The sequence below is a fragment of the Gavia stellata genome, chromosome 15 (assembly GCF_030936135.1).
Source record: "Gavia stellata isolate bGavSte3 chromosome 15, bGavSte3.hap2, whole genome shotgun sequence".
Classification (NCBI taxonomy): Eukaryota; Metazoa; Chordata; class Aves; order Gaviiformes; family Gaviidae; genus Gavia; species Gavia stellata.
This window is the reverse complement of record NC_082608.1, coordinates 14428561-14572739: the sequence shown is the minus strand read 5'-3', so window position 1 is coordinate 14572739 and position 144179 is coordinate 14428561.

Here is a 144179-nt window from a genome sequence, read left to right as displayed (position 1 = left end):
AGTATCTTAAGTGCAACATATTCCCTCTCAATCTTAATCTATGTAACATAAATATTTTAGACTAATAAATTAAATATATTAGATCCTACATAAGAACAGCCCTTGAATTTGCTCATCTCAAGAGGAATCTTTTGCCTTATTTGTACTTTTCAGCGATACTTTGGTGTCAAAATCTATCAATTTTTTATAATTTCAGATTTGTCTAGGGTTTGACCCTCAGTACTTGAATGCCTTTTAATATCAGAGTTATAGTGCATCTGGCATCATAAAATAAGTGATATTAAATTAAAAGGAAAAGTTGTGCACAATGAAATGTATCTCAAATTGCTAAGAGCTACTTATTTAATTATGCATTTCTCTAATGCCTTGAAGACAAGGCCATACCTTTTAAGAATCCATCCCAAAATGGCCAAGGTAAATGGCAAATTAGATGGGGCTTTTTCATGGGTTTAATTTCCATAGACAAAACCACATTTCCCATACACAGTGAGAATGAAAGCAGGTTTTTTAGTAGGTCAGTGATATTAGAATGAAATGCAAATGCACAACTAAACTACATAACACAAATCCTGCTGTTTACTCTCTTGGGCATTACTCTGTGTTTGGTGTAATGTTTTTCTAACATTTTATGAAGTTTTCCAATTAAATATTAATGCAACTTCTTCAAAGAGAAACAAAGATTTATAACCCTGAAGTGAAAGAGAGAGGATGAGAGAATTGATAGTGCAGTTGGGCAGGAGAATTCTGCATGAGCTCTGAACACTCTTGTCTCATTTATTTGAGAAGTTAAATATACCATATAAAACAAATACGTATATGTAAAAGCTATGCTCTAATTGCATGTGGTGCATGATCAAATGTGGTAAATTAGGATCTCTCCATTCCAGCAACAAACCGTGTGCTGTATCACTGTTTTGTTTTAAAATACTTCTTCAATGTTCTTTTTGATTTCTTACATTTTAAATACCTTAAACTTTTAGGGGAAAAACTCCAATTAAATTAGAATCTAAAGTTAAGGCAACTAATATATTTTTGTATTTTAGAATTCAATTGAACTTGTAATAAATAATTTACTTAAGCAGTGCGAAAAGGAAGTGATAACCACTCTTGCCTTTTGGCAAGAGCGGGTATGTGGTATGCCTGATTCATCAGCACTAGACAGCAGTAACTCATGTATATGGAACAGACTGTAACATTTTCCAGTTTACTTGAGGGAATGAGAAATGTTTAAGATTCTGCATACTCCTAGATATTCTTCAAGGTTACCAGAAAGCATAAAGACATGTTCTGAACCTGAGGTCAAATTCATAGGGAAAAAATGCAGAGAGAAAGACCTATTATTTGTAAACTTCTCATGTATTCCATTGCGAAGAGAGGAAAGGCAGAAACCTGTGATTGTGTCAGTCTGGACTTCTTAAATATTTTGCTTTTTCTGCCCTCTTAAAAAATACCTAGCTAGGAAAAATATGTCAGGACAACACAAAGGATTTAATCAGCAGGATTGTTGCTTAAGATGTAGCAGTGTGAAAAATGCCTCATTGCTGTAGGTCAGATTGAGGCATTGCATAGGGAAGTCATAGAAGCTTTGCTAATGAGCAGCACTTCTGTTTGCCTTCTTGGGTTTCTTAATGTTTATCAGTGTTATCTATTTATGCACATTTCTCATACTCTGCAGTTCTCCTGTCAGACACAGGGATGAACAGAGAAGTAAAATTCTATTCATTCACAACCACACATTGCCTGCTCCACCCTCAAGGTAACAGGAGAGGGATGAACCCTTGCCTGTCTTTGATCGTGATTTACTTTCACTTATTTAATGTTGATGTGGATAGGAATGATCAATGAGAAGTGGTGTGTGCTCCCTGAGATGTATGTACCATAGGAGAAGGATAGAACGTGAACTGATCTGGCACAGAACCATCAAATCCATTTTAATGGACAACTGCTTATGCCTGAATCAGCACATTCCCACAGCTTAGAAGAAGAAAATACTAGAAGTAAAAAATTTCATAGATACTTCTGTTCAGATATGTTCCAATAAATAGTGTCAGTCATCCGTGTATTTTGTTATTCTGTTTTCAAAAGTTTTAATATTAAATTAATTATTCCCTTGAGTAAAACCACAGGAGAAAAAGAATGGCTGATGACATTACCTTCTTCCTATCCCAGAAAAAGAAGAAACCATCTGAAAAGTAAAGAGTATAAGACTGCTAATTAAAATGTCAGGAGAGCATCACTGTATGCTCGATTCAGGTACAAAGTGGAGGGGGGGGAATTATACACTGAGTCCATGCAGAAACTTATCATTAAATGGAATGGAATTAATTCAAAGAATAGGCCTATACTCAAAACCACAAGAAGAATGGCAGCAGAAAACATAACTGTTTCTCCATCCAGTGATTTTTCTGTATAGTCTTTTAATGATGTTGGAAAAGCAAAACTTATTAAAGACTTATAAAAAATAAGTTATCATGAAATAGCAGTGTGTTTGAGACTGTTTCCCTCAGAGCAGAACGTCAGGAAGAGAAAGAGCTAGCAATCTGGCAACTAGTGAAACAAGCAGCAGCAGTTTCTGACAGAGTAGAAAAAACATTCACTCCTCTGCCTTTGCTGAAAAATATCAGAGAAACATCAGCCACGCCACATGTTAGGGAGTCATGCCCAGATCCCGTCCAAGGCTTGGAATGGAAACAAGATTGCTTCCAGGGATGAGGAGATGGTTCACTTGTTAGTATCTCTTTAACATTATGACCTTTATAGGCAAAGCTTATTATTGTAAAGGTTATTTTTGCTTCTGTAGAGGGGAAAAATATTGGTGGAGCAGCATTGCTGACAGCAAGACTGTCATTTTAAAAATTAGGTTATAATGAATATGAGTTTCAGAAGAAGACTGCAGAGTAGGTCCCATCTGCTTCCCTCTGGACTGCAGCATGAAAGGGAACAGATGGGCATGAATTATGCCAAAAATGGCTGGGAGAGGCTAGACAGCTCCATAGTCTTATTCTGTGTTATCATCAGCCACTCTAAGATCCCATTCCTATATACATCTCACAGTGCACTGCTGCTGTTGGGAGAATGGGGGAAGGGTGAATATGATTGGAAGGAGAGAGAACTTGGAACAGGTCATGCTACAAATATAATTCTACAACATTCAGCTATAGCTCAGGTGCTAATTTAGTTGCTAATTCTAGTTTTCCCTCTTGTTTTGTCCTGGAGTTCACATCAGCACCCTTACATTCTGAAAAGTCATGAGAAAGCGATACCTTTTTTTTCCTGCACAGCTATGCAAAAGGTAGGTGCTCTGGAATAAGATCTTCGCCTCCCAAATCAATGTCATCTTGATGTGTCCTCAGATTAAGTCAGGATTTTACTCTCTGCAGATGTCCTCTAATACAGAGGGTTTATACCCAGTTCTGGAACGGAGCGAAATTGCATTGCAAATGGCAGACTCAGGAAGGTGTCCCCTCTCAAAAGCCCTTGCAGATGAGGAACACAATTCAGTTGCTTGCCCACTCTGACACAGACACAGAGAGTATCAAAAGTTTCTTAGAATTTTTTCATATGTTTTTTTGGGGTTTATCCAGTTAAAAATCGTAGGATCATAGAATGCTTTGGGTTGGAAGGGACCTTAAAGATCATCTAGTTCCAAGCTCCTTGCCATCAACAGGGACACCTTCCACTAGACTGGGTTGCTCAAAGCCCTATCCAGCCTGGTCTTGAACACTTCCAGGGGTGGGGCACCCACAAATTCTCTGGGCAACCTGTTCCACTGCCTCACCACCCTCATGGTGAAGAATTTCTTCCTTATACCTTATGTAAATCTAGCCTCTTTCAGTTTAAAGCCATTACCCCTTGTCCTATCACTACATGCCCTTGTAAAAAGTCCCTCTCCAGCTTTCTTGTAGGCCTCCCCTTCAGGTACTAGAAGGCTGCTGTAAGGTCTCCCCAGAGCCTTCTCTTCTTCAGGCTGAACAACCCCAAATCTCTCAGCCTGTCTTCATCGGAGAGGTGCTTCAGCCCTCTGATCATCTTCGTGGCCCTCCTCTGGACTCACTCCAACAGGTCCATGTCCTTCTTATGTTGGGGGTCCCAGAGCTGAATGCAGTACTCCAGGTGGGGTCTCACGAGAGCGGAGTAGAGGGGAAGAATCACCTCCCTCAACCTGCTAATCACACTTCTTTTGATGCAGCCCAGGATACGGTTGGTTTTTTGGGCTGCAAGCACACATTGCCGGCTCATGTTGAGCTTCTTGTCAACCAAAACCCCCAAGTCCTTCTCCTTAGGGCTGCTCTCAACCCATTCTCTGCCCAGCCATCTATTTCTGCTTGGGATTGCCCCAACCCATGTGCAGGACCTTGCACTTGGCCTTGTTGAACTTCATGAGGTTTGCATGGGCAGTATTTAGCTTCTCTTAGCAATGTTTGGTGATTCGTAGACATTTCTTAAAGTGTCAGACAGAGCCTTCCACAGTGGTCACACCTTCCTTTTGAAACCAGGCATTTACTCTTTTCTAATATAATTTTATAGTTCATAATATACAAAAAGTAACTCATGCAATCAATTGTTATTATTTTAACATGTTTTTTCTGTATTTTAAAAACTTCTCATAAATCTCTTGCATCTCTTGTTCTTTTCTGGCTGTGTACAGCACAAAGTGGCTAAAGCATAGCTTTGTTAGATTGTTTAGTAATGGCAAGCCTGGCTACAGCACAATGGTATTCTGGCTGGGTTTTTTTACCCTGTTCTTCAATGTTTGTACTCCAGTTAGTATTTCACTCAATACGTGATTTAAAACTAGCAATTTAAACTATTGGTAGTGTTGATTACAGTGTGGGCAAACTCCTTGTTAACCACTGCAATCCAAGCCTGATAAATTAAAGGCCATTCCAGGGCTTCTAAGTATGGGGTTTTTCCCTCTGTGTTTGCTTTCTTATCTTTATATTCAGAATTTCATGGTAAGACTATTTGTGTACATGGTAAAAGACCATGCTAGTGTTTGCATGATAAGTGTTGTAAAAGTGTCAGAAAACTCCCTCTATCTTCCATTTTTTAAAATAAAGACTGTTCTGTCTTTTGACAGAACATACGGGTACATACTGTATTGATTTCAATACTCAGTAAAACAATAGCTATAAATTATTCTATGAAAAAAGGAGGGAAAGTATCATCAGTGTTTCATGCAATGCTTTGTCGGTTGTTTCACAACACATATTTTCAAAAACCCATTGTTATCTCAGGTGTCTTAGGGAAAGCAAAACTAGAGCTGGGACAGAAACACTGTTTAACATGTAACAAGTGAGGTCTATGTTCTATATCTGTATATGTGAGAAGTTGTTTACTTTCCGGAAAGATTAGTATTGTATCAGTGCACCTTACTATTTAGAAAAAAATGTTAATGGGAGACTATATTCTAGGAACCAATGGGCAGCTACAATCATTAATCAGTGTTTTTGCTTCTTGTCTTCTCTGTGTTGTGAAGTCAATGTTTTACACTTTGGCTGCCTCAAGGTCTACATATACTTTAGGGCTTCATTGAACTAGCAGTACGCTAGTGGAGAAAAATAATCCAGTTGGGTTTTTGCCATGAAAAATGTGAAGTCAGTCTTTGAACATTGACTAAAATCTCATTACTTTGGTGGCAAATGAGGCATGAAACATATTGTCAAAAATATAGAGCCCAAAATATAGTGGCACTAAATATTTTATCTTCATGGAATGTACTACAAAAGGTTTGAACTCTAAATCAGACGGTGCACTTAGGCTTACAGCATCATTCATCAAGTGCGCAGTCTTCGTTGCAAAATTTGTCCATGATGGCAGCTTTAATGAAGTTCCATAATTTCTCTCAACCTCAGAAAACTATTATTTCAGCTGTATGAAGGCATAAATCTACCACCAACACTTCAACTCTGGCCTTGCTCAAGGCTTACACTATTGACTTTATGGTGAGAATTTAATGGTAATCTTTCATGTCCTCCTCATTCCTGTCTAAATGTTAGATGTGTAATATCAACTTGCTGTCCACAGACATGGGTGATTGGAAGGAAGTGCAATTGCAGAAGTGGAACAGAAAAGACAGTCGGTTATTTGAGACTTCATGGCATGGCTTTCTGAAGTATTCCTGAAGTTTCTGTGCTTGTGTTCCCTTTGATCTCCATAGTAGAACAGAATTTTGTTGCTACATGGCTGAACCAACTTAACAGGACAGCTTTATTTGTTATAAAAAATATTTAAGAGCGGTGGCTCTGGGAAACAAGTAGTAGTCAGACAATGAAATGACCAACTGATCAATATAAACAATGGTAAAATATTAATTATCTAAGGACAGTGCACTTTGAAGAATAATGTTTGATTTATGCAAAGCACCCCTCATCTCTGTAGGTGACTGATAAGAATTCAGTCATACACATGTAGTACTAAACATACAGAAGTTCACAGGAAATCATACCATCTTACAAGCATAGCATTGATTTTTTTTTCACTGTGTTGAAATTAGGTATGCTGTGTCATGGGAACCAGAAATCAATGTAAAATATGTATGCTTTGGAGAGGGGAAAAATGACATTCTGAACTTCCTGAATTATAATGAATGTACAATGCATAAAGCCATTTTGCTGTCATGATAAGGAAATAATATCTTTAACTGTATTGAAATATATGTGTTGTTATTTCTCTGTGCTGTTTGCACTCTTCATACTGTACAGATACTTGTCTTCAACTATCACGCATTAAATTTTAAGGGAAATAGTCTAGATATCAGGCAAAGTGCTTGCAGCCAGCATACATTGAAATGATTTACTAAAACCACAAAATCAACTGCAGATGGGTGAAATAAGAGGATTTCAATATGAATAGAAAGTTGCAACTTTGAAAACTGTTTTATTGTAAAAATTGCAAAATTTGTCAGCTGTACACAATGATTAAGTAAACCCACCATTGTTTAATATTTAAAACCAGAAAAAAAAAAGAAGTCCAATTTATATGCTGTAGGACAGGCTTCATGCCCCATAATTTAAGGAGTGCTTAATTAAAATATATCTGCTTCCATTTTAAATAGGGACTGACCTGCAAGCTGTAAAAAAGATTAAACAAATCATCATAATCTAAAAAAAGAACTTGCACTTTTTGTATAACAGTATAGCTTTGTAGAGGAATTTGTTATGCTTTTAAGAACTGGTGTTGTCAGATATTTTCTATTTCTCCTTGTCTGTGTAAAGACTCAGGACCATCATTTAGACCATGACTGTTTTACAAAACTGTTCTATATATTTTCATAGTACCTCATAAGCAGCAGTATTGTTGGGCTTGATTACATTCATTTTCAGAACCAATTGTGAAGAGTTGAGCCAAATCTAGCACTTCTTACGTTTGATCACTGGCTAATTGACTTGGTTCCTTCTGCTGTTTCAAGCATTATGTCTTCCAGTGTCATTCAAGTATGAGGGACAAACGTTAATTTGAAATGTGAACTGGTGTAAGTAATTTGGGATTATTCATTTGTCCACAGGAAGCAAGAGTGTTAAGAGACAGAATTAATTTCCTTGTATTTGTATGAATTCTTGCATAAAATACTTGGGTTTACTCCATTCTTCTGCTGTAAATCAAAGCTGCCCTGAGTAATCAAGACAAACATGCTCAGGTTCATTCCATCTACTGAAGCCTCTTAATGGAGAACCCTAAATTAAAAGCTTACTCAACTTGTGACATTTTCATAGGCAACAAAGAAGTATTAGCACCTCCAGAGAACATTCACAGTTTATGTGGGCTGAAAGAGTTTTTACAGGTAGGTGTGTTACTCCATTTGCTGCGAAGGGAGGCTATCAAAGTGACTATTTTGAGACTTCTGTAATCTAAAGTTAGGTGGGACAAATTTGATCAAATGTAGCCATTTATATGAATAAGAGATAACCAGGTGTGTGGTTAGGCCTTACATATTCATCTTTACAGCAAAACAAATGTATTTACCTTTCCACATCTAAAAATATAGCTTCAAGTTTCCAAATACAAAATACACAGGCAATATGGAAAGGTCATTCTTGAATAGAAGAGTACTTCATTTATATGTTGTCCAATGTTGTTTTCAGTAAAGGTGTATGCAGCTGTCTTGTTTTGTTCCAGCTAATTCAAATCTATGTAGGAATAAAAAGGAACAATAGAATAAAAAAAAAAATAAAAATCATGAAAGTTACTTTCTTCAGTCCCAACAGAGGGGAAAAGTTGTTGCTGTTTTGGAAAGATAAATTTAACTTATACAATAAATTGCTGCTGAGATTCTTCATGAACTGTTGTAAAAGAGATAAATCTGTACAAATGGTACATGTGTCCAATATTAGCTGAATGAAAAAGGTAATGGGGTAAACAGAAAACAGATATTAATATCACACACTGAAACACTCCCAGTGGAAAGCAAGCCCTGCCATTTACATTCTCCCCAGCAGGTAATGGCGTGATCCAAGTAATCCAAGTGGCCTGATTTGATTCCCAAAAAGGTAGGATAGTTCTAAGTTACTTGAAGTCCCATCTTCTGTGATTTGTATGCTCATACCATGACAAGGGTAGTTCACGTGCACCAAAAAGGGCACTTTATGCATGAAGTAGAGTCCCCCTTAGCATGTAAGTTTTTCAGTTGGTCCTGTTTTTTTATGTCAATGTTTTGCACCTAGTTCCAACACATATTACTTAAATGCAAACTCAACTAAAAGTAAATATAAATACTGTTATAAATTAAATATTGAAGGCCATATTTTTTAAAGGATGCCTTAAAACCAGTTACTCCAGAATTGCAGTTTTATATTGCTAGTTTTTGTGCTGAGATAGTTTGCTATCTTCTTGGATGTGTGACCGTCTGTGTAAGAAGGAGAAAGAAGGAGCATTTATACACAATTTTCTCCTATTCATTGAAAATATTCCATGTCTACTGCTAGAATATAGATATAAAAATAGCCTGAGAATGTTAGAAAGGCACAAGCTGGAGTTCTTGACCCTCCTCCATCCAGTGCTTCATGCCTGCTGGTACCTCTTAGGGTATAAAAGCCCACAAGAATGAAAGTTCCTTTTCTGACATTTGTAATGGTTGTACTGTCCATGTTCCCTTCTGCCATCACAACTATTAATTAATTTAAAGCTTAAGTAGCTATAAACAACTTTTGCATTATTTTATTCCCTCTTCTCTCACCTTTTCAAATTCTGGAAAAATACTTTAAATACTTTATCAGGTAATGCACTATTTTGAACTCTGAACAGTTAATTACAAATGCCTGAGAAAATGTACAGGATGAAAGAATTTTATGACACAAATAACCTGATACAGGTCATAGATCAACTCTTGACAAACAGTAATACCTTGTTAAGCCCTAATGTAGCACCATTTAAATTAGACATCTCAGTAAATGTTAAATGTACTCACTTTTGAAACAGAAATAATTTGAAGCCGAGTCTACTTTTCAGACTAAAACTTTATGAGAAATATATTTTTTGCCTTCTGAGCAATCTAAAATAACAGTATAGTGTACGTGAATATAAATACTGTATTTAATTATAAGCATAGGCAAGGATCTGCGTGTGATACAAACTTTAACTCTTCTTTTTAATTTTCTATTATCTCTGCCTAATTAATATAGTAAAAAGGTTGTTGCATAAATCAATGTATGACCCCAATGCAGTCTTGCTAATATCCTTATATCCAATAGATCTTGTTCTGTAATTCCCCTGGAAGAAGCGGGGCATGTCAGATAAATTAAATGAAAAGAACAGATGTAGATTAAGAGTGATGTAAATTTCAAGCCTGCACTTTTAATTTCACTAAATATTATTTTCCAGCTTCGTGATCACATTACTTTGCAATGTGGAACCTCAATTTCCTCTACTATTTCATTTAATAAAACCTTTGTCTCATCTGAGTTCTTGAAGAGATGTTAGCTTTAAATCACATTGACTTCACCCTATCCAATTTACATATGCTGAAGAAATAAAAGTCTTTTCAAGAGTTGCCATGGGGCTTCAGAAGCCTCAAAGGAGTATTAAGACCTTGAGTTTAATGTGAATTGCCTCCAACACAAAACACAAATCTTCCCAACAGAATACTAATGGTTTAGTGTACAGTTACATTTTCTGTGCAAGTTTGTAAAGTAAATAAACAATCCACATATAGGGAAAAAATAACTAAATTATGTCTGAGCGTTTGAATTTAGAAGTATGCCAGCTGGAAAAAAAAAATGCTTTCTATAGGCCTGTATTACATAAGAAATGTTATGTGGTGTGACAGATGTACAAAATAGAACACAGGGTAGATTAAAGAGGGAATTCAGAGCTCCTCCATTTTTTCTATAAGGACTGTATACCTGCAGAAAAGCATTAGGAGTTTCTCAAAGTCACCACGAATATACATATAAAATGTTTTGCCTTAGATCTATATAAACAGAAATACTTCCACACTAGATTTACTTTGTTTTACTTGCATAAACATTTTATATTTATTTTGGTTTTTTAGAAATCTTAGTCTGTTTTAAAAGATCAACGGACTTCATTGCATACAATAACAAAGGGGGGAAATGTTTTCCTAATATGACCTCAATCTCGTCTCTATAATGGATTTCTCATTATAATAATTATATCCCATTAAAATGTCAGAACTGGTTTAAAAGATACCTAAGACGACATGTCTGTTTGAGCAAACTAGCAGGCAGAAACCTTGATGTTAATTTACTTGGCATCATTTAAGGGAAATGGAGAAGTACAGTACATAAAATGAGAATCCTTGTGTGACACAAAATGCAAGCAGATTGGCTATATATAGTATTAACTTAACACTTAAATAATTGGCCAGTCATAAGTAATTAGGGAGCATTACAATTACACAAAGAGAAGGTTTGTTTCAAGTGGAGAGCAGAGTGAATGATTCAGAGTGAATACCCTACATGACAAATCTAGCCCTGTTTTCTGCTCAGGAATTATCTGCAAGCAGGCAGACTTTTATTCATTTGTTTGGGTGAGACTGCAAACCCCCACCTCTCACTGGAGTCCTGTTCCTGGGGTGGTGGTGTTTCCAAGAGCAGTTGCTCAGCGTGAATGGGAGGTGCTCAGTCTCACCCTTTGTTGAGAAAGAGCGTCTGAACTATTTGGGCCAGGGTCTGACAACTTCTTCACACAAAGAATCAGCTTCTACCACAAATGATCCTGCTAGTTTCAGTTCAGTAAGCTCATCCTGGTCTGGCTCTTTACTTAGAATGATTTCCATTCCTCGGGTGTTCATGAACAAGTCACTGTGACAGAGTTTCCTGCCCTTTGTTATCCATTATGTTCTGTGTGCAGTCAGACCCTGATTCAGCAAGTGATTTCTGGATGAATTGAAAGAAGCCCCGTCAGCTGAGTTGGGAAAGATAGGCCCACCCGTTGTGTTTTGTTGAAATCTCACTTTCCTCACCCATCCTGCTTTACTGTTCACTCAGGTGTTCTCTTGTATCATGTCCTTTAGAGGCAAAAAGCACTTCATAAATTCTAAATCAAAGCAAACCACAATAACCAGAAAATATCAGTTTCTTTTTATACATTGATCATTGACAAGGCAAGACTTTTAATTCTCGTCTGTATCTGATCAATTTAGAAATACAATTTAAAAGTATTTATGCATATTTTTGTAGTAAAATGATAAATAATGGTAGCATGAAAATAGTACAATTTCCTATCAATATCATTCTGGATTTTATATTGTAAAACCCCTCATTTGGAACCCAGACCTAGAGTTCTCACAAAATATCACTACTCCTGTGTGTGTACTATGCAAGTGGACTATTAGAAAGTACCTTTAGTTTTAAAATAAATTGCACACAAGCTGACTTCCAAAGATTAATTGGTAATAGAGACAGGACTCATACTTATGCAAGCAAACCTACCATTGACTTAAAGTGCATTTCCCTGAATGAATGGCATGTTGAAACTGCTGGAAGGAAGCCATGCTACAAAGAATTGAATTGAATGGGGTCAGAAACAGTCCCAGAAAGCCCTTTTAAGCTCGGAAAGCACCCTACTGAATTTCTTGCCAAATGCAGTATTTGCTATCACATTATATAAAGAGTAGCCTGCACTCCTTCAGAACTGGCTTATTAGTATTTGCCAGTCTGCAGGGTGCAGACAGGGTAAACAGCATCCCTGATCCATCCATCTTGCACAGGCAAATCCTGTCCAGGTTGTCCCAGTGTCCTGGCCATGCTAGATGCTGTTGATCTGTACAAAGTGCTGTTTACTTGAACTGGACCACAGACTTCTTGGTCTTCCCTGCCAATGTTTTAATCCTGATACACATCTAATTCTTTTCTTTATTATAGCTTCAGCATCATACAGTGGCGCACAGTAGGGTGGTAAATGTATTTACTGTGTTTATGTGTTCCCTGATACTGGAAATATTTTGCCTTCTCAGAATGCCAGATAAAGTTAATAGGGCAAATCTCAGTAAACAAGGCTAATTACCTTGGTAGTCTAGATTAAGTCCTTGAAATGGATTGTCAGAAATTAGTTTATTTATGTTACCAAATTAAGGATCCATTTCTCTGTCAGATGGTTCAGCTACAGTGAAGTAATCTTCCTATTGATAAGCATGAAGAGCTGGACAAGTTTGTTTCACATTCTTGTGCATATGCTTAAATGGACTTCTAAATTACTCTCAATTCATGACTGGAATTTGAGATTTTTAACATAATGTTTCTTATTAATTCTTCTGTTGTGTTTGCTAGTTTTTCTAATTAGCTTCCGTTCTGTTCTCTGAATGATTTGTTTTTTACACCTAAACAGATAACCAATAGGTGGTGACAGAAGTACATTTCTTGATTTAACATAGTTATGCATGGCATAGCAGCCTGGGCTTTCTTTTAATAGTATCACTTCTTACAGTGTGAGCCTAAGTGATGTTACTAGAAAGAAAGAAAATACATTTGCTCTTAAAATTCAGAGGTACTTATACTGGTGTAAGTCTGGAATGGCTCAGAGTCCATGGTATTACACATAAGAAAGTAGCACAGTAGAGATTAAAACAGCCCAAGATTTAAAATCTCAAAGTAATTATTTGAGAACACACTCTACAGAACAAAAGATACAGTGGTACAGCTTTTAAATCAATCATTTTTCCAGTGCAGGATTTATTAATTAATATTTATTAATTTACAAATTGCAAATATCAGAAATGCCATTTCAATATTGTATTAGAAGAATCTTATTGTGAAGCAGAGTAATGAAGGTCTGACTGTTCAGCCTGTACAGGCTTAGGTATATGAACCTTTTCTGAAAATTAAAGATTCATTCTATGTTTAAAATATAATCTAGATATATGATACTGCACAGGCAGTGTGTGAGTTAAATCTCACCATATTTGCAACAGGTAACCCCGTCTGCTTTCCATTTTCCTTACCCAGAGTTAGAATTTTGTCTTAATTTGAGAAATATAACATGCTAAAATCAATAGTTTCTATTTGATGTAACAACCTTCTCCTAGAGCTTTGTTAACAAAGGACAAAATTCCAACCTCAGATGAAGTTAGTGGGAATTTTGCCATGTACTTTAATGGGCCGCAGTATTAAATTCTTCATTAATATTTCACAGTAGGTAATTTTTCATTCCTGAAAATCATTTTTACAGCTATTTGCTAAGAAGCAGTGTAATTGAAAAAAAATCCTTTGTATTTGAAGTGTTAAATTTTAGTTACTTCTTTACTTAAGATATGGGAAATGTTTTATTGATATACTCTTTTGATCCCATTTTTATTACATTTTGAAATGTAAATTTTCATTAATGCTTTATTTGAAAATATGAAGAAGTTTAGAAAGCCTGATGATGTCTCATTACTTTACTTTGTAGAACTCTGCATTCCAGCAAAGAGTTAACACATTTCCCACATTCTAGAAAATCACAACAAAAGTCACAGGTAGTCATTAGATCTACAGGATGAACTGAAGAAAGTGTTTACTTGGAGCTCCACTCCTGGTTTGGTTATAAGGTGAAATTTCAGGAACCTTTTAACATAGAAAGAAGGAAGAAAACAAAGACATAGACATACATAATGCCAGATGACAAAAATCAGTCCAGTATTTCAGCCGGTAAGAAGCAATGTTTAAACTGCTGTAAAATAATCCTGAATACTCATCAGGATTGGTGTTAAACTATGGATTTGAGACATGGTATATAACATTTGACTAAGAACTCTGATATTTCAGGAGTTACATTGAGGAGTACAGTTACGCTGATCAAGCAATAGCATCAGAAACTTCTCCATCAATGACTGGCGTTGGTTAAAGTCTCAGAATTTCCATCCTTCACAAAACACAAGATTTGTTTTGGGCCATTCAATATGCTTCATTCTAATGTCAACTTTTTATATGATACTCAAACTGTTGCATTCCAATATGCCTTATCAAGGCACCTAATGCAATTGTTCTGAAAGAAATGGAGTTAAAGTGATACATTCCTGGGAAAAGTTTCCTGCAAAAGAACATTCTTTCAGGGTTTTTTCTTCTATTTTACTTGTTCTAGCTGGTTACTTTCTAGAACACTGACTGAATGTAGAATACTATAGAGGGAGAATTAAGGGCAATGGTTAAAAGCAGAGCTGAGAAAAAAACATCTTCCACTCAAACAAAAAAGCAACAGAGATACATGAGAAGAAGCCAAAGGAGAAGGTGTAAGGATTTTAGAGCTGGTATTAGTAGAATATCCTGAAATACATATTCCACTCCTTTTTTTGTCATATTTTTCATGTTCTTGTTTAGATCTGGAGATTGAAACAGATCGTGCATTTAAACACACTGGAAATGTGTTCCAAGAGGTGTCCTTTTACCATAATATAAAAGATCTCTTTCTTATGCTTCAAAATACAGTCTCTCTCTTTTTTTTTTATCCCAAAAGAGTAATATCTGCCCTTCAGTGTTCAGTACACATGATCTTTCAAAAAGTCCACTAGTATGATCCTGATAAATACGAAGTACCTCCTGTTCTAAAACCATAAATGCAAACTCAATGTACTAATAATTTGGGAGCAACACTACAATTAACACTGCAGTGCTTGAAGGTTTGGCATGGGTACTTGCCAGATGTTGTTTCTTAATATATTAGTAGAGCGTTATTCCTGCTGGCCAGTACATTGTTAATACATCATGTGAGCAATAATCCCGCTGGCCATTACTGTGTTAATGCATCATTTAGTGTCATTCACTTGATTCATTAAAATAGCAGCAACTACCAGGAACCCATTAAAAAGCTTCGAAGTCTGTATGTTTTATTCCAAACAACTGCACATTTCTTTAAAGAATGATTTGAAGGGAATGGAAGAAAAAGAAAATCTAATGAATAGGACTGGATGCTAGCTGTGGCCCTAATCCAATACCTGTTGAATGAGAGTCCTCTCATTGACATCAGTGAACTACGTGTCTTAATCAACAGAAATGTCACTATTATTTTTGTTAGCCTTTGGAAGCCAGATTAAATGCTGGAGACTTCTGAAAACTATGGGATTCTTTTATTTTTAATGTGATAGCAAGAAGTTAAGGCTAAAGTATCACCAAGAAGTAAGTCAGGCACTTTTCTATAAATGTATACCTGTACATAAACATATTCAGGTACAGAGTTCTGGTCATTGCATCTGAATACTCATGTGAGCAAAATTTTGTATACAAAGCTTGCAAGATTATGTTCAAAATTGACAGAAACACAGTCCTCTGGATTTGCTTATGTTTTTGTGGAATTAGACGGGAAAGTGTATTTTTGTAAAATTTATTGTTGTAAATTACATATCTTTAATAGCAGTAGGATATTTTGACAAATGAAGATGCAAAAATTTTAGACAGTATTGGTTTTTACAAGTCAACAAATCAACATCCCGTAAATCATATCAGAGCAATTCTCTTAAACACTTAAATGAACAGGGAGTAGATTATTACAGTCAGGTGTAGAAAAGTACAGTATAAAAATACATCACTTTTAACAGCACCAGCACCACAAGACTGAATTTTTATTTCTTACTTGTTGGGTTGCTTTTACCTATGGTTTTCCTGTTATTCTAAATAACATAGATTTTGATCTCTGAAACATTTGTGTTTGTAGATGATCTTACTCCAAAATCTTGCTCAGAAGCTGGTAGGTGGTGGACAGGAATCTGAAGTAACTTTGAGCAAATACAGTCTTCTTACCTAAAGAGTTTAAAACGGGTATGGTAACATACAAACCTAGTGTAAGTCCCATTAGGATTAAGAAAATGGGAGTCAACCAGTGCTTGCTAGGCACATTTAAAATAATATTATTTTCAGGAAAAATTATTAATTACAAGACTGTAATTAAAGTCAAGCTCTCGGAAAACTACAAACCTGCAAAGGTCAAATTGACTTTTACCAGACCAGTATGTTTTACTGATAGCATCTTTTAGAGATTTTTTAGGTGTAAAACTGATTCACAATCTTAATGTAGTAGCTTAGAAGATACCTTTCTAGGAGGAATTGTGAAAGGAAGTTATTGAGACTTTACTAGGGATTGATATATTACAAATCATTATGTCTTAACCATGTCTCAGCAGTGCTTTCGTAACCTTTGAAAATTGCGATTGACTGAAGCTATGGTTAATGTTCCTGCTGCTGACTGAGCATTTAGGAAGCTCATATGTAGCCTTAAGAGTGAGACTGCACTTTTAAGGCTCTGCTCTGCACTGTGTTCATCTCCAGGGAATTTCTGGGCAAGACTGCTTTGCAGGCATTGCTTAGACATTAACAGGAATATGGCCTTTGCAACCTTAGGTTGATACTTGGCATACTCTTCTTTCTCTATTTGTAGACTGATCCATAAGGGATGTCTAAGCTGTCATTTGATCTCCTGCCACCTTGCACTTTCTGAGGAGTGAATTTCACCATCTGGACAAGAATGTGCTAGGAGACTGTGTTTATGCAGAGAGAGGAGAGGATACGGGAAACAGACGGTCTCTGTGCTCTTTCTGTTCTTGTGCACGTATGTGTAGGCCAGTAATAGTCTCTCCTTTAACATCAATAATCTGGATAACTGTATTGTTCCCCCTGCCCTCACAGAGGTTTTCATACATAAGAAAAGCAATTGTATCAATAAAGCTGTTGGATAAAAACACAAATAAAGATCTAGACTGGTCTGTGCTCAGCCTGCATGCATTCACCTGAAATCCTCAGACATCAAGTAGCTGAATTCGTGCAATAATAAACAAGCAAACTGTGTAAGTGTTAGCTCTGCAGGGAAGAAAACAAATGTGGACTATATTTATAAATGCTGCTAGGACATACTTTTTGAGATATGGATTGTGGTTTTCATGATAGATTTCAGAACTGCTCAGCTTTTCTTTGTATATTCTCATACATATATGAAAATGAATTGTCTCATGAAATAAAATAATTTGTATTTATACTTTTCAGTTATTTTCAATCTGGGAAATGCATCTTGCCTCACAAATATTAATACATAAGCTTGACAAATGGTCTTACTGGACAGCTGGTGCAAATTTTGCAAACTGGAACTGAAGCAGAGAAAGGCTGTCCCAGTGGACAAAGAATTGGCCTGTGAAATCAACCTTTCTCCCAAAAATGCACTTAAAGACCAGAAATACAATTAGAAATCCTTGAGATTGCATCAAGAGTTAGAAAACTTAAGAGCATAGTCATCACCAATAGCTAATTCATCAAATAAATAAGGCAGACAAATAGCTGTCTGCTACTTACTGAACATATGCCCATAATTTACCGAGTCAGTGAAAGGACTGGGCTAAATAATCTCTAACAACAGTGAGTGTCTGGAGGTGATAATTCTGAAACACAGAAATATAAAACTCTGAGGGGTCATTCTTTTGATACGTAAGGTATCTCTGATATCTTGATATAAAAATGGATGTGTAATGAAGACAGTCCAGTTATTGCTCTAGACTGCTTGCCTCATTTCTGTTAACAATTGTGTAAGTTAACCTCTTTAAAACATGCGTTACTCTGGTAGCCTTTTCTTACATGAAGCAAGAGTGAGTTGAGTTTAGGGGCTGAACAAAAGGACTCATAAAAGGACTACTTGTGGTAGTTCCTATGATTTCTCGGAAAATGTGGAAGCGGCAACGAACCCACTGGCCTTCATGTAAGCCAAGCAAATATTTCATTTTTAGAACTTAAAAAAAACATATTCTTTTTTTCTCTACCTGTCACTGGTCATAGCAGAGGTCAAAAAAGATGTTCCATGTGGTGAAAAAAATGGCTAAAACAGTTTTATCTTCCTTTATAACTTCAGTGAAACAGAAGCTGTGCTGTAAGAGAAACTCCCTGGATGGCTAAGGGTGAACAGAGGGATGTAGAGCATCTCTACAGAATGCCTTCTGAAGCCCTACTTAAGACTTCCCTCTTCCTCTTTCAATATTATTGCCCTTCTCACCACTCTTTTGTGAGCATCTATGGCTGACAATGCCATATTGACCTTACCTAGTGCCCTGAGCCCTCTCCCTCAAGAGCCATCCTCCAGAAGGAGATGTAGGAAGTGCAGAATGATGGACCTTGGCCTTCTGACAGGGAATGGATGACTTTAGATCTGACCTCCTAATTTGGAGTCTGGCACACGGTTCCTCAATAAATCAAAGGATTTTGCTATCCCTTATTTGTGGATCATAGGAACTGCGCATTCACTGGACACAGCCTGTGCTTCATTATGAATATACACGTGTATCATAATGTGTTGTTCCTGCTTTACATTTTAATACCGTATCTATTGTATATACATGTATGTATATATATAAAATACTCCTGTGCAAATAAGAGTGCATAATTAACAGCTGAAAATTATCTAGCCATAAGACAGTGCATCTCCTATATATTCTATCTTTGATAATAAATTACCATTAACATTTTTGCTGAAACAAAATCTGTGCCTTTAAACCAATAAAACAGCTCCTTTTAGCCTCCTTTTCTTTTTAACAAAAAACAAAAAAGAAAAAATTTTTTTTGCAAGATATTCTTCATGCACATTCTGGCAATGCACTCTAACAAGGCTAACTGCAAATGAGACTGATTCTACAGACCCTTATAACAAGTAATCCCATTCGCTTCACACTACATAAATTGTATTTGTTTGATATATGACTATTTGCTTTGATTGCTGGAGCTTCATGTATTTGGTTACAAGAACATATGCTTTATCCACTTGTATCTCTACATAAATACACCTGACTTGCTTCTAGGATGACCAATTTTTTTGTACCTCATAAGACTGGTTTCAATTAATATGCAGAGAAGACAAATAGATTCATTTTTTATCTTTAAAATCAGTAGCATTACTTCTTTGGGCAAGGTCTCAATTTTATTTCTAGTTCTTAGAACATGAAACCAGAAGTGTTTCATCATAATCTTATCCTTCTATTTTGCAAATATGCAAAATCTTTGTTAAAACAGTACAAGTCAACAATATATCTCTATAGATTTATTTTGTTCTGAACAGCATGTTAGAAATTATGGTGGAACATTAATTCTTTTTGCTTGCTGTTTTAATTAACCACTTAATTTAGCATTTGAAGGAAGCACAGTCTATGGATAACAAGAATGTGGTGATTCCTTAACTGTAAGAAAGTCTAGTTGGTTAGTAATAAATCTTTAATTTCCTGCATCTTTATTTAATGTGGATTAATGGTTTATGTCTCATTTAGCTTCACAGTTTTTATTAAAATAAATTTAGCTATAGAAAAATAAGAAATGTACACATTTCATATTAAACTAGTATATAATTTAGAGTAATAGACTCAAGAATGTGTGTATATAGGATAAAAGAAATAAGTCAATGTGGTTTTAAATAGATTATTACACATCAGTATGCTGCGGAGCCTAATGAGACAGTATACCATATATAGCATTAAAAGAATATGATGTCTGCAGTGTTTATGTAGTATGTTTAGTATTTTACAATGCAGTATGTCTGTACGTTAAGCTAAGAATGCTGCTCTGTACCCAGGGTGAAATGTTTTTCTGAGATTCAATTTATGCAATGCAAAGGGACACTCATAAATTAACATTTTAAATGAAAACATAAATTGGTTTAGGAAAAATGTTATGGTAATTTATCACCAAAGGTAGAATGTACACAGGGTGTACAGTCATAAGGGTAAATAATTCTGTGCTTTCAATCACACAATGTTACTTAAACAGCAGGGTTAAACAACAATGTTTGTTATGATTATGTTTCCATTAACCACCCGCTGATGGCCCCAGATGGGTTTTCATAAAAACTGAGTCACTACTGCATGCAGAGATTTGTTGACAAGTGACTAACCCTTTACTCTAGGTATGCCATAAGTATCCAAGCTCCCGCGGCAACCATGACCTCTTCATTGTGATGAGGTTCTCAGTATTTCTAATGCTTTAGCTTTCCAGGCTCCTGAATTTATACAGAGATGCTTTATTACAGAAAAATCTTGGTGATTTACTTTGTGAATAAGTATCAACCAGAACAGCAAACTACCCAACAAACCTCTAACTTCATGGTTGGTGGTACTAATTTTAAATCTATTACACATCATAATAACAGAAAAAAGAGTCTGTAGAACCCAGATTTGGGATTTGCATACCAGCCATTTTGCATGCAAAGGAACTGTGAATTCAAAGGACTTCAGCACATGCTTTGCAGCATCCCTGCCAAAAAGCCCCATAACTGTGGCTATTTGCTTGTGCAAATTTATGATTTGCGACTCTTTCCTCTTAAGGGCTTAGAATTTCTGAGATTGAATTAGTTTTGCATGCAGATGGGTCTCCATACACTCTTGGTATTGAGTGAGTGCCACGGTTCGCCCAACAGTTCTGATGATAGTTTTTAAGACTGAAATGCTATACCTGCTACTGAGAGACCTGCTTATGAAAAATCCGATTTCTCTGAGGTGATCTTTTCCTGAACTCAAGAAAAGATAAATATTGACTTCTATTACGGTGGATTACATTCACAGAGTTTAATAGCTTATTAATTATCCACTTTTCCTGGTAAGGGATAATGCGCAATAAACTGAATCATTCTTATCAAATAACATGTTAATTTTCAAAGGCAATGTTGGGGCATTCATTCTTTAAGAAGCAATATATCTTGTGCCTACTGCACTGCAAGGTTAATGCCAGTCAGTTTATTAACCCCAAATGGCTTTATAACCTATTAAACATAAACTATATGTGAATTATTAATTAATATTGCTATATTATAGTGTGCTCTGTCCGCTTATGTCTTTCTAGCCTTTGTCATTCTTACTTTTCTCAAGCCCAGTGGGGCTCTTTGTGGTAGTTTACAAACCCTCACCCCAATGAATAATTAACACTCAATTTGTTTTTAAAGACATGACCTTGGGAATGTATGTGTTGTGAATGGGAATTTCTGCATTTCTTTTCTGACACTAGTATAGACTGTCATCTTTCCTTTCATTCATCATCTGTACAGTACAGATGGTAACAGGCCTGTTTTTCAGAGTTGTTTCAATGGCCAATTAATTATAATCTTTTGATTGTAAGCTGCTCTATTATTAGTCCCTGGGTAAATGCTTCACCTGCTGAATAATGTACCTGGCATTCTCAGGAGTAGGTAACGGTGGCATCAAAATATGATCTGTAAGAATTCTAGTATTTTATCAATTGTCATGACACTGAAGCTCTGCATAAATTCTTCCACAGAGGAAAAGTACAGGCATATCAGTCAGTGATCCCATAAAATTGAGATGTTCTACAACTGTCAAAGGATACCCAAGAAACAATGAATCACTTAAAAGTAAAACTAAAGAATTTGTAGTGTGTTTTGATAACATTTTAGAGTATTTAAGTCATCTTTCTCAAGGTATGGAATGTATTCAGACCACCTCTAGTGAGTGGAGATGTAGTTTAGATGTGATTTTTTTGACTATATGTGGTTTTAATTTTTTTAGTTTTACCTGTTCCACAAATATTCCAATCATAGCAAGTACATTGTCTGATATCTTATGACCTTATACTGTGATAATGAAGTCTAGTAGCTTAATACTATTGTTTTACACTTTCATGTTGCATCATTTGTTACATGTTTACATTGCTGCTGCTAAAAACAAAACTGACAAAAGTTTTACCTTTAGGGTAGATTTTTAATTTTATTTATTAATTTTATTTAGGCCTGGTAAATGTTGCTTAATATTCTGTAGATTACTGCTGTCATTTGTTACTAAGGAAAGTGGTTTATCATTCCTCCATTGAACATTTCATGCTAAGAAATTACAATGCCTAAAATATTCTTTTTATGACTCTCAGCCATTTGATGCAGAACTCTTCATCAGGCAGAGCCCTGATAGGAATTGCTGCTTCACTTCTCTTCTTTAAAGTGAACTTGCCAAAAGCCCAGTATTTAAAATTGGTTTTGGTTAAAATTCCAAGATGGTACATTAGGTTAAAATACCTTGGGAAATTCTGGGTAAAACAGAAGAACTAAAAGGTTAAAATATAAATCTCCACCTTGTCCAAAGGATCCTGGCAGAATGACATTTGTTCCAGTCCTGCTGAGCACTCTGGCAGCTTGGGTGGGAGAAGGGGTTGCTGAATGGTGCAAACTCCAAGTGGTTTTCTCTGTGTCTTGAGGAATGATTCTTCCTTTCCATCCCTTTTAAAGGTTGGGTTTAGGTCTGTCTGTTCCTTGAGATACACAAGCTCTTCACTCTCCTTTTGAAGTTTCATCCTCATACCTCAAGTCACAAGAGAGAGAGACAGCCTTTCTTCTTGCTTTCTAACAACACTTTTTTCCCTCAAACATATATAGTAAGTTAAGAAATAAATGAAAGAAATGCTTCTCTTATAATAGCCTTTTAGATACACATGTAGACTGCCATCATAAATATTTGTCTTTCCTGGTCTTGATTTGGAGAGTAAGTACTTTCAGGTTTACCGCAGAAAGTAGTATGCTATTTGGTTTTGGAGTCCTTCGTTCTTTATACAGTATTTTTGCTATAATATGGTTTCATGTTTTTATTTTGGATTTGATCATTCTCTAGGCTTATTGACTTCTATTGATATTTATCCAATTATTATTTATATGTAAAAGACTGTATTTAATATTATTTTTATTATTTTAATTTTTTCCTTTCCTATTTTTGCCTTCACTTCATTGGATCCATGGCTAAAGTTACACCTTTTTATAAGGGAAGGATTGAATTTTTTTGGTCATCCAAATTTCCACGAATTGCCAATAATAATTCACCTTTTTTTCTGTTTATATTTCTCCATGTTGTCAATTTTGCCTGTAATTTTCCTTTGCTCTCTCTCATCAGAGGCTTCTATCATGCAGTCAGATTTAGAGTAGCTCAAATTTCTTTTGATTACTTCTCCTCCCTTATTATCTGAAATATCCGGTTTGAACTATTTGGGCTCCCTGAAGATGTGTGTTCAATCCTACCACAACCATAGCAGACAGTTATCCTTCTGAGATTAATAAATTGCATTCTATGAAGTTCACAGAGTGTGTTGCAGAGAGGGCTTAGCTGAAACTTTCAAGAATCAAATCCTGTCTGGTCTGTTTAATTACTGGAAATAACATAATCTTTCTGTAGGATTTGAGATTTATTCCTGTGACTTGATTCTTTCCTCCTCAGCATCCTGGAGTTTGCTATCCAGTTAGTTACTGCATCCCTTTACCAATAATCACCACATTTCAGCAATGTTGTCCGTAAGAGAGCAGCTTGTTTGGTGCAATTTGTAGTAAAAGTGTAAGATCATTTGAGTAATTACAAAAATAGCTTTCTGATGTGTTGTCCTTAATGACAGTTTTTAATAATTCATGTTTATTCACAAACTTATTTGGTTTTAACTTCAAATAGAGCTAGCAAATTAAAAGTAATATTAAAACAGCCACAACCATAAAATTTCTGTGCTTGTCATGTTGCCTTCCATATTTGAATGTAGGGGGGGGTGTATAATACAGCAGGTAATGTTTATGTGGTACAGCTGAGGTCAGTAATTAATCCTACTTTAAACTCTATCACTATTGCAGTGACATTTAAATTGTGCTACTAAGAAATCTTAATAAAGGCAGCACAGAAAAATAGCACGACGGTGAAGTGTTTTAATGTTATACACTAAAGCAATGCTACTGATTAGATTATTTGCTAATTACCTTCTGCTACTTCTGTTGGATATATTTCAACAAAATAGACACACTTATTTACAAATAGCATTGCTTTTTAAGATGCCCCTCATTGCTAAATTTCTATAAACTCAAGACAGAACAAAAGTTTTTGAAGCATCATTTTAGACACTTCCACACAAAGCCAATCATTTTTGTAAGAATATCAGAGGATTTATAATCACTAGAAATTTCCTTTCTCTTTTTCCCAATAATTATACTAAAGTTCTGTTAGAAGCACTATGATATGGTATTCTTTTTACAAAAGCTTAGTGGCTGCTGAACTGAAGCTCTTTGAAGGATTTTCACCCTTAAGCCTACAGCCTGTAACCTTGCCTGATTTTACTTTAAAGTACCCCATGTTGCCTTGACTTGGATTCAGACTGCATTTAGCTTTTCTAGGAAAGAATTGCATATCCTTTTAACTGGGAAGGAACCATGGGTATCTCCCCAATTAACAGAGGTTATTCTGTAGCACAACGTGTAGGTAATACCGAAACAATTCTAGAAAATCCAACTGAAAGTGAATCAGAGTCTGTAAGAGCAGAGGCACAGGCCTACAAGTATGATTATTAGTGGTCTAGCTATATAATTTTTATTAGTGTAATACCAACACTTATTTAAAATTTCCAAGTATGAAGATTATTTAAAAAAATTTGCCAAGAAGTTGCTTACTGACAGAGCTGATGCAGTTCTGAGTCATTGAATAGATACAGAAAATCAAGAAACACATCTCTTGCATGTGTGAGGAGAGATACCTATCTATCTATATATATTTTTTATATACATATACTGTTGCCCTACTTCGCTGCTTTTATGCTCACCCAAGTGCTAAGCAAATGTCTTTAACATGATGTGCAGTCCTCTGTTCTTAACCTAATCCAATATGCTCCAGTCATGCCTTTCAGATTTCTTTACTAGCAAAGGCATTGACCCAGAAATTCTCTCCCAAGAGAAACTGATGCTAGTTCTCTCACATACTAGATCTCAGCTGCAATGTAGAAATGTCTCACCTGTTACAAGTACTTCTCTCCCTGGTGTAACAAGTGTAGCACAATAAACTGATGGGAAGTAATCCAAGTATTATGAACACTGAATAATTGCATAACTCATAAGAGGCCAAGGAATGTCCACTTCATAAAAAACCCAAACAGTTCAGATTGGTAAAACACCGTTTGGGTTTACACCTGCAGGGTTTTGCTGTGTAAATATGCGTGTAGGAGGTTTATTACTATTTTTCCACTGAATTAGATCCTTCATCATGAATCGTTCATAGTCCTCCTACAAGTTGTACAATATTGTGTTAATAAAAGTTGTTTGTTCTTTAATAACTAGTGGAGTTGGCAATTTTGTGGTGGATAGACAAGATCTTTGTTCAGTAGAAGAGATCCTAGAAGCATTAAAAATACGATAAGAAAATATATGTCATTTTTGGCAGCTCAGTACTAGCTTTAATTTAGAAGGGTGAAGAAATGAGAAGAATTGCATGGTTATAGAGGAGCAGGATTCTGTTCCCTTTACATGATTGCTTTCATTAGCTAGTAAAAATATGAACAAGCAAAGGACAGAAATATGAAGATGATACATACACAGATAATATTGCTTATGGTCACTTTGAACTCAGAGTTAATTTAATCCTGAGGTCTCAGCTTTCATTACAAGAAAGGACCATAGCAGAGACTGTGATACTTTTCTGGAGATCACCAGACCTATGGACCGGGAAGAAGTGGCTTTTGGCTCTTTGAGAGTGAGCATTTTTCCTGAATACTCAGAAGCTTTTATACCTCAAGACTAACTGAATCTGATTACATGCAAACTGCAAATTGAATAGGTTTGCGATTTATAGTATTACCTTGTAATGTAAATTCCAGTGATCTTACTAGAAGATGAGAGAATATTGCAGAAAACCTAGTATTCAATTCAAAAATAAATCAAAGTACAAGAAAGAAGAGAGAAAATATTTTCTCATGGAAAATCAGCATAAAATGCAATAAAATTACTGTAGTAGATAGCAACAGAAATCTTTTTCCTTTAGAAAGTGCCCTGTTGATATTTATACATATATAAATATGTAGTTATTTCCTGATGTTTTAATATAGTGCACATCACATATGATTAAAAACAATATCAATATTGAATTTTAAATTTTATTTTTAATTCATTAATCACAAGTTCCCTTGTAAAGATTTCAATTCTTACTTCCTAGATAAGAGTTTCTATTGGTGAGGTAGTTTTAACACTCAAGAAGAAGGGATTAGCACTCAGTGTACTAATTAGAAGACCAGCTGTTTTCAGTACCCTTTGATTTTCCAGCTGGATTGATTAGGTACTAGTTCAGAGTTGTGTCAGCAAATAGTATCCTTGCTCTGAGACTAAAGTAATGGTCTGTGTATCATCCTTTTCTATTATTTGTGTTGCATCTTTTGTGTTGTCCTCTACAACAAGGTAAGAGGAGTACAGATATAAATGATAAAGTAAATACATCTAAATAAAAGTGCATTTACCTGTGAGTTTTCAAACTGAAATTGTATCCAACTTAAAAATGCACATTATCATCTCTTTTTTGATTCTTTTCATATCAGAAGTTTCCAAAGGATAGGCATTTTTATTTCTTAGCAAAAGCAAATTTCGAAATGTGAACATGCTTAGAAAAATTCAAATACTGAGTTTTTACTAATTCAATTCTGGTGTTCCCATCCCACAGACTATGAAAACTTTCAGACATTGATGCAAGAAATGTGGTTTCTGTTTCTAACATTCACTTAGGTTTATTTAATTTGCTAGATTTTTGCTTGTGACGTCTTGAAATCCATAGAGTGATATCAAGGCCTCCTGGATTTTAGGAAAAAGACAATGAACAGGCTAGGGGAAAAGGACGAAGAAAGTATGCATCTCTGAACAAAAGATTTTTGAATGTTAAACTAATTTTGAGCACTAATGTCATTTTAGTTCCTAACTGTTTGTGTGAAATGAGGGGTGCTGGTATAGCATCTTTCTTTGCTTTTGCTTAGCTTGTGGATGGTGATTATCAAAGGCCTTAATAATAGCAAATGCATTTCTATTGTGACCTATCTTGGTGGTCTGCCCACTTTCCTGGATGAGTAACAGTCAGAGGAATGTCACTGGGGTGGATCAGACTGTGCTTTTGATGGTCTCAGCATGCTTCATGATGCATCAGTTCCTCCTGTGAGGAGTCACCTTCCCTGCTTTCCCATATACTGAAGTTTTCCTTGAGGACTGCCTGAGTGATATAAACATAGGCATTTTTCTACTTTTATGTCCCTTCCTGAAAAGTATGGGGGACAAGGTGGACATAATAGCTGTTAGTCAAGCAAAACTTTCTGTAATCTGTAGGTGGACAAAAGTGAATAGAGTGCATGCCAGGATGCATCTTTTTATGTATTTAGTGTTCTTACAGCCTTTTCCTAAGTGCCTCTCACCAACAACTGTTTGAAAAAGGATATTGGGATGGAAGGACTGCTGGGCTAACCCAGTATGTTTATTTTTAGGGTCACTGAAGCCTTTCTGTGAAGAAGATGTTTCAGTGCTTTGTTGAATTAGGGCCCTCTCTGAAAAAAAGAGTAAAAGTGTGTAAGCATTTGGCAAGCATGAGGAACCCAGAGCATTTAAAAAAAAGCAAAAAAAGTTTCTCACCAAGCTCTGTCTTGAGTGTATTAACATCAAGTCTCTTATCCTTGTGCTCTACAGTGATATAGTAATAAACTACAAACACCCACCTTGACCTGCAAATTTGTGACTCTTCTAAATAAAGCTTATCATTCATTGGATAAATTACCAAAGAATCTGTATTTGTCCATGTGAGAAGCTTTTTCCTTCTAGCTCTTTTATAGTTTAGTACAATACATGCTGAACTATAACAGTTTATCAAAGAGCAAACCTGTCATGTGGTCGTATATTGATTGACAGACAGGAGTTAGGTTAATTTACTGCAACCTTCCTTAAAAAGTTTTGTTGAGTAAGTAAAAGCCATTATCATACAGCTGACCTTTGCCAACAAAATATTAATCTTTCACCAACTCTTTTTTGTTAGCACATGTATATCAAACCAACTGTTCTCAGAAATGTCAGCTATCTAAAATAAGCATGCAACATGCTGCACATCAGAAACACTACCAAGTGACAAGGAGAGTGTCTTATTGAAGTTGCAAAGGGAACTAAAGATTGAAGAAGCATCCATATGGAGGCAAGTTTAATATGCATCTATAGAGGTTCCCCTCTGTACCAGCTTATTATGCTCAGTTATCTGGTTAATTAAATAGTTCTTGCATGAAATCAATAATTAGTTGCCACCAAAATAGATGTGGTATTTTAAGATTAACGTGAGTCATAAAGAGGGCTGGGTTTAGAGTCCCACATTCCAGCTAAATAAATTGAAAGGGGAAGCAAGATATTTGTTTTGTGCAGAAGCAGTGTGGTATTTTGTTTTTGGTTTGTTTTTTCTTCTTTTGGCTAGTGTCATGGGTGGTATATTGAGATATTTGGTTATGAGATACTTCAGTATAGTTCTTCAAAACTTTTGTTTCATTCATGTGTCCTTCAGGTGCTAAAATCTCTTAGGACCATTAGAAGATATCCTTCTGCAGAGCTTAGACACTGTGAAAGAGGATAAGTAACCCTATAAAGGTAATGAAAGGTTTCTTGGGCTGTTGGGACTGATTTGCATATCATCTGACATTGTCTCTTTGCCAAAGAAACAATGAAAATGCATTGGCTAAGTGCAAAATTTTTCTTTCCATTCAAGCTTTTCTCCACTTGTCTGCCATTATATTTAGAGTTATTTTTAAATTAAACAATAAACACCTCTATGAGTCCAAGAACTGCCTGCACATCTGAAATCCTAATGATGTAGTTTATCTGAGGATTTTGCCAGCTTTGATGTAGGTGCAGAAGGGAAAGCTAAACAGGGTCATCTTAAATCCATGTAGCAAAAATGTCAGAGTTCAATTGCTCATATTCCTCAACTGACATTTGTAACAAATCTAAAAGTTCAGGTAACGGAAAACAGGTCAGAAGTTTTGTGTGATCACCAGTATAGGCAACCTGAATTTTATTCTGGAAGGCAGATTTTAGTAAACATGAATTACTTTAATCAAACATAATGCTCAATATAGACATCTGATAATAAGAAGTTCACATTAGATTGTGTATGGCTCTCTTCCATAAACTCTCTGGAAAAGTCAAAGATTATTTAAGTGTTGAACAGAATTTTCTCAGCTAAGGTATAACTAGCAGTGATTAGATCCTATCTGGGCCAATGAAAACCCTCAAAAAAGTATGAAATGAAGATTATATATTGTGGGAGAAATAATAAACTCCCAGGATTAAATTTTTTTCTTGCTAGGGAAAAAAAAATCTGCAGAACTGTAGATAGATTTTTTTTTTTTTTTTTTTTTTTTTTTTTTTTTTTTTTTAAAAAGGGCTTTGGTTAACAAACCCATTTGTGTTAACAGCTAGGTTACAAATATGGTTAAGTTCCTCTGCTGTGTATATGCATATCTACTCTTGTTGGCTTGTCAGGTGGGTACAACACACCACCTTGCATGGTTCAGGTTGAAAGTTGTTTCTGGATATGCATACACTGTTATAACTACTGAATCACTTCCCTCTGAAGAGTGTCTCTTGCATACAAACTGAAGATGTTGCTACCAGCCATGCAGGGTGGTATTGAAAGAACACGGATCTGTTTTAAAGTCATGAAATATATAGCTATTAGGAACATCTTGACATCAAGGCCCATAGAGAGAGATCTTTTGATCCAGGATCAGCAGACCAGATATAAAACTGCATTAAACTTTTATTATGACATATCCATATTGGAATATATCAAATAGAATTCTCTATGAGTTACTTCATAAAAACCAGAATATTTGAAAATGTCGTGGCTTGCTATTATTTCAAAGTTACAAGAAGCTGTTCTAGAAGTGTCACTGTGCTGAACTTTGTAGTTGGGATTTGGAGTTTGGGTTTGGTTGGGGTAGGGTTTTTCTTGGGGGGGGGGGAGGGGGAGGTGCTTGGCTTTGTTGTTGTTAGTTGTTTGTTTGGGTTTTTTTTCCCAGAATTGTGTTACTTTTCTCTAGGAAAAATGAGATGTGAGGGGGAGGAGATTGTTCCTTCTCTCCAGAAGCTCTTGAGCATACTTGTTGTAGCAAAGGCTGTATAGATCACATTATGGAGTTGGGATGCTGCCATGAGAAAACAGGGAGCTACTGAGGAGGTGAAAAGGCTTTCCAGGGGACCAGAGGAGAATGCACAGTTTCCTTTTGTTGTTAGTCTTTGAGTGGAACAAAACGAAGCTGGAAATGAAAGGCATGCAAGCTCCCAATGGATAGGGGAGATTGGTGTATGAAGCCCTGTTACTCGTTTTGGTATCTCTGTTTGGTCTCGTGTTTTTATTTTAATAAAAAGCTAAAGGGTTTATTTCTTAAGGTGAAGACTTAGAAATTTGAGTCTTCTTTAGTGTACTAATACGTGAAGATAGAGATAGCTTCACTACAGAACTCTGGCCAACTTGGGGTCTTGTCACAGTCACCAGTGTACACGAAGTCGTGCTGTGCTGAGGCCACAAAGGAAGCTTTTTCTGTAAAAGTGGTATATAGACAGTTAGAAGGAACAGTCTGAAAGACTGTCCCTGAAAACAAGTTTTCACCAAAAGATGAAACAAATCAGATTATTAATTAGTAAGTGTAGCCTATATGTGAAGTTTAAGAAAGTGAAAATAGTTCCCGTGTTCATATGTCTAGTCGCACTTTTCTCTTTCTTCCAAGGAGCCACTTCTCATTGTGGCCTCTCACCATTCTCATACGTCTGGGATGGAAGGGACTGAAATTAAACAAGTCTACATTTGGGGAAAAAGTTCTGTAAGTATGTGTCAGTTAAAAATTCTCTAGCAGAATGCAAAAATGCTGACTTTCATTTTAAAAATTATTTCACATTCTTTTCGCATGCAGTTTGGGGAGAATAGGAATGCCTGTTGTGGAGGCTGTTCTTGGTGCAGGATGGAAATACATGCCCCAGAAAAGCTCTTCCATAAAAACCTTAGACACAGCTGCAGCAAAGGCAGACATTCATGAATTGCCACAGGTACTTCCACCTGCACAGTCCTTACTTCTTTTTAAAAAAAAAAAAAAAACAAACAAATGAAATGACAGAACAATGCTAAATTTGCACTAGGATTCCAAAATTGAATTGGCAGTGGGTATGTATGTATTTTTTTCCTCTGTACTTTTCTGGCTGTTTAGAAAAGAGGAGATCCATGCAGGTGAAAAGCTATGGTTAGACCTTACACTTTGTGATTTCACCTGGGCAGCCGTCATATAATTTTCATGTGTTTTAATTTATTTTTGGAACAAAATAAGATGCTTAAAAAAATGTAAATGAACAGATGAGAATGATCTAACATTCCTTTAGACTTAAATCAAATTAACTGTGTAAGAACTGTAAGGGCAGAGTGGAGGGTTTATGTGTCTCTCCTCAGAAAAGCAGATGAACCCTTCTCTTTTGGTAGTCCAACACTATTTTTTTGTTGTCTGTATGTAGATACTGTAAAGCATAAAAGAAATTTCTCTTTTTTTGAGAACTTGTTTCTTCCTAGAGTTGATCATCACAGCCATGGTTCTATTCTTAATGGAAGACTATGTGAAGACAAATAGCAGGTATCCAAGGTACATTTAATTTATTTGAGTGTAGTACACAATGAAAAATATTGCAACTGCCTGTGTTAGTGCGTTAGTGTAAAAATGAAATTATTTAACGAGTTAAATTCATCTAAACATTTTATATCCTGTTTTTCTAACATAATTATTATGTTAATTTTTGTATGCTTTGCATATTAAGCTGAGTACATCCTAAGATGCTAATGACCGCTGTGTCAGCTTCTTATTAAACAGGAAATAAACACGCAAAATCCTGCTACAGCAGCTAATTAGTTTGCTATTCATATCAAAGAAAGTGAGACTGTTTCTCTGTTTTATAATTTAATGTATTTGTATTATTTGCCAAATTGCCATTTCTTGAACAAAGCAGGTAACTGTGGTTGGGGGAAAAGCAGTTTTATTGGAAAGACCTGTGGCTTATAATATATTGTGTTAATATGCAGCAGTAATAATCATAAAATAATAAGGCATTAATACGTTGCCAATACTGGGAAACGTTGTTCAGTTTGGAGGTCTTTCTACTTACTTTGAACTCTGGTCCTAAATCCTTCCTTGTTCCAGTTAATGATGTTCATAATCTGATGGGTATGTTCTTAAGTCATGAAGTTTTTTTGGAGACGCACTTTGCCCTTGTTCCGTCTTTGTACCCTGCTGTTGTTCTGAGATCACCTATCAACCCACTTACAAACCTGTGAAAGTCTCAAGCTTTATTGTCTTTCAAGCCTTGATATCCTGCAGTTCAACATCAATTTACTGTCACTAGATAGTAAAAGCTGATAAAATATTATATTTAGTTATTTATATTTAGTTATTGATGACATCATTATGCTGGGTGGAATGAAAGACTGATTCACCACTGTGTGTCAGATACTGCACAAAAGTTAAGTAACTGGCAGACACCCTGCCTGGATCTGAGATATTACCAATTACCTTCATCTTTTTGATTATACAGGCAATGGCTGTCAATTTAAAAATCCTCCAAAGGCTGATCAGAATCAACCACAGAGTACTCTGGTACATGAATCATTGTCCTAAAGCTGAGGGGTGGGGAGAAGGTAATGAGCTCATTTGAGTGGAAATAAGCTTATTGCTACGCCAGTTTGTGATAGTCTCTGTCGCAATCCTTGCCAAAAATAATCTCTGGCTGCCCACCTGCAGCCAGTGGACTCAACAACCCCAATCTAAGCAAAGACTGTCAGTCATTTTAACCTGCATCCATAACTACAAACAATGGTTTGGAGCAAGGAGCAAGCAAAATCTATGGCATCATATAAAGAAAAAAACCTTGAAAATGTTTAGTTTCTTAAACCATATAAACCTTCAGAGGGATTCTGGTGGAAAGGAATGCAGGATGGGATGAAACAGAACTGTCAAAGAAGTTGGAGGCGGGGTGTTTTGTAATGCAATGAAAGAAAAAGTAATTAAGAAAAGGGAAAGACTGTAAATAATTGCAGCAGTCCATAGGGGTAAGATCAATACTGAAAGCAGTGCTTCATCCAAAAGCATTCATGATAATGGCATGTGATAGCTATTGTTTTGTCCAGAAATCACAAAATCCTCAGAAGAAAGACTAGTGATTAGTGTATTAGAATTATGTCTATGTATATTTTCAGCAAGAGTAATGGTACAAGAATGACAAAGTTTAGGTCCATATTTCAATATATCTATCTGCATACCTACAAATAAATCCAAGCAACATGCATTTTCATAGTTTATCTAAATTTTATTACATAGATGAACTGGTTCTCTGGTATTCAGGGCACTGGGAACCTGTGCTGCAGTACTATTTCTATCCAGGGTCAAAAGAATTTATAATAGTAAATCTAACAGCATTCATTCATCTGTCAGATGAATTTCATCAAGATCAAACAAACCTATGAGCACCATCTCTGTTTGAAAATTTTAGTATATCAAAATATGTCAGTATAAAGCATTTTTCTCTGTTTCCCAACAATAACATAGAGACAGGAATTAAATAAAATTACTCACACAACTGATATGAGAAAGTAACACTAAGGGTTATCAAACCAGGCTTCTGTGAGACTGATGATCAAAGAAAAGAATTAAAGCAACACTGAAGGCACTGAACACAGCTTGATCAGTTGTTGGTTCTTAGATTGTTTACTTCTGATCATTAGATCTGATCATTGATTCATAAGTCATAGCGGACAGGCCTTGCCTTACATTGTGTTAAATATGGTTACTTTCCACTCCATGGTCACAAATTTTACAGACTTTAAATATTGCCTTGTTCGACTGGGAAAGTTTAATTTTTGTAACATATTACATACTACACATATCATCAGTTTTTACCTGTTATTAACAGCATTTACATTACTGTCTGCTTCCAGGATCATGAAATGAGTGTTGTCTTGTACATGATAATTTCTTTCTCATCCTAATTAACTAATGAGAATCAGAAAAACAAACAAACAAAAAGCTATTTGTTTCAATGCTTTTTGTTCTTATTTTGCTTATCATATGTTCTTAGTATGTGATTATATTTATTAAAATCAATGTTGAGCACAACAGTTATTTAATCACACAGTAGTCTAAATGGAATTTAAGCTACTAAATTATTCCTGGATTTTCTCTGTTTAGAGACCCTGTATTACCAGGACAAATATCTACATCCATCAGTTCACAGGGCCCAAAACACAAGCTGGTATCTGAAAATGTGACTTAGCAAATACAAGGATTCTCTGCCATCAGCAACTAGAAAACAATCCTCAAAGGACTAGATGTTAACTAACAATTTCCAGTGCATCTTTGCAGCTCATTAAGTTGGATGACAAAGACTGTCCTGTCCTTTTGGGCTGGAGTGGAGGGGGGGGGGAGCAGCGGTGGGTGGCGGGAAAAATGGAATGATTATTCAGTCTCTCTAAATGCTGTATATAAAATAATAATCATAAATAAGATTATTTTATACTGTTTCCATGGCCTGTTCATTTATGATTATTCTGTTTCCATGGCCCGTTCAAAGGCATCATGTACACTTAAGTATAATATTGCATTGTCATAGACTCAAATTCATTAAGAAAGAATATGCTTGTTGAGGTTAAAACCTGACACATGTTGTGATTATGAGAATGACATGATACTGATATAGCAGAAAATTAGTAATTTTTACAGTCTCTGTCTTGTAAGATCTGGAACTGTGCCCTGTACCACAACCTCCTGCTGTTAATTCTTTCCTTCCTTTCATCACCAATCCCCACTGGAGTCATAGACCAATTAGTGGGAGCAACAACAGATATATGAATTTTTGACTATATTGGATACTCCAAATTAAAAAAAACAAAACCAAAAAAAACAGTGTAGCAGAAGTATAAGTAAAAGATTATGAAGCAATATTAGAGTAAATGTATAATGATTACATTGCATATTAAGTACACAATGAAAATGACTAGCAACTCTCAAAAGTTAATAGCTTCTTTATTTAGATGTGCCATCTTTTATGCTTGGATAGTGCTGAGGAATTTCTCAGTGGAATGACTGGGAATTTTTCCGTTGACATTCATAGGAGGTCAATGGGGTCAATATTATTTAGTGGCAACTACTGGAATCTAATGCTTAACAAATGTATTCTTTAGTAAAATAGCAGTTTATGAGCTGGGATTTTGCAGGCATAAATAATCATGGAACAAAATAGTACTCCTGGGACATAAATGCAATGACCTCACCAGCATTCTGCACCCTTCAGTATGTCTAGGTAGCTGCATTCAGCATAAGGGTTTGTGATTGTTTTTCTTTCTCTCTTTTTTTTTAACTGTTCTGGTTTAAAACCTTTTTTTTTTTTTCTGTTATTTTCAGTGACACTACAGATGTTTCACAGAGAAGCAGGAATGTTTCACAATGTGAGAAAGGTTAGCTTAAAACAACTTCATTTTAGCATGCATGCATATGTCTCAGGTGTTCTTCAGTAGGATTGTGAAAGGAACATCAGTTAAGTTAGAGGAAAATCAAGTTTAAATATAGTGTTGTATGGCATAACTTACAGTATACCACATAAGTGAACTAAGTAGTATCTGACAGTCTTCTCAATTTTTATGTTGCTTTCTCGCGTTCCCTGCCTGTTTACAAAAAGCTGCAGAGACATTTACAACTCTGAAGCTAAGTACCTCTTAGAGAGATTTAACAGTTTTATTATAGGCTCATTATTTATTTAAATAATGCTTTATGTAAATATTTTTATTATTGCTTTTTATTTGGCAAATATACTTTGATTTTTCATGCATAAAATCTGAGTTCAAGCACATATGCAGACTTTGCAAAGACGTGCAAGAGAACATAGACAATTTTAATGAGGGGTGCATGCTAACATACTGGAGAAACTCTCGTTGCTCACTGTAGATGCTGCTCACTGACACAAATGCATAAGTTTATCTTCTTGCATTTTCAATTGCTGAAATGGATAGTAAAATGAAATATTTGCACTAGGTGCAGCTCTGGTCAAGATCAAGGAATCGGATCCATATTGACAAGTGCTTGAGCATGAGTGCAGACCTGCTGAAATCAGTAACAGTTCTTTGGGATCCACCTGCTGTGGTAAGATTGCCAAATCTGAGACTGAAAATTGAAAGGAAAAAGAGACTTGAAGGTGGAGCTTTTCTACAGGCTTTTACTTATGACATTGCAGGGACAAATTGCCTTTTTGTGTGTGATGTGTTCGGATCAACCGAATTATGAGTATCATTTTTACATTCTAGACCAATTTATTTTGTGACTCAGCAGGATCTGTCCAGACTGGGAGCCAGACTCATGAATCAGTTCTTCTAAACATACAGGACAAAAAATAAATAAATTTATCCAGCACTGAAAAGTGGGAAAATAGGAGTGGTTATCTATTTATATTTACAGTATGTAGTTGTTTACCTACTTCAACAGAGGTGGGGTTTTTTTCACTTTATTTCTTGGTTTTCTTAATTTGAAGCAGGAACATAATCCAAAAGCTGTCTGGGTTTTTTTACCATAACCTTATGTTCTTTCTCAGATATAATTCAGAGGTGTTTTCCCCATCATTTTTTTTTTTTATATACTTTTATGCTAAACACAGAATGAAGGGCAATAATTAGTAGTGGGTATGATCAATGTAGCTATTGCAGTAGATCATTTAAAAAGAACTCATTAACTTAAGTAGGACTTGGCCTCAGACCCAATTTGTAAGGTGCGCCACTGATTTTAAAAAGAGCTGACACACTCAACAAATCACAAGAGTTTTTGGCATCTTTCTGGACACACATGCTAGCAAGAAAAGAAAAGACAAGAAGAAAACCTATCTGGACTTAGGTTTGGTTTGTCTGGTTTGGGTTTTTTTGCTGTCAGCCAGGTTACCATTCTAGGACTCAGTTCTGCTGGTCCCCTCCTCATATCATTACAAAGAACAAGAATTAAGTCCTCTAATAGTATACATCATGTCCAGTAATGGTAGATTGGTAGATAGGCAATCTTAGATACTGAGGTGATCATAAAGATGGTACTTTTTTTTTCTTGACAAGTGCTGAATTCATCTAATTGATGTAAGCATCACTTAACCATGCAAAAATCACCCAGATGATAGTAAATCTAAAGTCAAAATTTGAAAAAATACCTGTTGGATATTTCCAGTTAACAAGGAGGGAAGCATAGGAGACGGACTTTCAAAACTCCAAAGAGTTAGAAGCTAAATACGTTTAGCTAAACCTCTCTTATTTAGAAGCTAAACCTGTCTTACTTAGAGGTTTCTTAAAACTTGTACTCAGACTTGCAAAGCACTCTAATACATCCTGAATATAATGCACAGGGTGCTGTAAATGCCATATTTAATTTTCCTTTCCTAGAGTGGAGCTAGAGTGGTTAGAATTAGAAAAGCTCAAATCTTCTTGTTATGTCGTACATTCCCCTTAACGCCCTTTTTGTATCGGGATGGGGAAGATGCTTTTAATTTTTTATTAGTTTTGGATTATAAAAAAAAGAATCAAAATAAAAACTCACTGTAGAAGAATTGGACATTTTTTATAGGCTGCATCCTCACCTGGAGTAAATACTTGCAAATAACAGCAGTAGGAAGTCTGAGCTGTTAGAATATCTGCATCCTTCACCTTTGCTAATGGTTAGCCTGTTACATTTACTATTCTGTAATATGCCAAATATAAAACTTTTTATTATACTTTATTGAAATTTCTGGATGTCCTCATAAAAGTCTAAATGTTAAAGGAACAATATTAATAAGTCATCTAGCTCTTTTTGCGTTCACACATATTTCTTGGCAGTAAAAAAATATTACATTGCACCAGCTGTGCAGAACAGAATTTTGATTCTTGTTCTGGGTCAGTTAAAATGTGCATATAACAAAATTTGAGACTGGCATATGATACTGCATCTTAAGTCTTATTACATACTCTATAGACTTCGGGAGGGTTGTTGTTGGTTTTTGGTTGTTTTGGTTTTGGTGTTTTTCCTTTTTTTTTTTTTTTTTGAAATCTGTGCCCTTCATTTAACAAACATAGGAAGACTTGAGATAAAAAACTAGTCATTTATGGTTCTCTTTCAGCTGAAGTGTATTGAAAGGATACAGTAATCATATATTCCAATGAATTAATTTTATATAACTAATGTTAATACTGTAAAACTTGGTTTCATCTATATTCTTATAAATACATTACATTGTTAAGATAAAAGTGATATGTTTGATAAATAGGTATAGTTTGAGAACTTTAGTACTTATTTAACTCACAGAGAGAACAAATGTTGTCCATTTCTACAGCACTGCTTAACATTCCATCATCTTCAGTAGGAAACATTTTCAGTGTTATGCAGATACTTTTATAATACGATTCATAATTTTAATGGTCACATCCAGAAATATTCTCTACACGTATCTGTTTCATGCATTGTTTTCGAGCAGACTGATTCCAGTGTGGATTGATCAGTGGGATATTCTTTCCTTCTTGAATCAGAAGAGAATTGCATAAGTATGTAGGTACACCATACAGCTCTGTTCATCTCATACCAGTTTGGTCTAATACATCTAATTGCAATAGCAGGAACCAATGTAATGGGAGTGAAGATGAAAAAACCTTCTGTCGTTTGCTTCCAGCTTCTGATAGCTTTGATGATTTCATCATGGTTACAAGTTTTGCTATCTAATTGCTAAGGAGAAACGTCTTTATGAAAGATCCATCAAAGTAAACACAGGCTCATTTTCAGTGCTGCAAAATTCCAGTGGCCTCAGGCAGCTTCAAGGGATTCTAGTCCACTGTTCCAGAAAGTTAGAGGGAAAAAAAAAAATGTAACTAGTGTTAGGCTGTCTTCCAATGCCCTCTGAACTATGGGAACAATCAGTTTACACTTAAAACTCCATCTCTAGCTCTCCATGAAACTTCAGCAGACTCTACAGTCTCTAACCCCGATGTGGTTGGTCACCAGAGTTTTTAAAACTCCATAAATGGAACTAAGTTTGAGCACCTGATGTTAAAGAACTGCAACTTTAATAGCATAGGATGATAATATTTTAAAAATCCTAGTTTTCTGAAATCGATATTTTCTTCTTCAATGGAGGTCTTGCTATTGTTTTTTGAGAGGTTTCTTTGTGAATTCTTATCTGATCTAGATGGTTATCTGGCCTTATATCCACTTTTATTCTCTGATATCCTTTAATCGGGTTTGCTTTTCAGATTTTCACTTCACATTGGTTTTTCATCACACATAGGAAATACTTGATTTATAAGGTGTGGGTCCCTTTTATCAACCTTAAAATGAAACTCAGTTTTAAGTATGTATCCTTTACAGGGGAAGTCTCCTATCAGTGAAACTTCCTTTTACTAAGTGCCATCATTTCCAGGAGGCGGTGTCCAAACTGCTGTGTCTAAAACTCCTGATTCAGCAAAGCAGGTATGAGCAATCCCGCTTCTACCCAGAAAACATTTAGGCATGTATTTCAGCCCATTGGAACTAGTGCTGGTTTTCTGTGCTTAACTGCTTTTTTAAATCGAAGTTGTAATGTCTTAAAGTTGCTCAAATTCTTGTTGTCTATGAATGTGAATTCTCTGAATCTAGAATATAACTTTGTTTTGCTGCTTAAAGTGTTCGTACTTAAAATCAATTCATGTGCTTAATGAATAGAATGATCTCCCAGATTCTAAGCGTGTCACTGTCATGTAATCTGTCATGCCCTCTCAGTACTAAATACGTTAAACTGATTCTTCTAAATAATTGCTATTGAAAATGGGTAAGAGACTTAACCCTTCTTATTGTCTTAAATTTAGTATGTTCCTATCTTAACAAGGGAATTCTTACAATGTAGCAATCAAAACATTTCTCATATGCAAATGAATATGAACTTTTTTCTCATTTGCAGAAGGCAAGCATGTCTTATTTTTCAATTTAATATTTTAATTACTTCACTTGTCTTGATTTTAAATAGACTTATTCTTAATAAACTGAAAACTACATTCTTTATTAATTTGGGTAAATTAGATCCTACTTGCTTTTTTCCTCATACCTTCTTGTTTGTCCTGCCAAATTCCTACATTTAAAATAGCTATACATTCATTTTTAAAAGTTATGTTACATGTCTAGAATATCACCAACTTTTATGTGTATTTATTCATAAACCACTTCTGAAAACAGTAAGTTTTAAACTGGTGTGATTTTGGGTGTTTAAAAACTCTCGAAAATCATACTCTCTATCTTTAGGCATGTAAATAACTTGGTAATTTTGTCTGTAGAAGATTTGCATAGACAGAACATCTTCACTAGAACTGAGCAGAGCTGCTGGCATCCTCTGGGAGCACCTTTACAACTAAACTGTCCCACAGTTGAATTACTATGTTGGTAAAAACACCAACAGTCATTACCCTCTCTTGAAGAGAGCGTAGGATTTGGGAACATTGTATGCGTTTTACCTGGCAAGGTGTCGGCAGTGGGGGAGCTGCAGGGCAGGCTGCGTGAGGAGAGACCAGGCGCTGCCCCGTGCAGGACACAGCCGGTTCCAGCCGGTCCCAGCCGGCTCCACAATGGAGCCACCACAGGACACAGCTGGGCCTGTCAGCCAAGCTCATAGCTCCTCTGTGAAAACACTCAAGAAAGGGCAAAATACCGCACAAGCAGTTGAGGAGGGGGGAGAAAAAACGGTATGAGAAACAACACTGTAAACACCAAGGCTGGAGGAGGAGGGAGAGGAGGTGTTCCAGGCACTGGAGCAGACATTCCTCTGGAGAGATCACGCCAGAGCAGATGTCCACACTGCAGCCCAGGCGGGCCCCATGCCAGAGCAGGTGGCTATTTCCTGAAGAAACTGTGGCCTGTGGAGAGCCCATGAGGGAGCAGGGGAAAAATGTGAGGAGGAAGGAATGGGAGAGAAGAACTGTTAAGGACTGAGCACACCCACACACCCCCGCCTCCCAGTCCCCATCCCCCTTGTGCTGCTTAGGGTGGAGGGAGAGGAGTTGGGAGTGAAGGAGTAAATTTGAGTCGGGGGAAAGGGGGCAGGGAAGGTATTTTAGTTTTTGGCTTTCTTTCTCACCACCCAAATCTAGCTTAATTGGCAATAAATTAAATTAATTTTCCCTAAGTTGAGTCTGCTTTTCTTGTGATGGTAACTGATGATGTCCATGTCTTTATTGTGACCTACAAGCCTTTCCATCTTATTTCCTCCCCCTGTCTTGATGAGGAGGGTGAGTGGGAGAGTGGCTGGGTGGGTGTTTGGCAGCTGGCCAAGGTCAACCTACCATAAACTTAATTTGAATTTTACCAGATGGATTATTATTGATGTTTGACACACACAAAAACTGCCTATTATTCCAGGTAGCCTAGAACTACAGAATTTTTTTGATTTCTGAAACACTAAAAGTTGTTTGGGTCTTTTGATTAATGACAGTTCTTATTCCAAGACCCGAAATCCTTTTAACATAACAAATACTGGGATCCGTGAAAGAGTATTTCAGAACAGTTTTAACCTTGCAGTAGGTATGGTACATCAAAGATGTCTTCTTTAAATTCACTGCATAAAAAATATTTTTCCTAATCTCACCTCTCTCCACATGACAGATCCTTTGCTGACCTTTGGTTTTGTCACTAGAACCCAGTGCAACTCTTGAGGGATCTGATGCTCTTTAACAGGATTTAAAGAAATGCTTTCATAAAAATGGTTAACTTCTGATTCAGCATCTGGATAATCTAGCATCAGTAGATCCAGCAACTGTGATAAATCCAGGTCAGTGGATAATAAATGACCAAATGTCTCATAGAAGAACAGCTAATCATGTTTATCTTATTGTAAATAAATACCTTTTCTAATTAATTACAAGACTGTGATTCTTAATCCCTTCTTGAGTCCAGAAATGGTGGATTTTACTGTTTTGTGGTTTCTTGTTTGGTTGGTTGGTTTTTTTATGAACTCATTCATTTCCATTCATGTCATGAAGTCATCCCATCTTTTGGAGAACAGGAGGGAAATGATGCAGGAGCATTAGACTCTTTAATAGCTGTGTGTCATAAAGAGATATGAAATTAACAACCCTAACCGGCCTATGTAGGCCCTTGATTAATAAGAAATAGTAAGGATCAATATCCAGCGCCTTGCAGAATGTGTTGTGGCTGCCTATCCTGATGTGTGATTTACCTGTAAATAAGCAGATGAGTAGTTCTTCACTCTAGATACACTCTCTTTTTGAAAGAATTTTCATGGACTTTGTACACTACCTTGTTTATGACTGATTTTAAGATGATTTTAGTGCAATATCACACTGATAATTTATCTCTTGCTATTTTGTACATTGACTGTTTGAACATGAACTCTTAAATGGTTTATGGTAGAAAAGAAGAATGGAGATTTTTTTTTTTTCTTAACTATCCTTATTTGTCAAGTAAGGCTATTCAACTGTTAGGGTTTTTACTCATTATATTTAATGGCAACAACATTCATCATTTTATGTTAATCAGATTAGGTAGGTGTGGTGGTAAGTGGGGATCTGAGTATAATCAAAATGAATGAACTGCTCTACTTAAAGACAAATATTTGCAGAAACAATAGGGAAAACACATGCCACGTACTATGAACAAAAAGAATCTGTAAGTGAAATATAAACAAAAAGGAATAATCTCATTTTGACTGTTTATTCGAAGCAACTTTCCTGTACTTGTTTTTGAAAAGTGTATGATACAGAATATACAATATAGTGGTAACTTTCAGAGGAGAGTGGCTGAATTGGGATACCTCTAAATTTTTCAATATTACAATGTCTGTGCGGTTGCACCTCTTCCGTGTAGCTTGCCAAATGTTGAAGTTGATCTTGTTTCCTATGTTTAAGCCTATGAGATTCTCAGGCATCCACACTTCCTCTGTTGAGTGTGCCTGTGACTGCCTCTCATAGCTGAAAGGCTTGGTGCCTGCATATCAGAATCAGTTACAGAGCCTTATAATTTTTCTTAAAGTGGTCCAGTGCCATAATGCGTAGCTCACACAGAGCTTGACTTTCACAAATGAGCTCAACACAAATAACAACTATGGAAAATTTGCACCTTTCACCTCTTTGGAGAAAATGCATCTGTTCAGGGATCAGGGAAAATAATCCACAATCAACTCCCTTTCAAAACAGGCACTGTAATAGCTAAGGTAGCAAGACTGAGTAGTTCTGCTTTCCTCTCTGGCAGACAGTCACTTTTCTTCAATACACTTTGTTAGCTGATTTACCTGCTAGTATGGTGGTTTAAAGACTTTCTTACATCTTCTGTGAAAGATCCAAAATTACTCACTCCAGGCTATGGGTTTCACTGTCTAAATTATCAGTTTGTATGGATACAACACTGCACCTTTTGTTGTTTAATGCTCATCTCCTCCTCATACCTCAGTTTAGGATTTCAGGGCTCCATACATTACTAGTTGGTGGTTTTCCAGATAAAATACTGTCATCTTCAATATACGCTTAGTTTATAACATTTGTTGATGTTACTGATAATTTGTAGGCATTTATCTGAGTAATTGTAGCTTTGAGCTAAGAATGAAGACAGAAGTAGAACATACACAGGCATGCTTCAGCAGCAGCTGAAAAAATGAATTTGTAGAGCATAACAAAAGTTTTGTCTTGGGAACTGGAAATGTTGTTCAGAATATATGCATGCAGTTATTATAAAGTGTGTATATTTCTTAACAATGGGTAGATTAAGACAATTATTCTTTCAGTTGTCACCAGTACTAAGAGAGTGCTAATCTACATTGTTTTCTACACAGCTTTGTTGCCTATTGCAATGATCATGGCTACAACATCTAGTCAGACAGAAGAAACAATAACAATATAATTGTCATAGCACAGTGTCTGCAGGGCTTGGAAGACATAGTGTAGAAATGGACCTCAGCATAGATAAACTCCATGGCTTCTGATTTTCTTTCTCTTCAGTACATTTGAAGCTAACATTTTGTGTTGTATATTATATCAGTAGACAGGAAAGGTGGCAGAGAAGAAATAAAGACTAGTTGATGGAAGAACAAAGTTTTGACCATCCTCGGAGAGGAGCAGTGATTCAAATGAGAAAAGTCCCAGCTAGGATTGCATAGTATTTGCCTGTTATAGAAGCTGCAGAAAAAAGGCAAAATTAAATCCAACTCTACAAAAGAGGTAGAAGCAGAATAATGCTTCTTCTCTTACATCCTCTGTAGCATTTAAACAGGATTTCAGCTTCTGCACTTCGTGGAGCCAAGAAGAATGTAGACCACCTACTACTGCTGTATGACAATCAAGAAAGATTGTCAGATGTGTTGCAAGGTCCTCTCCAAATGGGTAGCAGAAACTCCACTGTGCAGTGGATAGCTGCATGTAAATTCATTTTTGAAAGATGAAGAATTCTTTCTAATGTAGCCAGCATTTGAAACATTTATAACATGCAGCAGAAATACAGAGATTTCTCCCTTAGTGGTTCCTGCCTCTACCTTCTTATTTTTAAGGGAAATAACTGGTAAGTAATCATTCCAAACTCGCTGGTGGCCATGATGCATTCATCTAAGGTATTGGAAAAACATGCAGAAATAGATTAAAATTGGATGCCAAAATAGGCTAGAATTGGATGGCTGCAGTTGTTCCTAGCCCAGCTGTCTGCCTTTCTCTCCTGATGAATGATCAGTTTCCCTCCTCAGATGGGTGTGAGATTATTTCATGAATCAGCTCTTGAACTAGCATAGATTTCCACTGACTTAATATAAAAGGGTAAAAGGAGTCTTACAATTACCATTATCTTTTAATTTGGGGGTTTAAACTAGAGGGGAGTTTAAAAAGTTTAAAAGTTCATTCCAAAGTAGGTGAAAGTTGGGGAAACATACTGTATGTGCAAGATTCCTTAGGAGAAACAAGCAGCCATCTATTTTCATAGTTTCAGTATTTGTTATTTAAGGAAATAGAGGCTATATTTGTTCCCAGGTAAGGAATAATTAAAAAGAAGTCATACAGGTGTTCTTGGAACAGTGGTTCAGTAACAGAGGTTCCTTCAGGATAAGCTTGTAAGAGTCACTATTCCGCTTAGCGCCATGATGAGAATGTTTGTAAAGATGCCTGTTTTGCAGGTATGCTTTCTGGGGACTTTATTGTGTACAAGAGAGATTTACAGGGTATCTCCCAGGGGTGCCTTTAGTATCCTACACAAAAAGGATGCAGAGCAAGATAAATTCACTTCTGCCACGAGGAAAAGATGTGTGAATTGCTCTCTCTTTGTGCTGAATCACTCCATTGGCAACCATTGTGCATCAGCTACATGAAGGTGCAGTGTGGTTAGCAAATGCTTCTTCTGTTCAATGGAACATTATGGTTGGACTTGATGATCTTACAGGTCTTTTCCAACCTTAGTGATTCTGTGATTATCAACTAGTATTTAACAAAGCTTCAGCACTTACATAGAAAGTAGCAAAATTTTGTATTACAAGTAACTTCCCCCCCCAAACTGAGTGTAGGCAAGCCAGGGACAACAGTTGCTGCTTATTCCTGGTAAGTCTTAGGTAAAATGTGGTCGATTGTATTTCTTTCGTTCTGTCTGTCTTTTTTTTTTTTTTAAAGACTGTTAATATGCATAATACTATTGACTCCTAATTTACTCTTCTATTTATTCAAGAAAGATCAGCTAGTCTAACAAAGAAAACATTTTGTTTTCAACATGGTTTTCTTGCTTTCTCAACTAACAAGGAGAAAAGAGAAAATTGCGATCAACTTTGAAATAGATCAACATTCACTTGTAAGTACTGCACACAATTCTATATCAGTAAATATTTGTCATTGCTCAAGTAAGATTCTGCTAGAGTAAAAGCAGAGGTTTTTATTCATGTGAGCATCTACTAACAGACTGAAGTGATTTGTTAAAGTCAAGTCAGCAAAGGAACACCTGGAAGAAGACAATAATGAGATTTGTGTAGAAAACAAATATGGGATAGTTTTGGTCCCTCACATAGTCCTGCATCTGTGCTTCTTTCTTTTACTGAATGCTTTGTGTTATTTTCTGGGTGAGTTATTGCATCTGTAATCGACAGACCAGTGAGTTGCCAATGATCTTGGAACTAACTAGTTGCATTAGGCTGTTTCTGTATTTGGCCAAAGAACCTGATGTTTGTTCCAGCAGGGCTCAGTATGGCTCTAAGGGAAAACTGGAAACATGCAGCTTCTATTGCTTTGGGTCCATCCATCCTTCTTTCTTCCCTCCCTCCCTCCCAAGGCATAAAGGTCTAACATGTATGATTTGAGGAGAGAGCAAGAAAAATAAAACATTGGCTTCTTGTTTCTCACATTAAAAAAAACCCCAAACCTAGTACTGCCACTTATTATAAAATTTACATATCAGCCAATAATGGAGGAATATATAATAAATTATTTTCTGATTATGTCACGGTACTTTCTTATTTCTATCCTGGTTACTTGTGTTGGCTTTTTTGTACTAGATATAGGTTTGTAAACTGCTTTAATCTTTCCTTCAGGAATAATTTAATTTTGGGGAATATGCGCTCTAATATAAATCATGAGTTTTTAGTGTTCTTGGTCAGCCCATGAAATAGCTTTGACATTTAGAAGACCTTTAAGTTGTTAATTATTGTGTTTCCAGATTCCTCCATGAATGTAATCTGTATAATAAATAACATACCATAAAAACGCAGAAAACTTATTATCAAATTAGAACTTTTAATATACCAGTAAATTTTGATGACAATGCTGTAAAAAGCAAAACTTTCTTTTGCAATAACTTCTTTCACATGTGCCTTACTGAGCTGCTTATGGTAGAGCTTCAAAAGAATAATGATATTATATCAGATTTAAGTAGCCTAGAATACTCCTTAACAAAGGGTTCTTTCAACTACTGTATCTTGACTGTTTGTAATCATGTTCTGTGCACAAAAAAGTAACAGGCATTGAAAATATTAATGATGATGTGCACGTTCCTCAGTGTTCAGACAGTATCAACATCTGGAGAATGCTGTTAGTTTTCATTTGTTTTTTTTTCTAGTAAAGAAACATTATCTTTCTGATTTTCTTATTGTTATTTTATACGTTTACAGTATTAATTAGTGCATCATGCTGGCAGAAAAAAGGGCTCAAATACCATAATATATTTATACCTGTAATCAAAAGACATATTAAGGAATATGCATAGCTACAGATCTGCTTTTTTGTACAGCTATAAAGTGCTTCAGTCTTCAAATTGTTATCAGCCCAATGCCTTTCTCTGAAAGGTGAAAATTATTGATCTGGATCAGAAGATTTTGATTTTTTGGAACTGGAGTAATCTCGAGTAACTGGAGATGTTCGTAAAGTAGATGTCACTTGACAAATAGATGTCATTTGAACTAGTCCTTTAGGCTACCTTTATAGTTGAGAAGCAGGAACTTTTGTAGCATGATTTTTCTTACCCTAAGATACTCACTTCAGGATGACACGAATCATGCTGTAGAAGGTGCCTATTTCTCTTCTTTGACTTTAAAGCAATCGAGGAGACTAGCTGAGCTGAGATGTGTATATCTTAACAGTTAAGTCCCAGCTGTAGTGTTTCGATAGTTTATAGAACTTTTCTATTTTACCTGCCTGTGAGAGTTGCCTGTGTGAAGACTAAAATCTCTTGGAAAGTAGAGGTATATTGTTCTTCTAGTCCAGAGTTACCCTGGCTCTCTGGCACCCTGACTCCATCTGTTACAAATCTGTAATATAAAAACTCATTTACACAATGTATATAGATGAGCAAGCACTTCTTTATTGCAGCGCTGGATGCGCAGGGGATCACTCCACCTAGTGTGCATGCTTAGTTTCTCTGCTACAAAAGTTATATACAACCAAAGTATACATATTCATCAAATTTCCAAGAAACAATTAACATATTCATACAATTTCCAAGAGCTCATTAACATATGTAAATGCTCGTGATGCATGCGCCTCCAGGTACACAGGTGGTCGTCTAAGGTCCTCTGGTGGTCGTCCATAGTCTTTCTCATGGTGTCCTCTAGCTGAACCCAATCTTTGCACATGCTCAGCTTAGTGGCAAAATTCCATTCTTGGAATCTTAAGTTTTCCTCGGTTTACTGACCAGGCCTACAATTTATCATTTTCCTGACAAGCAAACTCTACCTATTCACAATGCTACAGTGTTCAACAGTTAGTTTATGATTAAATCACAGATAAATCATAGCTAGTTACCTTCATACAGAATATATATAATTTAATTTTTATTAATCGCTCTCTGGATTATACTATTCTATCAATATCCATTCTTAAATAATCAATGGTTATTTCTATTAATATCTATTGATTGACATTCTTGATATTCGAATCAAGATGGGAAAGGTAAGGAATTTTCCAAGCAGCATCACTGGTGCGTATCAGGTCACATTGCCATAGGACTCAAACTAGACTTTTCTATTCAATTCTTCATCGTTCCATCTCGTTAGTATTAGCTCCTTAGTATGGAACAGCAACTCCCTGGTGAGGTTCCTATGGTTATTGTTTCAAACTTAACAACCTAACTTATGCATTTGTATTTTACTATTTTATTTATTAGTCAAACTTAACCTTTCTATATGATCAAGTCTTTATTATTTTAAAAAATCAGAGTATTTACAACACATCTGGGGTGCAACAGGAGCACAGGAGGAGCAGAAGTGGGGAAAAAGGAATTTCAGAACAGGAAACTAGCTTGTGGGTGGTTGTATTGATCCTAGCTGCAGAATACCAGTTCACTGAAGAGGCTTTGTAGGAATTGGAGGGCAAGATACGAGCCAAGTTAAAAAACAGGAGACCTGAACAAATATCTCCAGATATAATAGGCATAAGTACTTCAGTAGAAGAACTGATATCGGGACTTCTCGATGTATAATAGGATTAAATAATGAAAGGGCTAACGGCTGCCCATGAATTTACATCCTCAAAACACTCGTTAAGGTGTTTGAGCCCTGCCTAAAAATGATTGCAGTGGCTCTGTTTCACAACCTTGGCTTATCTGAGTAGCACAAAGGCACTGTAATTGCAACTCTTTAAATTTTCAGCACCATGATTTGTTTTAGTTAGGGCTCTCTTTTGAGTACTTAAGCCTTGCATATACATTTTTAATTTTGATTGCTTTAGTGAATTGTATTATATACCTCCTAAAAATGCAATATAACAAAGTATCACAGTTTTGTGCATCTGTAACTGATGCACAAAATATAATTACACATTACCTAGCACTTTCTTTTACTATAAAATTAGTGAACTTGGAGAAAACAGTGTTAGCAGCAACTGAAAGAAATTTTATGAGGATTTATTTTAACTTCTTCTCTGCGTGTTTTAGTTCTTTCTATTGATTGTAAGTTAATTGCTACTAATTACTGGTGTTCTAATGCTGCATTTTAGCTAGGATAAAAAAAATTTATCCTTAGATCCAGTTCTGATACTTGTATGCATGAAGTAATAATAAACAAAATGTTGATGCTTCTCAGGAAGAACACTGAATGGGAGAGAGATTAAAATTTATCCAGAACTGTAAAGCTTAAATCAGGACAAACCTCTTCCAAAATATTTTCTATAATGAACATTGATCTTCACCTCTAAAGTAAAATATTAGCTATTTGGTATTGCAGACTATTCATAGAGAACAAATTACGCCATATCAGTTCATACAGGATATGCAGCACTTTTCTTTGAAACACCTGTTTTCATTTCCTCTGGGATGTAATACCAGAACAAATACAAGATGGACTTGATTCAATGTATTGACTTTTTAAATAGTCAAAACCAATACATTTACTACAAACAGTGCCATGAAGCAAATTATGTGTGTCTGACATACATGGATAATGATGTAAAATCAGTGCATATTTAGTCTATTTCAAGTGCTGAGACATACACAGGTGCTTTATGTGTGGAACAGAACCTAATCCTTGCTGTTTCTGCTTTTGCAATATCTGAATGAAAATCCTTTTTTGTATTTAGAAAAGAGCATTTAGAAAAAAGTATTTGGGCTACAGGTAGTGTTTACTGAGTATCAGCAGCAAAATAGGATAGGTGTAGCTGTTTTCTCAAAACAGTGAAACTATACAAATAATGAGAGATAAAGCACTTAGAGACAAAATAGCACAATGTGATCTTCTAATTGGCAGCTCACTGACTTTATAAATTTAACCGCGAGTTAAATGACTTCAGAATACTGAAAGAAAATATTCCCAAGCACAATGATAAGATCCGTTCTAGAGAGAAAAATGATAGGTCAGACTTGGTATACTGTAAATTATTTACTCAAATACAACATCCATGTGCTTCCTGACAGGTGAATAAAATTCTGAAGAACTAAAAGAGTTAAATTCTGCAAAAAGCCATAGCTATATAAGGCAATGTACTTGCAGAATCAGCAAGTATTTTGTGTGTGTTTTGTGTTACAGAAAAATCTGAATTTTCACACTTCTTGTCACAAGAAAGAATTCTTATTTAATTTTAATTTCTTCTAATATATAAATAATTTACAGGTTTATAATTGTGGGTTGTTCATAGCAGTACAAAAATAAGAGACTATTCAGGTTATGCTTTTGTTTCATATATGCTCCCTGATATTTGAGACATTCAATTCTTAAAGTCAAGAATTCTGACCTGCTCTTTGGAGTAGGACAATGCATTGTTTTAAACAATTTCATTTGAATATGTAGAGATCTGAAATTTATTTTAAATGTAGCCATATGCAGCTTCAGATAAACTATTTCTTTTTTCTCCCAGATCTGGTCAATAATAAATGAGTTTTAGAATTTAAATCAAGACACAGTGGAGTTCTTGTGGTACATTATTGATAAAGCACACTTATTGTAATAACATTTTTCAAGGGAAAATACATTATTTGTTGGCTATGTTAATGCAAATTCTAACATAAGTTTATACTAAGATTTTAAAAGTAATTTTGAGTACGTTGGAGGAAGTTTTGTAAGGAGCCTTTTAAGTTGCATTTTTTCATGTAATTATTTATTACCTCAATGAATCAAATATTATTCTTCAGTAGGTCTTCAAATTCACTTTCCCATACAGCTCAAACAATCCATGATAATAATGATATATTTCAGAATATAACAATCAGAAATATTTCATTGAAATATTAGAAAATGTTTTCTTCCTTTCCTAACGGCTTATTGTAAATATGCATACAGGAAATAAGAACCTCCAGCTAGAAAAACATAAGGGAGTTTCTTGTGATTTCCCGAAATTCCACAACAATCGATAATTCTGAAGATTTTAATTTACTGTTCAGGTCAACTTAACTGTCTTCTTATTTCTATTACTATTGAAATTCAAAAGCACTTTTGAAATTCCCACCCTAGATATCTGAATATCAGCAGGTGTATGCTCTTGTGGGGTTCCCATACTCTTATAACCTGCACCACTTCTATTTTGAAGCATTACAGTCCATCTGCTCACTTCCAGATAATTTCCACTTGTAATTTATCCAAGGGAATGTGATAATATATAATTCATGAACAGTGCAATAATCATGATCTATCCATGCTGTGGAGCTTTGACAAGGATGATATGACCTTGAGTTTAGAGATATGATAGCACCAAAATTCTAAAGTGGTACCATCTCAGCAAGTAACTACATCTAAGCACTGAGTGGTGCTCTAATTTTCTCTTGAATGTTTTGACCTTTTAATCTTAAACCACTTGCTTAAAAATGTATATATTTTTTTTAAATATACAAACCTTAATGTTGTTCAGGAAATATAGTCCCCTTCAGGAATAAGTGTTCTGGTTTACTAAGTTTTAACATAATGTTACTTTGGGAGTAGTTATTACTGTGTTAACAGATTTGTGTTTTTTAATTTGTCTTGGCTTGGGTAGTGCTGACAATCTAAGCTCTTAAATGAGAGTACTGTTTGAAATTGGAAGTTCATATCTTTGAGAGAAAATCAGGAACAAGATGCGCGTATATTAATTGAATATACCTGGTTCTTGAAGGTTAAGTCAAGAGGAAAAGTCTAAATATAGATGAAAGAGGATGAACCAAGGGATGTTTGCTTTCCTTGAAGAGTTTGAAAATAGGGAAGACAACTAATATTTCAGACCCAATTCAAGAAAAAAGATATTTAGTTATGTTGTGACAGGCTGTGGGCACTGGCATTCACAATTCTGATTATGCATAAATTTATGTAAATGAGTAACCCAAAGAAATGAAAAAATAATGCAAAACAAAACAGTACTTATGGGCATAGGGTTAGGCACTAAAAATCCTTTGTAGCTGGTAGGGACAGTGAAAGTTTTTTCTTTTTTTTTCTTCCCCCCACTTTAAATAGGTCTGCCTTTGTGCAAAATTAATCTTTTTATCTTTTTAATACTAAATTTGGTTGGATAACTTGTAACATAACTTTTTCCAGTGTGGTGACTGATTAGTTTAATAGTCTACCTGTGCAGAGAGAGAGCTATAGAGCATCTTCAGGTTGGGTGAACTGGGAGCTGCATTGTGGGCTCCAGGAGAGCTATACCTATTGATTCCATTTAGCTTGTTTCACCAGCCAGATTTTTTCTACGGTTTGGATTTTATATGTATGTGTAACTATAAAATGAATGTCTCTTTTAAAAAAAAAAAAAAAAAGGACAAAACAACAGATTGCTGGGACTTCTCTATTAGTCTCGCAATCTGATGCTCTATAGGCAGGACTGTACATGGAGGAAGGAAAACTACAGGATGTCACTTATTGGCCTTAGAATTTTTCAACATTGACAGTAATTTAAATGTGCTTGGAAAGGGTTTCCTTGCCTGTAAATTTTAAGTGGACACTTTTTTTTTAACCACTTATTTATATTGATAGATGGTTTAATTCTTTATGGCTGTATGTGTGAGGAATATTGCTAGCAGGAAGAAGCAATGTTTTTAGTATTAATCAAAATGCTAAGTGTTTTTGAATGTTATGTTTTTAAGTTATGAAGTTATCTTTAAAGTATCCATGTTCCTCTTATTTACATCAGTGCAACCTTATTGAAGTCAATTGGGCATGTTTCCAGTTAGCTGGTACTGCAGGGAGAGATGTGTTTCCAATCAAAATAGATAAATCTGTGGCTGTTAATATCAAATCATGTCTCATTATATTTACAGGGATAATTAAGACATGGATGGATGGCTAGTACAGCCTAAGAAGTGTGTTAGCTTTCATCATGCTTGGTGGTGGTTAAAATGTTAATGAACAGCATTAGAAAGGGAATTTTGCACTACTGGGGAAATCTTCTTGACATGAAGAAAAAAGTTAATTTCAGCCCTGCCTCATTAATCAGATCGGCCTACAGCTAAGAAAGTGTCACCTAAGTATGTTTTGCTTTCTGCTGTGTGTTGCTGATGAAGATACTGACATACAAAACAGAAGTAATTGGATTTGTGCTAGAAGGCAATGGCAAAAGTAAAAAGCAATGAATTGGAATGTGCTTTATGACTGACCTTTGTAAAGAATGCCTTAGGCACCTCCATGTGGTGGCTGTCATTATTAATGGTGACTATAGATTCAAGTTTGTTTAAGCAGTCGTACACATGAATTGTTTTGCATGTGTTTTATCTGCCATAGATCATACACATAATCTTTGCATGATGGCAGGGAGCAATAGCCTTCAGGTTTAGAGAATTATCCAAGGGGATCTCTGGCCTCTGTGTGTTCATCACTGCTGTTGTATTTCCTGGAGGTGCAAAATAAAAGAAACTTCTTAATGTGCTGTCCCAAGACTAGGCAATGAACTGAGACTAAGACTTCCCACATGAGGGAATGAACTACACTTTGGCCATTTCTTTGGTTGCGTTCTGGGATTGTTTTATAATTCCATAAAGAGAAGCTGTCCTAGGAACTGGTTTCACTGGGAGACAGCGCATGGGCAACCCAAAGTCCGTCTTGCTTTTATTATACCGTGTAACCTAATAAAGCCTGAGCAAAGCAGACATTAAGGTCTTGGGTAATCAGTAAACCTAGAGTTTATGGTAAACTCTACTGTGACAATGGGATGGGAAAGCATATTGATATCCATGTTATTGCATTAAGTACCAATTAAAGAGGAATAGGCTCATTATAACCTTATGTAAGACCTAAAAGCTTAGGTCTGTGAACAGAAACACTTCTCTTCCTTGATTTAGCTCCTACTTACTGCTCACTGAAACCTCGAAGAGTTCCTGGAGTCAGACTAAATCTTTTCAGGTCATTCCCAACAGTACATAACTATCCTGGAAAAAAATATGTAACTTTCTAATCTTTCACTGAAGAAATTTATTTTATGTAAAATCCTTATAAGGTCATTGATTTTTATAATGACCCTGCTGTCTTTGTCAGACAAAATTGTGATAGTACTATATAAGCACACAAAACTCTTCTTAAGAGACAGAAGTGGAGTAGCAAATACAAGGAAACTTGTACACCAAAGAAATTGAGCATGTTGGTGATATAGTTCTGATGAAAATTAAAAAGAAAAGAAGAAAACAGCAGCAGTCTGTGCAGTTACCGCTTTGCAATAAGCATACTGGATGATGATTAGATGACGATCAGGACAGGGAGTGCATATCTGCTGTCTAGTTAAAAAAAAAAAATCACTCATTATTCTATGTGTGCATACAATAATTTGTAGCGTTATTTCATACATCTCTTTACATTTATTCACAAGATGAAGTACAGCCAGTCATTTGTAAGAATAAAAAAGATTGCTACAGTTATAGTCCTCTCTGGTTTAGGTTTTATTTGTAGATTGCTGTAGTCCTCTCTGTGCTTATGCCAAAGAAGCTGTTTAGATGGACTTTTAAGGAACATTTGTGAAGCATGTAGCAATTATTTGATTTTTTTTTTTTTTAATTATGCCAATACAAGCATGTTTTGCATGTGCTATGATAGAACTCTAGGCAACCATAGTAATGTTTCTTTTGTGCTCAGCTGCTGCTTTTTTGGGTTTTTTTGCATTGACAATTTTAAAATGTGGAACCAATCGACTATTGTTCTTATAACTACATTAAGTAGGTGCAATGCCCAACAGATACCGAAAGGAAGTAGTCCACAATAAGAGACTAACATTCCTTTTTTTGTCACTGCCTACATTTCTCATTAATATTCTACTACTATCTCTGTAAATTATTCCAGCTTAGTGTCCAAATGCCAGTCATTCTTTTTAGTCCATTTTGAATAAGCTAGCAGGTAAACTTCATTTATATAACACGTGGTGAGAAAAAGGGAGAGGTTTTCTATCTATAGATCAGTTCCAGAGACAATGGCCCAGTAATACTACTGATATAACATTAAAGAAGATCTGGTAAATTCTGGTAAATTCTTAGTTTTTCAGTCATTGTGCAGCACTTATGTTACTGTTCAGAAGAGCAACGATTTCTGCTGATATTGTACAAAAAATTGTATTTGTTTTCTATATTTATAATGTGAAGATGATCTTTCTCTTGCTGTGTCTGATGTGCACGCATGTTTTGGGCACAGATTTTTCAAGAAAAGTAGAATAATACAGTTCCAAGAGAAGCTCCTTTCCTTACTGCATTAAAAAAAAAAAAGCCAAACTATATCTAAGTTCAAGACTTGTGACTTGACTCAAACTTACATTATTATGATCTCTATCAAAATAAATGTTTAATAAGTAAAGCTAAGTCAAGCATTTCTAAATATATCTTCAGGCTTTTTATTTCCTCTGGGAAAAGAGAAAAGTGTTTGACAAGAGTTCTCAAAAGGAAAACTAAGCAGTTTCTTGCTTTAATGCCAATAGCACCCTAAAGGTCTTGACCAGAATGATTGAAAGAGATCTTGGGGGAGCAAGAGGGTAGATAGGTCATCTCTTCTTTTCCCATGCTCTTAAGTGGGAGTTTTCCTTCATGACTGGGAAGAAAACTAACAGTGATGAAAACACTGTTGTTGTTTTTCTTTCCTGTAAGTTTTTCATCTGAGAGATAGGCAGTATTTATAAATCAATGTAAAAGGAAGCATTTTTGTGGGCTATGATATAATAGTAGGCTTTCGCATGAAAGTGGAGGACTGTGTGAAAAGAGATTGTATAACTCCTTGGAGTTCAGCTGTCTTGCAGAACGCAGTTGCTAATAGCCAAATAGTCTTCCTGATACACTTCAACTTATGAAGAACTGTTTTATTCGTGTTCAAATTTTAGCTAGGTTTCTACCTGTGCAACAGAAATACTTTAAGATATGTTGTGGAAGTAGATATGTTGAAACACTGGGAAGTCAGAACAACATGGAATGTAGCTATTGTTTTTTGGCAGGATGCACCTTCATTTTCTTTTGTTTCTTCCCTGATGGTAATAAATGGAGAAGAAAAAAATCCTTTAAGAGTGACAAGACTGCATGGAAATTAGGATTAATATAGTTGATTTACATAATGTTAGCTTTTTAAAGCAAATGTGGGCTGTGTATTCCTCTGCTAGAAAGCAGTCAAAAATAGAAGCCTTTCTATTGTACCTTTCTTACTAAATTAATTATGTGGCTACTTTGAAATTAATTGCTTACCCCACTATTTAATGTGTCAAGGAGTATTTATATCTAAAATCCCTTATTGTATCTTTGCAGTGAAGAAGACTCTCTTAAAAAAAAAAAAAAAAATTGTATTATTTACTAAATTTGATTTGGGATCATTTACTGTGCTGCTTACACCCCTCTTAATTCTTCCTGTGCAGATTCTTGTTGTCTAGACTTATATGTAAAGAGAAACTTGAAGTAGTTTGGATGTAAAAAGATCTTTGCCTAGTCATACTATATGCTATGACAGGAGGGAGTCATTGTTCTGATACTCTTCTGTTTGCTTTGGATTGGTGTATACTTGGAGGAAGCATTCCTCAGTCAACAGAATAAATCAAGGATAGAATAGTATTGCAGCACTTTTCCTTTAGTAGTTGTCTCTTACACATTTAACCCAAAAATTCATCTCAGCTGGTTTCTCAAAGGCTTATCCATCAGCACAATGCTAATGTATAACTTCAAGGTTAAAACAAGGAGGAAGTCTTTTGTTTTAAATTTTAATATTCATCTAAGTGAAGAACTAATGACATCGAATACATATATAATGCAGAGAGAAATTGGAAAAGCTTCCTTGCACGTGTCCATTAATGCACTACTTTATGGCTGCGGAAGAAATTTGTTACAGAAACATTGCTATAGAGACAAAAACCTTCACCACCCTTTTAATCGTGTTTCAAAGACCATGTCTCCTTATCTAAATAAATAATAATATCTGGAAATTTTTATATGGTGGATCAACACGTTTAACACACGAATAATCTTAGAATTATTACAAATAGTGCAGAATGAATACTGCACAATTTTTAAATTTTTTTTATATGTCTATTCAGACTTGTCCAAGGAATTTCTTTGGCTATTTTAAGAATTCATTTGTGTTGGACTTCTGTAGACTTTTGAGCAAGTGAGCACACAAGCCAAGAATGTTTGCAGGAACCGCAATTTTAGCTAAAAACTGAGAATGAAAGTGGAATACGAATTTTAAATTGTAGCGAGCAGAGGGGAAAATTATATATCTTCAGCAGAAGCAAGATTCTAATTGATATAGAGATAGAAATATAATATGAACAAATGCGTAATCAAATTAGCTCACATTTGTAACTTCAGATACAAAATAATAAAAAGGGCTCTTTAAATAACATTGTCTTAAGGACCACAAATTTTTCTGCAGAAGGAAGGCAGATTAAGAGAAAATAAATGAGAGAATACCGTGATCTAATCATGTGTATTCTGCAAGTGTGGTGAAACTTGTCACCTAATCTTTCTTTAAAACTGATTCACTTATGCATACTTAAGACAAGACAGCAGGGAACAGAAAGGAAAAATGTATGTAGGCTTGTTTGCATTCACTTAAGGTAATGAAAGATTTTATTTTTTTAATCAATCGTAGAAAACAACATAACTGATAGAATGACTGGTTTGAATTGGCTCCAGTCAAGCACAGGAAGTTGATCTGTGAGGCTCTTCAATTATGCTTTCAATTTGGACTTGAATCCAAGTTTCACAGGATTGTAGCTTGGGGGTTAACCTGTCAGAAAATAAAAGCAGTGTGATCATGAAAAGTATAAAAGAGAAGATCAGGTCACTTAAATTATGTAAACTTTCTCCTGCTAGCTATATCATTTTTCCAATCAATTTAATAAAGACAGAAGAAGTTTTAATAATTTTTGAACAAGTATCTTATTTAGTTAACCACAACAAAAATGTTTTCACAATATCTGTCTGGCTATAAAATTAGAAGCCAGCTTCTGAAGTGACAATGTTTTTTTCTAGTTTAACTCTGCTATTGATACTGACTGCAATGTTAACTGTTTGCATTAAAATAAAAACCTAGTCTTCTCCTAGCCCCAGGTGAGCCTAAGCAATCAGTTTATTGCACCTCTGTGTAACTGTCAGTGCTGTATTAATTAATATTCTATGAACTTCTTTATGACGGTTGTCTAATTTTCAGATTTGCTGCAGAATTGAGCATCATCTAAATAATTTATGAATACGAAAGCACAGGAAAACTCATTTTGTCCAAACTCACAGGGCCTAAATTCTTGCTGCTGTTAAAAAGAGTTTGAATTGAAAGCAAAGCATTTCTGTAACCCTACTTTTTGTATATAAAATCTATAGTATCTATTTGTCTATGTGGATGTGTATGTATATTATTTTATATATATAGCAGTATATAAATATAAGGTGACAGATTCTCTTGGAGTACATGAGGTTTATAACATTTCACATTCTCATTACAATTACTGTCAAAATAATAGTTTCACATTTCTGTTGTGTTCTCATTACAACCTTCAGTGAGATATTGGAATTTTAAAGCCTCATATATTCAAAGAATTAGGGGAATATACTATATTGCTGTGACCTTTTCAATATTCTATAAAAGGATTTCTGAAAATTTTACTTTTCTTCCTTGTTTACTGCTCTTCTCTTTTCCTCATTGTTAATTATGTGGGGACGAGTTGAAATGGATGACCTTTCCAGTGTTTTGTATTTTGATTGGCCAAAAGATGTATCAAACTTGCAAAGTACTGTATACTTAACAACATAGTTATATTACACTCTTTTTTATTAAGCCACATAATAAATTTCGTTTTTGCAGTTACATGAAACTAAAGTAATATCTGAGGCATGTATAGAATAGAATTTTGTTTCAAAAATGTTCCCATTGATGATGAAATGAAGATGATCTGTAATACAGAATTTTCAGAAGGTCCAACTTCCTGAAATCATAGGTATTTATAGACATTTCTGACACTTAAGTTGGAAGTTTTTAGACATCAAACCTTTTTTGTATTCATGTGTATATTGCTGCCTGGATAACAATTTTATTTAGTAGTACTTGTTGTAATGTCTCTTTTTTTTTTTTTTTATGTTGAAATGAGAATGGAGAACAATGTTCAATACGCATTTCTTATTCAGCAAGGCAGTACTGAGAGTAGAAGGGTGATATTTTCTGTTCCAGTAATCCTTTAGCATTAGTGACTTGGAAGCATTCTGTAAATGCTAAAGGTCTGTTAGCCCTACATCTGTGAAAGAATTGCGTTTAATCTGCTTTTTCTTTCTAGTGCTGTGCACACTGACCGCTACTGACTATGTGAAACCTCACTCCAGACTAGTGGGATTTGTATTTGTTTGTTTTTTTATTTTAATTTTTCAGTATTAAAAGGAGTGAGAAGGGAATGGCGGAAAAAGATGCTTTCAGAAAAGGGGTGAGGGGAGGACTTAAAAATGTCTGCATAGTCTTGAAAGGGAGTAGGGAATGTTTCAGTCTAAGTCTACATGAGTGTTGGCAAACTAAGGATGCTTCCTGAACCACCACTTTTGGTAACCTTATGTGGTGGCATAGTCTTTATTGCAAATGTAATATAACTAGTGTAAAGAAATGATATATTTATGATATCATTATTGGTGTTTTTTTACTGCCCCCCAAAAGCCTCATTTTATTTCTAATTTATGTCCAGCTTCTAGTGCTAGTATACTGGTGCAAAACCATAAAAGTGTCATTTCATTCAGAGGCATTAGTTTCAAGTAAGTCATGAGAAGTAGAGACATAAAGAATTTGTCTTATACTTTGGATTCTTTCTTATTGACATTTTGTATGTAAATAATGACATAGAATCAGGAATTTTAAATTATATGACTGCATTGTTGCCGTAAGAGTCATGCCACACTGTTTGTGAGGTGCATTTGGTGCAGCAGCAGGGGGGCTACTGATAAAAGTGGGAAGATAAGCTAAGGCTGATATGGCAGTGAGTTGCCTTTTTTCCTAATGTCTGAGAATAGTCCCAGGTTTGTTGAAATTAGTGACGTACATGGCTACTGTGTTCAGCTACTACAAGAAAGGATACTGGTAAACAAGCATGCTGTCAAGTCTGGTTTTTGTCAAGAGTTCTTTTGTCATTGTCTTTGTCGACTAGAAGTTTAGCATTTTAGACGTGATTTTTTAAATGGTTTAAACATGATTCATAACTATTCAAAAGATTTTTTTTTTTTTTTTTTAAGAATAAACCCAGATAATGGAAAAAGTGTTTGCCAGCTATACAGACAGTATAGCTAGGAAAAATTAAAGAACTCTAGATAATAGGCTTGCTTCTTACAACCTGTTCTTGCTTCCGTTGTAGTAAGATACAGCCTTGCTCTCAGTGACTATGCCTATATCATTCCTGGAGCTGCCATCAAAATAACTGCAATGTGAAGTGCCTCATGATCTTTCTGCCACCCATCCATATAACCTGAGCTTCCAGGCTGTTTCAGACAGTCTTTATGCATACTCAGGGCAGCACCTGCAGCCTTTGTGTGTGTAAAGAAAATAAATCGGGTATTTAAAATGGGCAGCAGTTCTGGGAATCCATCAAGATGAGATTCTCTAATCTCTCCCATTGCCAATGGTGAGAATTGTATTTCAAGTTTTGAAAGTAATTCTCTAGAGCCAAACTCTTGCAGTTCCTTTTGTTAGAACTTTGATACATTTATTTCCAAGCATCACCTGGGATACACATATGTATATACTAGAAAAAGTTAAACAGATTCCATATTTTAATATTGATTTTAAAAGACTATAATTTCATGCATCTTCTTTGGGTTTTTTTGAGGGCTTAATTGCTATGTCATGGTAATGCTTATCAGAAAGCACTGAAAAGCTTTAATTACTTTGTACTTCAGTTAGTTATGAATGCATGCAAAATTTAACTATTTCCCCAGAAGCAAATAAAGTCCACATTTATTATGTTACATAAAAGTTATGGAATGATTTAGAATAATTAAGTTAAAGGCTGTCTTACTTGGGATTTAGCTCATCTAAATGATGCATAAAATTAATCTCAGAAAATTATTTTGTATTAAACTACTACATGAGAAAGAAGCATTAGGATGTTCTCAGAAAGTTTTGTAATAGGAAATGCATCTTATGGCAGTAAACTACAGGTATATTATGTAAAGCAACAGAATTGTAGTGTGGTCTTAATTTCTCAAATAAAGCTAATCAAATAAAACCATCAGGAAAAGAAAGAGAAATTAAGAAGTGGAAAAGAAAACAATTTAAAAGCAAGAAACCAGAAAAGGAGAGTGTGGTGGAAATACTAGGCAATTTGAACAGAAATTTGGGAAAATGGAGACAGATGCGGGTAATAAGAAAGGGTGAGAGGAAAAATCAAAAAGAACCAACAAGTTCTCAAAGTTTATAATCAAATTTTACTATTGCAACCATATTTAATATCTATTGCCTGTTAAAAGCAACTTAAGTTCCTTCTGACCTGTGTTAGTATTGTAACATTGACTGTCAGAGGATCAAATACTGCCTACTTTTCTCAAGAGAATTGATTTATGATCAACAGTGAGAACTGCTTACATAAATGACGTGAGGTTAGAGGAATTATTCTATATGACAAAGATACGTTAGGAATTCCACAGCTTAATAGTTAAAACAAACCACACTCTAAACACTACGATCAGTTTTATGGACAAGAACATGGAAGCTGATGAGTGAAGAATACAGGAAATGAATGGGATTGAAGTAGGTTCAGGATTATGCAGTATGAATGAATGACTGGTAAGTTTAGGCACGTTAGTGTCTTAGTGATTCCGCGTACATTTTGGCTTTTTATATATTCAAGTAATAATATAAGGTATGGCCATTAAGGATATCTCACTACAGTGGTTTTCCAGGAGTGGTCTATGAAGCTCAGGTGGCAATGACAGGCACACTGAAAGCTGTCATAGTTGTTAATATTTTATAGAGCCCCAGGAGTGTGATTGTGCCGAGGAATAGATGGGTTTTCTATACGTAAGGAACAGATTTGTATTCCAAGTTTTTCTAAAGATAGGTTTAGGTGCAGGATGCTGGAGAAACTTTCTAATGTAACTGCAGTTTTCAGTCTAAAATACAGCTCAGGATTATAAAGTAGTTGGGGAGACTATTGGGGGGGGGGGGGGGGAAGAAGGAGGGAAGGGAGTCATGAAGAAGCAGAACAGCTGCTCTTGTGAGGATTGGTCTTTCTGACAACTGTTTGACAGTTAGAAAACAGTTTCTAACCTAAAGTGGACACTTTTCTCTCAATTACTAGAAGGAATGAGCTTTGCAGTCCATGAAACAGCTTCCTATAAATCACAAATGTGTATAAATGCAAAACTTCCATCTAGCACATTCCTAGTCATTTTAATGCCAAGGTAAGTCAATCAAGTTAGAATTGGCGGTAACTGACTTGGCGCTCCCACAAGCTGCTTCATTCTTCATCTGAAGCTGGAATGCAAATTTCATTCTTGCCTTTGAAAATGCCAAAGAGAGAATTTGCTACTAGTTCTGATGGAAGAAAGATTGTCTGACAGTGTAAAATATAAGAAACAATTAACTATATCAGAAAAAACACATATTTAAATGATCAAGACAGACTGTATGCAGGACTCGCCATTGAATTGAGAGGGATGAAGCTCCATGAAGTTTCACAAACTAACAGCTGAAGGTTTGATAAACTACATAAAGTAAAAGGATCCCTAATATATGCAATTCCATGGTCACAAGAGAGAGCATTTGCTATATAATCTTCGCCAAGCATCCTCCTCTTTGTTTATCTGAGCGTTGTACCTGCCATGATGCAAGAATGATTAACAGGTAGTAATCCTTCTGTCTGTGAAACCATTGTTGTAGTTTCTCCATGCATTTACTTTGTCCATGCAGGAAAAAGAGTGAGTTTGAGCAAATCTAGTATGGTGGGGTTTTTTTTAAAGGAAAAAAAAAAAAAAGAAGGAAAAGCTGCATGTGTTGCACTGTATCAGAACAACATTGCATTAAGAACACAAAAAAGAGGTTTTGGTAAACCAAGAAAATTCACTGTCGATGCTAAAGCTTTAGTTGAGATTACTTTCTGCTGCACTGTGCTAACTGGAAGACAGTACCTCGTTATAATATCTCATTAGCTTCCTGAGTTCCCTTTTCTCAAGCTAGCATGATTTCTTTGGCATGTAAGAGGACACAGTCTACCACAGTCTAGAAAGGATAAGTTTCCAGTCATCACTTCTACATAAGGAAAAATGATACCTTGAGTCACAATACCTACCAGTGCAGGAAGTAAAAATTCTTTTCAGTTTTCTCTCTCCTTTCTGTTAAAGGAGATGACACATCTTCAATTCTGTTGAAATACAAAATACAAATTTTTAAGCCCAGGCCCCGTGAATAAATCTTCCCTTGATGGCAAATGGAGAATGGTTGGATTTTAAGAAAATTTCAGTTTCAGAATTCTACCTGAAATTTGGGCAGTGTGTTCAGAAATGCCTTCTTACATTCCACTGTAACAGATTTTGAAGGCTTAGGAGAACTGAACTTTTTATTTAAAGCTTAAATGGCAACTGGCCAACTCTGAAAATTAGCTCCATCGTGTGGTATAAAAATTAATTTCAGAAAGTTCAGAGAATTTCTTGGAGGAAATCTTTAGTTAACACAGTATGTGCTTTTACTTCATATAAATGACAGTGCTGTATGAAAAACAAGCAAATATTAGTATACTTAGCTCTTCTGATTTTATCTAAGTTCTATTAGTATTTACAAAAAGGCAATATTAAATGATAACATTATTTAGTTAATGAAGCTCCATAAAGAAACTGTACAATTCTCTATTATAATATCAATATATTGGCAGTAAGGAAACCTCTGCTTTCTCAGCTGGATGTTAGTAATTAATATCTTGCTGTCTAATTAGATTCTGTCCTTCTCATTCGAACGTTGATTTCTGAAGCAAATGTCTGTGTTGCCAGCATGCGCTGTGTTCTAGTAGAACAGAACATCTGTCTGCCCACCAATTAATGTAATATAGGAAGGCAGACCTTTCTAGGGAGAAATTCTGATGAGTTTATTATGAACAGAAACTCTATGAGATACAAGCATTAAATAGATGTTGGTATATCATTATCTTCGAAATGCAAAGAGATCAAGGTCGCCCTCCCTGAAATTTCTGTAGACCTCAGTGGGACAATGACTTATTTCAACATTTAAAAAAAAAATTCTAATAATGTTAAACTTACATTTTCTAGGAAACTTTAAAGTAAAAATATTTTCATCTGAGAAATTGGGCTATATCTACAATCAAAAGGAAATTCTTAAGAATAGACAATAAAAATACTGTTTTGCTGGAATATAGTTAATTTTCAGAAGACTTTTTTCTTATGGGGCAGATGTAACCCCAAACCATCTTCGAACAAGTTGGGATACATTTGAGGAAAGGGCATCTATAGAGTTTGTATAAGTACTGCAATTCTTTAGAAATTACTGCAGTTGTTTAAGTATCTCTTCTTGCACTTTGCTTCTTCCGGTCCTCAAGGTAGCTGTGACTCAGAGCACAGGTCTGTTCCCATTATCCTCTCTCCTTGGTCTACGCAGGAGTGGAGAGATGGGCAAAGAAACACCAACTCTGTGTATATGGTCATCAGCTTTACCAACTTTTCTGTCTAGATTTTTCCCTTTTTAATATAACTATATCTTGAATGGATGTAGTTGGAAGACAACTGTTTAATCTGTGGAAGTTATCCTTACTTGCAACGAGTTTAGGTATGAGTGCAATTTCTAGCTCTGAAGGTTTTCAGTGGTTGTGAGTATTGCTCATCTCGGTATTTGGGAAATGATAACAATGCTGGGCAACATTTTTTGTGAGCAGAAACAAATAATAGGCCCCTTAAATATCCTGAAATCATTTGTTTGAGTAATGCCAAGATCATCTCATATGTTAGGATCATCTTATATGTTAGATTCTGTCCAGTCTGAGAAGCCAGCAAAGGAAACCTTCAGTCTAATAAAAAGGTGAAAGATTGTTCTGTAAGAAAGTTTCATCTTCATGCCTGAGGAGTTGATCTTAGACGAAGCTTGCCAATGCTTCTGAGGATAATGTGCAGAATACAAAAGTGCAGTGTACTAAAAGTTATTAAAGCCACTTTTTTTTCCAGAGAAATTGCCTGGTTCTCAAAATGCTGTTGTAAATATCACTTTACATAAGCACATTAATGATCAAATATTAGATTACCCTTTTGTGATATTTTCTCAGCTTTAATTTTTATTTAATTGAAACTATTAGTAGTGCTGTAACATTTAGAAGAATGGATGTTGTAAGGTCAGGTGCTGTTCATCCGAAAGTACATATTTGTCCAGCAAGCTAATATTTTTAAGACATTGTAATATTAGCCGTATTATATACATTTTCTCAGAGATTGTGCTGGGGTGGGGCTGTAAGGTTTTAAAAAATGTTGCGAAGAATGATTACAAATAGATTTCTTTAATGAAATTTGCACTGCCATAATGTTCTTTGATACAATTTTGTCAGTTTTCCAGCTGGAAGACAAGACTTGAATAATATATCAGATGAAGTTAGTGAGTTTTTCTGTAAATATTTTGTGCATCATTTTTCTTTTCCTCATCAAATGTGCAGCTATTATGTAGTTACTGACTTTCTTTGCTTTCTCTTCTTCTGACTACAGACCTTTTTTATTAAAACAAAAAAAAGTACTGAGTTAATTTCAAAATATTTAAAGCAGTCATTCTAAAAACTATCAGTCTTTAATGATATAGAGTGCAGTGCTGTTAAAGCTTTTTATGCTAGTCCTCCACATGTGAGCATGTGTGTTATAAGAAAAGATACATGTGAAATGCAGTTTTGAATTGTTTACCTTAAAGTTTTCTACAGAGGATAGACTTTATAAATGTCTTTTTTTTTCTTTTTTTTGGCAATACGTATAGGATCCAGCCATGTTTTTTATTCTATAAGGTAGATAACCATCCTTAGCTTTGTAATATCTGCCAGGTCAGAAGAATTAATCAGTGGTCTTACTGTTTCTCCAGCTAGTTATATTAAGCTCCTTGTTGAGCTTCTAAAGGATGACTTTTCTTCTGCCACATTGAAAACACTGTGAACGGTATTTTTTTTTTTCAAGAAGTACTTTTATACAAATATTATCATAGCTGGAAAAGGATTTATTAGGCTATTTTGACTTTATCCTGACAGTAGAGGATTATTCTTTCAAATTTGTCATCTAGTATAGCCCATTAATCTTGTCATTTTTCTAATTTATTTTTTCTTTTTAATGTCAGGTATTTCAAATCCTGTTTATTTTTCTGTTGCTCATAAAGCATTTTCCTCAGAGGTTTATAAAGAGTACATTAGATAATATCAGGAGGGAAACTATTCCTTATGGATGAGTATAGTAAGATTCATGTAAATCTGAAAGATGTTCTCAGCACTCTTTTCATTGTTTGTAATATTAAGTGAACTATGAACATGTCTTCGATCTTGCCTTTTTTCATCTAGTGCAGGATTACAGAGCATCTTCTGCCCATACAGTGATTCAGAAATTCATTGTTGATATAAGCAGCCTCTGAGATCCTTTTCTGAAGACTGAGTCCGAACTATTTTGCTAAAAACAGGGGTGGTTCTCTTTTTCCAGCCTTCTTAATTAAAACGATGGCACTCCTGCGGTAAACATCTTTGTGGGTTTTCTTCCCTTTCCTAGACTTTCCCTGGACAGTGGAACAGTGCCTGGATTACATTGTATGCTGACCCAGTAGTGTGTACATGGCACCTTTTGTCTAAAAAGACCCTGGGAGTAATCTTGGAGATTTCCGCTTAGACCTTATCTTTGGCTGTAATGTTACATAGAAGCATCTGATTCACCTTCACTGTACCACCATTGTGTGATGAAGCTTTCTTCCCATTTTATTAACATCCTCTCAGTCACTTCTCACTTTGAAGACATTTCATGCCATCTCATTTTCCTCTTCCTCCTGGATCAGATAGACTTCCTTTCAATATTTATGCAGCAACATGTTTTCTGTATACATATACAGATATATTTGTAATTTTACTCTGTGTAATTGCTGGCATTACAGTAGAAAAAGCCTGTTGCTTCCAAAAGTAATAGACTTGTGAAACAATATAAATTCAGTTAAAACAGATAGAAATTATCAGTCATTAAAGAGTTCTTTCAAAATACTTTTTATCCCGTTTTGTCTCTTCAGTTATTTAGAAAATCTTGTAGATATGACTTTGGTAGATCTCCATTAGCTGGAAGTTGTCTGCTTTTGGTCCCTCCTCCTTGTGGGATATTTTGCTCTGGGATTCCAATGGAGAATCTATGACAAATGTAGCTTTAGGAGGACTGTCTTACATATATATTTTTCCTTAATTTAAATAATTCCTTTCGTAAGAAGATTGGTCTCTTGAGTAAAGTGTACATACTTCCAGTACTAGATATTTCTGCTTCCTGCTGAAATAAGCCGTTGCATTTGCTTTTAACCATGTACCAATAATTTGAGTAGAATTAGCTCCTACAGGCACATACTTTACATATCATAATAACATTTCCTCTGCCTCTCAATTCATTTATGCAAAATGAGATGGAAGATTTTTTTTTTCTTTTTACTTCTTTACTCTATCTACTAGATTACTTATCCCAAGATAAGTCTTTAAAGACTGGGAAAAACATGGAAACAACCATTCATTTATCTTCTTTGTAATGCTCCTCTAAAACAATTAATTTCTCTTTTTAGTTGGAGTGCTTTGAATCTAAGCAGCTACTGAGATTTATGTGGAACTTTGATACTGTAATCAAAATTCTTCTCTGAAGGCTGATTTTCATGATTATAGAATTTCTAGATTGTATTAATTCTTGTAAACCCACGAAAATCTTAAACTACAAGATGTGCTGTTATGTTGAAAAGTACTTGTTATGTTGTAAGGAATTGTTGAAGATATGTGTGTTAATGTTGTTAAAAATGAAGGAAATTGGAAAGAAAACTTTTTTTTCCAAAAAGCAGTTTGAAATTTCTTTTTTTTCTACAAGAGAAAGTATTGATAAACAGTAATGATGACTAGAAATAATCTTCACAACTGATCATCTGAAATATCATGGATGCAATCAGGTTAATTATAGTTCTAAATGAGCAAGATGAAACCAAGAGGAGATTGTATTTTGGGGTTTGGGAAGTAGAAGGGATAGTTAGTGAAATTCAGGACCTTTAATTGGCATACGAAACAAGAAATCACTGGTTACTGGGTTCAAAATTTCATCTGACCCTGTGGACCCTGATTGATTGGTGGACGATCTTTTATTCAGTTAAAGATCTTCTCAGATTGTCACAAAAACCAGGGCGTACTGGAAGTTGTTTTATACTGATTTTTTGAAAGCCGCTTTGATTTATTTTTTTTACCTCAAACAGTTGACATTGCAGCAAGCAATAGTTTGGGGTTTTTTTCCCCCCTCAGTTTGCAGTATTTCTAATGTAATTAGATGCAAAATAGAAGTATGTAGATAAATTGCAAGGACTTTATAGCTTGATTTTTTTTTAGGCCTGAATAAAACAATTCCATGTATGCTTGTAAGTTCTCACACATGATACCCCAGCCCTTAGGACACTGGATTGTGACTTTGAGCCTTCTGATCTATGGAAGTCTGAACTTCATTTTCTGAGCTCAGCAACCTCTATAGCTCAGCCAGCACTATGGGAGTAAGTATATGCAAGTTTCAGTTTTCAACAGAAGAGGCAGCAAACAGGGATTGTGATAAAATGGGTGTTCATGTACATGCATATTTAGTTGAGAGAATATGATAGTGGCTGATACTGTCGTGTAAGTTCTTGCTTAAAATCTGCTTAATTACCTGAGAAATAAAAGGTGGCAAATGTGATGTTAATTTTTCAAAAGGTGAGATCTGGGGAACTTTGACCTTCCAAATCTGGTATTTATACTAGGCAAATTAATATAAGCCCTAGCAAAGGATAGAAGTAGTGGACAGATGGGTAAGTATGATATACCTTGGAAGAACCAGCATAGATCTGTAAAGAAAGTTTCTGCTTCATATTTTAGTCAAGATATTCAAGATAACAAAAATTAAGGCCAGCTCTGAAAAATTAGAAGGCCTTGATGAGACCAATCAACTATGCAATAAAATTCAGCATAGATGAATGTCAGGTTTTGCATACAGGGAGCAATGAAGAAGTCCTAATTTTGTACATTTACCTCTCTTACATGTTACTTCTGTTAGCCTTTCTTTGTCATTTCCTCCTTCATTTAACAGGTGAGTTTGCTTGCATGAGAGGAGATGTGCTAGTCAGAGAGGTATGTCTATGCAGGGGAAGAATAGATTTTACTCAAAATAAATAAATAAAAAAGGAATTAAAATCAGGATTTTATCAGGGTAGGTGAACTCTAGAGGCCACTTCCACTTCTAATGTTTATGATTCTAGGACTATTTCCTTTAATTTGTATGTATTTTACACAAAAGCTTTAGATCAGAAAAGGGACCATATTTTCTGGAGAGAAAAGCAACCAAAGTTTTAATGCAAAGTGTGTTGATACTTGTAGTTATTTTACCTTTACTAATAAATACCAGTCGTTTTAAATGTTTTGAGGTTGGTTATTAACTGGCATATAAGCAACACAGAAACTGCCAGGTACCAATTTATTGAGCGTTGTTTTGATGCAAAGAGTGGAATATGGGAGAATTCCAGCTGGTTTTGTTGCTTTTTATTTATGATTTCAGTCATTTTCAAGCACTAATTGTCATTAATGTCATCATCTGGAAATTTTTAAGAACATGCAGCAGTAAACTTGTTGATAGAAGTAACATACAGTTGTATAAGTTACTTTTTCAGGGACAGATTTTGAGCCAGTTAGTCTATATAAACCTGTTGTACCTGTAACATGTTCCTTAATCATTACTGACATGGAAGAAATTAGAATATGGATTTGTATATTGTACTTGTTGACTGGTGGGAAATCAAGAACTGGTAGTACCCAGATAGACATGACAGAATAACAGCATGTGCCCTAATTCGAAGTACACTAGTGCAATTTTTTTACCCGTTTCTGTGCTATGAGGTTTATGTTCAGCTAACAAGGTAAATAGATACAATGTCCATTAAAGCTAAATAACATTCATGCTCACTTTTAGTGACTTTTAGTTCATTGCTTTTACATTTCATGTAGTCCTGTCATTTTTGCTGTTATTACTCCTTTGCTCTGTGTGTGTTTGCTATCCTTATTCCTTTGCTCTGTGTGTGTGTATAAGGAGAAATATTTTATTCTTTCTGGTGGGGGCTAACTCATTTTACTTTTTGGAAGACATTAAACACGAAGCTAACACAACGATAATTTGCTGGGATGGCTTAAATGTACAGGCAGGATGAGATTTACAAGCAGAGCTAATGTTCAGCTGATGCAGCTAGAAAAACAACAGAGTAATTGTTCTCAATTTCTATTTAGCTATGAAATACTCTGTTACCATTTCAGAAGAAGACTTGCTGTGCATTAAGTTCTAACTACTCCAGAGGATCTAATAATATGTTGTATCTCTCAACATATTTGTTGTGACTGGGAAGTATTTGTATACTAGGAGCCAAAACACATATGGTTTTGCTAAATCTATCTTTCTTTCTGACCAGCCTTAATGTCTTTCTGTTAAAATCAATGGAATTGCTCCTAATTTATAAGAAGCAATGGCAAGAAGGTCAGATTGAGTTATGATGGATAGCATGTGTTCCAGTTTTGTCTAATGATTTATTATGTAATGTAGTTTTCTTATGTAATGTATTATGTATTTGTTTATTATGTAATGTATTATGAAAAGGAACATGCTCATTTTCCTTTAAAAAATAGTCTGTGTCTGAGAAGCAAGAAATAAGGCAACGTTCTGCCTTCAGAGGAAATCTATCCTTCATTTTTACCTTGTAGTCATGTTAAAAAGTCTTATTTTCTCATCAGCTGTAATAAGATTATGGGAAACGAGTTCATCTTGCATATAACTGCGCAAGGTGCTGAATCTGTTATGTGACTTCTTACAGAAAGGACACAGATGAATTACAACGGGTGAGCTAGGGAGAGATCTCATTCCACATCAGCTGCTTGGCAGTAACTACCTGTTTTTTCCCTGCAGTCAGTGTTGAGTAATTTATGATAGTTTATCCACTTGGTGAAAGCAGGATGGCTCACCTCCTGTATTTACAACTCCTCTCACGTACAAGGAACATGTTTGCAAGTTTGTGACATGTTGAGTTACTGCTGGAGCTGGAGAGAGCCCTCTGGCTGGTGCTGGTCCATCTCTTGACCCTTTAAATCAGTTCTGCTTCCAGGTACATTGATGTTTGCCCATTGATCTTCCCTTCAGCTTCCTCCTGCACTACACAAAACTCCTTTTGGAGTTCTTACAGGTAATTATTGATCATGTCTTTTCCTCCAAGGTGGTAAATTTAAAATGCTTTAGGCAAAAACAAAGTACACTTTATGCGTTCAAGACTTACGAAATTTTATTAGTTTTTGTTTTACTGTGGGTGCTTCATAATGCAGAGCACTGAGCAAACTTGTCCCTTAACAGAACATTCCCAAATTAATTCTGTGTGATTGCAGTGAACCAAAGAGATTTGCTAGTTTTGTTTTAATTGCCACAGTTCTTTACCTGTGAGAACGTACATATGGATCTATGCCTAAATCACCTATATCAATGCATGTAAAAGTAACTTCCCAAATTTTGAAGTTGTATTGTAGAACTGAAGGGAGTCTTAGTAGCATATAATTTTTTTGGAGTTGATTTTATTTCACTATTTTGTAAAGTATTTTAGTGGAGCTTAGCATCGATAATTTCAGTTGAATTTTCCAAAATACTTATTTCCCAAGGTTAAAGGTTTCAACCCTGCAGATTTGCTCAGTCATTTGTTGGGAAACAGCAACATACCCTGGGTTGTTCTTTCCTGATACCTGCATTCTTATCAAGTCTTGAGAAAAATTAAGCAGCAGGGGAAGGAAATATAAAATGAAAATTTCAAGATTTGTTATGGAATTATCTTGGGTAAGAATACATTTTTAATTGAGATGGTTGTAAAATATATGGTTCTGATTTAGAAAAAAAAAGCTTGTTAATTGTTAGTGAAATACTTGATGTTCAGAAAATACATGGACCACACAACTGCATACTGTCTTTTTTTATTTAGTTTTCTTTTACCTGCAAGGCCTGACCAACACCTTTTGGGTGGCTAAGGTTCTTAGGACAGTAATGCAGATCACTTGCTCATTTTTGTCAGTGTGGTGAAAATTGTGTTAGGTCAGTACCTCTAACACATCCGTCAGCTGCTGGCAGCATTTGTACACTTCACCTTTTTCCATGCAAACAGTATTTTCAGTCTATCTGCACATACTTTGGAGAAACTTCTGTTAATGATTGTAATACTGAGAATGGAAACAGGTTTGTGTGCATTTCTCTCTAGAGAGCATAAATTCAGAGCAAGTTTTGTTCATAAATCTTTTAGTTTAAAGTATCCTAGGTTTTTGAGTGTGCAGTTAATAAAATTATCGACTCTGAACTTGTTCAAGACTTGCTGCTCCAGCTGGATGCGCCTAGATCTATGGGGCCCGATAGGATTCTTCCCAGGGTACTGAAAGAGCTGGCTGATGTCATCGTGGGACCTCTCTCCATTATTTTTCAATGGTCTTGGGAGTCTGGAGAGGACCCAGTCGACTAGAAACTGGCAAATGTCCCAATTTTCAAGAAGTGTGAGAAGGAAGACCCTGGTAATTACAGGTCTGTCAGTCTCACTTCAGTGCCTGATAAAATTACGGAGAAGGTTATTCTGGGAGTTATTGAAAAACACTTGAGAGACAATGCAGGCATTGGTCATAGCCAACACGGGTTCACAAGGAGAAAGTCCTGCTTATCCAACTGAATTTCCTTTTATGACGAGGTCACCCAACTAGTTGACCAAGGGAAGCCAGTAGATGTGGTAGTTTGGGATTTTAGCAAAGCTTTTGATACTGTCTCTCACAGTATCCTTCTGGACAAACTGTCCAGCACACAGCTAAACAAGTACATAATACGCTGGGTGAGCAATTGGCTGATCGATAGCGCTCAAAGGGTTGTAGTAGATGGGGTTACATGAGGCTGGCGGGCAGTCGCCAGTGGGGTTCCCCAGGGCTCAATTTTAGGGCCAGTGATCTTTAATGTTTTTGTAAATGATCTAGATGCAGGAATCAAATGTACATTAAGTAAGTTTGCCAATGATACTAAACTAGGAGGAGCTGTGGACTCCCTCGAGGGTAGAGAGGCCTTACGGAGAGATCTGGATAGACTAAAGAGCTGGGCAATCACCAACCGTATAAAATTTAACAAGAGCAAGTGACAGATTCTCCACCTGGAATGGGGTAATCCTGTTTGTACATACAAACTGGGGATGAGAGGTTGGAGAGCAGCCCCGAGGAAAGTGATCTGGGGGTGTGGGTTGATGGCAAGTTGAATATGAGTCAACAGTGTGCCCTGGCAGCCAAAAGGGCCAACCATGACCTGAGGTGGATCAAGCACAACATAGGCAGACAGTCAAGGGAGGTGATTGTGCCACTTTACACTGCACTGGTGCAGCCCCACCTTGAGTACTGTGTGCAGTTTTGGGCATCTCAATATAAGGAGGAGATCAAACTATTAGTCTGTGTTCAGAGGAGGGTGACCAAGACGGTGAAAGGCCTCGAGGGCAAGACTTGCAGGGAGTGGCTGAGGTCACTTGGTTTGTTCAGCTTGGAGAAGAGAAGGCTGAAGGGTGACCTCATCGCAGTCTACAACCTCCTCAAGGGGGGCAGTGTGTGTGGGGGTGCTAATCTCTCTCTAGTGACCATCGATACGACATGACGAAATGGAATGAAGTTATGTCAGGGGAGGTTCAGACTGGACATTAGGAAAAGGTTCTTCACTGAGAGGGTGGTCAGTCACCAGAACAGGCTGCCCAGGGAAGTGGTCATGGCACCAAGCCTGTCAGAGTTCAAGGAGCGTCTGAGTGACGTTCATAGTCATATGGTTTAGTTTTAGGTAGTCCTGCAAGGAGCAGGGTGTTGGACTTGATGATCCTTATGGGTCCCTTCCAACTTGAGATATTCTATGATTCTCTGATTCTGTGAATGTCGTTAGGAAAATTTTAGCATACTTTGAGTAAATTTAATTAGAATGCTTTTTCTTATGGAACTCTGCAGTAAAAGAAATCTTCGCTTTACAGCTTATCCTGATGATATAGGACAGTCACTTTTTTGTTTATAAAGTAGCTTTTTTCATAGGTCAGAACTTTCTAAAAAGTTTTAAATATATTGCTAAGCCTTTACCCTTTTTATTTTTTCTTTCTTTGAAAAAAAAATCACCTGTTTTCTTCTGACAGACTACAATTATATTTAAAAATTAGATTATATTATTCTATTGCTACAGAAAATTTTAATCTACTGTTTTCAACCCATTTAATTCATGCAATTAAGTATATTATAGAAAACACAAGTTTCACTAAACATTGTCATTTTTGTTTGAAATACAATAGAGAAAAGTCTTGCAGAGAAAAAATTAGAAATAAAGAGAAATTCTAGAGGACATTTTTTGGTATGTGGAAGTATGGTGTACAAAACATGCACGTTCTTTTAAAAGCTGACTCATGCTTACATGATATTGAGCAAAACTAACCTGGAATTTATTAGCTTGAACATCCAATTTAATAAAATAAATAATAATTAAAAATTCTGTTATATTCTCCAAGCAGCCTAATTATGAAAAAAAAATCTTAAATTTTAATTAAGACAAGTTTATAATAACATAATAGTGCAAGAATACACTATGATATTTTTAATAAAAACATTTGCATGAGTACTGAGACTATCTCACATGGACTTTGATAGAAAATTTGTTTACCTGATTAAAAAGCCAAGAAATGTACATGTGTTAATCTATCTCCTGCCCCTTGTGAATGTGCACCTTTAATTTCCTCCTCTTCCTTCTCTGCCTATCATTTTTTAATAAGCACTGGTCGTTGTGTCTTAGCAGAATTCAATAGTGTCTGTGTGCATGAGGCATAAAGTTGAATGTGCTTATTGAATTTGGCATGTGAGATGGGTTCCAAGGAAGTTTAAGAAATCTAATTCAGGATTGCCATGGTCCTATCCTCTGAATGGCCTTGTGTTTCTTTTCTCTCCCTTGAACCAGCCTGAATGCTTATGCTGTCATGCTGGTTCAAGGCATTAGTGCAAAAGTAATCACTTATTTTCCTGGATTACTTTTGAAAGGTATCAGCTTCCTGAGTCAGCTCAGGAGCACTGAGACCCTCAGCCCTGCTAAGATGGCAATAAGCTTGAGTGTGGGCAGATGCAGCACAATGGGGCACCCTGAACGCTTACTAGAGAAATCTTGCATGCTCATGGTCTTGCAAATATTCCTGTGATGAGGAATGGTCTGTACATCACACTGTTAGACTCACAAACCATCAGAATCTTGCTATAGGGGTCTTCGTCCTTTCATGGACCTGGGACTAAGCTAAGACATTTCAGCCTAAGAGACACAGAACTTGAAGCTACAACCAGTTTAAGTACAAAACAATGATGTGAATTTTTCTCAGTTTGCTGAATGACAGATGAACTTTAGATTTATTAGGTTTATCTAATCAAGTTTCTGAGTATGATGTAGCAGGGAGGCAAATTAGTGGAGAATGTCTACTATGAAAATGCTGTCTGGATTTCTTAAATATTTCTTTGGTTTTCATCATCTATTGTATTTCTCTTTTCTCCTTTTTCCTGAAAAAGCATTTTTCTTCTCCATCTTTATTAAAAAGCAAAATATTAAAATGCAGTTCAGAAATGTATTGATAGAGCTATATAATTAATTTCCAGTTTCCTCTGTAATGCAGCATTACATTTTCATTTTTCCTTTATCCAAAACATGTTACAGAACATGTAGTATGCATATGCTTTCCAGCCATTTGTTTAAATTATAAACAGTACTCTGGAATTCTTCCAGAAAAAGCTTTATAAACCTTACAACTGTGTTATAATTGTATATTTTATCTATACTGACTTAATCAAATATGTCTACCACTGTAATAAGCAATCACCTTAAGATTAATATTCCACAGCAATATATATAACTAGTACATGAAGTATTAATCTTCTGTATATACCTATATTTTATATAATCTGTATATATTTTATTTATATACAGGTAGAAGATATATTTGTATTAATTTACAAGTTTACTTCAGCTTCATATATGATCAGTGATGACATACCCTGGAGAGCTAAGGCAGGGGAGCGATTCAGGAGGGGTTTCTATGAAAGGTGACAGTAGTATGACAGGTTTGCTGTCTATACACTCTCGGATGGTGGGGTATGAGTATGCAACTGGGCCAAAGCCATTGGCCCAGTACTATCCTCAGCAATTCTGAGTTTGTTTTCTGTCACAGATGAGTATTCAAATTACTTGACTATCCCTGTACCAACCCAATTTTGCTGCAATGTAGCTGCAAGCAATGGAACCTACACACCTTGTGAACTTTAACTGATTCAGTTGCCTGCCTGTGGGAGACAAAATTCACAACAGGAGTAGTTCAATATACACAGCTTATAGCTAGATGAAATAGACTATTTATGCCCCTCCAAAGATGGACTGCTTTACTCTGGGCTGTGTATGCCTAAGCTCTCCTTAAATTTTATATGTGGAAATCAGAACAAATTTTATATTGAACAAATCACACCTACGCTTTTCCTTCCCCCCCCCCCCACGCAGAACCTCTTGTTTTTCCACGTTTTTTCTAGGTATTTTTAGTCAACATTGCAGCAGAGTGATTGTTCAGTAAATAACAGTGTTTGTCAGTTTATGCTGGCATTTTTTTATGTGCATACACCCATAAAGATCCCTTGCTAGAATAGCTCATATTTTCCAAAAGGCATGGTCCAGCAAGGTTGATTGATCAACCCTGATAAATCTACCTCAGTGAGAGTCTAAAATTTTAATACAGTAGTTCATAATGTTCTCAGAATGAAACTAAGAAATAGAAAACAGTGCTCATGGCACAAATCTTCAGCAGGCTTTTCATCTTTTTAAACTACTTTTTTCATAGTCTATTACTGTATTCTGCTCAGTTTCCAAGCATTTGGACCCCTACTGAACAAAGCATTCAACCATTTTAGACAGTGCAAAGTTCCACCAACCAAAAATGTCTATGACTGGAATGTCTGATTATCTTCTTTCTTAGTCTTAGCTTCCTATGAATCTATATAACACAAACTATTTTTAATCCATCCTGAATACAGCTAACAGTTCTTTAGATAGAGTAGAATCCTGTAGCATTTCTTTCAATTCACCTTTTAATGTTCCCTCTGTGACAATAGATATTGGTAATAACCGTGAAAACTATATCCAGACTGTAAGAAATAATGTATATTGTCTTCACATATGTGGTGCCCTGCTTCCGTTCATACTTCAAGAGGTATGCTGTAGCTCTCATGGGGAAAACTAGAATTTGTACCTATTCTGTATTACTTTAAATATACTGTTTCTCTGCAGTCTTGAAGGTTAAGACTTCAACCTTCCTTCACCTTCTGGATTTTGTTTTTTAAAAGTTGCTGTTGACCTGAGATCTAGTATGCCAAGTTTCAGCCTGAAGCAAAATTTTATGTTTGAGTTAAAAATACATGGATAAATCCAACTGGAATTATCTCACATAATATAATATGCAAAAAAGGATCTTTGTCACAGATAGAGACAGTTGTTTTAAAGTGAGCCAGCTTTTACTTTGTATTTTGGTACTGCTATATTCTCTTCCCTGAAGGAACAGAAGTGATGCCTTAAGGTCAAAGAGGTACAGCACAGATTTATAGTCTTTATACTTCTGTTTATCTTTCCAGTTCTCTTCTGTTAAAGGTTTCAACTCTATTGCTTAGATTTATTTTTGGCTTATAATGGCAGTTGTCTGCTATGTTTTTAGTTTAGGGAAGTTCTTGTAGTAATTCTGATGTTTATGAGGAATGGGAAGGATACATGCTAATTGTGCATAAATATGCATAAATATGAGCCAGTCTCCGGCTCATTCAGGAGGAACGCTTAATTTTTCCAGTGTGTTATCATTACCCTCAATTCATTGTGTAGCCTGATGACAGAAGGCATTACACCAGAATGATTTTGAACCATTGAAACACTGCGGAGTGAGCTCTCTTTTTTTTTTTTTCTTTCTTTTTTTTTTTCTTTTATTTCTTTCCCTCCCCTCCTTTAGGATTTGCAGACAAATGGTGCCACCATTGCAATTATCAGTAGAGATATTACTGTTCCAAGCACTGTAGAAATGAGTGTCCAGTCTTCTAGATCATGATTGACATGTAGTCCTGAAATGGTAATTGGAAAAATGGTAAATAGTATTAAAATTCAGGATTATTTGTCCACAGAAATGTATGTTCATAGTTGTTAGTAAAGTGGTAAGACTCTGGTAAATTGGGGTTTTCAGAAGAACTCTTAATTGTCTACATACAGTGTTTCTGAGCTGAGAGTGAAAAGTTGTTTGTTAGCTGTTGTCCTACGGTCTTACGTTGGGGCTAGTGGGGTCCCAACAGGAATTTTTAACTTACTTGTGAGTTATAAGCCATGCACACTGTATGGAGACAGTTTACATACTACCCCTGAGCCTGGCACCATTGCACAACAGATGAAGAGGTATAAACTGGAAGGTGAAGCATGCTACACGTGTGTTAGCCTTCAGTGGAAGCGGAGACCTCCACTTAAAGACATTAAAGTTGCACTAGTTTTAACTACCGGAGGAAGAGATGTTAGATTATCTGACCAATTTGCACTGCCTTTCAGCAGAAGTTGTGCAATTAGGCATGAAATCATCTCATATATGAATCTTAGTGTCTTGAAAAGGTTTAGCCTGATATCAAATTGTTTCTCACTGTGCCAAAACTGGTCGATCTGTTCAGAACATAGCAGCATACTAATCTCTGAAGAATTCCACTGCTGGTCTCATTGAACTAGAGGGCAAAACTCTTACGGATGATAGCAGGAGTAGGTACAGACCCACAATCTCTGTTTAAAATGAGCTTGCATTGTCCTTGGAGAACTATGATCTAACTGATTTCTGTAGCTTCAGAATACCTAGAGAAATGATTGCAGAAAATTATTTTGCTAATGAATTCACTTTGTGCAGTACTTCTAATGATTTTTTATTAATTGAAGTCCATTATCTGATCAAAAACCACGTAGTTTTGGAGTCAAATAATTCTAATTAGCCCATGCAAAGTGAGACTGGGGGAATAACGTGTTTTCATAACTTTGCGCAGCACTTGCCAATTCTAAAATGCTAGAGGACTTGATGGTTCATGGAATTGGCAAGGAAAAAAAAAAAAGACTATTTCTTTCTGACAGTGCTTAAGATGTGGCTCAAAAAAGCCTTTTTACTGGTCCAAAAGCTCTTACTGCCATCTGATCATGGTTGATGGATTATCAGCACAGTAAGGCAATGGCTTCAGTCCTATTCCTCCTAAGTGTTTATATCACAAAATGTATTGCTGGAGGCACCTGGCACTATTTTTGGTTGTTTATTTAGGGAGATGGGGAACAGAACTAGCAAAGTAATCAAGATGAGCTCTGTCTCCATTCTCATAGTGTGAAGGATATAGGCAAATTTGACAAAGCTGGCACTGCTCTTTTCCATGTTACAGTGTTCTATGCATTAAAATTACAGTTCTGAAGCTCTTTCCATCTAATGAATTCAAGATACTGTGGAGATGTGAACAAACTGTGCCTTGCAGTCTGCCTCGGAGAAAGAATGGATGGTGTTTATCTCAAATTTCAAAAGATAAGGAAAAAAGCAGCACAGTAGATCAGCTTCTCAAAACTGCCGAGTGACTAACTTTAATTTAATTAATTAAAGCTTGGCAGCTGAATATCACTGTCTTGATCATTGCAAAGAAAAGGTTCCTAGCAGGTTTGTGAGGTTTTCTTGGGCTTTCTTTGTAAGAATCCCTTCCATATTAGCTCAACAACCATGAAGCTGGTACTATTTGTAAAAAAAATAGGAATAATGTAAAATAGCTTTGAACACAGGAAAATATTTCGGTTCAGAAAAATAGTGGAAATGGAGAAAATAAGGAAAAAGTATAATTCAGAGATAAGACTGCTGCATTCCAATTAGTGCAAGTTTGCAATTAATAAGCCAAGATAGGGGAGTACGAGACATTTTTATGAACAGTATCTGGCATGTTGTATTGCAAAGAAATTAGTGTATAAAAATAAATAGGAAAATAGGAAGAGTTTGTCCATCCCTATGAAATCATACTTTGATAGGGTGTAAAATTTGTTGCTATTTACATAAACATACCGTAAAAGCCTACACTTGCATTAAGAGTCTTAATTACTCAGAGTATTACCTTTTGATAATTAATTAAAAAATTATCTTCCAGGAAATTTTTGCCAAAGTTGGTTAATGTATTTTTTTATAAAGGTCAGTTGGCCCTATTAACATTCAGAACACAAGACACCTTTAGTATCTGTAGGTCTGAACACACTCATCAAGTGTGAGTGCACCTTACGCATTGACTTGTCAAACCATAAGAGTTACTTTTTTTTGTTGCTCTGCTTCACCACATTGATATTATATGTTTAAGACTCTGTATATAGCTCTGAAGAATGTAGACATATTTAATCCAATAAGTGGGAGACAGGCTGGAGGAAAAAAAAAAGTGTATAAAGGTGAATGATAATAGTTATCTCATCTTCAAAATATTGGGGAAATATTTTTCTTCACCATCTCTTCTGCACCTTGATGAAGTAAAGTGTGTCTTCTGTCCTTGAAGATTTTCTCTGTGGTTAGAAAGGAGCTTTAAGCTTATGATTAGGACTTTTTAAAAGTCATTATTTTTCTTCTGCTCCTCCACATAACCTGCTTTCTTTTGAAAAATCTTAGATTGTTTGCCATATATTTTTGTGAACTGTGCTTTTTGCCAAATACTGTGATGTTGATTAATGGACTGAACTTAATCCATTAAGTTCAAAATGTACTGGAAACAGAAGGTGAAAAGGACAGTTTTACACAAATTAATCCCAGAATGATTATTGGTTATAAATGTTCTTCACTATTTGCTTTATCATTTTATATTCATAAGAAGTTGGTTATTCTTTCTGTTGTTCAAGAATAAATATTCATGTTCACAGTTTTGCTAAATGTAACATAGCTTTTAACTGCCCTAAGACAATGTTTTCACAGTCATTCCATTAGCTATGTAAATTTTTCATATTTAAAACTAATAATGCTTATTTACATTACAAATGAGTCACTAATTCAATAGTGCTTGATAACAAAAGTTACACTATATGATAATCATGTTTATCTTATATTAGCAAATCTAGAATACGATTAGAAAAATCCAAAGTATGCCTATTAAAATCCTTTCTTGTGTTTCCTGTACTGAATAGGAGTTGTCCCACAAAAAAAGGATCTTTGTGTCATTGTGAAAAAAGTTATGGTATTTGTCCTCGTCGTACCTTCGATTTTAATTGTTTCAAGTTGTTGTATATAGCATAAGGGCTAAGTTTGAGAACTCTGTTCTATATACAAACCCTCCATTGAAATCTTTACTATGTATGCATCATTGTCAGCAGCGAATGTTTCATAAACTAAGTTCTCTTCACGGTCTTGAAGATTCAAACATATAGTTTCTGTTACGCAGGTATTGACTCACAGGCAGCTCAGTCCTTTTCTTGATTCTGCATAGATGTAACTAATTTTCTGATATCCTAGACCTGGAACATTCCCACTGATGATACATAAATGAAACAGGGACTTGAGTTCTCTCACTGACTGCTTCATGAATGCTGATCCATTCCTTGGAGTGAAAGGCAGTAAAAATATTGTAGTCACTAAGGTCATTGGATTTGATTTTGAATGCACTCAGAGAGCAGTCTTATTTAAAATAAATAAATAAATCACTTTTAACATAGTCACCGTTCAGAAGAGTATGGTATGTTACAGCCTCAACAATAACTTTCCATGAGGTGTTCTGGTCAACCAGATGTCAACAAGACTACTGAGAAAAACGAGTCTTATGGATCTTAGGGCTTGGACAAGATGCAAAATTGACAAGTCCAGAAACTACATTGGTTTATGAACCCTCTTACTGGTATAAATATGGACTAACACAATAAAGATAATGCTATTTAAACCAAAATTTATAATTAAAAGTAATAAGTTGCAGAGCATGAAATGTCTTAGTGTAATATTCATAGATACTCTTTTTTTCAGCCATCATCCTGGTTTCTTAGAAGAAGATCTAGTAATGGAGCTGTGGCAAACTCTGAGCATTTTCAGTTCTGTTGATTTCAGTTGATGGGTCCCCCTGATCCTGACCATGCCTAAGAGGCTTGCAGCATGTCCCAGAGCACATCTGGATACCAGGTAATTGGCTATTTGCATAGCTCCTTTTCTTTCCTCTGTTGTTTTTTTATTGCACCACAATTAGTCAAATTGTCTTAAGTTTGTATGAAATCTTATTCTAAAACATGAGTTTTACTCTCCCCTTTTTCTTTTCTTTTTTTCAAGACAATAAGAAACTGTTTCAATTTGAATTAAAAGAAAGATTAAATGAATATTTGGCAAGTGTTCTGGGACTTTTTAAGGAAGTTTCATGTATCAAACATTTTAACATTTTGACATGTACTGATATTGTCCACATATATTTTTAATGACAAGTTGTATCAGGCTGTACCTGCTTTAATCTCTTGTATTTTGGCAGTTCCTTAACTGGAAGACTCTTACTACACCAGGTTGCCACAAAAGTATTTCCTTTCATTTTCTTCCTCAGCTGACAAAAACATAAGGGTCTTTACATTTTTAATGACAAACAGGGTTTCTGTATTCAGAAAAAAGAAAAAAATCTTTTTGAAAAATGAGACAGTGCAGTACACATTTGTACACTCCTTCTGTCATAACTAAAGAAAAAATCGCACAGACAAGACATCACTGTAGCCCCTTGAAGGTTTGCTACCCATCACATAGTTTTGAAAACCTTGTCACAATAAACTTGCATGTATTTGACATTAATGGTTGTTCCTCCATGAGAAGAATATCCTTTCACATGAAAGGGATTATTCCAAAAAGCAAATGAAAAATATATGCTCTGAGAAAGAGGTAAGTATCAATTATGAAACTTGCTTTGCTTGTTGCCTCCTGTCAAGGGAGTGAACATTGACTGTACAACACATTTTGATTATTAACAAAAAAAAAAATTTAAAATGTGCAAAAGGAAGGAAGGCTGGATAAGTTCATAAAGCTAGAAAACATTGTTTTAAATGTTTTTTTCTAACCACAGCTCCTGTGCTTCCCTATATTAATAAGAAAACACAAATTTAAGCCTGTGGTTGTTAAAGATATTTCAAGTTTCCTTTCCTTTTGGAAGGCGTAACAGCTTGTGTGGAAACTAATTGGAATATATATTATAGCTATGAACACAAACTATTTAATTTAACATTTATTAAATGAGAATGCAATGTAAAATATTTTGTGAATTAATGAAAACTATTCTATCTTCTGAAAATAAATATCGTCAAAGATCTTCTGTTTCAGTATTTATTACTGTGACAGGTTTTTCACTCTTTTCTCTTGGAAAATGCTTTGTTATATATTTGTTTTATAATAAAGAAATAATTTTGAATTTAGATTTGCAGAATGATTCAAGGAAGTAGACCTCTGCATTTCTTTAACTTTTTTTTAATGAATCTGTGAGAAAACAAGCTAAATCATTTTACTCTTTCAACCCTGCCACTGCGTGTCTACTCTGTTGAAATATTTACTAGCAAGATATCTCACTCTCCTTTCCAAAACATTTTTAGCATTTGGAAAAAAAACCCCACAACCTAGTATAGAATCATGTATGTGACAGTCATAATCTCTAGTCATGCAGATAAGCATGCAAGTTTCTCCCAAAATGCTTTTTGTGAACGCACTGATGAACGTAGTTATAATTCTGCAGCAAGTTACTTTCCTCACTGCTAAGACATTCTTGACCTGTCAGCCTGACCTCGGTGCCAGGGAAGATTATGGAGAGGTTCATCTTGAGGGCGCTCACAGGGCACGTGCAGGATAAACAAGGGATCAGGCCCAGCCAGCACGGGTTCATGAAAGGAAGGTCTTGCTTGACCAACCTGATCTCCTTCTATGACCACATGACCCACCTAGTGGATGAGGGAAAGGCTGTGGATGTTGTCTACCTGGACTTTAGTAAAGCCCTCGACACCGTCTCTTATGGTATTCTCCTGAAGAAGCTGGTGACTCGTGGCTTAGACAGGTGCACTCTTCGCTGGGTAAAAAACTGGCTGGATGGCCGAGCCCAGAGAGTCGTGGTGAATGGAGTCAAACCCAGTTGGTGGCCGGTCACAAGTGGAGTCCCCCAGGGCTCAGTTTTGGGGCCGGTCTTGTTTAATGTCTTTATTGATGATCTGGATGAGGGGATTGAGTGCTCCCTCAGCAAGTTTGCAGACGACACCAAGTTGGGCAGGAGCGTTGATCTGCTTGAGGGTAGGAAGGTTCTGCAGAGGGATCTGGACAGGCTCGATGGGCCGAGGCCAATTGTATGAGGTTCAACAAGGCCAAGTGCCAGCTCCTGCACTTGGGTCACAACAACCCCATGCAATGCTACAGGCTTGGGGACAAGTGGCTGGAAAGCTGCCCTGTGGAAAAGGACCTGGGGGTGTTGATTGACAGCTGGCTGAATATGAGCCAGCAGTGTGCCCAGGTGGCCAAGAAGGCCAACAGAATCCTGGCTTTTATCAGAAACAGTGTGGCCAGCAGGAATAGGGAGGTGGTCATGCCCCTGTACTCAGCACTGGTGAGGCCGCACCTCGAATACTGTGTTCAGTTTTGGGCCCCTCACTACAAGAAGGACATTGAGTTGCTGGAGCGTGTCCAGAGAAGGGCGACGAAGCTGGTGAGGGGTCTGGAGCACAAGTCTTATGAGGAGCGGCTGAGGGAACTGGGGTTGTTCAGTCTGGAGAAGAGGAGGCTGAGGGGAGACCTTATCGCTCTCTACAATTACCTGAAAGGGGGTTGCAGAGAGGTGGGTGTTGGTCTCTTCTCCCAAGTGACTTGCGACAGGACAAGAGGAAATGGCCTCAAGTTGCACCAGGGGAGGTTTAGGCTGGTTATTAGGAAAAATTTCTTTCCTGAGAGAGTGGTGAAACACCGGAATAAGCTGCCCAGGGAAGTGGTGGAGTCACCATCACTGGAGGTGTTCAAGGAATGTGTGGATGTGGCATTGTGGGACATGGTTTAATGGGCATGGTGGTGTTAGCTGATGGTTGGACTTGGTGATCCTACAGGTCTTTTCCAACCGTAGTGATTGTGTGATTCTGTGTAACCTCAAACTTATAGTCTAATTGAATGCACCTGCTCCATTCCCTACTGAATTTGACAAGAATCTGTCCAGGCTTTGGACCCAATAATGACTTTTTCTTTAATTAGTCCCACATTATAGAGGATACATCTTATCACACTCTACCGTTGCAGCTAGTACCCAGCCTTTTTCTGGGACCATATTAGTTTCTGCTTATATTGCTGGGAAAAAATGCTATAGCTGCTTCCATAGCTATCTGGTTGCTTGATAAAACAAAAGTAGAATAACTTGCTGCTTTGACATTTTAGATGCTTGGTATCTGGAACAGCAGCAATTAGGTAGCAATTATGGCATCAGGTAGATGCTGGAATAATTAATTGACTATTATCTCCAAGCTGTTATTCAGAGTGACTCCATTTCCACTTGTAGAAACATAGTGTCTTGTCTCCCAGTACATCCAGAAGCTGCCGGCTCCAAAAATCATTTTTCATTGTAATACAAATATTGTTCAGATGCACATTTCTTGGCTGTCAAAGAGTACAAAAAGGATATTGGCTGGGCCTAACAGGCTTTCTGTGCCAGTTCAAAATCTCTACCTACTTACTCGTGCATCTCAAGGGGAATTGACTTCTTCCCCAGAGACAAACACAGTATCGTGTCCCTTAATCCAAGCTCTAGTTTGTAGAACTTGCTTTTTGCTCCTAGAAACTGGATAAATATAAAAATTAACAGATTACTGCTTTGCTCAGCAGAGCCAGCATGCATCTGAATGCCAGTAGCTGATCATCCTGTTTTTCTGGAACTTTGTTCATTGTTATTACACATGCTCCTATCTTCACAATGCCAGTAGATTGCTTTCCTGTGGCTGCAGGCTGATCTGATCCTGTCATTTTGCCTCCTCTACCCATCCCCACTTGCCACTCACTGGCCCAAAATACATGCAGAATGTATGTTGATGATGAAGTGTCTTTTCCATAAGTGCCAGTCTGAAATCTCTAAATTGTTGTCTCTCTGCAGAAAGGATGCTTGTGGGGCTCTGATCATCCACGCACCAATGTGTGACATTAAGGCTGCTCATTCATTCAGTTAACTTTGTACTCCAGAAACTGATTCCAAAGAAGGTAAGGGCTGCCTGAATGACATATGTAGCATAAATGTGAGTGCACTACTGTGTCCTTTTGGTTACACAAAGGGGGTTGGGCTAGGAGTACAGAGCTCATATATATTCTACATGGACTCTAAAGGCTTTTGTGGTCCCCACTAGCCTGACAGCCCACTCCAGTGATGGTCTTCCTAATAATTTTTGGGCTGAAAGGGAGGAGGGAGCAGAGCAGAGAAGAGATATTAAAGTCGTGATCTGTTTAAGCTGCAGAGGCATTTCTTGAGGCCTTTGATTACCTTTCGTTAGAGTATATCTATTTTCAAGAAAAATAATATTGAAGAGGTCCAATCATATTTTAACATGTTCGTTATGAAACCGAACACTAAGATATAAAAGAAGCAGTGGCGTTATTTTCAAACCAACTAGACAGCTGCTTGTATCACTATAACCAATATGAGGTCAAAAAACAAACAAGCCAGTCTGTTCCCTTCACCCATGCTGCATTGCATGCCAGGGCAAATCCTCCAGTTCTAGACACAGCTTTCAGCTTCTGCATCTTTTCTTATCCACCATTTCCCTAGAAACCTTAACTTGATATAATAATTCTGTATGTATTATAAATGTACTTTGTCTTGCTTCTCATCTTGTTGTTGGTGTTCAGCTCTTCCTTGTGAGTTGTGATAACCCATATTAATCTGCCTTGACAACTGACTATTAGCAGTCAATCAAATTTGCCATCTGTCCATCTGGGAAAGTCCATGTCAACTCATGGTTCACCTTCAGCTGAGTATGGTTATTAGTATAAATTACTCTTTGTAGTCTAATTTCATTGTTTCATCTCATATCAATCTCAGCTTCACTTCTATATCACCTTTCTCCACACAGTGACAATATTACTTCCCTCCATTAAATTAGTTTCTCCTCTGAATGCTGAATTCATTGTTTTGTAAATAACTGAAAATAAACTAGCTCCTTTTTTTGGATCTTCTGAAGACTTAGTACAAGGATAATCTTCCATTTTTGCAATATATAAAATCTATCTTGTAGTTCTTACCGTCTTGTTAGTAGACAGAAAACTATAGTAAAGAGAAAAGCAAGATGGCATTAATTGCATCAGAATATCATTGCTAATTTTACAGTGATACAAACAAATATATCTATAAAAATGTCTGTTTCTTTAGCACTGTAATTTATTTTACCACATTTCTTAAGAAGGGAATTGCATGGGGAATTGCAGATATTAGAATATAAGGCAGCAACCTTGTATGTAGGTACAGCAGTACATATACAGGTTTGCTCTAATGTAGTAGTATGCATCTACTCTTTTTTTAAATGTAGTGAGTGTGTTGATGACACAATTTAAATGACAGTGTGTTGAGCTCTGTACAGGGCTCTGATCACAACAGACCATTTCCCAAGAAGCTTTTAAATTCAGGTTCTAGTGAAGACACTGTCAATTCAGTGTGTTAGTTACATATATAAAAATCAATACTGTAGGCAAGCTATATTTTTCTTTTTTTTTTCTTTCTTCAAAGACTAGGGTTGAAAAAAATAAAGATGGGGGGGGCGGTCCCTTCCCATTCCTTTTGGAAAAAAAAAAAAGCAATGTTTAAATTTTCCAGCTGATGCTTTATACTGTGGTATTTTATGTTAGATTGCCTCAGCCATGTCAAATGATATAAAGTTACATGATGTAATTATGTGACTTGCATTGAGTTATCTCAATACGACATACCAGGCAGGCAACCTGCTTTAAAAGACACACTTTCCTGGAAACTGCAGATAATTTTCTGAGAGTGGAAAGCAGTTAGTAGTGGCTGCCCTGGGTAACGACATCAGGCCTGACATTCTTCAGTATATTTATTATTGATTTGGTGGATGGGTTGGTGAATGTTGCTGATAACAGAAAATTATTTAGACTAAAGAAAACCTCACAGAATAGCAAGATTTCCCAAAGGATCAAGTCAAACTGGGTGACTGAATAACATGGTGATAATATGTTGATAAAACGAAACGTGTAACCTTAATACTTTAATGTAGAAGGTAAATAATCTCTTCCAACATGATTTAACTTTTTAATACATCAGTGGGTTCAGAATGGAACAATATTGCTGAGATCTTATTGAAGGTGTATCCAAATTTCCCTATGGATCATGCTTCTGTTCCCACTGAAATTGATGAATTGTCAATGATGGCTCAAAATTAACAAAACCTGGAAATATTGTAAATTAAAAATCTTAGGGCATGCTGAGCATCCTCTAGGAAGCTGCTTGATTTTTTTTCCAGCTCCAGTCAATATGATTTTGCTATGCAGTTCCACGTCACTTGCTTCTGTGTTATCAGCATTGTCCTCAGAAAGGCTTTCTGCTGCCATATGGTCACTATTCTGGAAAACAAAAGTAATGAACTCAGACAAGAGGAACACTAGTGAAAATGAACAAAGGTTTGTAACCTGCAGTCTGTTAACCGTGTTCTCACCTTTAACATCTGTTGGAATGCAGAATGATTTCTTGTTTGAGAAATGCTATCCTCCAAATAAGTATCATCTCCCCATTTTGTTTGTTTGGTATGTCCTATGTGGATGGGGTTTTGTTTGTTTGTTTTGTCATAAAATGCTGACCACAAGATATTTTTTGTATTTACTCTCAGTAGGAGAATAGAACAGACAAATAAGTGATGAGTTATAGCACAGCTGCAGTAGCCTCCTTAAAAAATCCTGAACAAATAGCAAATGTTTACAATGACTCTTATATGTGATCTTTTAATAGTTCATTTTCAGTCTTCCTGCTGGCCCTAGTTTGCTGTTGAACATCTATTTCAGCTGACTGTTTCTTTTATTTAATTCTTGTTCCAGCTACCTGCACTCACACAGCTCCAGCTGCTTCAGTTTCTCTATTAGTTTCCAAGAGTCAGTGGAGAAAAGACATTGCTCTCATACCATTAAAGGGGAGAAAGCTGAGACCCTCTGCTTCCTGCCATGCCTCCCAAACAATGGTGGAAAAGAGTACAAAAGGAGTAGCAGAAGGAATATACTTATGATGTAGACTAGGTCTTCCTTTTATGAAACACGAAATGAAATTGGTCCTACTGTGTAGGGTGTATGTATGGAGACAAATGTTTTGAAAACACACAGCAAAATTACTTAAGAAGTTAAACTAGGATTTCTCTGTTCTGTTAAAACAGAACTTTTAAAATATGTTTTCCCCCTGGTTAGTATAAGTGGTTAATCCAGAGGGATTTATTCTAAAGAAACTTCAAACTAGCCTTCCAACAATCCTGTACAAACTTCCAAAAACTTTTGTACAAAATAATCTTCCAGATTTTGTATTTAGTCATTTATGTACCTGCTAGTGACTGTTAGGGCTTTGCAAATGAAGCACATAAATACGGCTTATTCTGTGTTTAGTTCTATCAACATTTTTGTGTTGACCATTAACACAAGTAATTTGCCACACAAGAATGAACATTTATTATACTTTATTGTGTCTTTGATTTAGAAATAAATCAATCAGAAATGGTACTGTCCATATACTGTTAGCAATGAAGAGGACATCACTGATGATAATGTGTTAAGTAAGTTCAAAATATTACTTACCATAATCATGTTAAATTTGCCCTTTGGACTGAAATGAGACAAAATGGAATAAAAGAATGGTTGAATTTCATCTGATCTTATTTTAGTAAAAGGTGAGAAAAATCAATGTAAGGAAGACATAGAAAGGAAATAGAAAGTGTTGAAAGATAAATGAAGGTATTTCATCTAGCAGTGAATATACTATGACAAAAAAAATGATCTAATGTAGATGAAAAATAAAGGGTCAGAAAGAGACATCTATGAGGTGTAAAATATCTGGACCAAAGGAGAAGTAGAAAGATTAAAGAATAAAGCCAGGTAAGTGTAAAAACACCTGATAAGAAATATAAAGGTGGAGAATAAAAAGAAAAGTGCTGGAGGTTAAGATAAATAAAGTATGTTTGAAGTGCCTAAAGGAAAAAGATATGTTGAAGGAGACTGTAAGGCACAGCAAAAATAGTTCAGAAATGCCTTTCTAAGAAACATGTACAGTAAAAATAATACTTAAAACCAGTATATACGAATAGTTTAAAAATAAAGCCTGGGTTTATAACTGGACATGTGCAAACTGGAAAATTCATGTTTTGCTTTATAAGTGTCTAGGTTCTTCCAGCTGCTAGGGTAGGTGGTATAAGATCTTCTGAAATAAAATTTTACAATTTTTTAATTCACCCATTCAGCAAAATAACACTCCCAAGAAGAAAGAATTTGAATGCAGCAGGAATGATCGAGGTGATGCAGTCGGGAAGTAATTTTGTTTGCCTTATCATTTGCAATGAGTGATTAGAATCAGATGTAAGAAGAAATAATTGCTGAATCAACTAAGATGTAATCAGGTCCTTATTTGTGGAACAATGTGTAACTTTTAAAGGGGTTGCCACCTTTCATCTGACTGTGTTTTAAAGTTTAACTGCTTTGTTTTGCTCTAAAAAATTAGAGTTGCCCATACGTGCAGCTACCATGTCAAAACCAAGAGACTAGCTTTGTATCTTTAACTGCTCCAGCTTTTTTGTAAGCACATCTGTCTGTATTATGATGCAGTAGACAAAATTAAGACATGAAAATACATGAGGATAGGCAGATAGATCAAAAATAGGATAGCCACGGAGGAGTTAGCTTCATACAGGCAGTATTTTAAGTGTTTTCCCTTTTTTGTCATCATTTTGAAAATTCCATCCTTTTAGTAACATGTTGAAAAGTATTTGCAAAAAATTAATCAGCAAAGTGCAACTGTTCAAGTTTCTTTTTATTGTTTTCAATAATCCAGGGCAAAATACAGTAGCAAATCATACTTTATAAAATAGCCAGGATAGGATATTTTTTTTTCCCCAAAAGGGAAATGGTTATAACACAAAGGTGCAATCCACTTGGTAAGACAGGATGTGTGATAAAAGAGAGAGAGAATACAGAAATTTCAGTAGAATATATGTATGGGGAGAGAGTGAGAAAGATTTTTGACCCTCAAGTTCCAAAGGTTCAAGCAAATTGCTTGAAATTTCTGTATTCAACTTTCTTGGTGATCGTTAGAAACTAAAATATAAATATGTAGGCTGATTTGCTTGTGATGTGGGTGTTCGCCTCTTCTCCCGAGTGACTTGCGACAGGACAAGAGGAAATGGCCTCAAGTTGTGCCAGGGGAGGTTCAGGTTGGATATTAGGAAAAATTTCTTTCCTGAGAGAGTGGTGAAACACTGGAACAGGCTGCCCAGGGAGGTGGTGGAGTCACCCTCACTGGAGGTGTTCAAGGAATGTGTGGACGTGGCATTGTGGGACATGGTTTAGTGGGGATGGTGGTGTTGGTTGATGGTTGGACTTGATGATCTTGCAGGTCTTTTCCAACCATAGTGATTCTGTGATTCTGTGTGATTCTGTGATGGTCAATGCTATTGCATTTCAACATCTTAATTCACGGAGTTCACAGAAACTGGGAATCTGTAATGCAAGGAACACTAGGCACTTTACCTTATAGAAGCATCTTAATAGACTCACATGATATGGATTATAGCATATAATTTCATCTATGCTGCATTTGTTGTTGAAATGCATAATTTACTGCTTTGTTTGCATAAAACATTGGTGTAATCCAGGTTGACAGAACGCTTCCACGTTTTCATGTAGTTAACAGTGTGACTTTTTTAGAATGAAAAAAAAGAAAGGCTACAAGGGAGGATAATAATTGATAATATTTTGCAGTAATGAGATAATCCATTTGTCTTTTTTACAGGCTGCACATAAAGTGTATCAAAAATAACATTTCTGGGGAAAAAGAAATTAGTATGTGATGAATCTTGTATCATTCTTATTATGAAAAAAATAAGTGTTTTTTTAATTGAAAAATTACATGACTTATAATGCTAAATCATTTTTAATGGCTCAAATAGAATAATACCAGGAAGAGTTGGTAAAATGGCTAAGATTCCACATTTATGACTATGAATAAGAATATTGCATTAATATAGTTTTTAAGGTAAGTGGGGGCTTTGTTTGTTTTAAACAAAGTAGTCAGCATCAGATTTACTATTGCGGACTGTATGACATTGTATTAAGGGCAGCTTGCATTTAAATGTAAAGATTTAAGGAAGGATTTGAGAGTCATTGGTTTTGATTGCTCCTGTTATTTCTTATTAATGAAATTTCATTAGCTGGCACTGAATACAACTTTTCCATAGATTGAGCAGGTTCATCCAAGTTCATCTCCTGCCTCTGAAACATTCCAGGATACTGTTGTATTTAGATTCCACTAAAATTTATAGCTCAGAATAAGAATACTATTCTATTGAGAGAGATAAGTTTATGTCTTTAAGGGATATAGAAGCATGTCTTCCCAGCAACCTATCCAAAATTTCTCTCACCTATTCTATCCATGAATGCAAATTTTAAATTTCACTAACTATCACAGTGGGATGCCTAGAAGCTATATGTACAGCTATATGAAATAGCCATTCATTTTGGTGGTTTTCTTTTCACCTTTCCTTTCTTATTTTCTGCTTCTTAAATCATGCTATCACAGACCAATCCTCTGGCTTGTCCTGTGAGTTTTCCACTACATTTTAGGAGCCAAGTGAGTTGGTACAAATTGTGGGTGGAAAATGTGAGAAGATTGGATACAGTCCTCTCTTACTCTGCATGGGATTCGCCATGTCGCTTAACAGGACTATATATAGTATATTTTATTTACTCTTTCATAGGACATAACAACTAGATTGGTTGTATCTGTATTCATACTTAAATAAATTTACAGGTGGTGGGAAAGATCTTTACCCAGAGTTTGGCTCACTCCTTTACAGTAATATGGGCTAGCTATTAAGTTTGTCTCCGGATTCACCAGGTCCAGGGATTTGGCTTGTGCCCATGATACGTGTCTCTTCTCTTTTCCTCTACAATACTTAAGATAAGACAGAGAATCTTTAGTGAGCCAGATCACTGAAAGCACATTTTAATGTTAAAATCTTTTGAATTGGAAGTATTTATTAACACTGAACACATGTATAATACTCATAATCTCTAAAGCAGTGTCAAGTCATTAACTTATTTAATTCTCTCTAGTTCTCCCTGATAATGAATGAAGATTACTTTGACAAGGGACTTCTGATCTAGGTACGTTGCTTGAAATTAAGAGAAGCAGGTAGATCAACAACCAGGAACTTTGATACTGTCACCATAAACAAAGGAACTTGTCCTATTCTTCCCAAAAATAAAGCTGCTGTGATGAAGAACAAACATCTTTTTTGCATGCTATTACAGTTAATAGTGTTTCTCCTTAAGATACACAAATAATTTTTAATGGGTGATTCTTCTGCTTTTTCTTTTTGCAAGTGATCCTTGTAGAAGCTGTGGTGATTTTTCCTCATGCTATGCATTAGGGGTGGAGGAGAAAACAAAAAAACCCTCACTCATTGAGTTGTTGCTTGAGAAAAGCCTGATTCCTTCCTCAGTATTTTGAACCATCGCTGGTGCTACCTGGAAACGTTTTCAAACTATGAGGACATTCATTATTCATGTTCCTCAGTGACAAATTTTTAGGTTTTTTCAATGCTTTGGTCAAGAAGAATTGATCTTTGACTTCAGTGGATTTGGGAGCTAAACCTTCCACAAACTCCAATTGCAAAGATCAAGGAATTAATGGACAGAGGAGAAACAACCTCTATTTGCTAGGAGTCTATCTTAACTGAAACAGGCTTGTTGGCAGTTTCAGTTAAACTGCACCTGGCTATGCCACATCCGTTCAGTGAAAGAAAGAAGAGTTTAGCCAGCTCACTTGGGCATGCTTCATTAGCAGAAATGTCAAAACCTTGTTTACATAGAAAACAGTGTGAATTACGGCACTGGATTCAGTGAGTGTAAGAATTTTTATATAACTTGCAGAGGGACTGAATCAGGTCTTACATTCAAGCGCAAGGAAAAAGGAGTATGACTTTATGCTATAATTAAGATCATAATAAAAGCTAGGCACATTGTTCTGGTACGCACAGTTGCCTGATACACTAGTAGCTTGTTTTGCTTTGAAATCAAATTAATTGTCCTGTGCTATCCCTGTTATGTGATCACTAGATAAGTCAGTTTGTTTTGATTACCTCTCTGAAGGTAATTAGAAGATAATCACTGTGTCACAAACACAACTACTCAGTCTAGCCAGGTAAGAAGCATAAAAACACACTGAATTATATTTTTATACTTTTGTATTAACATCTTCCAGAATCCTGCCCTTACCCCAAAATATATACTAAACCCTCTAAGTTCTTTTGGGCTCCTTAATGCAATGGAATTGGGTGTGTGGTGTAGAAAACCAGTAAGTTTCCAGTTCTCTGCAGCTATGAGCTTCCATATTTCTTATTTAAGTGTCATAATGTAGCTGAAATATTTTTAAGCTAATGAATCAGCCTTATGTGTCATAATGCCTACTCTGGAGAGTGTTAATGAAGTGCAAAGGACAAGACAAAAAAAGTTAACAGCTGAGTAATTCTGTCTTTTCTATCCTGCAGGTGTGCTGAGTGCGCCTCGAAGTAGGTGAGGACTTTTTCTCCCTAGGAAATATTGCAGGACTACATAGTGTACAGCAAATAAGTACATCTAACAGACACTTCCAGCTGACAACAGTTAGGCAGTTGAAAAGACATAGCTAAAGCTCTCTGTGCATCCATATAAGCGCATTTTACTATAGTGGCATTCTTCCCAATTTCCTGATTAGGTCATTGTTTAATCCACTCTGCAGTATTTTACTATAACTTAGGCTATAAAATCTTTAGGGAATGGACAGTTGTTTGAGCATATGCTGTCCATTGAAACTCCTTAGCAGGCCACTGAAATACAAACACCAATATGCCCAGATTATTCTCACGTTCCAAACGTAATTTGGTGATCTGAAGGAAACAATAGAATTACTATATAAAATACAACAACACAAATTGTTGAGAACCATATACTGTAGGGAATTGTCCTAAATGGACTGGGAAACCATAGGTGAATACATTTTTTTTTTCTTTTATGTGAAGGAGGACACTGTGCCTCTGAGAGAGTTAAAAAGCAAGAGATTAAACAATCATGGAACATCAAGTAAAGAGGGGAAAAAGGAATGTTGCTGACACAAGAAATTACTAATTCCACCTCAGCCTGAAATGATCATTCATTCTACATAGTTAAACACTGAAATTTTTAGGGATAAATAGTAAATCTTTCAAAAAGAGCTATCTAAATATATCTGAAGGTTGGGAGGCAACAAACAATCACCAGGTGCCTACATTTCCCTAGTGAGTTGAGTTTATTGAATTTATTCATTTTGTAATATTGATAGTGTAGCATCCTAGCTATCTTTGTATGCTTGCAAACATGCAGGGGATCACAAAGCCTATTATTTTTGCAAGAGTAACTTAAGAAATATGACATGCTTTAACTTAACTCTTGATACTTAAGATTTAATGAAGGAACTGCATTCCTTTTTTCCTACTGGACCACTGTTTGTGCTACTTATGTCACCTGCTATGTGTATTCTTTCTGTTCCTGTACCTCATTAAACAGAGAGAGAGAAAAACCTATGTGATTCTAATACATATTTGAAATCCCTCAAAAACTTTTGGTTTCACATGTAGAATGCTGTCCATCTAACTTTCTTATGCTAGTCTTCATGTCCAATGCACATTTCAGGAAATGTTTTCCTTTCTGCTTCCAGTGACTTTCTATTACCTCCTGAAAACAATTAAGATAGTCTGTCACCCACCACCTCAATAAAAGTAATGGAATATTTCAACTCTTTGATAATAAATTTACCTTGGCCAATGGCCAAGTAACTTACTAAAATGTTCTAGAGAAACTAGAAACTCTACTTTCCAATGAGCTACACGCATTTGGACCCCATCACATCTCCAGAAGTACTAGGACCTAATGTTAGTGATGTTTCTGTTACATGTGAGAGGAATGCTGTACAGGTATAATGTGCTCCATGAAAATTTTTAACCCAGAATAAGATTTTTCCTGTCTGGTTTGTTCCCAAGTAAGTCTTTCAGCACACAGAATCACACCAGTACAACTTTTCTAAAATGGATTAAAATACGTATCTGAAATGCTCCTGCCAAATTCAAGGTACTCCTTGTTATTGCTCCACTGTCCAATCCCATTAAACAAAAGATAAAAGCTTTCATATTGGATTTGACATTCACTGTTTGTGATTACAGAAATGCTAGTCCCTAAGTGGGAGTCAAAAGACAGTGCAGTGTTTTTCTAGCACTGAACCGTAACATGGAGTGTTAACCAGCTTCCGACCCACACAACAGATGTGATCACCAGCTATGCTGATGGAAGTTGTGTGATCTAGATAAAGTCACAAGCAACTCTTTGATTTCAGTTGAAATATCACAACCTGGCAGAGCTGCTTTGCTAATTACTGGGCCATAACTTTGTTGTTGTGGCAGGTTCACAGGGTGCCAGCACTGGAGAATTCACTCTAGGAAAGACCCTCACTGGAAAAAATTGAAGTGGGAAACAGGCTATTATGGCTAAATAATATGTAAATATTTGCTCCTACTTACTCAAATGTATTAATGTGTAATCTGGGCTTGTTTAATTCATTCACATTGGAAAATTGGTAAATGGTATTTTAGCTACCTTTGTATGCCTGTGACTTTGAGAGTGTAAAATTTTGTCCTTTATGAACTCTAGATACAGATAATGTAATAATTTTTTATATTATTTCAATGGAACTAAGTCTTACACCTCAATAACGTTGCAACATTTAATTTCAACAGAACTGTTGTGGAGTTACATGCATTATCTATAAAAGATGAACATAAACTAATTCCAGAGGGCTACTGGCTCAGTGGATGCATTTTCATGTATGAGGAGTACAGAAAAGGATCACAGCTTTGCTCACAATGCGTATTATACTACTTGACTCTTAGAAGACGCTTGACCCAGACTCCCATGGCTAAAGGGATTAAATTTCTGTCAATTTTTTTGTACTTACATGGTAGCATGAAGGAGAGTTCTTTTCAAGTGCTGTAGCTAGCTCTATTTTCCTGGCTCTGAACCTAACTTTGAATCCAGCCTACGTAGTGCTCCAAGACAGACTCTTATATAAGAATTTGCATAAGGAGCAGCAGCATAGAACATGTACCTGGTCAGTGCTGAAGTCAGGGAGAGATGCTACAGCTCTTTTAGTCTCCCCAGAAAATAAACAAACTCATTATCTTCTGCATGTATGAGTATTTTCTAAGAAAACTGAGAGGACACTGAGTGTGCTCTCTCTCTTCCTCTCTGTCATGCTCTTCCCTTTTCTTTTTCTGCATCTTTTGGCTTTTTGTATTAGAAATAGTAGATTTGTTCTGAGGTTCTGGGGTGTTTGTAGATTTTGAAATGCGAGAGGAAAGCAGTGACTGTTCTTGAGCATATTTGTAGACTAGCAGTTTTTACATAATTCTGTTGATAGTTGAGTACCAGGCTTAATGACTCTGCGCTGTCTCATGCTCCCTTAGACCTCTTTACTAGAGGCCATTATTTCCTTTCCTCCTTTTTTCCCCGTCCAAGGCTGCCAAACTTTTTTTGTTTTTTTCATTGCAAGAACATTTCTAAAATTTCCGTTATGTCCCTTTCCAGAGCAGCTGGCCTGCAGCCAGCATACCATTTTCTGCCTCAAGTCTGTTAACTTCAGAAACCAGCTGAAGTTTCTATGTACAGATAATCTGCGTTTTGTCAGTCCTGTTTTGTGTGTAGCTTGCAGTAAAGGAAAAAGAAAATTTCCAAGGCAACATAAACTGAAGGAAGATTATAGCCACATATTGTTATAGTTTCCTTACTTGTATCTTCTTTACATACCAATTAATTACTAATATCCTTTTAATGCATTGGAAGATGGGAAAACAGTGACCTATGCAGCTAACAATGCTGCAGGTGCATTAGTGCATTATTGGCAGCAGTGCAAAGCTTGATCTTTGTCAATACAGCAGTAACAAAATAACTGTCCTGATTTTTGATACAAAATTTAGTTCTGTAAAATTCCACAAGTCTGAAATTCTGGATTTGATTTTAAATCCATACAGTCACAGGGACAGATTACAAAAGGACTAACGATGCAGTAAACAACCTTGATTCTCACTCTCTCTTTCTCTCTCTTTGTACAACCTTTTAATGACTGTCATTGCTTTAGCTTCAAGAGGTTGTGTGATCTAATTAGGGCAAATTGAATAAGACTGCTTTTATGCTAAAGCGTGAGAAAGTTAATTGAAATCAATCCATGTTCAGTGAAAATGCTGGAGACATCACTGATAATTTAAAGCAATTAAAAGATGTTGTCCTGAAGCAAGGCAGAAACATTAAGTCTAAGAGCCTGTTAAAGAAAACTACCTAAAATATTTAAATGATATTATTCAGCTAAGATGGACTAGGGATAGCTGAAGCAATTAGAAATTGTGAAGCATAAAATCAGTCATATGTAATCTTCTTTGAGCTATCTCAAGCCATTTGTTTTTTGTAAAGTAATAGATCTTTTTAAAAATCCCATTTGTGACATAATACACAAAGGTGTACTAATGATATGAGGCAGTACACTTGCAAATCTCCAGTTCTCATTTATGGGCCGTTGTGCTTTAAGAACATAGTAAGCATTGAAATTTAAATTCAAATGCATTTTCTGGATACATTTTAAATTACTTTTTCATAGGATGCAAAACATTGCATTTGGTAGATGTGAATGTTAAAATCCAGACTTTTGGCTTTATCAAATTCCTAAACATAGCAGTGTAAAGAAGATTATGGTTTTCCTTTCTGAAGTTCCCATATCCATGACAGTGTGCCTGTGCAACTTGCTGAGGGGATGAGAATTCAGAGCTTCACAGTTCTGGGGCATCTTCATTTAGAAGTTTCTTCTAGTACAAGAAATAAGATATAAGGGTAAGAATAGAATCAAAAAAACATTTGAAATATTATCTATAAAAGGTCATCTTGTTGTTGTCTATATTTGGCCTCTGGAACAGACGTGATGGACTTGATTGTATTACCTCCCAACTCTAGCAGGACTTGTGCTGTTCATTGAGAAAGTTTAACTGTAATGACACATGCTGGTAATACTGTACAGACATGAAGCTGTATGAAAGGTTAATTCTATGTAATATACCATAGGCACAGACTGAAGACAACTAAAATTAATCTGCCAAATTCTAGTTATTATCTTTTATGGTCTGCCACAGCTTGTACTTGCAGATTTGTATAAATCTTGGTCTTGGCAGTTTCTTTCTTAGTCATAGTTAAACATATGGAGGTTTAAAAGGATTGATTCTGAGTCAATAGCACAATGAATGTGTCTTGCCAAGGGTTCTTAAAACAAGCATTTAGGACCTTTTTGACTTGTTACATGTGTGTTCCATTCCCAGTCCCTGATTGTTCACTGCTGGTTCAGTTTTCAGTCCTGGTTCCTGAATATGGTTTGTAGCATGTCCAATAGTCCTGATCATCTATGCAGCCCCAAAGGGCTGTGTAGGAATGCTTGTGGTTTTCCTCCCTTGAAGGGCATGGTGTGTACATCGCTTTCATCCAAGCATGCAGATTAGGTATGACCAAAATGTGACAGTGGCAAGGGTGGATGCTGAAAAGTGTGCCTTCCCATAATACACCTACAGGCAATGTAGAAAGAAGCCACACAATCGTGTTTGGATCCCTCAGAACAGGAAGGGAACATAACCTTTGAAAGACTTTGCGCTCTTGCTAAGAAATACAGCCTTGGAGTATATATCAGATAATTTCTACTAAATGTGTTAGATGTGCTTGCATTTGAGAGATGTTCCTTCTCTTTACGTATACTAGTGCCCTACAGCAATAAAGAAGGCTTTCATTCTGCCCTATTAGAGTGAATGGTATTGCTAATGTTGATAGTATCAGTATTTTTCTTTTTTCCTTCACAGTCCTTCACCTAGTAGTCTTGTGAAAGGTAAGAACCTTGGGTTGAAGTGGTTTTTTGCTTTTTTTCCTGCTTTTTAATTTTTTTAAGAGAGCGTATACTCCAATTCTTATGACTACAGGAAAAAAAAAAGCATTAGACACCTCAACACTCTAAAACCAGAGCACAATTTATTATTTTTGAACCTATTTCGTTATTTTTGTGTGTTTAGTTGCTCTAATTGTAAATGCTTTGACTGTGCAATACTGAAAGATACCTTTCATGACTTTGTTTATCTGCATTCAACTGGAGGTGGAAGGAATAATGTTCTTAGTCAAAAATTGGAAGCAAGTTATTTTCTTTAATATAATCTGTTGATTTTCCATGATCTGTGAGCTGCATTACCACAGCAAATTGTGCCAGCCTTTTGGTCACTCTTTATTGATCTTAAATGCTGAAGTTTAGAAGTTCCGTGTTCGTTTTCAGACCAAAAACCAATATTCTTCATAATATGAACATTGTGTTATCTCAGAGGATACGTCTGCTATTGGTCTGTACTACTGTGGTGCCAACACGTTCTAACTGTGATTAACATTTCATGTGCAAAAAGAAATTATTAGAGACAAAAAATATTTGCTGAAAAGGGTAGAGAGAAGGTAGAAGAAAATAAATATTTTACCCCAAGAAATGTATTGATTTGTTTGGGTCATTCAGGAATTATGAATTAACATCAGGAAATGAGACTGGAAAGCATGTGGTGTTTGGTGCCTTAATCATCAAATCTTTCTTCGTCTCAAAATATTTCTGGGAAAAAAGTCTAGAAAGGTGAAGAAACAACCCACAACAAATTCTCAGGACTTCTGTGCATATAGCATCTTTTAAAATTCCTGTATTTTTAAATGTGCACCTTCTAGTAACTCCAGAAACAAATAAACAACAACAACAACAAAATCTGTTTCTAGATCTAATCTGAACACGGAAACTTAAACTAAACCAGCATTCTACAGAAGGCTTAGCTCACTTCTCTGGATGGAGTATCCTTTATGAATTTTGAATAGCATTCAGTTAAGTCTCAGTTCAGCTGAACTGGTTTTCCCCTGTCACTTCCTGTTAGCTATATATATCACCTCTAACTAGTTTTTATGTGCTTTCATATTACACTACAAACTCACCATGAAAATGCCATTCCTTATTTGCTCTGCAAGATGTTTAATCAAAAATGACCCACAATTTCAAGCATGAACGCCTAACACCTCATTATTAACCACTACCTGGGACGTTTTATAATGTTCTAACCTCAGCTGGGATGTGGTGACAGAATTCAGGACACCACCAGTATTTTACAGTTTAGGTAATCTTTATTCTTATTATTTGGTATGAAACAGTATGGGGAAAGATATCCTGGTCCAGACAGTTACTGTAGAGGCACACCCTTATCGTACTGTAAGATTCAAGTAAAGCACCTTGGTTAATTTTGTTTGTTTGTTTAAATTTCCGCAGGCAATACCTCTTGTTTGATTGGCTAAGTTCATATTTCTACATACTGTGAGTAAATTTTTGTATCAGCAGTGAAATTCTTGACCTATATGACCTTGGTCTAATTTGAAACCTCAAGAAATCAAGCAAGAGCCAGCCCAAAGAAAGGACTCTTGAGTTAATTCACTTTCTCTGCTTCTTGACTTCTCAAGGGTTTCACTACAAGGACACTTTCCAGTTAGTTCATGAATTTTTCAGGCATCTTTCATCACTGACCTTTCACTTCAATTTGAAGAGACTAGCAAGGTCTGGGCAAAATGGCATTGTTACTATTGCCTTTTAATTTGTCTCATTTCAACCAAAATCAAATATCCAGCCTTTGTAATCATGTATATCTAGCAAGTCTTACTAGTCTGAGAAGAACAATTCCCCATTTTAATATTTAAAAATGTAATGTTTCTTTGCAAAATAAAGCTTGAAAAATGGATTGAGTAAAGCGATGACTAGAGTTGAAAGTTACTTTTTCCCCATAGACCAATTTCCTCAAAGTCATTCAGGGATTGTTTTCCTTTTTGTAAGACTATGCTTTTGAGATCCATTCATTTTTTTGGAAGCAGATTCTAACTGGGTGCTATCTAGCTAGCAATGATACGCAGGATATGACACTGGTCTTTTCTTAGTGTGCCTATGGCTTGGACTCAAAACCAAAAGTCTTACAGGTCTAACGGGACAACCTGTTGATGTGAATGTCTGTGAGAGTAAGGGCTTGGACTTGTTAAAGTATTTCTCTAGCTCAGTAATAATGGTGGCATTTCTGAGGGTTTTTCCAGGCATAGTTAGGCATGAAGTGTACCTGGTTTAGGTGCTTCATTCATAATAAAAACAGAGATGATGCTTCCACTTAATGGTAGCATGAGCTGAACTGATAAAATAATGGAAAAGTGTCATGAATTTGCTTGTACTTTTCTGCTGGATGAGGGGATGAGGAATATTGCACAGATAAAACGTAAAGTAAAAAATGCATGGCCATTCCTGCGAGCTGCAATTTTTTTACCCTATTCTTTAGTACCGGGGTTTTGTAATATGGCTGTGAATTAGGAAGCCTACTGAGGCTTCAGTACACATCATACTGCTATGGAAATAATCATGTTCGTTTAGAGGTCATATTAAATTATTTGGCTCTTAGCTCCGTAATGGTTAATTCTAACAACACTGTTTCAAGGTAGTGATATTGTTTAAAAATTCTAACACATTTATATTCTGCCAAGGAAGCATTTGTGTCTATATAGTGAACAGTTTGCTTTTCTGAAGATAATTTTGGGGTTTTTTTCTACAGGTCTCCTCTTTTTCTGCATTTGCAGAAAAAGTGCAGTTAGCTCTTTTTAAACTCTGAGCCATCATTTATAGGTTGCAAAGTGGGATAGTTTGGTAATATACACCCAGAAGCCTGTAATGCTTAAATTAAAAAAAAAAAAAAGAAAGACAGAAAAAAAGAAAATGAAATCTGATCTGGCTATTGGTTATGATGTACTTACAATGTTTTTTTGCTACATTTAACATATCCATATAGCTTTGACATGCAAAGTAAAGCTGCTTGGCTGAAATTCTGCTGAATCATAGGAAAAGTTAATTTGATATTTTTATCTGTTCTGGGTATTCTGATCTGCCCCATTATGCTAAATGGACTACAGAAATATTCCACTACTGATATCAGAATCTCCTTTCTGTTTATCTTCTTTTTGTCCCTTTAAAAATATTTTATGCATATTTTGAGCATTTTGCAATGCTTATTGCATTTTAAATGGTACAGAGTTTCTCTTTCACTCATTGTCAATCAAGTATATATCACTTCATTATTTTATCCCTACTTAGTATGTTTTTTGAATCTTCTGGGTCATACTATTAAAATAATACTGAAATAAATGTTGTTGCACATAGCCCTTGGGATTAAAACCAACTCTACAGCCATCAACACAAATCCTGAGAGAACAACCTTCCCACTTTGTGATCCAGCTACGATCTGTCCTGTGGGCATGCCTCAGGGAATTCTGAGGTCAGCTTTCCCTTAGGACTATATCTAGAAACTTATGAGTCTAGATACAGGTTCATGAAAATATTAAACAGAATGTCCTTAACCATTGTAATCTCATGTCCTCAACTTTCAGAAGCCAAATCTCTAATTCTGTTACACTATATCACAGAATCCCAGAATCACAAAGGTTGGAAAAGACCTGTAAGATCATCAAGTCCAACCATTACAAAAAAAACCCAAAACCAAAAACAACAACAAAAAAACAACACATAAAAAACCCCACCACAAAACACCACCCACCCACAAAAACCACCACACAAAAAACCACCCACACAACACAGCACCATGGCCATCAAGCCACGTCCCACAATGCCACAGCCACACGCTCCTTGAATACCTCCAGGGAGGGTGACTCCACTACCTCCCTGGGCAGTCTATTCCACTGTGTTACCACTCTCTCAGTAAAGAAATTTTTCCTAATATCCAGTCTGTATCTCCCCTGGCGCAATTTGAGGCCATTTCCTCTTGTCCTGTCACTAGTCACTTGGGAGAAGAGACCAGCACCCACCTCTCTGCAACCTCCTTTCAGGTAGTTGTAGAGAGCGATATACTGAATATTTTTTCCTGTTGAAAAGCAAATCATTTTTTCCCTTCATAAATGTAGTGATCTGAGATTCATATGAGTTTCAATCATTGTTTAAATAGAGAAAAATGTACCTTATAAGTATTTTCAGACTGGACATGAGTTTGAGCTTTGAGTCTGGATTTGATGCTGAATTTGCACTTTTCTGAAAGATGGGAGTTCTAGAAATTGGGGATGATGTGAACTGCTCTTCAATATACAGGCAGAGCATCAGAGAACTGTTAAGATTCATTTTTCATGCATGTTTTTTTTTTTTAATTTAGAACAGTATAACAGTATTTTTCTTCCAAAGCATATGAAGTGAGGAGAGGGAAAAAAAATTACAAATATATGTATGTGTATTATTTTTTTTACTTATTAAGTGGAATCATGGAAGTTTTAAAGTTTCTAAGCCCATTGACTTGAATGTTATATTATTTTTGAAATAACTAATAAGAAGGAAAAGCATGTTTGCTGACTACTAAGTTTTTTCAGTTGCATTTTGCTTTGTTTTAAATATTGCTTCTGTTCTGCACTACACTGTTTGCTCATCTAGTGAATTTTCATGGAATTTCTACCTTTCACCACCTAATTTTTGCTTATTAGGTTTAAACAAGAGAAAAACATTCTTTATGTAAGTGTTTTGTGGAAAAGCTATATGAAGGTGGTAATGGTAATTATGATAAATGCTGAACCCAGCATTTCTAAGTACTTGCTGCAAAAATTATATATAAAGTGTTTCATGATAATGTTAATCACATGGTTTATGTTGTTTACCTTTTGCTCATCAAAGCTCTTTCCATGAAAACAAAGCCACACAGAACTGAAAAAAATAGTAATCAGAATTGCTGCACTTAAGAAGTTGCTTGACTTCTGTTATATCAAAAGCTACAAAGCCACTTATCTGTTTAAATAGATTGACAAGATGGTGTTGAATTGTAGGATACCACATACAGGAGAAAAATAATTTGAAACACTGTAGTCTTTTTTCACTTGACATACATTCTAGTTGACTTAAATGTGCTGCATGTGTGTGAGCTGTGTGTGAGCATTCTGAAGCATAATTGATTGATGATGCATATGTAGGTTTGGCATATCATTATGCATAGTCATTCAGTCCCTGTGGGACTGACACAATAATGCCAATTTTATATACACAATTAGCTTGCTCTTTTCTCCTGGGATCAAAATGGTCTAGTGATACTGAGCATTTTGATTTGTTAATATGTTATGAAGTGGCATTTTTTCAGTTGATGGTCACCTGTGGCCAGTAGTTTAGTAATGGAGTATAACCTATACTTTATTTAGAGTTGTCTTTCCACAGTGTCTCAGTAATCACGCAGAAATGAAAGTGAAGCATGCTCTGATTTCTCATGGAACTTATTAATGAACAAAATGGTTGTTTGTGTGTTCTTGTGGAATCTTTAATAACTTATACTTTCAAATCTGTTACACGTTGGTCAAACCAAAGCCTGAAAGGCAGGCAGCTCCTTTAATATGAAAAGTTCAAGCAGCTTATTCTTGCTTTGTAAGGCAGGAAAATCTCAAGTCAATCTTCTCTAGATTAGCAAAAGGCCTTTTGCTATCAGTTTGTATTGCTTTAGAGTTCATTCCTAACAAGCTTTTGTCCTTGCAGTGTATAGGTACCAGCTGTCAGAAACCATTTCGGTAGCTTGTGAATTTAATCAATTCATTGTGTCTGCTGAAAGTAATAAAACATCATTGAAATTCTGTTTTAAGAACGTTAATGCACTAACTGCTTCCCATGTAACTGCAGACAGCTAAACTGTAAGTTATGGACCCTACGTTGTTAAGCTTAAAAAAAAAAAAATTGCACTGATATCCTTGGTTGCACTTTAACTTATAGATTAATAGACCTTTAAATTTGAAACCAGCTCATCACCTTGCATTAAATGAAGTAAGGCTATTTTGGACAGTTTTTAACAAATGGTCAAGATAATCTTAAAGGTAGATAAATTCAGGCTGGAACAGAAGAAAATTTAAAAACTTATACTCATGGACAGCCCAAGGTCTCCATCTCTAGGATTTCCTGTTCTACTATCTTATTTGTCTCTTGGGCAGCAAAGTTTCTGTACAGGTATTCTGTAGCAGTTCTGGACTACGTAATCTACCTTTTTAAGTTTGCGTGTGCTGTAAACCTGAACCTTGCCATAGGCAACTTGGAGGAGTGTCTCAGCTGGCCACTGATCTTGAAAAAACTTGCAGAAAAGTCTGCACTGTTTCCTTATGGCATATTTGCTTTTCTTTTATGTTGTTGTCTTGAGTTTATTAGCTGCATTGTACAGCTCACATCATGACATATATCAGCAAATTTAGTGACCTAAAGAGGTGTCAGCTCATTTGTTTGTGAGCTCATAAATACGAGTGGTTTTACTCAATGGCCTTAATCATGCAAACTGGAAATGCCAGAAGGGGAATTCTGGTAAACTCTAAGGCAAGAGGAAATTTTTAATTACTTTACCTTTAAGCTCATGGCAAAGTTGGAAGAATATCTCCAAAAGGCAATGATGGTTAACAAGCATTTGATCCTGAAAACCAGCAATGAAACAAACGGGTAAATTCTGGGAGGAAGTATTGACCAAATAGCAAAAACATAACCAAAAAGCTTGCAGGAATTTTTTATGGTGGTTTTCTGGCAATTGGTTGAAAGAACTCTGGACTACAAGGGTTTAGTTAAGGAGGTGTGAAAATAAAACACTGAGGCAGTGTCCAGCAAATATGTTGACCTTCACACCAGTACACACTTTGCAAATAACAACAGTATCAGTGGGAAGAGAAGAAGTAGAGGCTAAAATAGAAAAGGAATGTAAATGTGGGCAACGGGAAGCCATCCACTACAAAGTGCAAGTGGCAATCAATAACTTCTTAACTAGGCAAGAGAGAGAAAATAACTCCATGTGGTGTGTTGTCAGAGGCTAGAGTACCTAAGGCCCTTTGAGAAAGTGAGAACTGTTGCAGTGTGGTAGAGATTTGCTAATAACGAGGCAGGACATTTAAAACCTTGGTGAGATGAATTTCTGAATGAGCACCGAGAATAAGAAACAAGGGAGATGGAACTCAGAGATCAGATTCCATCTGCCTTCACCTCTGACTACCTGGAATGCAAGGTCAGAATAAGGGGCAGAACCCCTTAGTCTAATTTCAAACCTCTTAGACAAGCCCCTTAAGACTAGTACCCAGAATGGAAAAAGAAACCATGCAGAGCAAGCCAAAAAGGAGTGCTGAGAAACTGCACTTACCACAGCCAGGTTTCTTACTTGTTGATGGTTTTTAGGGTTTTTTTCCTCCAGTTTTTTTCAAAATGTGATGGGAAAGAGGTCCAATAACATGACCTCATGTCATGCATATACAGCAAATACATAGCTCTGCTTACACCTGGTCATGTTTCTGCCATTAGTATGAACAATGTTCACTTGTATGTAAAGAAGAGCTTGGCTGAAGTTCAATCTGAGTAATGTGTAACTTAATTAATCTGTAAAATGCAGGTGAAGAGAGAAGTGTATGAGAAAGTCTAGCACTAACGAGCACAAACTTTCCTTTAGTTGAAAGCATGTATCCACACTTGGTTAGCTCAGTCCATAGCTCAGGAATATTTCTGTATTCATCACTGATTCTTGGATCCAGAAGTATCTGTGGTTTAATGTTTTCTAGCATACATTATGTCTTTGTAGGCCTTATGCTACCTCTGCCTCTGAGGTACAAACACTGATACGTGTTTAGATATATTGAAGCTGTCAGTGCTTAGAAAATTAAAGGAAAAATGATAATTGAAAAAAAAAATCTTTGTGAGTTCTCACTAATACCACAGGTGTGTGCTATTCAGGCTTGTCTGAAGTTTTAGGGATTAACTACTGTCAAGTTTGTAATCCACCTTCTGTTCTTTTGGCATAACGGGGCATTCAAAACAGCTGTAAGGCATATTTATCTCAAAGCCAGACCTTTTTTGTATTTTGACCAAGACAGTGAATTACATCATGTTGTATGGACTTTTGTAATTCTTGCTTTTTTCTGTTTTCTTTGTCTTTGCTTTATCTAACAAAATATATAAAACAAAATAGAGACCCTTCATACAGAATGAAAGCATAGCACTATATAAGGTCCTCCTCCTAATCAGAGAATGAAAGAATAAACAGTTTTGGCATGCTGTTTAATGCAGAGAGCACAGTCAGGCAGGAAAGTGAGGAAATAAGTACGAAAATGGTTTCAAATAGAATCTTACTGTTTTCCTTTCTTTGTGTTCCAGATTTTCATCATAAAAAACAGAGCTGAAAGGGGCTCAAGGATCATTGCACTTTCACAAGACCGGATCAGCCTATTGCTACATAAAGCTGGGAAGAAGCTTGCAGATTGGACGAGTCTTGGGTATGTTGAAATGCATAGTTAAAAAGTAGTGTTGCCTGTGGTCTTAGAAGTTATTGAGGCTGCAGTTCTCTGGAGTTCTCAGCTTGAAGCCTTTCACTAAAACATTTAGCAAATAAAATAAAACAAGTAAACAGAAGAAACTGATTTTTTTTTTTTCTGCACACAAATACTGGGTTTAAAGTAATTCTAGCTATAATAACTTCTGAGTGTATTGCCTATAACTTAGCCACTTGCCTTGATCTTTTGTCCTCATCTGTGATGTACATGATATACAGTCATTTCAAATAGGATAGTTGTATGTTCGCAGCATTTTTAGCTCTAAGCTGCATTATACTATACATTGCTTTTTATCCAACTTTTTATTTGGCTCACCTACACTTTCATACAGACCTGAAAACGTGCAAAATTTTTAAGATACTTTATTTACCTTTATGTTGTGATCATTCATACTGAAACATCCATGTTACTAATAGCTAGGAGAGTTTCAGCTGAACTCTTTATGAACTCTTCTTGACCTACTGTATGGTGTGTCAGCTTTTCCCTGTAGCTGACATTATGTATGGCTGGATTAGTATCTACCACACATGGTGATGTTGTTTGCTCTCTAGTAGAATGGTGACATAATCGTTCATATTGCTTTTTGACTTGGACAGTTTGTGTGCATGTGTGTGATTTTGTACCTCTTGCACAGAAAATGCTGCAGCTTTAATCTATGCTTTTGTTTCTTTCAAAAGTAACTCGTTATATAAAGTAGTCAGTTCTGAAGACTGAGGAATAAATTAGGGATCCCCCTCAGATAGCAATGTAGCCTAATTAAACCAATTTAAACGTCACTTAATTAGACTCATATCTGGAATGAAGGTAAGGGAGATAGTGATATAAGTGAATTAATTCAGTTCAGACTGTGATATAGTTGCTGTAAATTTGAGAATTCTGAAGGGTCATGGTTTCAAGTTCCTGAAAACATAGTCCTCTTTAAAGAGGCCTTGATATGAGAAGCCTAAAAATCAAAAGTACTGAGATAGTGAGTGTTTTGGAAGACAATGGCAGTTATTCTCCCATCCTAATCTTTAGACTCTGCAGAATCTTTCTCTTTGCTGTCCGATCCATTGTTTACAAGAGTCATTACTGCCAAATGCTTTCTAATGTACCTAAATGAACAGCTCCAAATGATTTATGTGAAGGCTTCATAGCAAGTGTTGGAAAAGAGCCAAACTTCACAAAAGAGCTGAGGACCCAACAATTTTTGTTTAGACTTCTGAATAAATGACCAGATTTTGAAGTGAGCACAGTGCCAACTTTCCTCAGTGCCAGCTTCTCTTAATTCTTCTCAGATAGAACTACTGCTTCCAGATAGCTTTCATATATTTAGGATAGGTACATAAATGGCAATGTAAATTTTTTAAAATCTTGCTCTAAGAAAAAGGAAGACAAAACCACAGTGGAGATTATGACATAAAGAAAAAGAAAACAGGAAGCAGAAAATATTCTAGAAGAAATATCTGACAGATAGTGCAGTCTTCAAGCATTGTAAATTTGCAGATTTTTGTCTCTTAATTCTAGCCAAGTGCCAGGTCAATGCTAATGTTAATCAAAAATATTCCCCAGAAATTTTTTGTTAAAGTTTTCTCTAATCTACCTTCAATTCAACATAATGAGGAGCTGAATGTAGAGCATTTCAATCTATATATGACCATAAAATATCAAGAATTTTGAAAGCAGCAATGAAATGCCCAACATATTAAATGCTCTTGAGGAATTATTATAGCTAGTTATTTTATCAGATTTGAATAGCTAAGCAAGTGGTTATCTTCTGCAATTGCACGTGTTGGAATCGCGTTTGTAAGTGGTTTGTGGGAAGTGATGTGGTATTGTGGAGAGTAATACACAATACTGTTGTTCACTTTTTATTTAGATTTGATACTAAACCTCCAAGGACAGCAAAGTCTTTAACTTGCAGTAATACTTGTTTAGCTTAACTCTAAACAGACTTTTCACTATGAAAACAGTTACTCTAACAAGGGGTTTATATAGGTCCCATTCTACTGCAGAGTAGAGAAAAATTTATCTGCATTCAGAGAAATGTATGTTCTTTTGCCCTGCTTAAAGAAGTTTGGAGAAACAAGCTAGCCACAGAATTAAGGAGGAAAACGGTAATTTTGGCAGTCCTCTGTGATGGTTCTGTTTGTTTCCTTCCCCTCTTGTTGTATGCCTAAGACTAATCTTTCTGTCTAGTTAGGAGCTACAGCTTGATAATGAAGCTGTCAGCTAGGGAAGCTTGACTTGCTTTTAATTTCCCTTTTTAGGATCTGGTAGTCCCATCTGAGTGCAAAGGGGATTTGGAAAGTTCTGGCGATTATCTTTCTTTAGCACATCAATAGTGCAATTAATGGCAGCCAGTGTGGACACAGACCTCGTTCCAGTAGTCTTTTGCAAACTTGTGGTGGAACAGGATGTTGTATAATATATCTTATAGGAAAATACCCGATCTCAGGAGATACAAGGACTTCCTGGAAGGTGCATAAATGGACATGGTTGCCGACTGGGAACATTCTCATTTTTCTCACCATGCGCTAAGGCTGGCGTCCTCTGATCTTCTGTTTGGCTGTTATTGCTTCCTTTCATAGATTTTAGGAGAGATTGCTTTTTTACATTTAACATTCGCTCTCTGGCTGCCTAGCAATATAGGACTGATCAAGTCATCCAAGAAGACCAGGCAAGATAAATTAGATGCTTAATTTGCACATCAGGAACTGCAGACAGACTAATTTTAAAAGGACATTTTGATAAAGTAAAATAGTACTGTGCACATATTAGTAATTGCCGGTTCCACAAAATTATTAATGATAGATGAGCTCTGGGCTTTGAATCTTTGCTTAAATTAATGTTTGAAGGGTAATCCATGAAATATAGACAACAAAAGTCATTAGAAAACTTATCGCATAATTTTCAACATTAAAACATTTGTAACTTATATTATTTTTCTCTATCACTATCCATAATCCTAACTGCACATTGTGAATATTCCTCCCAAAAATAAAAGCTGATTTTAGCAAATCTGAAAATGGAAGTAATGTATTCCTGTACCTGCTACTATAAGTACTTATAAAGGGATTTCATCTATAAATTAAGTGTGAACAGCTCAGTCCAGTGTGTACCTCTTTCACCGGTCCCTATTAGGATTCCAAGATCCATTCTTAATCTCATCTCCTCCAGAGACCAGTTTCCCTCTGCCTTTATAATCACGTAGCTGTACTGTACAGGGCTTGGGGAGGGTTGCTTTGATTTAGGGTACTGTGATACATAACATGGGTATGTATTGTACGATACTGAAAACCCAACAGTATGTGTTAGGTCCATACACCCAAACTGAAATGAAAAGCTACATCTATATGCATTCAATCAGTTCTTTATTTCCGACACCTTGGATTTTCCTGTTGGTTTTCATCTTCCATCATGCACTTTTTCACTTGTCTAACTATTTATAAGATTAATATGCATGAAAATGGCAGTCATTAATTCTACCAGGCATTGAGATTGAACTAAATATACTTAAATGTTGAGTTTTGACATTGCCCCATCTGAACTGCCTGTTGCATACTGGTGTTCTGTTAGCCCTTTGACAGAATACAGGTAGCCTGTCATTGTTTAGCTACTTACCACTCCCATTCTCATGCTCCTCATTGCTTCAGTACACAGTATGAAAACTAGACTTCATATTTCTCACCTTTGCCTAAAACTGTTCAGCATCCTTTAAGGATTCCACACCTTTCCCAGCATGGCCTGAATGCAGTTGTGTTTAGGGAAGGATCTTTGGTGTGATGACTCGTTCTTGCATCTGGTCTCCTGGGAGCACGAAAGTCCTTCTATCCCTTGCCAGAAAGATTTTGTCTTCCACACCTTCTATCCTTTATTTCTCTTGGGAGCAAGCAGAAAGCTAAACAGATGTCAAAACCTATGTATTACACAGGTGTTTTCATTGTCTATTTTATTTTAGTTTGATTTGTCCCTCTCCCACATATAAATACATAAGGATCAAGGCTACTTTCTTCAGACCTGCATCCAGACTCTGGTCCCCACCTCTTCTCCCAAGTTTTTCAAAGATTTTTACCGAACAAAGAATTGGACTTGTGAGTCTGTGTGTGTGCACGCGCACGTGTGTGTGTGTACGTGAATATAATTCAGAGTTTGTTCATCTCTTCCAATAACCCTTAGAAAAAGTGTTCTTGTACATACTGTTTAACAGACAGATTTTTTTTCAGATTTTTTTCAGTTTGCACATTCCATCACACATGAAGACAAACCTTTTGTATATAGTTCCTATCATTTTGAATTTTAATATGAATGGAGATAACACCCTGCCAAATTTTTGCTTCCTTTGTGTTTCGCTGTTTTGTACACCTTTCCCATATATTAATTTTATTATGAATACAAAATTACATGTGTGTATATATATTCTTAGTGATGTTACTGATTTTAAAAACTCTTCAAAACTACCTTGAGAACTCTTTAAATGAGATTTCTAAGCAGTATCTCTTGAAATGCTGAGGAAATAAAATGTTGGCCATCTATACAGTTGTTGTGCACATTCTTTTCTCTGTTTCACAAACAGTTTTTATTCTTTGCATTTCATTTACACATTATTGAGAACTGTAACTTGCAAAGGGCAAAGAGTTGGCTGGGGAGCATTCTTCAGAGCATTTGTATTTACATGTGTCGGTCTGAATGAATATAAATACATGTGTGAATGTTTAAGTAAAAAAAAAAAATGAAAAAAAGTAATATAAAAGGAAGTCCTTGTAAATGTTTTAGCCCATTATATAACCTTCATTTCATAACAAATACTGCTCTGTAATGACCCTATTTTTTGTATCAGTTAAATACTTCTAAATTTGCACCAGATTTGTGGGGACAGACAAGAACAGCAAAGGCTAGATCCAGCCATTAATCCTGCAGAACTTTGCCTCTGAAAAAATGGTGGTTGGACTAGAAAAAATCCACTATATCATCAGGTGACTCTCTTGAGGTCATATTGCTAAAGTGTGGCTTCCAGGAATATGCAGTTTTGCTTGTGTTATGACCACGCAGGCTGACTAGCTGCTAGCCCACTGACTTGCATGAATCCCAACAGATGAAATGTGCCCTCGGACAGAGTATAAATGTGAGGAGACCCTGGAGGAGCTGAGGTGAAAGGGAAGGCCATTGCCCACACAAACCTCCTGTATTCACCATTAAAACTGTTGCCCTTTGAATGTACTTTTGGCCATCTGATTGGTGTCAGCAAGAAATGCTTTTTGTTGTCCCAATTTCCCTTTTAGTGTCACTCACACTCTGATAGGGAAGCTTAGATAATCACAACTTAGATGTTTTTTCCCTTTCTGGTTCTCCACATTGTCCTGTCCTATTTTAACTGTCCGCCAGTGGCCCTTGATTAATATTGATACCCAGGGGCAGCATTTGTTTCCTTCTTGGACAGAAACAAAATTCAGTTTTACAAGAGACAGTTAGTATCTGTTTGCATCTTCTGTAGATGTAAGGAGGTGCTGTATATATTTCAGTACCCTAAGGACATCTTTATATAATGATTGCTCTTGGGCAGAAGCAATTTAAAAATCCCACTGCATGCGCTTGATATTTAGTATAATAAATGAGGGCAAATGCAAAAGAATTGCAATAAATAAGCTAAACACTGGAGAATACTGAATCTAGTATACAATTAATAGAAGTGGAGTCGTCATAGAAAATGTTCATATTTATAAAGTATAGCTATGCTTTGTTCTTTTTACAAATCTTTGGGGCAGGTTTGTCTTGAAACCTGCAGTCCTAAATTTGCAAATTGCTTGTTCTCACTTGGATTTCTGCCATCCTAATTAAATACATACTTTTAACTAAATAATATTTTTAAATTTATAGCTACTAAGAACCACAGAACAACAATAGGAGTCTGTCTGAACAACTTTTTCCAGGACTTTGTAGCTGCACCTTCAACATAAGGTGTGGAGTCTGCAAGGATTAAACCTCTTCTTCATCTCCTTCATCTTTAGTCATTGTTTGTACGGTCAACTCCATGGTTCCTCAGCTTGGGGTTTGTTTTTTTTTTTTCCTCTTTGCATTCCACACTTAATGTTCAGCTCTGCATACTGTTTTTCACAAATTTTTCACTCTTTCTGTCTCTCTCTCTGGGCTTAAAATAGTGAATAGTTTTACAGTCACATTTTGGTTTTTTATTTCCTCCACATGCATGATTTTTGACATTTGATTTGCAATAACATTGGGCAGTTAAGGATGCCTGTGGGGATTCATTAAAGCCCTTGTGTGAGTTAGATATGTAACTTCCATTATCTCGTAGTGTTATTTAGGCACCTAATTCACTGAAGAGCTTCAGTGAATCTGACACAGGTCTATCTGTCCCACACTTTGGTAACCCTAACCCTTGATCCGTCATCTTCTATTTCATCACAACGGTGCAGATGCTGCTCATATGTGTTGCATAGGTCTTACTCCTAGGAGATTATATTAAATGTACAGTTACAAAGTCAGGATGAGAAATCTCCCTTATGAGCATAGTTGGATAACCTTTAGTCTTTCCATGAATATAAAACCTAAAATTAAGGTCTGCAGCTGATTTCAGTATACACATGCTAGGCTGAGTCAGGAGAAATTCTATCTTTTTATTAAGACAGTGTGTTGAACATCATTCTACTATTGATTGAGTTTTAATAGCAATTTTTCATATTCTTTAGAAAGGAAAGAGACAACTTTAAAAGCAAGAAATTTTTTCTGTAAACTTACATAATGGAAGGGGGAAAGCATGTTAGTAAGGAGACAGCACATTGCAAACTAATGTAAACCTTATGGTTTCTCAGCAGAATCTTAGAATTTTAGTACTTTTGAATTTATTTGTATCCACAGTTACACTGAGATTCCTCGGAACATTTAATGCAGTGCATCATTTATGTGTTTTTAGACATAATGTTTCTGAGTGGATTAGATTGTTCCTTATGACTACACCGCTTCAGGTGAAAATAACAACATTTACAGGGAGGATGATATAAGTCATGATTTTTTTTACAGGAATTTAGATTTACATATGAAGAAATATTGAAGTCATAAAACAGAATAAGGTGATTATTAATTTAAGTCTCATTTGATTTTTAAAATTGAATCTGCTTTTCAGAATAAAAAGGTCTTTGCTGTGGGTCACTGGCAAAACAAAAGTATTTTCACTATCTCCTGGATAATGGCTTTTAAACTGAAAGAGGGTAGATTTAGATTGGATATGAGGAAGAAATTTTCTACAGTGAGGGTGGTGAGGCACTAGAACAGGTTGCTCAGAGAAGTTGTGCATGCCCCATCATTGGAAGTTTTCAAAGTCAGGTTGGATGGGGCTTTGAGCAACCTGATTTAATGAAAGATGTCCCTGCCCATGGCAGGGAGGGTTGGATGGGGTGATCATTAAGGGTCCCTTCAAACCCAAACCATTCTATGATTTGTTAAAAAATAATATCTCTAAAAGATGAATAAATCTCCTTCAAGAGCATTATCTGTGGATACTAGCTGTTGTTTTAAATGGCTTATGGCTATCACAACTAATTTAAATTCTTTGCCTTTCTGGTCACTGAGATCTGTGTGAAACTGATTTGTGAAGTTTGCACATCCCTTGTAGCATAGTGAGAAAAAAAAGAAAGAAAACAAAGCAGAAGCTGTTTCTTGCTGCTTTGCCATTCTTTCAGAATGTCGTGTCATCATTAAGTATGGTCTACTGGACAGGAGAGTATCCAGCATATTCATTAAATATCCCACTATTAATCAGTAAACCTGAAGAAGTTGCTGATCCTTTGTTCCATTTTTTCATTGTTAAACTAGAAAATACGATTTTGCTATAGCTGACATGCAGTAGAAAATCCAGCATTAACTAATTAGGGTTAGATTTTTAAACAAGCACAATGGTCAATGGCTTGTATTTTGCCCATCCAAGCAGGAGAAGTTTAGTGGCTCTCAGGTATCCTCAACACCCAGTTGTTTCCACTAATATTCATGGGAGTGTGTTTGTCATTTTTTTGGAGGGGGTAGGGGAACATTGGCCACTTCCGACATCTTACAATGTTTGTAAGATGTGGAACACTCTTCCAGATCTTTGGATCAAAGGTGTTGTTGAAGTGTCATTATATGTCTATCTTCAGAACAATGTAATATCATTAGAGATGGCAGTTTCAGGTCCCAGTGGACAATTCCCTAATTGGTCACAACCAGGGGAGTGGCTAAATGCACAGTGGAAAGGCATTGCCAGTTTATTAATCAGCTTGCATTGTAAGTGTTGCTTCTTACAAGGGCTTATATAATTTTTAACCAATTGTTAACATTTCGTACTTCACTGATTAGTTACTAAGAAAATATACTTGATAAGCAGGAAGATGTCCGTTGCACACATTTTACACAGCCCTTCTCTTTAAAAACCACATCTAAAGCCCATTGAAGTTAATAGGAAGTCTAATAGTTTTTCATCAGACCTTAAAGCAAAAAAGACTTGGCTTTCTATGGAGGTAAATTTATTGGAGGACGGAGGAGGATGCATAGATCCAATGAACCAAGCAACTTGTGGTGTTACTCTGTTGAGGTTGTTGGCATTGCATGCATGCTGAACTTAGCCCCTGAATTTTAAGTGCAGGAACATTGCAATGAGATGCAATGAGATATCTTGAGCTTTGTGCTATGAAAGAGAACATGCTTATTCAGCATGTTTGTCCTGGGTTTTGCTGAGGCCAGTCTGTGTGGCATCACTAATGAGGTGGCCTCATTATGTATTGTCTCATATATCTGTTGCTGGCACTAAAGACGATGACTGAGGAGAGCAAAGAAACTCAGGGAGACTGGACTCACACACCTATTCATTGATTTGTGGCTCCTATGTAATTCCCTCTGGGCCCAGCTTTCAGCACAAGTAAAAGTCTGTGCTGTCAGCATGCTTTGGTTTGTGCTGGGAGAGAGCAAGCTTCAGTTTGTATGACTGCAAAAATCCAGTAAAAAGAAGTTACAGGTTTAGCATAAAATAAGCTAAAACATTCCTGACAGGGAATGGCTCAAAGACTGTAATTTCCAATGTGGAATCCCCCTAAAATTCTCTTTGGCCTTTAAGAAAAAGATATTTGAAATTTTTATTTCAGGATAAATGGTCAGTTCAAAGCAGTGTATTAACATGTGAGTCTTTTTTTTCGTATTATATTAAGTTCTCTAAATCATGAGTAACTGTTGTTCATGGCAGTTATGTATTAATACTAACTTATCAGATATCGAGTTATAATAGAGAAGTCAAAATAATCTATTTTAATCATGAAATCTGGAGATTACTTGGCATATACTAAAAAATCTTCTATTCAGCTGACCTCCTATGACTGGCTTTTTAAAGAGTCAGAATTTATAATTTTATCAAGAGCAGAAAAAGATTCAGGGATTAAAAAGAGCAGGTAATTTCATCATGTCAGAAACAGCCAGACATTGCTTTTCTGCAGTACTGAAATTTGAACAGCATTCTTTGTGAATACATTGTAGATTAATATGCTATATGCAGTGTGTTTACTCACTTCCTACCTCTCAAGAGAAATGAAATTGAGACACTGTATCGGATTAGCCTTATGATAAAAGTATATGTTTTGTATGAACTGCACAGTTCTTGAATATATTCTCTCACCATCCCTATTGTAGATGTTAATTTAATGGAACCACTTGAATGATGAGTGTGGTCTTTCCATGGGTAAGATAATTAAAGAGTTTGAAAACTAGGATTAATAAATCATTATAGCAAGTTTAGTTTCAATTAACATTATAAATGTTACTATTTTAGCAAGTAATTGACATCTGATTAGCATGTTGCAGGGTATAGCTGTTTAGATATTAATCAAAGTTCTAAACCTTGCTTACAAAATTGCTTGAAGACATGTACATAATTTTCCTTTATTTACATGGTAACTAAGCTTATCTTTTACATGTGTTTGCTCAGGGCCACAACTTGTAGCACATGCTGAGATTATTATTTATTAATTATAGTCAACATTGCCAATATGATCCCAAAGTCCATGGGGAAACACATCTGCCTTTTTGATACACATTGTGTAATTTTAACAGTAAAGAAGGGGTTTTTAGCTCTTTGTGTGTTAGCCGTTACAAAAACGTGTCAGTAACAGAAGAATGCTGTTTCTTACATTTGATATGAATCAGAAGGAAAAATCTTGATCTAAAGGCAAATGAGTGCTTTATCTGATGTGAGTATGAGTGAAAATATCAGATCTTTCTCTTTTGTTAGAGAGCCTGCACTCCTGAGACATCCAGTCAAGAAACTGGGTATATTACCAATGTCAAAGCATGACTTGTGAAGGGCACAGAACTCTTAGTTTCCACCGAAGTGTAGAGGTAAGGATCCTACTGTGTGCAGTCATCAAAAATGGATAGTAGGACTTCCAATTATTCCTAAGGAAGATCTGCAGGCACCCATGAGGAGGAATTCACATAGGCACTTTAAATCTGACTTTTTATTTAATGTTTTTTGTTTTTCTATTCCTAGTCCTGACTGGCAGGAATGGCATCACACCAGAAGGCTAAGCTTTGGCCTGCTTTGAGGAAGATAAGGGGACAATTCATCTCTCTGCAAGAATTCCACTCAGGAGACCAATTCAAAGTGCTTTGGCAGCCCTCTGAAGACACTAAGGAGCCAGAGATCTATATCCAGTGAAGGCAGTATGTAGAAGGTCTTTGGGAAGAACTTTAAAGTGCTTTTAGGATCTCGAGAGTCTCATCAGGAGCCTAACGGGGCTTAATTCATTGTAAAATTAGCAGTTCAGGTTATTATCTGTGCTGGGACTGCCAGTGACTTTTCTCAGATGTTGAGTATGGTTCCCCTCAAATCCACCCAGGCAGTAGGTTCCCTGCACCCCATGGACCCTGTAAGAAATTAAAATAACCCAACAGTGTGCTATAAAACAAACATTCAGCCCCCTTAAGGAAACCAGAGCAACAGGCTTATTCCCCAAATTGCAAACTCAGAGCTGGCTGGATGAGGATCATTACCTCCTCCCCCAGCAAAGAAAACCAATTTGTCACATTTGAATGATTTACAGTGCAGTACTTCCCACGTGTCAGCTTTTATAAGCAGTATTTATAGCAAAATAGAAAAGCCCAGCAGAACGTCAGTAGTTGAACAAATCTCTCATCTTTATTCCTTTACAAAGAATAAACAAAAATCATTTCAAAATTTGAATGGTATGGGAAATGGGGATTAACTAGGCAGTAAGTGAAAGCAAGCTACAGCCTCCAGCAAATTTGTAATTAGGTAAGTTACAAACACTTCAATAATGAGAAGTATAATAGAAATTCTGACAGGTCCTGTACTGCAGAGAGCTTGTGGGCACCATTGTAATAAATGAACAGAGATCTATTTGATTTTTTGTTAAAAGTGAGAAGCCCCAAGAGTTTTGTGTTACTTCATTTAGTGCTTGGTGAGGCTGTTTATATGAGACTTTCCCCTACATTTTAAATCACTTATTGCTGCTTTGGCAGTGTCTGTTAGATTCCATTAGATTCATTAGCTCTTCTAAAGAGCATTGCTCTGTGGAAATAGCTGAAACAGCTGCCCTGTGTAATTTTGTTATTGCTTTAATTTACTCAGAATTCTGTTTTAACACTCCAGCTGTCAAATATAAAGAGGAAAAAACAATCAATATAAAAGCACTTTCTACCTTAGTATTCTTACGTGTACAGTTTGGGCAAAGATGTGTAAGAAAATAAGCAAGTGTAGCTTTTTGTTATTTTCCAAGAGATTTCTTGGAGCTGCTGGAAATAGCGCTTCTCAAAATGCCATCTATGGAGCACTCCTCTGTGGGGTGAATTCTTCTCTGCCAAACTACTTCCCTCACACGGTGAAACATCTGTCAGCCTCCAAGCAGGAGCTGCATTCTGTCCAGTGCCACTTGTTCACTCTTAGATTTTGGACAAATAGGAGGTCACAAGATCTAGACATGTGCTGTGCTGGTGTCCTTAAAGCTTTTTTTTGCAGTAACATGGGACAAGGTTTCATTCATTCTCTTGGTGCAGCTGCAGGTATGTTGCTGAAAATGGGTGAATCCATTCTGCAAAGATCCTTTGATTTGTTAACAAAACTCTTCATGTGTAAAAATGTGTATTCTTGTTGCTTACAAGAATACAGAATTGCTTACTTTTTATAGTCCCCACCAGACCATCCAGTGAGAAAATGCAGGAAATCTCCTGTTGTTGTTGAATACTGATTAGAACTACAAAACTGCAGTACAGGGTATAACAATGACAACTAGTCTGGCAGAAGTTCAGGCTCAGTATCTCTCACAGAAGCTATCTGAAGCTGACTGAGTAACATCAACCTACAACTTGGTTCCTTGTTACCAATAACTTACAAATACAGCTACAAAAGGACTAAATCCATAAAGGAATGGCCACTTCTTATTTTTTTTTCCCCCCCAAAAAATTGAGATATTTTTGTCTTGTATCTTTGGTTCTGTTCTGGTATCTTTTTAGTGAAATAAGGCAGTCATCTTAAAGGGGACTTTAAGATGAGTCTCAGTCTAGTATTGCTCTATACCAGGCTTTTGCCTGAAATCTAGGCAAGTCATCTGTAGCAGTTCAGGGCAAATGATTTTCAGAAGTATAAGCTGTCAGCTTCAGAGAGGGACAATTTGCAGATAGTTATTGAAAATCAATATACAACCTGCAAGAAGGTGAGACTTATGGACACGGATAACTATCCCTTTTAGTGAAAGACCTCTAGATGATCTTGTTAAATTGTGCTGCTGTATGCCCAGATGTTGAAGATGAACCTGGCAGTTGATTGACTTGAGCTTGGCACATGGAACTGCTGTGTTTTAGGGAAGAGGGAACCACAGCACAGGAACTATTGCTTTTTTTTCTTCTCATTGCTCTCCCTGTAGGTCTTCCTTTTTTTTCCTTCCTTTTCATCTTTTCAGTGCACATACTGTGTTGAATGCTGGTAAGGCAATACTAGATCCAAAAACAAGTGGCCACTTGGTATTTCTTCATATTTCTTAGAATTTCCAAATATTTTACTTTGGAATGCCAGAAATGTATTTGTAGCACTATTCTGTTTCCATGGTGGGGTTACTGTCAGGATTTCAGGAATATCCAGGTTGGCTGGATGTCTCTATCTGTCTCGGAGTTTTTTCTTCTTTGAGTAATGTAATTGGCAATATGGTATTGCATGATTGTATTTTGGAACATAAATAAAGCCTTAAATAAGTTTTTGAAATGAACTGCCCTGGAAAATAAGCACAATATGCATGCTTACATTAAACACAACAAAATGATAGATGTAAGCAGTTCATGAATAATCAGAGAATAATTTCATTCATATCTAAGTTATATTTGCCCTTATTTATTAAAACCTGCACCTGTATTTGTTTTGCATATTTCACGGTGGCATTTTGTCTGCCTCTCAGTGCTGGGAGTGGCAGTGAATGCAGGTGGGCAGATTCCAATCTCTTCTTCTTTGGTATAACATATCAGCATCTGGTTGAGTAACTACACTTTCTCTATTTCCTCTTTTTGTTTATATTGGCATTTCTTTCTGAATATCTGCATGTATGAGTCATCTTTTACTCAGCTCTTTTCTGCCAACTCTCAGCATTTGCTTGTAGAGATATGAAATTATTGATCAATGCTTCTGACGAGCCATAGTATCTGGGAATACCTCTATAAAGTTCAACTATTGATAAACAAATACTAATGTTACGTTAATGTAAAACCCTAAAGCAAATTACTAAAGTCAAAACCATAGCTTAGCATGAAAACTAATACCAAAGGCTGGAATTTACACTGTGATTAGAGGACAGTAAGTCAAAGTCCAGGCTATTCTACAGTAGGGAAGAAACAAAATAAAATTAATTTCTTAAATTCTCTTGAATCTGTTACAAAGACAGACTTGATAAAGGGCTTCACGGTTTTGATGTTGTCCATGGTAAACTTCCCTAGACTTTTGCAAACACAGAAGTTTCATTGCTTTCTTTCCAATAGGAAGACTACCAGTACTTTCTTGAGCAAAATTACCAATTTAAGCACAACCAGTCAGTTGTTGTGCTTAAAGTTGTTGTGTAGTCAGTAAGGAGATAGTGAAAGTTCTGGAATGCTAATCTAAAAAAGATATTGACAAACTCCTTTAATAGCAGATATTGCTCTTCCCCAGAGGGCTTTACTCTCTAAGACAACCATTATCTCCATTACACGAGTTTCAACCTATCCATTCTCTATTTCTTCAAAATTAATTAATGGCCTTTTTGGAAACAGTCATGTAATTGCACATCCCAAGGCCAGTGAATTAAGAATGTTACTGTTGTACCTTCTTATGGGTAAATGCATATTTTCAAAATTATTAAGTTGACTTTAAAAGCTGTGATGCAGTCATGCAGTCTGGAGAATACAGAGACAGACCTTTTACTTCTCATCGTTAATAGTCTTAAAATGTTAAATTTTATATTTTTACTGTCAGATGCAAATGTTTATTTACGTCTTCCTCAATAGCTGTCATGTTAGTGTCACTCTTTCCTTATTTTTTTCTTTAATTACCTTTCAACATATAGTCTTGAAGATTAAAGGCCAAATACCTTCTTTCAAAGGTCATGCTTAACTGGCAGTGATGTTCATTACAATTTTCTGAAAGTCAACTCACTTGTCTTAATAGATGAATATGTTGTTATAGCATAGGTATGCAACACATCAGTAACTAGTATATTTTGTAATTTTCTGCTGTGCAAGTTTCCAACATGTTATCTTTTAAAATTATTTCATAGTCAAAAGACCTACTTAATACCCAATGTATTCAGAATTAAGGTTAGGTATTTCTTGTGTGAAAAATCCAGAAATGAATATGGACTTTAATCAAGTACTTGCATGGATATAAAACTTTTTTTTTCCCCTGTTCATTAGTTTCTAAACAGACTAAGGGTGCTCAGCCTCTTGCTCTGTTTTGTTGGGGATATATGATACTTTTTCCCCCATGCTGTTTATTTCTCTACTGCTTCCTAACAGCTAAATAAGCAGGCAATGGTGCAAAAAAAAAGCATGCCACTGAGAATTAACTGCATATGCTATAACATTGTCCAGTCTTCGCTAGTAGAATAAATGATTAGGAAATCAAGTGATAAACTAAATACTGATTTAAGTGGTTTCCTCAGAATTGCTGTTGCTGATAATGTCAATATTCTTTGTGGCATTAGTTAATCACATCCCTTGTTTGCAATAAACTCCAAGATTGTCAAAGGACAAATTGAGTATAGAAAGTTAAGATATTTAACACTGTAAGGGTTCACTAGTCTTCATGAATTGGGGAATTTGGAGAGTGTTAATTATCAATTTATACTTGCTGTAAACTCATCTGTTCCCAGGCCTTTGGGATTCATGAAGTGTTGATCATAGTACTTTGTCACAACAGATCAACTGGGGAAAAAGTAAAACCAGAGAGACCTACACACGATGAACTGTGGTTGGCATTTAGCATCTACAGACTCATCCTGTTTAAAAAGGAACTTCTAGACCAAAGAGAGATGTATAAGAATGCTACCATGCCATTAAAACCAGGTATTATTTTCTGATGAATTTTTGGGCTAAGAGTCTTTACTTACTTTACTACTACTCAGCAGTCTGTTTGGGAAGCACACTGGTGTTTATTTTGTTAAGAAAGCTGGTTAGGATTTAAATTATTTCTCAAATAATTTAACACTTCAAATAGACCAGTACATTTTAGTAGCTTTTTCTGGATACAGCCAGAAATGGCTCAATAAAGATATTTTATTTTAAAAGATTTTTGTTTAAAATACAGTAATGAGATTTAATTCTTTAGATGGGTTATTCATAGAAAGTATCAAAGTATCACCAAGGAGTCCCCTTAAAGATAAAAAGCTGTGTTCAGTAAGTTCTTGAGCTTCCATTTCTGGGAACTTCAGAAAGCCATAAGGGTGATTCTTGGAGGATACTTTCAAATAGCATTTCTGTATGTCAGATGTTCTATTAAATGCTTTAATCACACCATTATTTTTTCCCAAATTACTTCAGCATTATGCTACATATGGATAAACACTAATTTTGATGTTAAATAGGTCACAAAACTGAAAGATGAAATTCCCCTTGCTCACAAGTGTCAGGTAGCTTTGTAAGCCATTTACTTGTTATGCCTCCTTAAGAAATTCTGTTGTTAAGAAAAAGAAAGAAACTTTTGGGTTTGTACTTTTACTGAGGCAGAGCCTTCATACTGTCCAGTGATTTCTATAATAATATATTTCATTCCACTTTTTTGGTGAAAGAAATGTACATTTAAAATAATAGGCTATTCTGAATCCATTTTCCAGCTGAATGGGATAGGGCAGAAGAGAAAGTGTCCACTTCAGATGTGTCTTATCATCAATTCATAATGCAATTGGCCTCATTAGCCTACTGGTTTTGTCTGTTCATTTGTTGATAAGTAGAAGATAGGTGTCTTTCAGACAAAGCAGAGACAAACCCCTAAAGGCATCCATGAATGTGAATATTTCAGAAGTGTCAGAAGTCCAATTTACTTCCACACTGGCAGAGTGGTGTATTTTGAAAGGAACATGGCTCTATAGCTCTTTCAGCCTATACCATGGTACAGCTACACTTGCTGTCAGGAGAATACTTGATGGCCATCCACCTGATGTATAATAATCACGCTGTTGTTTGACTTGGAGGAGGAAGCAACCTGCCTCCTAGAAACACCTCTTCAGTAGCCAACAGTAATTGCATTGCAGCTGCTTCTCAGGCATGTTCAGGGACCCATGGATAATATTCTGGCAGCTTTCTTTAAAAGATTTTGTTGTGTTGCTCTAAAAAATATATGGAGGAATTTCAGAGTTGTAGTTTCTGTGTAGCATTTGCTTCCCAAGAACACAGGCATGTGAAAAATTAAACTATTGAATGCATAACAAGTGATCTATGAGAAACAAATTAATAGTTTGGACGTTTGGTCCTTATTGTGTGCTGAATTCTCCTGTTATTACATGGGCTGTATGAGCTTTCTATGCTCTGGTCATCTCTGGTAAACCTCATAATTTCTTTCTACAGATGAATGCTTTGGTATATTTTTCTTACTGCTGTTATTCTTAGTAGTAAGAAAATCTCTTAAAAATTATCATAGTATGATCATCATTGATAGTGCATTTTCTGCCATGAATTCATAGCTCTTAAAATCTGAGATGATAATGTTATTTGGTCATATTATCCATGACATTTTAGATGGCAATGAATATGGGATATATTTCATTCCTGCCTCATTGTCAATTATCATCATTAAGTTTATGCCTACTCTTTTTCTTTCTGATTTTTGCTATTGCTGTTCTTAATGGCTACTATGGCTTGTATGAACTTGAATCCAATCAACATTTTATGTCAATCCAATTTGCCTCTTTTTAGTCATCTATTAGGTCAGTGTTTAAAACTACTTTTTTTTTTTGCTGCTAAATGTGCATATTTCTTCTGAAGAAATTTGGATAGTCTCTACGAAAGGAGGAGGAGGAATCTGTTGTTCATGTTAAGCATTCTCAAAATGGAATAGAAATGTTCTTTTATTGGAAAGATTGTGACTGTGACAAGTTTTGGAGAAAAGAACTAACCTGAGAACTTGTCAATGATTCTTTCGAATATAACTACAAGCCATGTAGAAGACAATTTAGCAGAGGACTGTAATTATTTTGAACAGTGATATTTTGGAGAAAAATACCAAGTCTGGAGAAGATTAAACCCCAACTGAACTACTTAGCAATTTACATAACTTAAGTGAAGTACAGGAGACGATACATATAGAAATACATTAATAACAACTATGTAGATTTTTATTTTGTCTTTTTAATGCCAAGTTTCTTAAACAAATAAATATTTTAAATATTTTAATATGCATATGATGCTATATATTCTGAGCATGCAAGATACTCAAGTACGGTGTTCACACTTTTATCATGTTTCGGAATGAGTTTGCAGTTTGTCAAATGGTGGTAGTTTGGCATAGAAAACACGGATCTCATAAAATTAGTGATAGATGAAGGCAAAGAAAAAAAAAAGACAACTGATATTGGCAGCTAAAGTCTTATTCTATGTGACCATGAAGGAGAGTTAAAAAGTAGATTTCAGCAACTTTTTGAACTCTACAAGAAAGATTGTAATTGTACCTGGTTCATTATTCATCAAAGAATGAATCTGACAAAAAAACCTCAAAGGTAAGTGCATCTAGTCTGTAAAATGTCAAGACTAAAACAGCCATTCTGATAGTTATTGGATAATCTTTATACTACACACCTATATTTATTTATATATAAACTTGATCTTATCTTTCATTTCCAATATACTATTCTTCAAAGAACTGTAACATTTCTTTAGGATGTTACAGGATACTTGCATGGTGTCTGTAAGACACTCCTCAATGTTTTTGAAAACCTTGATAAAAAAAGACAGGGCTACTAGATGCAATGGAGAATAGCTAAATATTCCAGTGACTGTACAGCTATTATTATTCTGACAGGAACATGTCTGGGTATAGATCTTTATCTCCAGATTGCGGTGCTTTCTGTCTTGTGTGTGATACCACTTAGGGCTGCGAGGAGGGACTGTTTATTCCCTTCACAATAGGTCAAGACAAAGACAGGAAGCACAATGAGGGAGTCCCAGCTCACAATACTTTCATTACAAAGACCTGATTGCTGATGATTTATCAAATTTTAGATCAGACACTTTCATATTAATGTGTGACTAAGTCTTCTGTAAACCATGTGCCATGCTGCTGTTTCATCAGAGCTAATCTAGAATTTCGTATGTTTCTTGTTGTATCTGATTTATTTTTTCTATGTTATATTTCAATAATTTTTCTGAAATTACATCAGATGGGGAAAAATATAGAAAGGGGAGATTTTATACTAGCTAAAGCACAAATATCTTTGAGAGTCTAGAGTTAGGAGATCTAGCATGATTATGGACAGATGAAAAGTGTGTGACTAGGGGAAGAATGGCTAATGTGTAATTTATTATTGTTCATAGAGTCGGTTGTCTACACTAACTCAAACAGTGTTCCCAAATCTGAAAATATAGCATCAGCAAGGAAAAATTCAAGCTGTTTCACTTGGATCTAATTTTTCAAAACCTCATAGTTGGAACTGAGGATATTTGGGTTAACCTGTAAGAGCAATCAAAGGCACCCACAAAAATAAAAATTTGAAATTCCAGGACCTTGTGGATTCATTGATGAATATAGAATTAGGTCTGGGATCTTCTGTAGTTTTAGGATGTTATCAGCCATGCCCTACTGTTCAAAATTCGCTTCTAGTTTACAGTAGCCTTCATTAATTATTTTAGAACATTTTTTGTGCTTAGTTGGAAATTTCTGTTAAAAATAATTCATTATTTTTCATGCATTTTAAAATCATATACAAGTCAACTAGATGGATAATAATTACTAATTTAAATGCTTAATTAGCTTAAAACACTTTAAAGGAAAAGGTAATATATGGTAAATTATGAAGAACAATGATGTATGGAAACTTTGTACGTTTTTTTCCTTGGCAGAAAATGCAACAATCACAATCAGCCAAAGAGGAGGGATATAGACTACAAAAGGTTGAGATGGCACAAATCCACCAAGGTGAATTAAAAAAAAAAAAGTATTTCCAAATTTGCCTGGTAGGATGGTTAAACTGGTATACACAGTACATTGTGCATTAACGACAGTTTCTCTTGTTTGTATCATGCAGAGCCATGAAAGCCAATTTAGTTTTTAAACTAGATCCATTTTCTTTCCTAAATGAGCTGAGGTAGGGTCATTCATCAGTAAACCTCTGTCAAACAATCTTTTTTTAGACTGTCCAGCTCTGCTCTTTAATGGCACTATTTTGAATTAGACCTTAATGTTATGTCACTTTAAATTAGCGGCTTTAGTTTGAACATGGCCATAAAGAATACTATCAAGCCAGAGTAAGCAGTTTTCTATCAAAACAAATCAGTCTAGGTTAGAAATAGCAATGTCACTGACACTTTTGTCTGCTTGGTTTTCATTGTATTATTGGCTGTATCTTTTTAAACTAAACAAAAGCAAATGTATGTCTTCATGTTACAAAAATATTGTTGTATATTTAACATAATGTATGCAGAAGTGTAAAAATATATTGCCTCATATTGCTTTGCATAATTCTCTTTTTCAGATTTATCCCATCAGTTCAGAGTTCTTATAAACCACGTCCACGCTGTTCCCCTGCAATCAATAGCTCTTATTTTGCCGTGCTCAGTAAACCTAAACCTGAGGTAGTTCACTCCTTTTTGCCCCAGTTTCATTCAACCCATCCAGTTGCCCTGTGTTCTGACAGGCAGCTCAGTAGTGCTGTGCCAGATGTCACATGAATCACTGGGGTTTTCTTAATGTCGTTGTTTAGTTGTAGGAAACGTGGTGACATCTTTCTCTTGCCCAAATAACATCTCTATTTATTTTTAGAGACATCCTAAGATGAATGTGTGTGTACACACATAATCAGATATTGATTTCTGGGCAAAATGTTTGTAATTTACTTATGGGAGAAATAATTTAAAGCAGTTTTCCCAGGGATAGTTCATTTTAAGGGATGAGTTATTGGTTTTGGAATTCTGTATCTTTATGTAGTGAAATCTAACTGAGAATGGTCATGGGTGAGTTATTTGCCAGATGGCAAAATTTCTCCTCCTACTCAAAGTCGTTTGTTTATGTGCGCTTTCTACTACATACTGCAGGGAAAAAAATCTGTAGAACCTGCAGTTGGCAACTGGCAGTCAAGGCAAAAAATCAGCTGAATTGCCGTTTGTCCCTCTAAATAGTCTCTAGTAAAATGAACAGAGCCTTTCCGTTAGAACAGAGCCTGTCCTTTAGATAAATAAGGGTTGAAATCAATGGAAATTAAATGGATGTAATTTTGGATTGAACATCTATTCCTTAATAAGGCAGAACTATATGGAATTGTGATGGAATTAAAAATACATATATGATCTGATCCATCCTAAGAAAACAAAATCGATGAGAAAATCTAGTTCTTAACTGTATAATTACCAATTATGGTACTGCCTTACAGAAGAAGAATGAGCCAGCTGTTACAGAACTAGTCTAGAGCTTCAATAGCTCAAATCACTCTGTGCTTTATCACTGACTTCCAAATCGAAAAAAATCAGTGACACAAATTGCAGGGGAAGAGGTGAACTTGTCAACTTTTAAGTGGAATTATTTAAAACTTTTTTTGTATTTTCTTTTGAGCCTCGTGGAGGACGTAATAGAGGTTCAAGACAAAACAAACTTTATATGGAAAAAAATAGGGAAGACAATAATAAGAAGCAGAAATTGTGTCTATATCTTGCTGCTGACTCCAGATCTGGAAGTATGGGGGACTGGGGGACTGCAGTGTGCATGCTCCAGAGTTATCTGTGCAGAGACCAATTCACGTGTGCAAGCAAGGTATTATGGTTGTAAAATACTGTGTTCTGCTGAGAAGCATAACAATAGGTAATGTGTATTAACTCAGACATAGCTATACTTCATTCTAGACCTAAGCAAACAAAGAAAAACACATGACTCTGCAATGCCAAGTGAACTTTCACATTGTTTCCCACCATCTTGAGGACATCTCCAGTGTGCTCCCTTCAACCCTAGACCTCCTTCTGTCCTGCTGGAACTCTCCTATGATTTGCTGATTCAATAGATTAAACCCTGCAAGACAGGAATGTTTTTTTATATCTGAAACTATCATTTATTGTGGCCACATTCAGCAATTCTAATGTAAGTAGATCTGATTTCATTAAATGTCTGGGATTTGTAAATACTCTCAGAATCTGATCTAAATAAACGTTCAAGATGGTGGAATCAGGGTGAAAATATTACCCATGTTTACACTGGTGAAATCCATAGCAACCCATTGATTAAACTATGATTACACCATGTAACTTAATAGAATTTGGACCAAATTATTTGAGATGGGACCCTGAGTCAACCAGAGCTTTGGGGTGTTTATAATGTGATCTTTTGGCACAATGAGCTCTCAAAAAGACCAGAAGAGCTTTTAAAAGAAAAAAGAAGAAGAAAAAAAAAAAAAAAAAGGAAGGGGAAAAAAAAGCGATAAGGTGGCTTAATGAGAATATAAATTTAATGGACTTCATAGGGAAAACTCAGCATGAATAGATAAGGTAGAATACAAACAAAATGGGTTTTAAAGCAAACAAACCTTACCCTGTTCGTTTGGTCTAGCAGATCAGGACAGGTCATGAATACTCAGCAGCTTTATACGCTACAGTAAGCTTGTACTACCTATTGTTAAAGAGCTCTAAGATCCATTTATTTACCAAAAAGTTGGAGAAAATAGCCATCCTTTTTTTACTATCTGATTTTAATACCACATGATTCCTCTTAGATACACAATGGCAGTCAGGTGAAAAAAAATAATATGATGTAATGCCTCCTAGATAGTTTGGAAAAGAGAGATGTATCACAGAAGTCTGGAAGACATTCCAGTGATACAAGAAAGATACTACCTTACTGTCACTGTTTCTAATTAACAACAACCTAACTGTCACTGTTCCTAATTAACAGAGGAAAACACAGCACAAAACAGTCCAAATAGCAGATTGTTATAAAAAGGCATAAAGAAAACATGAGCAGCATGAGACCTGATTTTTCAATATTTCTAACTGTGCTAAAGACACTGGACAGTACTACTTTTTCTCTTGGTCAAACTAAAGTGACAAATGATAGAGTGAGAAAGAGAAGAAGAAGAGTTAGCAAATTAGTTTCACCAATGAATTTTGTGTGGAATATGTTAAAATTTTGGAGGTGAGATGAATGATTTTATTAAAGATTTGAGAATGCTTAAAAGCATATTTTAGAGCATAATGTTAATATCTCTTGCTATCTTGAGTTTTCCATTTATATTGTTGCTGCGCTTTGCAGCAATAATTTCAAATATTATAAATTGATTAGTCTCTCTCCTTACTCCTTTGTTTAATGTATTCTACATCTGGTATTCATATACTAGGAAAAGGAATGGTGAACTCTTATAAAAAATTATTTTACAACTCCTGTGACTTCTATAATTTTCACATATATAAGATCCAAGATTCATATTTTCCAGACTACATAAGAAAATGGAAATCCAAACTTTGAGAAAGCAGTGGAAACAAGATACAGGTTTCTGACATCTTTTCCCAAGTCTGTGATTTACATGACAAATGCCAGCATAAAATAATACGAAGAATCATATGAAATGGTAAGTGATGGAATTGTTTTCTCCATTTCTCCTTTTGCAAAGTCCGTTTTCTATAGCAAGGTTGATAATCCAACCTTGAATTCTGGCTGGTCAGCTGGTTTTAATAGATCAGTCTAACAGCTGTTTTTCGACGGCTGATATTAAAGCAGTTGGTGGTCTTGGTCCTGTTTTGTGTCATACAAAGCATTGTCCTAGCACTCTAGATGTTGGCAAAAAATCAAAGGATTAGATGGGCAGAAGGTTGCACTCACTTTTTTCGAAGGCTTTCACATGCTGTTGTTCTTAAGTCTATAATGACCTGTTGTCAAAGCAGTTGTGCCCATGCCCATTGCTACATAACTACTGTGTGGGTTTTGCTCCTGTGTTTGGTAAGTTTCTGGTTTTATATTTTTTTTCTATCTCAGAGTTACTCTGTGGTAATTTGTTGCAAAGGAGTAAAAAGCAGCTCCTTGTGCCTAAGCATTCAGGATTCTTACACAGAGCTGTTAAATTTAAGTTAAGTGTACATGAAATAAGTACTTTAAATAGAAGGTTTTAAGATCAGTTTTCAAAGGTTAGGAAACCCATTTTAGTGCCATTTGCAACTGATTCAGATGTATTGTACTTAGGAATTATAATGGCTTTGAAAAGTGGAAAACTTTTTAATAAATACAACCAAGTAAAATTCAGAATATCTATAGAATATGATTTTTTCAATTATTTGGATAAAATGTAAAAGAATAAAACTGTTCTGAAGACAAATTCTGGAGGAAAAATCAGAAGTGCTTCATTTTTATAACTTTTTTATCACCAGGAAAATTTCAGTAATCTTCAGACTATACTGTCTTGTTTCAATCTATTTATTTGCATTTCTTTTAAAGTCTCCAACATTAAATTGCTTGTCCCTGTAGTCCTTGCCTGATGGGAGTAGTGATTCAGGTGCACCTAAGAAAATTCATATTACATGATGGGAGATCCTGTTCCTCAAGGACAGATGCTCATATAAGGTAAAGAGGATTAGAGATATACTACAGGTCTGTATGGCAAGGCTTTGCATTTAGTAATATTGTGCAAAAATAGTGGGAAATTAAGTTTTTCCCCATGTTTAAATAAAGCACAAGTTGTTTGATATTACTGTGGATGATTTTATGAACTACTGTATATGAAACTGTTTCAGAACTACCAGGGCATTGCTACTTTTCATATTAAATATTTTCATGGAATTTTGACAACTTGAGTAATATTTAAGTACAGAATTTTAAACTGCTATCAGTGGAAAAACTTTCCAGAAAGTGTTATTTGTTTTAGGACTTTTTAGGTTGCCTAATCTCTCTGTCTTGCTTCTCATCCTGCCTATAGTTGTAATTATAATGTTCAACTTCAATTCTACGTAGTGGTCACTGTTCCATTCTACATCTTCGTCTCCATCAGGCTATCTACTATGTTTTTGCTTTTGCAATGTTTGTTTCATCAAAATGTATTTTCTGTGAAAGTGAAGAGATTTTAATTCTTTTACCTCCTACAGGTCATTGCACAGTTGAGAGATTTCTGATGACATAGCTTCAGCTCTGGTTTTTTTTACAGGTTTTACCAGAAGAAGGTCAGAGCTAATTACATTTCGTAACAAAAAAAAGCAGAAGTTTTAACTTGAAAGCAGTCAGAAAAAGGCTTGCTGGTGCATATTCAGTCATTTAGGGAAGAACTGATGATATTTTTTTAATGTCAGTTTCAAGATGGATGTTTCCACTTGGGAATTCCTCAAGTTTAAGCAAATAGTTACTAAAACATATTTTGATTTCAGCTAGCTATCCATGGAGATAAAGTGCCAGCTATAAAATTGATGGTTTAATTTATTGTTTTTAATCTAATGATCCTAAAGTATTTAATTAATATCTATGTGTTTTGCTACATTTCATAGCAGTGTGTTTTTATTTCTGGACATGTTTTGATTTCTCTCTCTGTGCACAAACACATACGTGGAGTTCTTGGTTAAAACTCCTTAACATAAAAATAATAAATATGCATTAAATATAGTAATGTATATATAAAAAGATAGCAAAGTAATAGGCAACTTATAAGATAAGAAGGTTTCCTGAGATGTGTCGTATTCATGTGGAAATACAGAGTATTTCTGCAGTGTCCCTGCATTCCTAAGTTCCAAAATGCTTTTAAATAACTCATTTGAGTTATCCCAACACCACCATCTGTGGGAACAGAACAGATTTTATTCTCATTGGTGTATCTTGTAAGGGCTCATCTCTGCCTTTAAAACTGTCAAAATATTCTGACAGGTGAAGAATCTGGTTCCAGGGGTTTCATGAGTTCATAGGAGAAAATTACTCCATTGCTCTTGTCAGAGAAGGTCCATTTCTTTACTTTCAGCTAAATATTTTTTGCTCTAGTAGGTGGAGAAATATATTAATTTTTTTATTAATTTCCAATGAAGCTGTATTCTGTTTCATATTTTCATGTTCTGGATCTTTTCTAAGTCAAAGAAAAAATACCACCTGCTTTTCTATTTTTATACCACTTTATAAGCATTAATCTAAGCAAACTTCTGTGAATTTGCTTTCTTTCTGAAATTAGCAACTGTATTCAGGACAGTTCAACTGCAATTAAAAGCGGGAACGGTTGTTTTAAAGTGCCTGTTGTCAGGCACAATAGAACTTATCAACAAGAAAACATGGTTGAGTCTGAAAGCAATCCACCTGGCTGTGTTTCACTTCCCATATGGGATTATTACTATGCACATGATTGCCATCCCAGTCAATCTGCACAGTATATGAAACTGTCAGTGGAAAGATGCAATGGTTACTGGTGTTATTAAGACCAAATTACAGATTTATAAAAAGGCAATTAATTGTATATTAGAGCTGAAGAAAAGCAATGTGAATGCAGCAGTACATGTAATGACATTAGTAAGAATGTCTTTAATGCGAGTCATGCAATACAAGATCTTAATATGCATAAATTTATACGTTTCCTTTATTTTCATCATCTTTTCTAAGCAGGAAAAAATTAATTAGGATCACCTGAAGGAGAAAGAGAAACAGCACTATCAATTAAGAGTCAGTCTATCTATCTCATCATTGGCACTTGCAAAACGTAAAGGAAATCAGCTTTTTTAGATGATGGAAGCAGATTATGGACATGAGATTTGTAATTCTCAAGAGTGCACCGGGAAGCAAGATCAGGTAAGGAGTAGGAAAAATTTATGAACACTTTGAAGGTAGTATGTACCATCATTAATATGATTTTAAAAAGCACGTGAGGATCTGATAACACGTGAAGAATGTGGTTTTCTTATCTGTATGTGTAGGTAGTGTTTCCTATTAAAATCAGAGCTACCCTAGAATGGGTCATGATAGCACTGTAGAGGCCACCCCTTACATGGACATGCTTGTGATTTTGTATTTCCCACTCAGAATGCATTTGCTGCTTCCATGTGAGTATCAACCGTGTTGCATCTAGAGGGCAATGGTAGAATGTCACAGTTTAAGGCATCCATTTCTAGTTACCTTAGTAATATTGCTATTTGAGGACCTTGAAAAGTTGTGCAAAAATTATATAGTAATTATTACTAGAAGGTAAGTTAGTCTTTTTGCATACAACTTGGAGAGAGCTGCTTTTGAAGAGAGTAGTGTGCATCATATTGTAAAGTAATAAAACTGTTTTCTAAACAAACTCATTATAGTGAATGCATTAACTGTAGTATAGATTTGGTCTCAATCAGGTTTTTCTACAATTCTCCATATGTCATAAATTGATGACCAGTGGTGTTTTCTGTACAGTGTAGAAAATTGCCCAGACTACTACAGTTAATGTTACACATCAGGTACACCTACTCCCTTGATGCCTTTTCTACACCTTCTAAATGTAGAAGAGTTTGATGGTTTGCACCCCTGCACAGTTATCTGTCTTCCTCTCCAAATGCTACAGCACTGGCCCCAAAAAAGAGTGGTAACTTTTTAATGTGCAATATGTTGAGTAGGTGTTTTGCTGAAGTACCAGCACATTAAACAGTCAGCACAGTTCCATTTAAAATAATTAGGATTAATTTTCTCTAGCTCTCAGGAAAACAAAAAGAAAATTATTTACAAGTACCTGTACAGTGCCAACTTAAGTATGATAGACTAAAGTCGTTACAGTTAATTTAATTTAAACAAATATTAGCCAAGATTTGCCAATATGACAAGTGACTTTCAGTTCACTATTTTTGTAAGTCCAAGTTAAAACGCATCTTTCTTCTCGGAAAGACTTGAGCACTTTTCAAAATGGATGATGCATGTGGTAAGAGCATTTATCACTGTGAAAAACCTTGACCTGAGAAATTTAGAGATAGCTTTTGAAAGTCACACAAGCCAAATCCTACCCAAAAATAAGACAGGTTTTAAAAATGAATGCTGGTATTTTCAAATATACCTAGGCTATTTATAACAAATTGATGATTATTTAAGAATTCCATGCAAGCAAATGAATTGCTGAGTTCAAAATTTAATGAAGTTCAATTGAAACAAGTAGGAATATTGAAATAAAGCTTGAAGGTTTTGATTATTTAATGGAGATCTATACAGTTCATATATTGTTTTCCTAATGTAATACCTTTGGAATAAAAAAGCTTTAGATAATTTTAATAATAAATAAAAATAGTAATTAGGAAGGAGTTGGAGACTTGAATGCATGCATCACTCTTTTTAAACTTTAAACTTTGGAGGTCCCTTCTTTTCTTGTCCTTTAAAATAGGAATAAACACCTTCTGAAAGGCTAAGAAACACTATTCAGTGATCAGAGGAGCTGATTAAATAAATGTCCATGTACTCTCTCAAACAATGAAAAAAAAATCCATGTTATTTTCTCACGTACTGATAAAAAGCTTCCTGACCTCTTGTCCCTGAATTTGAAAGTTGCCCAAATTTTAATTTTAAAGGGCTAGAAGCAATATTTGGTGCCCATGAGCCCAGATTTGCTGTAAGTTTCCTTGTGGCATATAGTAGAAAACATGAATGAGAAATTATGGTCTAAATAGACTAGTTAAAAGTGCAAACTAGACTAATAAATTAATAAACTGGCAGCTTAAAGAGATGTCAATTACAAAGACGAGAGAGAAAACAAATGTCCTCTTTTCCCCAATGCTTGTACTAGAGCAATATCCAATCTACAACTAAAAATCATTCCTAAATGGAAGTGCTCATCTTTTCATAATCTGCACACAGCATTGCTATATGTTGTCAAATTTATTAGATGCCATGATGCCAATTATTTTTTGCAATTTCCCATCTTTTTTGTTATAACAATATAAAACAGTCTCCCTGAAGCCTGATTTTATTTTTTTTTTTTAGCCTTTTTCATCATTAGGGTTGTGGCAACCGTTGACACTCCCTATGGCTATGTTCCTGGAGTGCAGTCAGTGTCAGCAATTCGGTTTTCTTGCAGACTGCATCTCCCCTTTGCCTCCCACCATCCTGTTACTCCTCACTACAGCAACAGAAACAATTCTCCCATCTGTCAACAACTTCTAGTTTGTCTCCTAACGGTGGTTCTTTTCTGCTGTTCTTGTCTCCTTTCCTGCTGCTTCCTTTATCATTTCTCACTCCTTTCTGTTCTACCCTAACTTAATACTGTTACATCAGGAGACATGAGATGGTCCTGTTACTCATAGTTCTACAAGTATTTCTCTATGTTCAGGTGAGATTTGATTTTTCCCAGAAAGGTTGAAACATAGTGTTCTAACTCAGTAGTCACTGGAAAGATGCAGTGGTGACTATGCAGAGAATTTTTCTCCACCTTAATCTCTCTTATTAGAATCAGTTCTCGGAGGAAGAATCAATTCTTTCTGAGAATGAGGCTTCTATTGATGCAGGATGAGATTTTTGGGGTGGAAGGAGCGAGGCAGGTATCTGCTGTGAATGATTTATTTATATTCTAGGCTTGATATACATTTGTAAATAAAGCAAGCCATTTTTGCCTTAGCTGTCTGCATTTGCCATCTGAGCTTGTGATACATGTACTGCATGTGTGCGTCTAAAATGTGTCATTTCTGCTCAATGGTCACAGCAGCTGAGTCAAAGGCACAGAATCCAACTGACAATGCAGCTTCTGCAGAAGCAGAAGTTTCCAAGATAATGCTGTTAATTACCGATCTGTGTGTTGCTTAAACCAGAACTGCCTGTTCTGCAGTCCTTCCAAGGAAAGGGGTAGCATCAGTGATGCTGTTGTAACTACCACAGTAAAACACACTTGGCAATTATAGGAGGTTATGTTAAAGGATGTATAAATAACCACCATAAGAATTCCTAGCACAAGTACTCTTACGCTCATTGTTTTTTTTCTTGACATACATACACATCTATCCTACATGTTCATTGCTATTGCTAAGATCCACACACTAAAAGGAGAGTTTTCAAAGGCTGAGTGGCCTGTTCTTGGCATAGGTAAAGTTTGGCAGGAAGGCAGTAGGGCAGGTATACACGTTTCAGCTGTCTGGTGCCATACATCCAATGCAGTTCTCTAGCAACTCACTGGGGCAAAGCATTCCCTAAAATACAGGTTTCATACAAAAATATCACTCCTAGAGCTGAATTAACATTTTGTCTTTCCTGGAGAAGTTCGGTTTTCAATCCCTTTTTCAACCCTCACCTGTTATATAGCACTGACTAATGCCCAAGGTGCAGCAACCACTTTGACTTCAGGACATTTATGTGAACTTGTGCCAGTCTTCAGTTATACCATTCTGCTAGATGGTACTAGCAGACATACTTGATACTATGATAAAAGAGCATTTGCAGATTTCCTGTGTAATCTGAGAAAGGCAAATGTGTGTAAAATCCTCCTTTTAGAAGACCTAACTGGTGGCAGCTCTAACCTTGCTGGGGATCTCTGCTGGCAGGTGCAGTACACGCCTTTGTATGCTGCGGGGCCAGTCTTTGTGCTGGTGTGTGCCTAATATTACCATCTCTGCATGGTGCGAGACGAGAGTAACTCTGCGCAGGACTTCACTGAGATGACCCTTAGCAAAGTTTTGAGGGAATGGACCCTTCTGTCCACAGTGGAAGAGCCTGCCCGGAACCAGAAGCCAAGCACATGAAGCTGAACACATTCTTCAGTCTTGCATTTGTTCTTCCCCTCTCTTGTATAGGCATTCAGGCTCATTTATGTTGTATATCTGTGAGCATAGGTCTCAACTTGCACTGTAGCCCAAATTAACAGGAGAAAGCAAATTCACTCATTGACTGGAAGCAAGCTTCAGAGCATGCTAGGGAGGAAAACCTGTGGTTTGAATGGGTTGGGCATTTGCCATCTAATGCCCCCAGATCCTTGTACCCTTGCAGCACCTCCTTCAGGATTTTCCAGTGCTTCAGAGGCAGAAGACTGAAAGAACCTTTTTTAACACCAGGTATTGGATGTTCTGCATCTGGATAAAGCAGCTTCACTCAGTCATCCCTTCTCAGCTCTCCAGGCTTTAGGTAACATAGAAAACTATTTTCAGTCCCATCTTAAGGTCCCATTTTTTTAATGCTGCACAATAACCTGTACAACTAGAATCAATGTCCGGGTCTGTTGTCTAGCATTTTTCTTTCCTTTTAGAGAGTAGTATAAATATTAATAACAGTAACCATGGATATTCTCTTTTATCTGACATGGTACAAAAGAAGAAAGCTTCTCCAGCTCAAATTGACTATTGAACTTGATGTGTCTATTTGTGCAACTACTGTCACCATAATTTCAACCCTATAATTGAAAAAAAATTGAAGCAAGGTAACCTTATTCAAACTCAAGAATGGTACAAAATAGATAAAACATGATGATAGATAAAACATGATGGATGAACTTATTCTTCTATCTTATGGAACAAGGGTTAACTGGGAACCAGAGATGTTACTACAGGGTAAAATCAGTGTTAAAGTAGTGTCAGCTCTTGAATTTGTTCAAGTTAAAAAAAATCTATGTATTGTGAGAGGAATAACAGTTCTGTTAGGGGCAGGAGCCTAAAATGAACAGACCTGAAACACAAAAATGATTTGGAAATAAGCAAAGGCTCGAGCAAGACCTAACTTTGGTTATTTTCTCTCTACCTCCATCATGTATAGCTCTTATGCTTTGTTTAATAACAAGGACAAACAGTATTTTAGCACAGCTGTTCGCTCACTTTCATTTTTCTGCAAATAAAACCATTAAACAGGCTTTTTCTTGCTACCAGCTCTTTGCATGGTAAGAAGAAATTATTGCCCCCCAATATATTCTCTTTTCATTCCAAAGCATAATGATCTCCCCTGGTTGCTGAATGGATAAAAGATGGAACAGAATGTTTTTAATGTAACTCTGATTGACCTTTATGTTCACCACACTGTCTGGCTTTAATTCTTCCTAGAATTGCATTAACATTTGTTGAATATATATACAATTATATTTGTTGAAAATTTTGTTTACAAAGTATGCTTTCCTACAGACTCTGGTCTTCAATAGAAATATAATGTTTTTATGCCAGCCATGAGGATTGCAAATCTCTGATTATGGGATTACATTTTCTGCAATCAGGAGGTTTTTGTGACAGAATATTTTTAGTTTTCCTGCATGTTTTGTCTCCTTGCTCTTCATCTGTGAATACATTCCTCCTCTAAATTTCCTTCTTTACTGGGTTTACTGCACAAAGAACTTATGAATGGGTGAGACATCCATTCATATCTTTTAACGGCATGTATTTGGGCTGTGTCTCTTCTCATTCTTTGTAAGGAGAGATTCATTTTCTGCTATTGTGATAGCGGAATTAATTCTTAGATCTAGGATTTTTAAGCATTTGCTGTTTGAGAGCATAAGTACATAAACCAGTTTTTGTGCAAACTGAGCACATCTGGCTGAATCTTTCTCTTTGGTCTCCCTTAAAAGGGCTTCTTGTTCATAAAGCCCATCCTGTATTGTTTAAAGACATAACAAAGAAATGAGCAGGATTTAATTTTCCAGCAACACAAACTGTTGTGATTTTAATAGTCTTATATTCTTATTCTAAGATTAAATGGGAAAAAAGACAAGAAATACAGCGCTCTGGGAGGAAGGGACTGACAGTATAGAAATGGAGACAGGATGCTAAGATGTCTGGGTTCGTCTTGTGTCACGGCGTTGAGTCACCTACTGAATAAATACATCAGTTTGGGAACTCCCGGAATGGCTGTGATTCATAGTTAAGTGTACAGTTCCCTGACACTGTCTCATGAAAAACACGGAAGATGCACAAAGAGTGCCTGTGATGTTAGTTGTGGGATTTTTTTTGCTTTTGTTTGTTTGGGAGGTTGTTTGCTTTTCCTGGTAGGAAAATTAAGGTGAAGTTCATGCTGAAAGGGAAGGTCAGAAATCTGACAAATACTGTCAATAGATAAACAATTGGTCATTACAAGAGCAGAAAATATAAGAAAGTAAAAAACCATATTCATATCTTATGGTTCCTAGAGGTCCTTAATCCTATACAAACAAGGTAAAATTATCCCAGGAAGCAGCCCAGCCAGAAAGGCCTTGAAGGTGAGAGAGAGCTTTTTCTTCTCAAAATTGTCTCAGGGAATTATACATTGGATAGCACCTGCAGCTTTCTCTGCAGCACTCAAAATCTGCTCACATGACATCTTTGGCTTTAAACGATGCAGCTGGCAGTAATTATGGGACTTGCACCACAGACCTGGTTTATACTTTAACTACTGATGGTCTGCCCTTTCCAGGCAGGGAATTTGCTCAATGGTCATAATCACTCCCAAAATTTTGTCAACTCTGAAACCTAACTCCAACCCCAAGCCTATATGGACTCTCAATGTTCTTTGTGCACAGAAAATTTGACTTTTATTTTCACTCCAGTCTTGGCTCACCTATCACTTGAATATTGTATATAGACGCTCTTTTATCCTGACACCTCCACCTTTAACTTTCAATAGAATAGAATAGAATAGACTATTTCGGTTGGAAGAGACCTACAACAATCATCTAGTCCAACTGCCTGACCAATTCAGGGCTGACCAAGTTAAAGCATGTTATTAAGGGCATTGTCCGAATGCCTCTTAAACACTGACAGGCTTGGGGCATTGACCACCACTCTAGGAAGCCTGTTTTAGTGTTTGACCACCCTCTTCGTAAAGAAATGTTTCCTAATGTCCAGTCTAAACCTCCCCTGGCACAGCTTTGAACCATTCCCACATGTCCTATCAGCACCTCCCTCTCCTCTTCTCCTCCTCAGGGAGCTGTAGAGAGCCATGAGGTCACCCCTCAACCTCGTTTTCTCCAAACTAGACAAGCCCAAAGTCCTTAGTCTCTCCTCATAGGACATTCCTTCCAGCCCTTTCACCAGCTTTGTTGCCCTCCTCAGGACATATTCAAGGACCTTCACATCCTTCTTAAATTGTGGGGTCCAGTTTCCTCGGTTTGTGTGTGGTTTTCCGGTGTGCTGGCGCTAATGTAGCTCTTCCTTGACCTTTGGTGCCCAAATGTCGTTGCCATGTCTGCTCTCAGTCACCCCTACCTGGCAGTTATAACCACTGTGATGGGAGGTTGATGATCTGTGAACTATCAGGTCACCTAATGATCAGCCCAGAGTCCCTGAGAGACACTGGATGTACCTGAGATTTTGATCAGACCCATTAACTTCATGTCTTCTTGTGTTTGCATTTATAAAAGGAAAATAATTTTAAAAGGTTTTTGTGTTTGTGCTTAGTCTTCACCCTTACCAACATTCTGCTGGAAATGGAAACAGAACAAAGAGGTGACTTCTGTGCCAGAAATGTGACATGGGGGCAGCAACAGTGACTGCTCTGCAGCAAATCACCCACACAAATTACTTTAATGTAAGTCAAAGTGACAATAGATATTAGACAAGGTCCAGACAACATCTAAAAAGCCTTTATTTTTCACCAGTTTTGTTTCTTTTTTTTTTTTTTTCCAAATATCTATCATCATGTCTCATTCCGTTTGTGTTAAGGACTCCTGATAAGTCAGTACCTGAGTATTTCAACAACCAACCACTCTGCCTGATTATTTATTTTTTTTCTGGTGGGTTATGGCTTGAATGAGTGTGCTGTAATGTCAAGATAATCTTTGCTGTTCTTGAGGGCAGCTCATCTCAATATGCTTATTGCTGGAGTTATTTGAACAAACCTGTCCCTGGTAGAACAACAATAAAATAAGTATTTTAAAATGATCTCCTAAATAGAACTTTTGATTAGTGCTTCTGGACTTATTTTTCTGAAGAAGACACTTATTTATAAATTTCAAGTATCATTATTCAAACATGAATACATTTCGTAGAGGGAAGTTTTCAAATTTAGAGTATACTGAGGAAAATAATAAGAGGCAACAGACCTGAAAGATTCAAAACTGTAATAGTGACCTCTAGTGACTAGAGAACTAAGTAGGTCTTCCGCAACAAGCTTAAGTTTGCTGTAAACCTAGTATTTTGTAGAAGTTTAGAATGGCATTATATTATTTTTGAGAGAGAATTTTTGCTTTTCTGCCTTTTTCAGCTGAAATTCATGATTTGTA